This window comes from Chelonus insularis, unplaced genomic scaffold (assembly GCF_013357705.1).
Source record: "Chelonus insularis isolate UGA/USDA-ARS -01 unplaced genomic scaffold, ASM1335770v1 contig_135_pilon, whole genome shotgun sequence".
Lineage (NCBI taxonomy): Eukaryota > Metazoa > Arthropoda > Insecta > Hymenoptera > Braconidae > Chelonus > Chelonus insularis.
Window position 1 is genome coordinate 1 of NW_023276376.1, and position 104,124 is coordinate 104,124.

A 104,124-nucleotide genomic window follows, 5' to 3' on the forward strand; every position below is an offset into this window, starting at 1 on the left:
ACCTTCAAAATTTTGAACTTCTTTTTCTTTTCTGTCTGCTGACATCTGAAAATATGGCTCCGGTAAGATAATGTTTTTAAAAATTAACAAAATTATGATAATAAACACGAAAATGCACAAAATACTAATGTGATTAAAAATTTTAATTTCTTATAAACATAATGTAAAAAAAGAATTATCTATATAATTGTGATGGTTCCAAATTAATTGGATTGAAAAATTTAGTGGTTAGGCTGTGAAATTGTTTATCTTGTGATTCACGTGGAACTTCTTGAATTAAATGTTGATTTAAATATGAAAATTTTTTGCTTATCAATATAAAGGATATTTATTATGAATATTTAATTTTTTCAAACTTGTTTTTTTAATTTGATAGCTATTTAAAATTAACAAGTGCCAAAATAATCAATTGTTTACATATTGTTTCAGCAAGTCCCTGCGAAAAAGCCAGTTAAGGTTGTTGCCAAAAAGGCACAACTTCGAGGAAAAAGTCAAAAAAAGAAGGTATCCTTAAAGTTTACCATTGACTGTACCCATCCTGTTGAAGATAATATTATGGATGTAGCTAGTTTGGTATGTTTAATTCAAAAACTATCGTATGTGTTTCATTTCCAACAAAACTCATTTCATTTGATGATTTTGATTGTAGGAGAAATACCTCCAAGAAAGAATTAAAGTCAATGGAAAAACTGGTAATTTTGGATACAACGTAAATTTAGAAAGGTCAAAAAACAAAGTCACAGTTAATAGTGATATTGACTTTTCAAAGCGGTGAGCATTGCATTGATGTATTAAATTACACTTAGAATTATTATCAACATTTTTTAAATTTTTTATACCCTTGATCGCCTCAGAATAATTAAATCTACACCAGAACCCGATATTTGCACTAATCTGGAAACCATTTTTTAATAGGTATTTAAAATATTTGACAAAGAAATACTTAAAGAAACACAAGCTTCGTGACTGGTTACGTGTTGTCTCCAAGGACAAAGATACATATGAACTTCGATACTTCCAAATTACAAGCCAGGAAGATGATGATGAAGAAGATGCAGAGTAATTTTATTCTTTTCTTCCCTTCTTTTTTATTGACATTTATCCTGTACTAATTTGTATTTAAGAATAAATGTCAATGTAAAAATGGAAATGTTGGAAATTTATTACAATGACCAATTAGTTTTTTTAAACATTTGTAATTATAATTAAGAGTTAAGATTTTTTTTTCAATTTTTCAAAGAAGGATTAATTGAATTACTAATGATATTTTATTGCAATTTATTTTCAGTTGATTTTAAAGTAACAAAAAAATACTAAGTTTTCGAGTTATTTATTTTTAGTTCAAATATATATGAGAGAATTTTTTTTATATGAAAAATTGAATGATAGACGGAAAAATCAGTGAAATGACACATGAAAATGGGTTTATTTATTAGATGCGCATTAAAAAGGAAACGCGCAGTCGTGTGTTCTACGGTCAGATACATATATGTGTATTATTGTATGTGTCATGCTCTTTGTATGTAACAGCGCAAGCGTAGAAATCGACGATATTCACTGTCAAGAAGGCTGCGGAAAGGCACAAGCAATCAACTCACACAAAGATTGTTCTTTGTATTCATAGATGTTAGTGCATTTAAGTGTATTGGATGGTAGGTGCGTACTGAAGTGAACTAGTGAACATAAAGTACAGTTTCTGGCCAACTATTTAATTTATTTTTCGATAAGAAAAATTATATCATAATCGTCAGTTTCATAATCAAAATATAAACATTATAAGTGGTATATTGAATTGAATTATTGCAACTTTGATAAATCTTACAAAAAAAAAAGAAAAGAGAAAACAAATCAACACAGATCTTATAGCAACCAGTCGCGATTTGACGCGATCATGCAATTTAACTATAAAGAAGAACATCCGTTTGAAAAACGAAAGGCTGAAGGAGAAAAAATTCGACGAAAATATCCTGATAGAGTCCCTGTAAGTTGAAATAATTTTAATTATATCGATTACATTATAACCTCAAAATTGATCATGATTATAAAAAAACTACATTAGAGATGACTTTGAAAGCTTAACAAAACATGAGTCACTATTTTTTAACCACACAAATAAATGACGTTTAAAGTTATACACAAGTATGCGTGTGTGTGTGAATGCTTGTTATTCTGAATGTTCTACCATTTTATGTTGTATAAAATGGACATTTCGAAAAAATTGCTGCAAGAATAAGAAAGATTGAGTAATTTCATCCATTATAAAATTTCTTACTGCAGATAACCTTAGAGACCAAAAAATGTATGAGCTCTTCATATTTCAGGTTTCATTGCTTTATTTATTGGCAAACAATTAATTATAACAAGAATAGAACGTTGTATTTTATTGAACATAATTTATTTATCAGAAAGTATCACAATCACTGAATAGCAACTGTAGTAATCTTATCAGTAATTAATTTCAATTATACTCGCAAGAATTACAATAACATAATTATCTCATCATCGTGTTACAGTAGTGTCAATTATTAATTATTTATTAATTGTATTAGATTAAAAATATTCATACAAAATAGTTTTTCTTGTAATTGACTCATAAAATTTGATTAAAATAACTTGGAAATATTTGACGAGTAGTTATTTTTGTATTTGATTGTTTATAGGTCATCGTTGAGAAAGCTCCAAAAGCTAAGATTAGTGACCTTGACAAGCAAAAATATCTCGTTCCATCAGACCTTACGGTAGGTCAGTTTTACTTCCTAATTCGTAAACGCATTCATTTGCGTTCTGAGGATGCTCTCTTCTTCTTTGTTAACAACATTATTCCACCCACAAGTGCTACCATGGGATCACTCTACCAGGTAATTTTTCTATTGAATTATCTAATAAAAATAAAAAATCATTCAATAAAATGATTCGATGATAGAGAAGAAATCAGTGAAGATAGATCAACATTTTTATTAAAAAAAATTTTTTTAGGAGCATCATGAGGAGGATTGCTTCCTTTATATAGCTTACAGCGACGAGAATGTCTACGGTCATTGAGTAACATTATTTGGTGTCAGAATATCTTCATAGAACATAGAAAGTTAATAATATAATTAAAAAATTAACAGAAAATCACATTGGCAATGTCAAAAAATAAATTTGGATAATAAGTAGCAAGAATCCGTACTGTTTCTTGATGTCATGCTAAAAATCACCGATCACGTAAAAATTATTATTATAAATTTTTTATTTTTTGTCCCATTAATCTTGGATCTATGTGTAATAAGTTCGATGAAATATGTACATGAATTAAATTGATTAGACAAAACTGTCGAGTGTGTGATGAATTTGTAATGATTTTCTGACCTTTAAAGTTGATTAAATAATTATATTAGGTTTAAAATACTTTTCTGTTATAATATAATCAATATTTTCTGATTATTTTACATTAAATTTCAAATTAAAAGAATATAAATAATTTTGTTAGAAAATTATAAATTTTTTAAATAGAAATTATTTTTCATCACAATGACTCAATTGTACTATCAATTTCTATGATAATTGTTTTATTTTTATATTGAGTACTCATTACTCATTGGACGAAGATTATTTTATAAATATAATTTATATTATCCAATAAGTATTCATAAAGAACAAAAGTCGTTGAATTTGAAATAGTATTAATTATTAACCAACAACAAATGTTAATAAATAATTGAAATTATTTTCTCAGTTTGAATTGATATTTTTTTGGTTCAAATTCATGTAACTGATATTAACAATGTTATTTTATCATTACTATTGACATTATTAACTGAGCACTTGCTGGTAAAAATGAAAAATAAAAGAAAAGAAGATAATGTAAAAAAGTCGATGAAAAATACATTAATTAGAGCTTTGCTGTGGTAGGCATGCTGTTGTAAATGCAAAATAAAAAAGTAAAAATAAATGAATTCTGAGTACTTTTTTTCATTAATTAAAAATTAATTAGCGATAAAAAATTCTAGAATCTACATACAATTATATATTCTCTTTGTATTTTCACATGATCATTTTAATTATTCAAATGTTTGCAAGAAAAAGTATTCTAGAAAGCAGTGTGATCTAATTTACCCATACGATCAAGTCTATTTTTTCTAAGAAATAAATTAAAATAATATACAGACTGATAGTACCAATTAATCCAATATAATTTACATAAAATTTAAATAGAAGTAAAATTGACCTGAAAGTATGAATAATTATTCTAATCTAGACAACAGCAATTTTGGGCATAATGAAACTAATACTACTGAAAAGTACATTATAACTCTATTTAGAATCAGCAAAGAAGATAGTAATTGGATCATTTCAAATGCTTTTATTATTTTTACTATGCAAACTGGTTTTGGCATGTTGGAATCTGGTTGTGTTTCATTGAAAAATGAAGTGAATATAATGATGAAAAACGTGGTCGATATATCTTTAGGTGGATTAACTTATTGGATATTCGGATTCGGTATGAGTTTTGGTGTTGATCCTCCAACAAATTCTTTTATTGGTACTAGTGGATATTTTTTGAATTCAAATGTTGATGATGAACTTATGGGAGCTATTAATGCTGCGTTTCTTTTCCAATTGAGCTTTGCTACCACTGCAACTACAATTGTTAGTGGTGCAATGGCAGAAAGGTAAATTTACTGTCAATTTATTTACTATGTGTCACTTGTTTTTACTTATCGTCGCCAATTATCTACATTAAATAAGAAATGTATTTTTAAATATGTAGAATTATCGTAAATTGTTTATTAAACATTTTTTTACAGGTGTAACTTCAAGGCTTATTGTTTATTTTCTTTTTTAAACACTGTAGTTTACTGTATTCCAGCAGGATGGGTCTGGGGGGATCATGGGTTTTTAAATCATTTCGGAGCAGTGGACATAGCAGGATCAGGAACGGTTCATTTAGTTGGAGGAATATCTGCATTGGCCTGTGCAATAATGCTTGGTCCAAGACTTGGACGATATGATAACGGGATAGAGTCTCTTCCTTTGGGTTCTCCAGTCAATGCCATTTTAGGCCTTTTTGTACTTTGGTGGGGTTGGTTGGCTTTTAACAGCGGAAGTACTTATGGAATTACTGGAGATAAATGGAAATATGCTGCTAGAGCAGCGACATCAACCATATTTGCTAGTATGGGTGGAGGAATAGTTGGATTAGGCTTCAGCTTCTATAATAAAAATGGAATTGACGTTTTGAGTCAAATTAACGGAATTTTAGGAGCATTAGTTTCTATTACTGGAGGCTGTTTTCTTTATAACTCTTGGGAAGCTATTGTAATTGGAAGCTTGGGTGGATTTATTGCTTGTATCACTATGCCAATGTTTAATAAGTTAAAAATTGATGATCCAGTAGGAGCTACATCAACTCATGGTAAACTATGCTATTCCAAAATTAAGCATTGATGATTATACTATGTATTTTTATCTAGGACTTGCAGGAATGTGGGGACTCCTTGCGATAGGTCTTTTTGCGGATAATCCTCATCCTTTAAATACAACTAGTGGAAGAAGTGGAGTCTTGAAAGGAGGTGGTTGGTATCTTCTTGGGGTTCAAAGTTTAACACTCTTATGTTTAACTGTATGGTCGTTTTTCTCTTCACTAATTCTTTTATGGGTATATTTTAGTTATCTAAAACTTTCAATAAATTTATAGATGATTCTAAATTAGATAGTTTTTATAATACAGATTGTCAATAAAATAATTCCTCTACGAATGTCAGAATGTGAAGAATTAATTGGAGCGGACTTAGTGGAGCATCGTATTAGACATACAAAGGTTTTAATTTTTACTAACAATTACGGATTATTTCAATTGCAAACTGTTACTATTATATGTAAATTTAATAATAATGTGGTTTTAATTTAGATTGGAGTAAGTAGAGCGATTTCTGCATTACGCCCATTTACCGCTCAAAAAATACTTGAAGCAACTCCAACAGTCGGTTTAAATCCTGGTCATGATACTTATCTGACAACTTATCGAAATAATAAAAGACTAAATAAACTGATTAATGTAATGAACAAAAAAAAATCTGTCAACAATTCGCCAAAAAATATGAAGAAGTTGAACAAAAATTCAACTAAAAAAGATTTAAAAACTTCATCAACTATCGCTTGGATTGATTAAATATTTATGAAATTAATTATTGAATTTAATATAGAATAGAGAAAAATGTATTTTTTATTGCTAAATTAGAATTTTTTTATCATAAAACTACAAATGTATATAGTATTTACATTTTTTATCAAAAATGTAAATTATACTATGTCACATTGTTATTTTAAAATAGGTACTAATTTATAACAATTTAATTGTTTTCCTATCTGTAATTACTGTTCAAGCGCAAAGTATATAATAAAGTTGGATATACATCACGTAATGATGAATTAAATAACAGCAGAACAATTTTTTAAAATAATAACGTATAAAATTTTATTCTAATAATTTAAGATGAAATTTTCAATATTGTTAGCATCAGTTATTTTTAGTGTACAGGTAAATTATATTATCTAAATTAAGAAAATTCATTTTCTTTAGTAACTGATCAATCAAATATTAATGTATTAATTTATTTAAGGCTATAGATGTGTACATATCATTTGATAGTCTATCGGGAACACGACCTAATACTGCATTTGTTGGCGCAAAATATTCTAATGAAAAATATGTTCCTGACACTTTTGATTTTAGAACATTTGTAAACATCGAAGCTCCTTTCCTGGTAATGATTTAAAAATTTTAATTTGTATAAATAAAACAATTTCGGTATTTATAATAAGTTATTTAATATTTAGACAGCTTGGAATTATACAATTAATGGCGTACAAATTACAAACGGTGTTGAAGACTTTTGCAACCCTAATCCAGTGAGTCCTGGAGGTATTGCCGTACTAATATTACGTTATGGTCTTGGTTTCGAAGACAGCAATTGTCCTTTTGAACGATTTGTAAGATATATATTTAATTTAAAAAATATGAGAGATCAGTGATTAAAATTATTTTATTTACAATTAACAGACTACGTATAACAATAGATCATGGATATGGGCACAAGCAGAATCTCTTGATCTCGATGATATTTTTAAGGTTGCTAAGACTATAGCAAGTACATCCGTTGATAATAAATTACCACAAATGCAGGAACCATTAGATACAGATTCATCAGATTTTGAGGAAGGAGCAACTGATCCTTCACTAGAAACAGGATCACATAGTATGAGAAGACGTCGTAGAGACTCATCATTCTTAACTATTAAACTAGATACAATCAACGAATGTGTTGATGCTAGATTTGAACTTAGTGCCGAAGTTGATTAATCTTGAAGCCTTTTCTTCATCACATGATGTAATATAAAATCATAATGATAAAGTAATGTTGACATTTTTTTCTTACATATTTTTTTATTTATGTGTCATGAATTTGGAAAAATAAACAATTGTCTTTAGCATTTTGATCGAATATATAAAAAAGAGCAAAAAAACGCAATAATCTCAAAATAAAATTCAAATTCAAGTTCAATTTTACAATGAGAGTTGTATTTTTTACTTTCTCACTGAGATAAGCAAGTATTTTATTATAAAAATAATTTCAGTATTTGAATATTGTTATTGTAAACTACTCGTAGCCCACTGAGCTATGTCAGTTGGTAACCCCGGATAATTGTTGGCAGCTTGAAGGATGTGACTGGGAGGAACTAGAAGTTCAAAATGTTGATATTCCTTTTCAGTTTTTGAATTATTACTACATGTTTTTATAAGCTCCAAATTCTAAAATCACCATTAAAAAATATTAATTGGTAAGATTACTCTAAAATAATAAAGAAAAAATGTATTTATAAAAAAGAATATATAAAAACCTTTAAATGTTCAAATGCTTTCATAATAACTGGCTTCTGTACTGTTTGTATCGATGATGATCGATTAGCAAATTGAATGTAACGTTTGACAACTGATTCAAAAGTGAATGGTTCTCCATCAAAAATTTCAGTTTCATGCTTCATTGAAATTATCTATTAAATCCATAAATTATCATGTATTATTAGCATTACTCATGTAACTTTATTTATTAATAAAACATTATTATTTATAATTTAATTTACTTACCAAACTAAACTCTAAAATAGAAAGTCCTTCAAGTATAAAAACTTTATCATCACGTAAAAATAATTTACTATTTTGCTGAAAATCATTGACTGAAATTCTCTGATGATCAACATCTAAAGCCGAAACAAGAACCAACAGAAAATTTCTAAATAATCTTTCAGTCACATTTAATTGATACATCATCTTTATAATTTTTACAACATCATTATTTTTAACTATATCATCTATATTTTTATTCCAAAAATCCAGTTCTTGAGAACTTATTTTCAATTTAATGTCTTTTTCTATAATTTTAACATCATTTTTATTAACACTAAGTAAATCGTGGAGAAGATCCATACGATGATCAAAATCTATTTTTTGGGATTCAGATTTGTTCTCATGTTCTAATGTATGTAAGTTATCAGAATAAAAAAAAATTTGACGATGAGAAAATCTTGATTTAACACGTTTTTCTAATAATTCAATTACATCAAAACGACAAGTTATGCCCAAAACACAAATAGGTGCTTGTGCAGATTGTGCAACATCAAAGAGATTGTAAATAAGTGATTGATTATGATGATTACAAAATAAATCGAACTCTTCAATAATAAATATGCATGGCACTGAAGTTGTTTTATCTCCAGCTCTTAAACATTCTAGTAAGTAATTAAAATTTTCAGCAAAAGTACCAAAGACTTTTTCTTCAAAAACATTTTCTAATTTCATTTGGCAAGAAATATCTATCAGAGCTAATCTATCATCTGTGTGAATTAATCCATTAAGACGAATGATCATTACATTTGTTTTGAATCTCTTTAACTGTAAAAGCTGCTTCAAAATGTGATTTACTGTAGTTGTTTTACCAGATCCGCGACATCCTATAAGTAAAGCTGAGTTACTCTCGCCTTTATCAACAGTTCTCTTCAGTAAATCTAACAAGTGTTGACGCTCTTTCACATATTGGTTTTCTTTCACTTCTGGATACAAAATCTTTTGTTTTAAATGTTGTCTTATTGCATTAAAAGTATTATTATCTAATGATTGTATGGTAACATTCCTTTTCACACTCATTTTTTAAATATCATAAATATTGTTATTTTAAATGTAGCACGTGATCAAAAGAAATTGATGTAAACAACAATAAAAATTCAAGTATACATTTTATAGGAAGCTTATTATTTACAATTTTACTTTGAAAGCTAATCATGTAGAGGGCATTAATGCGACCATTCGTGAAATCAACCAATCAAATAAATAGGATCTTTCTAAAATCAATTATCAATGGTTAGTTTAATATTCGCGCTACAAAGTTTGTCCAATAAAAATACGAGGAAACAAACGTGCTTTGTAGAACTGGTGCTATTATTATGTAATGTTGGCAATAATCAATATACTAGACTTGAGTATCCATATACTCTAATTCGTTGTGTCTCACTATACACATTTTTTTAATAAAAAAAATATGTTTAAAATAAATCTTTGATTTATCGCATATTATTTGTGTAATTATATTTTTATTGAATTGTAATTATTAAAAAAATAAAAGTGAACAATAGTTTCGTACTTATTGTAAATTTCTATTATGTATATGGATATTGGAACTGTATTATAATAAATTAAGAAATAAAAATGGTTCGAGATAAGTAAGTACACTTTATATTGTTTACAAAGATACTCTATATAGATTATTCATTCATATAAATAGTATAAATACATTCAAAAACTTTTCTTTGAATTAATCAATTAATTTAAGTTCAAAGATTAGTTTGAAAAAGTTAATTTCCAATTACTTTGAGGTTAAAGTTTTTATAGTAGATATAATAAAATTCGTTTAGGATTTGATGATGGCACGGTGAATTAAAATATTTTTTTTATTATTTCTACATTCTTTTTTATTTAAAAAAATTTGCCTGATAATAATTAATCTACGAAAATTTTTATTCTTACAATAAGCACAAAATTCGACTGTTTTGCCATGATTTTCCTTAATTTATTTTTAGAGAGAATAGTTATAATGATGCATTTACATAAAATATCTTTTTGCTTTTAGAGACCGACATCATAGACGACGATCTCGTACTAGATCACGTTCAAAATCAGGAACTCCAGAAAAAAAGAGAAGAAGATCTAGGAGTAAAGATCGTGATAGAGATAAAGAAAAATCAAGTAGACACAGAGATAGAAGAAGTCGATCTCGAGATCGTGAAAGAGATAGAGATCGACGAGACCGCTCTGATAGGGATAGAGATCGGGATAGAGATAGAAGGCGCAGTCACAGCAAAGAAAAACGAACAGATTCAAAATCTTCCAAATCAAATAAAGAAAGAAAAAGATCAAGATCTAAAGAAAAAAAGAATAAAGAGAGAGATGATTCTGAAGATCAATTACCATTCGATCATACTAAGCTCGATAAAGAAGAAGAGCAAAAAAGATTGGATTTGGAAATGCAAAAAAGGAGAGAAAGAATTGAAAGATGGAGAGCTGAAAGGAAAAAAAAGGAACTTGAAGCTACGAAGAAAGACGGTAAAACACCTATTTTAGCTAATCTTCAAATCCCAATGAAAAAGTGGTCTTTAGAAGATGATAGCGATGAAGAGACTCCAGTTCAACAGCCAACGGTAAAAAAAGAAAGTGAAGAGGGTGAAGAAAAAGAAGGAAATGAAGCTACTGAAACGAACGAAAAAGAACAGAATAATACTGAAGAGGAAGAAATAGATCCTTTAGATGCATTTATGGCTGAAGTTCAAGAAGAAGTCAGAAAAGTTAATAAATTAGACAAAGCGAAATCGGGTAAAAATGGTAACTCTGGACCAAATGCATCTAGTGGTGGTGTTGTAATTGTAACTGGTGTAGCTAAAAAGAAAGATCAAAAGCAGAAAGGAGAATTAATCGAGCAAAATCAAGATGGTCTGGAATATTCGAGCGAAGAAGAAGGTGAAAATCTTCATGAAACTGCAGCTGGAATTGCTAATAAACAGAAGAGAGAATTAGCAAAAGTTGATCATGCCACAACTGAATATATAACATTTAGAAAATCATTTTATGTTGAAGTTCCAGAGATTGCTAAGATGACATCAGAAGAAGTTGAATTATATAAAGAGGAATTAGAAGGAATAAGAGTTAAAGGTAAAGGATGTCCAAAGCCTATAAAGTCTTGGGCTCAATGTGGTGTGACCAAAAAAGAGCTTGATGTCTTGAAGAAACTTGGATATGAAAAACCAACACCTATTCAATGTCAAGCCATTCCAGCTATTATGTCCGGAAGAGATTTGATAGGAATTGCTAAAACTGGAAGTGGAAAGACTCTAGCATTTTTGCTTCCCATGTTTAGACACATTTTAGATCAACCATCTTTAGCTGATGGAGATGGTCCAATTGCTTTAATTATGACACCAACAAGAGAGCTTTGTATGCAAATTGGAAGAGACTCAAAGAAATTTACAAAATCACTTGGGCTAAGTCATGTGTGTGTATATGGGGGAACTGGAATTTCTGAGCAAATTGCAGAACTTAAAAGAGGAGCTGAAATAATTGTCTGTACACCTGGTAGAATGATTGACATGCTTGCTGCTAATAGTGGACGAGTTACTAACCTTCGGCGAGTAACTTATGTTGTTCTTGACGAAGCTGATCGAATGTTTGACATGGGTTTTGAACCTCAAGTAATGAGAATAATGGAAAATGTGAGACCTGATCGCCAAACTGTGCTTTTTTCAGCAACCTTTCCCAGACAAATGGAGGCCTTAGCAAGAAGAATTTTAACGAGACCTGTAGAAGTACAAGTTGGAGGTCGTTCCATAGTGTGTAAAGACGTCGAACAAAATGTTGTAGTTCTTGAAGAAGATCAAAAGTTTTATAAACTTTTAGAAATTCTTGGACACTATCAACAAAAAGGATCAGCTATAATTTTCGTAGATAAGCAAGAAAATGCTGATACGTTACTCAAAGATTTAATGAAAGCTTCATATTCTTGTATGTCACTTCACGGTGGAATTGATCAATGTGATAGAGACTCAACGATACTTGATTTTAAAGCAGGAAGAACTAAAATTCTTGTTGCTACATCTGTAGCAGCACGCGGTCTTGATGTTAAACAACTAGTTCTGGTTGTAAATTATGATTGCCCTAATCATTATGAAGATTATGTTCATCGATGTGGTAGAACTGGAAGAGCTGGTAATAAAGGATATGCTTACACATTTATCACTCGTGAACAGGAGAGATATGCTGGTGACATTATTAGAGCTCATGAACTCGCTGGTGTTCCAGTTCCAGAGCCATTGAGAATATTATGGGATCGATATCGTGCTCGGTTAGCTGGAGAAGGCAAGAAAGTACACACTGGTGGTGGATTTAGTGGTAAAGGATTTAAATTTGATGAATCGGAAGCTGCTTTAGTAAATGAGAAAAAGAAATTTCAAAAAGCAGCGCTTGGATTACAAGATTCTGATGATGAAGATATTGAAAATGATATTGATCAACAAATAGAAAGTATGTTAGCTCCTAAAAGAACTGTACGAGAAATTGCAAGACCTACTGCTGCTGCTAGTTTAAATATTCCTGGGCAATCAGCTACTGCTGCTAGTGCTACTGATAAATTAGAATTAGCTCGAAGATTAGCTTCAAAAATAAATATTGCTAAGAACTTGGGTGCTGAAGCTAAAGGAGCAACTCAACAAGCTGCAGAAGCTATTCTCAAAGGTGCTGGGCCAACTAATCTTATCACGGTAAGTAACTTTTTAATCTGTTTTTAGGATAGTATTATGATATTATCAAACTGATAAATTGTAATAAATATTTGTTATGTTCAGGCCAAAACCGTTGCGGAGCAGCTGGCAGCTAAACTTAATACAAAATTAAATTATCAACCAAGAGAGGAAGATCTTATTGAGGGTGATGGAGAGATAGGAGAACAAACATTCAGAAAATATGAAGAAGAATTAGAGATAAATGATTTCCCTCAACAAGCTCGATGGCGTGTAACGAGTAAAGAAGCTTTAGCTCAAATATCAGAGTACTCTGAGGCCGGATTAACAGTTCGTGGTACTTATATTGCTCCAGGAAAAAATCCTCCTGAAGGAGAAAGAAAATTATACCTTGCAATTGAATCCACAAGTGAACTGGCTGTTAGTAAGGCTAAAGCTGAAGTTTCTCGATTAATTAAAGAAGAATTAATCAAACTTCAATCATCAGGAACTCATACTGCTTCACGTGGACGATACAAAGTTTTATAAATTATAAATTAATTTTTTAAATTGACATAACATTAATAAAATAAGATAGAACTTAAATATAGATAGAATTTTTTGCATAAATCACCTTCTTTTACATCAATTTAATAAGAATGACGTAATAATTTTTAATTTAAATTATTTATTCTATTTTTACATCAATATATACTTTTAAATAATGATCTATAAAAAGTTTATACAAATATCTTGATTTTATAAAAATTCGTTTAATATTTCTTTGGTAGTATTAATATAAAAAACTTAACAATCCTTTAATGCTCTAAAATCTATTTTTTTAATCCTAAATTTAAATAAGGCACTCTAGAAAATCACAGTTTGGTTGAACACTCATTGGAATCTATTAAATTCCATTGTTACGTAAAAAAAGTCTTATAACATAAAAAAATAAGAGTCAAATTTTCAACGATTGAAAACAAACGAGAAAACAAATGAGAAAAATATTAAAATAGTAAAATTGGAAAAATACCATAAAGAAATTGAAGAAGAAACATGACCATGTACTATTTCAGCTCGAGTTAAAGAACCCAAAGGAACTTCAGCTATGATTTTAGAACTTCTTTCAATAATTCTTGTTATTATTTTTTCTGTTTCTGCTATGCAAGCTTGAAATAACAGTGCAGAAGGTTTTTTAATTGTTGGCTGAACTATAATGAAAATATCGTTTTCAGGAGTAACATGGCCGCGAATTGAGCACTGTAATACTTGAATTTGACGTTGAAGACCTTTCAGAAGACTCTCCAATGTCACAGAATCCTTATCTATTTCTTCTTCCATTATATAGTAAATCCTATCGAGCTGTGAAAAAAACCAGTAAATGATTTAATTACTAATTTTGTAAATTTATTTTAGTTAATTTTTTATCATTGTTAAATCTTACTTGTTTCTTTGAGAAGAAAATTCTAGCAGCACCTCCACAAACTGGACAACAAGCTCCTGGTGGTGTAACACCTATACAGTTGGGTAAATTTAGTTTTGGACACTTGATTAAAGTGTCACTACATCTTGGAATATTTCCATCACCAATCAAACCTACTGCCATGCAAGGTCCATTATAATCAACAACAGTATTATGAGCCCATGCCGAGCATTCACTTGGATAAACTTCTCCGTTAACACCACAAACTGGTTCTCGTAAACTACATCCCTTCAAACAAGGACCTCTATACGCTAACGTTGCACCAGATTTTACTAAAGCACATGTAGAATTGTATTGTCTATTATCACGATCACAAACAGGTTCCACTGGAGTAATTTTGCTATCATGTTCACAATCCATTGGAATACATTCGTACTGTTTGCAAGGTTTATGAATGTTAGATAAACAAACTCTTGGTTTTCTTAAACATTTTTCAGCAGTTCCACACGGATTTGGACGGCATGGATCTATAGAAGAGCAACGTCCAAATACTATATCGTTAACACCTAGTCCAGCACATTTTGCAAGACATGCAGAAGGGTAAGTAACTCCAAATCGGCTACAAACTGGAACATAATGCGCTGGACAATCACATGGCAAAGTAGGTTGACGTATTTCCCTACCACAAATTTTTCGAGAGCAAGAAACTTCTCCTTCAAAACAATGACATGAATTACAATCTAAATAAAAATTGGTTCTATGCGCTACAAAACGATCTTGCACCCAACAAGAATTGAGACTAAAGCAGTTTAAAGTTTTGCATTTTTCAAATCCATTTAAAGAGCATCGACAAATTCGATGACATCCTGAATTTTGCTGCTGTTGATCAGTTCGAGGAATTTGTACCCAAGTGTTTATTGGCACTGTTAGTCTAGACATTTCTCCAAGTGTGCATGAAGGTATACATTGATAATATATATCAGAATTTGGTTGAGGAACACACATGTGATCATCAGGACATGGATTATTTTTACAAGGAGTAATAATATTATCTTGAGTTATAAATGAATTTAATTCAAGTTGACTCTGGTCCGTCAAAAATGGTTTGAGAGAAATACAAGGCATGTCTGGTCGCGGTGGTGACAATTTAGAACACAGACTTGCTGCAGTAGTAGATCGAGTAATCGCTGTCCAATCAACACAATTAACCATCAATTCTAAGCAATCATCTCGACATAACTGAGTTTCATGAACTCGTGTTTCACACGGACGAAGTTGTAGAAGACATGCAGCTGCTTTCAAAGATTCAACAGGACATGAAGGATCAGCACGTACTGGAACTCCAAGTCCTCTGATGATTCCACCTCTAGCCCAATGATCTGCTTCCCATTTTGCTGAATCATCGGCAATTTTTGAACAAGATCGAAAAAGACTTGTAGGTTGATTGTTAAATTTGGTGCAATAAGAGAGGCCTGAGCAACCCATTTCGCAAGGTTCATCAGCATCTTCTAAACATCTTCTCAGCTCTCCTTCTGATGATAATGATAGACAATCTGTTTCTAGTTGAGTCCAAGCAACTTCCCAATCAGCTTGAAAGGCTCTCCAACACAGAATCTGACAGTTGGTACTGCTGGCACGTGAACAACAGTTTAATTTTCCAATATCTAAAGGCAATCTTGTTGGCTTCATTGACGATGATTGCTGAAGAAAACAACTCCAAAGTGGAGAATGTGGTTGAGCTGGTTGACATTTTGCTTCTAATGTATCTAAAATATCCTTTACAGAAGTTGCTGTGAATAAAATCTTTCTACATGCATCCAAGCAAGTTGATGTTGTAGCTTCTTTACAACAGTTAAGATCTAAAAAAACATTGATGTGAGTTTTTTAATTTAATTTTGTTTGTTGAATTTACTTCAAAATAACTTACATTGCCTTGGATTGTCACTAGCAGTAAAAGATTCAGAAATAGATTCGAGACACTTCGGTATTTGATGAAAACATCCCTTACTGCTATAAAGTTTTAGACTAGATTGTTGTTCAGACTTATGAAAAATTTCTCGACAACTAGCACGACAGGTTCCATTAGTGATACTACTGCAACACCTTTCAATCTCTTCTTGCTTTTCCAAACAAAAATAAAATTCTAACTCATCACTAGAGCGACAAGAAGATTCTAAATGAGTTTTAGATCCTGCCAACATGCATGTTGATTGACAAATTGGATATTGAGCTAAATGACAACAGTTTTTGCCGATCCAATTCTCATGATCAGTTGCTTCTGTGTAATAAGAAATAACATTATTAATTAAAACTTATAAAAAATAAAATATTATTTTTAAAAGTTTTTATTTACCATTTTGCGTTGAATTTATACAAGACCAGAATTCAATCTATAATATAAACAGAATCGACAAGATATTATCAATAAAATATATATTTTACAAATCTGAGAAGAAAGACTTATACATGAATTAGAATTTTCTTACCAATTCAAATGGACAAGATTGAGTTAGTCGTTGATTTAAATTTTTCTTTGCTTGATAATCTGTCAGTTTCAATGCAGCAAAAGAAACCTGAAAAATACAAATCAATTATTTATGATATTCAAAATGACAAAAAAAACTAAAATCTTTTTTTTAATCAATATATGAAGTGACATTTATAAATAATGATTGTCTTTAAATTGAAAATGATTAAAAATTTTAGTCTAAAAATATTAGATTCTAAAAAGGTGATAAACAGGTATTGTGTAATTTTGAACTTTGGATAATCAAATGAATTACAGAAGATAGCGTATAATATAAATGAACAAAGAAATTTGTGAGCATTCTAATCCATTAAAAAACTTGGTCATGCGTCGTTGGAATGACCACGTTTGTATAGCAATATCCTGTTCTACGTCTGAATATCAATTGTATAAAATAAAAAGACAAAGAGACGAAAAGAAGAATTGACGAAGAGGACACTCATTTTGTACTCATTGGACATTCAATAGTCGTTTGTACGACTCTTTAGTATGTTTCACGTGGGATCTAAAAGTTTACAGTGTAGACATGGTTCCTAAAGATTAGTATAGTTACAAAGTGACTATGTATCAAGAATCGAGGGTCCGATGTCAAGAGGTTACCTTCTGACTCATTTTTATCATTTTATTTTTATCTAATATCAGCCTAAAGTCTCAAAAACCTTGTAAGAAAGTATGTTATTCAGAACTACTTATCAGTGAGTAAACAATATGAATAAATCTAAAAATTATTCAATGCGAAATTCTACATTGAATTTTCTCAAAAAAAAAATTACATTTTAGATCATAAAATCTTTTTTTTTATTATCTAGAAAGAATATTATTTATCTTTAAGTTTTTCATGATTTTCAAATACATATAGAGTTGAAAGTATACTATACTACACAAATTCATTGGCGCCTATTTTCATCATGTGATATTTTAGGAAGTATGCAAAACTTTTTTTTATGTATCCACTCCCTCAAATAAGAATATATTTAACTTATAAATCTATTTAAAAATATTTTCTTATAAACTTTAGACTAAAGACTTTTTTATTATTGCAATTTATCACAATAATTTGCATAATTTATCAACTAAAGTGAAAAATGATCATGAATATAACATAAATGACTAATAAGATGAATCATCTTTTAGTATAATTAATTATTTATGTCATATTTATTTTATCTATATGCAGAAGCATTGACTTCCGGTTATTATTTATTTTGATTCTCCGAGAACCGGAAGTCTTCATCAGCAGTCAGACCATCAGAGATGCTACTTGTCTTTCACTTTACATATATTTTTCTATCTAGTTTAAATTTACTCTGCTATTTCGTTTTTCATCGTTATCAACAATGTGTTATCATCATATTTTTTCTTTTCCTTAAACTTTCTTATTTCTGTAATCATTCCAACATAAGAACTAATTTATTATTGTATGTATGAAGCTGTTCACAATAATACTAATATTTGAAAAAGGGTAGTGTTTGATGATAAATTGAATCAAAGTATAATCACCTGATTACAAGTATTCCGACAAGACCCTGTAACCAGAGAGCAGCACGACATATCTGAAAAAATAACATAATATAATTTTTACAATTAATCGTGAATTGTTTATGTTTTTAAATAATTAATGTTTTTTTTTTAATAAAAATAATTAATAAGAAGAAAAAAATGAGTGAAGAAGATTGACATAAAAGATTCTATCTATCATGAGAAATTTAAAAAATATATAACGGACTCAAGACACGTCTAATGTTTATGCTGGGTCATAATTTGAGGGGTCCAGTGAAAATGTCACATGCGGGAGCATTTAAAACATCAAGACCCTTAATTCAGGGATACTTAAGAAAAACAGGAAGTACTTATTGTATTTTATATTAAAAATCAGTGATGAATAAAATAAAAATTATTTTTGAATGAATGCCTGTTTTTATACATTTTCTTTTTTAGCTGTTTTTTTAATTTATAAGTTAGAATAAATATTTATATTTCAATTTTATATTCATTATAATTTAAATTATTTTATTCACTAAAAAATTTATGGTGCTTCCGCTCTTTATATATTTAGTGTATATGAATTTAACGTTTCAAGCAAATATGAATTTAAATATTAAGTCAAAATGTTAAAATCATCATCAAAGACACTGAATGATGCATGTAGACTTTTCTGCACGTAAAAGAATGACACAATTAAGTTAATAGATGCCAATTAGACTGCAAATTGTCCTGGCATTTTAAATTCTCTCTGTCTTCCTCTTTCTCTTATTTTTTTTTCTTCCGCTCTTTTAACTTTTTTGTCTTTATGACAATATTCTGAATCCCCTTTCTCCATCAATTGAACAACTGTAAAAATACTACAATTTATATGGTGTTTGATTTTTCAGTATTTTTGTTTCTATTAAAAAAAATTGAAATAACTTTCAATACATGATAAATTATGGTGAAAGTTATCTTGTTTAACAGTTATTATTTCCACATTCACACTAGATATTTTCCAAGTTTAATGTAAAAAATTGATAATATTCAAAGTCAATTTTGTTGGATTTGCGCCAATTAAACATCAGAAGCTCATAAAAGTCACAATAAGCAAAGGGGCAAAAGCTCTTTCGTGTGGGATTTCTGTGGCTTCTGCTGTGGGATATACGAAAATAACTTAATCGTTATATCCCAACATCTTGATAGATAGAGAATCCTAAAGTATGGAGTTTAATGATACACATATTATAAGTAATAAATATAGAAAATAGAAAGTGTTTATAAGTATTTAATTATTAGTTATTATGATTTGTATTTATTTTATCACACGTAAAGATAAATGCTCAGTCGATTTTCAACGATTCATAAAACTTTTATGAAAATAGATGAAAGAAAAATAATTTGTATAAATGTTTTGATTAATACGAAGAATATATTACATGTATTGAGTCGCATACGTTAATTCACTCAATTGCACTTTTAATGACGATACTATCATAACTGTTATTGCTATATCCCAGACGAATATTACTCAATTTATGAACGTCTATCAAATGAATTATTAATGGGTTCTTGAAGAAAATACAAAAAAAATTATTAGATTCATTAAGGTTTAAATATATGAATATTTTTTTGAATACTAATTATTTAGTAATTAGAATAATTAGTAAAAAAAAACTTCTCATTACTGTTTATCTCAATATCAAGATGCATTATTTATTAAATGAATATTTACCTTGAGAAGTGTATATTAAATCGATTAAAATAAGAAAAATCCAAATGTTGACAAGAATAATTTTTGAAGGCAGCATTTTTGCACATAAAATTTTTTTTTAGTAATTATACATTTTAATAATTATAATTAATTTATTATAAAGTGTATTAAAATAAAGATATTCATAATGATTCAATATCATGATGAACAAGAATGAATTCAATAAAAATATTCATGATAAAAAAATTGAAATACTTGAAACTATTCGAATTCATTCAATATATAAATATATAAACGCACCACAATCAACTAAGCAGATTGAGCTAGTAGACTGAGCTCTACTGATCGTCACACGAGCTTTTCGTTTGACTTACGAGCTACCAACAGTGTTGTGGAAGCTTTTACATACTAGTAACGTATAGAAGCAGTAAAGAGAGGGAGTTGTCGAGTACTGCAGATGAATACACAAGAAAGAGAATGAGAAAAAGAAGGGAAGTAACACCATGTGGACGAGAAAAAATTCACTCTGTGTTATTGGTTTCAACAGTTTTTTTCATCCGCACACATCTACACCACGAAACTTGAATAAAAAGAAACACATGAAATGCAAATAGGTATTTTACAACTTGACTTTTCTTTGATGTTTGATCAAAGCAAAACAATGATCTGTTCTGGGTCGTGCTCATGAACGCATTTGCGTGCTTGATGAGCAACGTTTTAAGTAACAAACTTATTGAAATTCACATCACACCTTTTACCTTATGTTTATCTATCTTCATTCCTTATTCCCTCTGTGCAAATAGCTTACAAATGATTTGCAGAATCAATGGGTCGTCAAACTATTCACTTACGGTCCACATTCTTTGCAACTATTCTTTGCGGTAAATACCCTGTGGAAAAATGCATCATGAATATCAAGTAGTTTTAAGAGAGAATATTTTACTATTTCTTCTTACATAATAACTGAGAAAGGATACTTAAATCTTCTATTGACATTTCATTTTAATGAAGTACAATTAAATTAATGAACTCCAAATTATAATGAATTAAAATTCTTTGTGGGCCATGATTCCTAATTGCAGAGTTTCTATCTTAATTAGTTTTTTTGGACTTGATATCTTATTTTTATAAAGAATATTAATGTGTAATACCTTTATATGGTTTCAAAGTATAAACAGAAATTTAAAAAATTAAATATGTAATAAATGTGCCACATTTCAAATGAAGAACTTGTGTAGTTGTAATAAATTGTTGGATTTAATATTCATATTATGTTTTGTTAATTGCAGAGTATATATGTCTTAAAAAATTGGATAATCAAGCAGGATGCTTAGTACTTTGATCCCAACATATGTAGATATTAAATCTTTAAAATATGTTAATAAACACTCAGCATCCTGTGTCTACATATAAATTTAACGAATACACAAGGATCTTCTATCTTTTTCTAATAAAGTTCTTTCACTGATAACAAATTATCTAATTTTTCTGCTATTGATGATGAAGGAATCTATATACCATATGTATTCAGATAATATTGAAGGTTAGGTCGAATTAACATAAAAACACAGCAACATGTTGATATTAAAAGAACGTTGTTTGAATGAAATTTGAAGCTATTACATATAACATTTAATTTAATTTATTATTAATAATTATTTTAAAAATAGCTAGAACATGCATTTATTTTAGTTTCAATGAGAATTGTTAAAAATATTTTTATTATTGTGAGTAAATATTTTAATTGATAAATGTTGTTTTTAAACGAACGTTATTGTCATATTTTTGAAAGTCTTCTAAAATTCTTTCGTGTAAAGGAAAAATACTTATTCTATTAAGTTCTACAATTAATTGTGAATCGTTGAAAATAATAATGTTTTTATTAATTTGTCCTTCAAATTTATAATAGATAAATGGTTCTCTTCTTAGAAAATTATTTCTATTAATTTAGTATTACAATAATGATTAATGATGAAGGAAATATCTAAATGTTACTAAGCAAAAATTGAAAAGAATTGCTTTCTGGTGTTACAGAGGAATCTTCAGTATGTGTAAGATAATCAGATAACAAAGATAAGATATATTAATTAAAAAACGAAATAATAAGCAATGGATTTTTACACATCAGTATTAAAGATAGTTTTAATAATATTAACAATTATTAATTATGTAATAACAATCGAGGGTAAGTGCATTATTTTTAATAATAATTTTTTCTTCATACATTCTATTGGTAGTTAAAGTCTGTTTAATATTTGAAACAAATATTTCACCAATTGTAATTAACTTTTATTTTCTTATTGCATAGATTCCAATTATTGGAAAAAAATAGCTAATGATGAATTAAAAGAATCATTATCATATAAATGGAATGAAAATATAGCAAAAAATGTTATTCTATTTATTGGAGATGGAATGAGTATTGATACTGCAACTGCAAGTAGAATTTATAGAGCTGGCGAAACAAGTAATCTTGCGTGGGAAAAACTTCCTCATGTTGGCTTAATAAAAGTGGGTATTTTTCAAACTATTGTAGATTTAGTTTTGCTTACTTGGTACTTTGCACAAGCTATTTTATTTGAATTTCATTATTTTACAGACATATAATACGAATAAAAAAGTTGCTGATTCAGCTTCAACAGCTACAGCATTATTCAGTGGTGTAAAAACCAACTATAATGTAGTTGGAGTTGATTCACATGTCCAATTAAATGATTGCGATGCAAGTTTAAATCCTAAATTTCACGTTTCTTCAATTATTGAATGGGCACAAGAAGCAGGAAAAGACACAGGTTTATTTTTTTAACAAATACTTTGGAGTAAATAATTGTTAAAATTGGAAAATATTAATTTTTCAAGGGTTCGTAACAACAACAAGAGTTACACATGCTACTCCGGCTCCTCTTTATGCACATTCACCGAACAGAAAGTGGGAATGTGAAAATGAAATACCAGAAACATCGAAAAAATGTAAAGATATAGCAAAACAATTGATAGAAAATACTCCAGGGAAAAATATTAAAGTAATTATGGGAGGCGGAAGGCAGATGTTGCAATCAAATGTTAGCGGAACTGAGATAGATCCTATCGATACTTGGGCTTGCTACAGTACTGATGGCAGAGATTTAATCAATGATTGGGTTCAAGACAAAAAGTTAAGAAATTTTTCTTATAAAGTTGTTCAGAACAATAAAGAGTTAAGAAGCTTAGATCCTACAAATATCGAATTTTTACTTGGAATTTTTGCTAATGGACATTTACGAATGGATTGGGAAAGAGTAGATAGTTCTGAAGGTCAACCAAGTTTAGAAGAAATGACAAAAATGGCAATCAAAGTATTAGAAAAATCTTCGAAGGGTTATTTACTTGTGGTAACATTTTTATTATAATGTAACGAATTTAAATTATATTATCAGAATGATACAACTTTGTTAATATAAAGATTTTTACAGGTCGAAGGTGGATTAATAGACTACGCGCATCATCGAGGACATGCTGCTCAAGCACTTCGAGAAACTGTAAGGCTTTCCGATGCTGTTAATGCCACTATTAATGCAGTTGATTTAAGTGATACGTTAATCATTGTAACGAGTGACCACTCACATTCTATGTCTTTCAATGGTTACTCTGATCGCAATAACTCTATCCTTGGTATGATAAAATAAAATGTTTTTTTTTCATAAATAAAAATTGATAATATGTTATTTTAATTTTTCAGGCATTGCACAATCATCCAAGTATGATGGAATTCCATTTACAACATTATCATATAGCACTGGGGGTGTAAATAACAAAGCTTATACTGTGATAGATGGAGAAGCAGTGAGAATAGATCCAAGAGATTCTGATACTCTTCATTTTAATTATAGTCAACAAGCAGGTATTATTACTGATGAAGCATATCACGGCGGTGGAGATGTTGCTATTTATGCTAAAGGTAATATCTTTTATTTAAAAATGAATTATATTTATTTGCATAATTATTTGTCAAATCAAAAAATGTTCAGGTCCATTCGCTCATTTAATTCATTCAACACATGAGCAAAATTATATTGCATACGTTATCGGTTACGCTTCTCGGATAGGCCCATATTTTACCAGCAGTGCTAATCAATACTTTGACAGGAAATGGAGTGTGTTAATTATTATCAGCAATATATCATGTGTAATTTTATACCAGTTGTAGAAAATCCTTCATATGAATGTTGAAAGAAATTTATCATCGCCAACGTCATTACAGAGTATTCAATTTTTTAACAATAAATTTAATATTAAGAATCGAGTTAAATGAATCATTATTTACTCGATATCGATATATCATTACTGATGACATTTATTCGGGAGATGTCGTTGATCTTACTTATATATACAGTTATGTTTTTGTTAATAAAAAATATATATTATACTAATAAAGCAATTAATTAAAAACACCAAGTTTTTAGTTTGAAGAATAATTTGATAATTTTATTATAAAAGTTTTTGTTGTATTGCAAATATTTACAAATATATTTAAAGTTATTTTCAGTCTTACACTACACAGATCAAGTATTAATAACAATTCTTTCATCTTACTGTGTGGGGCTACCTATCTCTTCTGATAATAAATTTTACAAAATTTACAAGTAAACAATTAAATATGATTTTAGCCGAAAATATTTGAATAATTTATTTAAATAACATAAACCTTCATATATAAAAAATTATGACTTAAAGTAATAATTTATATAAATTATAAGTAGAATAACTGTTACGCTTAACGTATAAATATTTCCAAAATTTTATTTATGTAAATAATAAAAATATTTAAACGAAATTAATGTCATATGTACTCAATATCATATTTTTAAATTTTCTTTACGTTAGATAACTAAATTTAATATATTACTTCATCACTTTGAATACTATAACTATTATTCATGCTACTACTATAATTATTTTTATATTTTTATACCAAGTTATAGTAGAAGATCTTTTGAAATATGGTGATATTAGAATAAGAGATAGATAAGTTTTTATCATGAAAATACAGAGAGCTTAGATAAGAAATGTTTTTATAACTTCTAATTGTTTTCCAATTAAGACCAAAGTTTATAACTAACTGATATATTTAGTAACTTATCATTCGAGTTTTCTTTTCCCAAAATTTTTATCATAGAGAATAAAATTTTGATAAAGGAAAATTTTCATCGATATATATCCAAGGAATAATAATGCGCTTAAGAGAAATAGAAATCCTGGAGTATATTTGCCAATAAATATAAGACTTATAAGACCCATTAATTGTGACAATAAAATTACTGGCACTACATATATTGCTAACCTTAATAAGATACTATTTTCTTGTTTTTCATGTTTTACTTGGAAGTGGTTTCTGCAGATTTTCTGGACTTCCAATATTTTATTGCAGCTATTCTCATCATTTGCCGTTTGGCTGACACTTGATTTTTGGTGGGATTCGGTAGAAAAACGACAACTAATTGCTTGCCGTAAGTTATTTGTGTAAAGAGTGAAAATTCTTTCACAAATACGATCAATTAGTAAATTTAAATGCAGTCTATGGCCATTTGAAGACTTTGAATTGCTGAATGAATGGAATAAATATGGAAAATGCCCAAGATTTTGACAACAATGTCGAAGTTTCTGCATTGATGTATTGTTAAAAAGTAGCTGTGAGCCATTGTTGTTTCCGTCTGATAAAAAGAAATAATTATTTGAAAATAAATTAAAATTAAATAATTTATAATAAAAATGAAAATGATGTTTTTTAAAATTTGTATTATTTTAAAATCATATCCATTATTTACTTCAGATAATGTGAATATATTACCATTTATTAATAATATATTTAACTTAAACGTATAATTTAAAAAAAAATTTACCTTTGAATAAATCGGAAACACGTCTGACTAGAGTTGGTTTAACGGATAATAATGATTTCTCCATGATTAATAAATTTTTCCTTCTTCTATTGTTTCACTCCTTCGAGTTAGCTCGTTTTCTTCTCCGATTCTTTTCTCTCTTCTGCTGCTTCTTCCTTTCGAGTTACAAGAAGAACAGACTGATACTCTTGTCCTCACTTATTTTCTATCTTTCCTCTGGATTTATTTCTCCCCCCTCCTCTTTACTACTTATTACTGTAAGGTTATCAGCTCTGAAAAATAATAATAATAATATATACATAATTGTCATTCATATGACAAACTTGGCAAAATAAAAATGCATTTAGCTACTAAGTAATAAGTGATCTGTATGAAAAGAAGTAAAAAAAATTGGATGATAATCACAGGAAAATATAGCGTATGAGTGTTAATACATACAATTTAAAAAAGCAAAACTGTTTATTCTGAGTAAGCTAAATAATTCGGAATATTTCACACAAAACAAAAGATCGGTCAATATTTTTTCATTTTTTTTTCATTTATACTTGTGTTTTTAATAAATCATATATAAATTCATCCGAGTGCTACGTGATTTGAGATAGCCTTTGAACTGTTTTGATTATAAAAATCACTACGAATTCAATGCATTTTTTTTTTTACAAAAAGAATTCCTATCTATTTTTAAATTGATTTATTAATTATATACAACTTTTTCACATTAATTATTCAGGAATAAATATTTATAGAAACTAAAAATAATCATTCCGTGAAAGATTAACTACCGATGTTTTATCAGTGTTAATTTTTTGTTCGATACTTTTTTGAATGTAATAATCAATGAAATGTCATCATTTATTAGAATATTGAATAATTTGAATATAAAAACATAAGATAAAAATAAACTTCTTAATATATTGAAAAAATATGATAGAAAAACATTCTATTTTAAGTTTTTTTTAATGACGAAAATGATTTTCAAATTATTTATATTAACAGTTTATTAAAAAATATTGAAAGGTTTGTGGGTATATTCTAGAAGATAATTTACAAGTACCTTAACAAGATTTTAACTGACTGGGTAATTCAGCCTATCGACTCTATTATACATATATGACATTCTCATCATTTAATTTATATACATGACAATGATCGTCTAAACTTGTATTTCGAACTTTCCAGCGACTCATTATTACTTCGTGTACGCATGTCACTTTTGTCACAATAAATGTATATAATCTAAAACTTTTTCCCCAATACAATATAAATAAAGGTAAATAATTGAACGAAAAACTATAAATGTACACAAAAATATTTTTTTCAATTAAAAATCAATTAACATATAATCTTGTGTTACCTTTTGTTCCAATCTTCTTTATCTGAGTATTGAATTTAATAATGTTCACAAACATATTTATAATAATAAAATTATCTTATGTAAATAAAAAATGAGTAAAAATTATTTACCTTTTCCGTTAATGCGAGATCTAGTTTTTTTTTATATCTTATGCTGCTCCCTTACAGATCGATGAGTTTCGTAGTAGTTTTATTTTTATTGAATATTTCAAACGAAGCACTATTTAGTTGTAGAAAATTTGATATATTTTCGAAAGAAAAACCAAAAAAGTTATTTTGAGAACACAATAAACTCTTGACTAATTTTGTTCACCGAAAATCGATGCTCTTTTCAAATCATGTGATGGCTTTACTCATTGTTTTAATTACCTTTACTCTCAGTTTTTTTTTGAAGCAACGTAGTTGATGAGAGTCATATAAGGTTGTATCAAAACTATTAAGGAAACACGCTTACACTATCTAAACAACAACTGATTTGTGTGTAAGACGAGTAGTGAGAAGCTAGCAACACATCACACAAGATCGTTGAATCACGTAGGCAGCGCCGCCAATGGTGAAAATATATATCAGCGTATGAACTTGATTTTTCAATCAAGTTAATCTATGACTTTCAATTAACCAAATCACATTTGAATAAAATCCATACATGATTTATTATAAATTGCACAAAAAGCAATCCAGCTAAAATGGAAATAGAACAATATAGGTACGTATGAACAAATATTTTTATCAATTGTTTAAGTGTATAACAAAAGGGTATGAGTATAAGATAAGTTTCAATTATGTTTAAGTTTACTTCAATCACGGAATATTCACGTGTCATCGCCGTGATTTTATTTCGTAATATTATCTCCTTGAAATGGGAAAGTTCAATGCAGTTGTCTCTCAAATACTTGTCATTCATTTGAGAGCAAATAATTAATAATGAATAAAGTATTTCATATAATGGGTCCGATGGTTAATGGGTTCGAGGTTCGATTTTCTGACGCGTAACAAAAAACAATTGTTATGAAATGACACTCAGGTCATAACAGTTAAAATATTTCATGGAATATTTATACTTTCTTGAAGATATCTCATGTCTTGTCTATAGTTTTAGATACTAGAAATATAAAAAAAGCCAATAGATAAGAAAGTTCCCGTACATGATAAACAAGAATAAAAATTATTTTATCAGTTTTATGAGTTTTAGTCTGTGTCAGATTATTCGATTTTTATCATGTATCGGCTTACTTACAAGAGATTTTTAATTATTCCATTATCTGGTAAAATTGACATTTGACTAGACAATTTTTAAAGTGGGTAAATGTAACATTGATCAGGAGACCTAATTTTTCTTAACGACAGTACAAATCAAGTACATACAAAGTATCGAACGTGATTTTCCGCATGTACGTTTTATGATGAAATAATCACTGATACCATATCGTAATAGAAAAAAAACGTAGATATAAAACCTAAAAATAAATAAACTAATGAACGAACTTGAGACAATTCCATGCAGAAAATAATCCTCTTACTATTATGAATATAATATAATCAGTCTTTTTTAAGTCTTGAAATATTATTATGTAACAATTCATTGATCTCGCATGCAAAACATGTCATAGTATTGCTAAGGTTCTAAATATGTATAAGGAGAGCAAGACAGTTTTCATTATGTCAGAAAATGGGAATGTAATGATGGAAATTACATTCGAAAATATACCAATGTATTTGTGACGTATATATGGACAATTGGATAGAAAATTATGGACTATTATTATCATATTCAAATGCGTCACAAATAAATCTGTACTCAAGGTTACAATCAAAACATTTTTATGTTTTTACGTACCTGTAGATGCATTTTAAAAAAATTTATTAAATTAAAAAACTTTTTTTAAAATAACATTGATTCTAATCTAATATTTCTATTATTAATGTATTTATTTGGCTTACAATACTGATAGAAAATTAAATTATTGTTAATAACAATTACATTTCATTAAGAAAGGAATAAGGATTTAAAAAATGTTAACTATACATAGATTATATAAATATTTTGTAATTGTCACTATTTGAAAGCAAAATCACAGCTACATAAGAAGTATAATTTTCATAATAATTTTACTGATAATTCATAGTTATAATAAGAATAATAATGTGATAATTATAATGATAATAATAAAATTATATTTTATACTTATTTTTATTTATTAATCTTTTTGTTTTATTATATATGTCACATAGTACTAATGATTGTAATGAAAAAATCTAGTTACTCCATAAATATATAGTCCTATTCAATTTGAATAATTCTTCTATTTTTTATCTTTCGTTTTTTTATATCTTTATTCTTTATTATTTTTTTTTCAATTCAATCGTTTTTATAATTTTTTTTTGCTCAATGCACTTTGTTTCCAAGTGGACGAATAAACTCTGTATAACATACACTAAAGCGTAACAAAGTTAATTAAGAAATTGAGATAATTTAGAATTTTCTCAACTAGTAAAAAAGCTTCTCTGTTAAGTCTATATTTTCTCACTCCAACATAAATTTTTTCGTTATGCTTGACTGACGATTCTTTATTGAGTTTTTATTTTTCATATTTATTTCTATTTTTTTTTTAACCTATCAATTGTATTGCTTTATACAGCTTTACTCTACTCAATTATTGCTCTTGACTTTTGTATTATCGATGATTTCCTCATTAATTTATTTATATCTCATTTTCATTCACTTATGACTTTTCTAATGATTTCTTAAGTAGAATTACAGAATATTCATTAATTAAATTCACAAATATTAAAGAAAAAAAGTAAAAAGAAAAAAAAGTCATTTGCTTCTCTTCTCAGAATATTTTTCATTAAATATTCATCATCTTTCCGTTCTTCATTCACTAAAGAATATTATTTTAATCGTCTTTGCTTTGTTTATGGCACTTGTATGGCTACTATGACCTAGCTAAGAAGAAACATCGTTTTTATCGTTCTTTTTGAAAAAAAAAAATGTTAACCATATAAATAAGTATAAAATAATCAAGTGAGAAGAAATGATAGATATAAAAGTTATAATAATAATTACAAGAAAACATTAAACCTGAGTACAGTCATTCGTTGCTCATATTTCTTGTGTGGTACCACAGAAGATACGTTATTGCTACACTCAGACTTGGTATATTTTTCTATTTATTGTAAATTATTAAACTCTACTTTATTTCTTAGAAAAAATTAACTTATCATCTTTACTTGATATTTTTTCGTCTGCAGAATGATTATACAAATGTATGTTCTTTGATTATAAAAAAAAACTTATTAAATATCATGAATAGAACGGGTACATTTCATGACTCAATATCTCATCTTACTAAATGGTTATATCTACATAAATTTGAATCCGTAAATTCAGTACGAAAGAAATTAATTGATCTATAAGTAATTATTGAAATATATTTGCTTCTGTTCTATTCAACTTTTAATTGAAATAAATGATAAAAAATCAATTATGTTATCAATAAATATAGTTTATGTATGTCTGAACTTTTTTATCATTATGTAAGTATCAAAGTATGGAAATAAATGTCAATAATTTACTATTGTTATAACACAGGAATTAATTAATATTTATTGTTCGATTATTCTGTAAATATTGGATGTAAGGCACTAGTTTAAAGAATCCATTTATTTCCTTTCAAGTTATACGACTTATATTTCAAGCTTACCATCTATTTTTTTTCATGAATTGCTTGAAAGATTCTTTTCTTTTTACTTTATTTTCGTTAATTTCTATTTGTTTAAATCAATATTAGTACACTTATTTAGTGGAGGTCTATCACACTCGTTACGCTCTTTAAAAATATATTTTAATGAAAACAGAAAAATCTAAAAGGCACTCGTAAAATTTATGTGTTTATTAATTTTTCTCGGTATAATTGGGTCATAGAATAAGTAACCAAAAAATAAAATCTCTAAAAATTTATAATCAATTTTGGATTAATGTTTATTTTCAACTTATTTTTTTTTCTCTTCCAATTTGCTGATAAATGGCATTATTAGTTTTTTATATCAATTTAAAATGAAACTATAAATATTTATATGCACTACTTGCGTAAATTTACATAATTTTTTTAAGAAAAAAATTATATTAATATAGAAGGAGGAGAAATAATATTTCTTTTATTTTTTTTTCATAAATCTTATTGTTACCATATATTTTTTTCTCAATTGTTTGAGCATCACACAATATTCCAGAGATGAAAAGTCTTCAATAAAAATCTATTCTTATACAGTTTTACTGAAATTACACATTTACATATACATTCTTTATTTGAATTTTTATTTTTAAAATAACTTCTTTAATAATTACAATCACTAATTTGTAGAAACAAAAAAGAATAATATTTTTAGTCTATAATAAGATTACTTTTCAATCACTGTATTTCATAAAATTTTAAAAGTATATTGCAAATATACTTTTTGAATATTTCAATCTATTTTTAAAAATTAATTAATATAAATATTTTACACTACTTCACTATGTTTTTGTCTCCGTTCATTTAAAATTTTTTATTTTTAATTATTTGCATTTTTATATAATAATACCATTAATTCAAAATTATTTTTATGAAAGTTTCTTTTCTCTTCATTATGTTATATTGTCATTGAGAATCTTCATCATTTTTCTATTTTTCTGTGTTTACATCTAGATTGTAATAAAAGATGATTTTTCAAATCTCTTTTATGCTTTACCTTTATTTTGTCTTTTTTTTTGCCGACAGTCTTTTTTCCGAGTTTTATTTATCAATACTGGTCATTATATTTATAATTTATAATAATAAAATAAAAATATTAATAATAATAATTATAATAATATTAAAAACACGTTTTCATTTTGTTTTAGTAATCATTTTTATTATTTAATAAAAAAATGTTTTCAATTTTTAATGACTTTTTTCGTGAATTTTAATTCACATTTATTGTTGGAAATCTTTTATTTCCAACTCATTTCATTAATTACAATCTCAATCAACTTTTATCAAAGTATTTTATTAATGAATTTCATATAAATAAAAGTTAATATGATTAAACTTTGATAAACTATTTATATATTTGTATTTATACATTAATCGTCTATTAAAATTTTCTAAAAAACCAATATTTATCATTTAAAAATCCGTTTCACTAATTGCATAAATTAATATCAATGTTTTAACCATCCATGTGTCGATATTTATGTGCAGACATTTGCGCTAATCCTAAAACAGCATACTGACATTGGAGACAATGATAATGAGTTTGTTTTCCTGAATGTTGACACTGAACAGCACCACAAGGTTGACTTGGAGTGAATTTTTGAAATCCAGCTGCAGCAATACTATCTAATTTAGCGTGCTGTCTTCTATGAGCTACTACTTTATTAGTGTCTGTGCAAACAAAATCGCATTTGAGGCAGTGAAAATGTGACGCTTTATTTTGCATAGAACCAAGTGATGATGTATATGCACATTGAGCCCTACCACAAGGTACATTAGCTCGATATTGTTGAAAATCTCCACCCATTAAAGTATCTAAACGTTCATGTCTAGCAGTATGCTGTACAAATCTCGTTTTATCGCAGAAAGAATAGCCACAATCTTGTCTCATACAGTGAAAATGAGTCTGATGTTCTCTATAACCACAATGAGGATATCTACAATCTTCATTAAACCTAAATCGAACATATCCTTCAGGAACAGGTTCGTCTTTCAGCATTCTCATTGAATGATGGAGTCTTTGTTTTTTAGCCTCAACAGAATTGCTGCTATCAATTGGTGATAGAGATCTTTTATTTAGATTCAGATTAGCAGCAAGTGATGCTAATGGATTTTCTTCTCTTGGAGTAGATAAAAAATTTCCAGGAGGTAATGTAGGCGCGAACATTAAGCTAGGGGCACCGCTATACATTCCTGAATGTTGAAGAAATGGTGGAAGATTCATAAGCGCAATTTGCTGATTCATGGCAGCCATTACTGCAGGACCAGGAAAATGAAACCCATGGCTTAAATCAAGTTCAAAAGATGTTGGCACCGATTGTGAAAGGCTTGTAGGTACTAGTGGTGGCATTTGTCCATTTTCATTGGAATCCGATATTGAATTAGTGCTGGGAGTAGCTATAGCCTCATCTCTCATTGATTCCAAAGGTTCTCGTTTAATACTATTAATGTTGGATTCAGATCTTGGACTCTCTAATTTTATTTCTTTCATAGTAGATATTTGTTGTTGTGATTGTTGTTGTTGCTGCTGTTGTTGTTTGTGTTGCTGTTGTTGTTGTTGAGATTGATGATGAGAATGTTGCTGATGTGATTGTTGATTCATCTGGTTAAGACCATGTTGCATTTGTCGTTGAATACTTTGGAAGTTTTGTATGTTTTGAAGATTTTGAACCATAGACACGTTCTGACTCATAAAGTCATGTTTTTGTTGAGATAATTGAGCTATATAATCACGAGAAAGACTTTCATGTTGTGTGAGATCATGTTGTTGGCTGAGAATTGCTCCTGTTGAATGCTTCGCAATGTGAGCTATCAACTTATCCAATTCTGAACATGCCTGATTACATGCGTTGCAATGGTAGTGGTTTTTTCGCTTCAATTTGCAGAATGGACGACTACAGCTTTGATCAGGACCATAAAGTGTATGAGGCGATGATGAACTAGTTGATGGTACTGAGGATTCTGCAAATAAGTAAAAAAATTATTATTTATTACTTCTATTGAAAAGAAAGTTTTAAAATAAATGATAAAATTATATTAAAATAATGGTTGCAAATTTATAAGTTATCTGTTCAAAAAGACTGATAGAACAAAACTAGTAATCAAGACGAACCTTGGTGCCCGGAAGCTCGCATGGATAGCATGGCGCTCGGTAGTGCGGGTTCGTTTGGTGGTCCACTGACCGGGTAATAGGTGCCAGCCGCCCTCACCACTAACAACAATCAACCAAAGACAACCAACACTTGAAATATACCACCCACTATGATACTATAATACAACCACCTTACTAATAAATTAAATATTGACATTCATCATACTATTTTCACTGTAATACATAACACACAATCAGAAAAAAAAGAAAAAAAAAACATTCTATAGTGATTTTTTCTAACGTGTTGAAATTTTAGTACGTGCATCATGCATGTGTTCTAATAAGAATGATAAATATCTAATTTGTGAATTTCTTAATATTTATGATATATATATATATTTATAAAAAATTTATTGACCAAATTGTCATAGAATTTTTTATTCATTATTCTTTGAAAAGTTTCTTGCTATCTTTTTCTTTTTAAATTTATATTTACATTTACATACATAACTCAACCATACATACACTCCAAAGAAAAAAAAATTTTGTCGTGTGGCATTGAATATTTTTATATGAGTGATGGAAAACTCTATTAAAAATTAAACTTACCGGTAGTTTTATTAGAATCTAGACCCGTCACTTCTTCTTCCTTGATGTCGAGGAGACCGCAAGATTTTTCTTCAGGATTAATTTCAGGTTTTTCTATTAATTCAGCAGGATTTTTCACTTGAATTCTTGGTTTTTCATGATGTACTTGTTGAACATCTTGATTACCATCATTGTCAAGTGATGTTTGTTGCTGTTGTGCTTCAATGTGTTGTTTTTCATGCTGAGCTATTGTAGAGTATCGTACAAATGAGTAACCACAATTAGGTCTTGTACAATGATAATGTCGATGAACTCTATTGCTATGACATTCAGGAAGCCGACAGTCAACCAGTTTGTCAAAGAAAGCAAAACCGGGAGGGATATCAACGTTGTCATGAAAATCTTTACTATGCATCAATAGTTGATCTGACCGATCCGTTACAAAATGACAACGAGATTGTAAACAGTGATGATGTCTCGTTGATCTAATGACACAAGCAGGATCAGGACAGGAGTCTGGATGATATGTGGCGAAGCCTTCTGGTTCTTCAATGCTGTTTTCTGGTGAAGAGTTGTCTTCACGATCATCAATAATAGGATGAACAGGTGGTGCATTAGGTTTAGGTAATTTAAAGCTGGTAAATATGGCTTGAGGAAAATCTTGAGTTTGACCTGCTGGATCTCCTCCACCAGACCAAATTTCAATAACTCGATTTTTTGGTGGTCTTCCTCTTTTTCGCCTAAACATGGCATCAATATTAGTTAAATGTGTTAGAGTTACATCTGACGATAATATTTGTGTCGATGAACTCAAATTTAATTGTTTGCTATATTCGTGAATTTTGTAATGTTGAAGTCTTCTAAAAGGTTTATCAGTAGCCAAAATAACTTCTTTACAATTTTCCCAATTACAGTGATAATGTTTTTCTTTATCAGAATACGGACATGAATCATCACATCCTCCTTCTTCAAAGAAAGCATCAGTAATACGCTCTTGGGTTTCATGTTCTCGAAGATGTTCTCTCACTTCTTTAGGATCTCTTAGTGTTGCTCCACATTGGTCTAAAGCACAATGATGATGTTCTTGATTATAATTACACGAACAATCAGCAGAAGCTGGTGCTAAATAAGTCAATTCACCGGGAGTTAATTGTTGTTGGGGTGATTGGGGTGGCTCAGCCAAAGAACTACTGCTAGCAGTAAATGGCCCAGGTGTACTAGCAGCCGAAGCAGTCAAATCTATAGCTAAATCACTAGCACTTTGAAAGGAATCATCCAGAGTATAAAAAGCTGGAGACCCTTGATCTTCATTAGAATTTTCGCCGTTCATACTTAGTAGACCTTGATTGTTAAAATCTTCCCAACTAGATCTAGGATTTGTTCCTTGCTTATATTTACGATACGCAAGTTCAGACTCATGTCTTTCATGTTTCCGTTTGTGAGAAAAAAGTTGGCCAGATGAATGTAAAACATAACTACAGTGGGGTCGGATGCAATGTATGTGATTGCACACACGAGAGAATCGACATTGATCGAAAGGACAAGTTTCTGATTTCATAAATTTTTTAAATCCATCACGTGAAAGCTGTTCGTCTTTGATATGATAAGATTTATGTTTATCCATGTCGGCTTTATTTTTAAATGTAAACCGACATCCCATTCTTCGACAGTGGAAATGAGTTGTTCGTTGTCCTGCAAAAGGACAATACTCTGTTCCACAATTTTCAGTAGCACGAAATCTTTGGAAACCTTCTTGAATAATAGCTGAATCTTTACGATGATAATTAGCGTGCATTTGAACGTCAGATGTTGAAATGTAAACTTTATCGCAGTTTTCATGAATACAGTGGTAGTGAGTTTGCTTTCGATTGTGTGGACATGATCGAGAGGGATGTCTTTCAGAGCAATCATCAGTTGGAGAATACCTCATGAAACCATGTTGCAATGATTCATCTCTTTTTTTATGCCATTTAAAATGTCTAATCATTTCTTCTTTTTTGACAAAAACTCGACCACTGCAATCTAGGCAGTGAAAGTGTTCACGACAGCCAAGTTCTTTGCAATAAGAACTTCCACATTCTTGACCTGATGAGAATCGACGAACATATCGCGAGTAGTCAATTGCCGGCTGGGAAATAGTAGACTTGGTGCCGATAAGGTTGTCTGCTGCGACTGGTGACATACTCTGCCTCAGTAAAGCTGTAACAAAAATATTTATGTAGGTTTCTACTATTTTGATATGTATTTAAACTTAAAAATTACTGTTTTACTTTCAAAGTAACCGATCAATTTAATTCTAAAATTCAAGATAAAATGACTAAAGTATTTCTTTATTAATAAATTTTTATTGGACGATTAAGTGAATTATTATTTTAATAATTAATAATTTATTCATATTAAGAAAATATTACAATAAGAACAGGGTAAAAATCAGAAAAAAAAGTTGAATTATCTAGATTATCAGAGGATTTTCGTGAACAGAAATATCATTTCAATAAGAAAACGTGCCTGAGCTTAAACAGCAAATCTTAAAAAATATGACAAGCCTCCACATGTACATACACACACGTGTTCCTGCGTAAGAATGAAATGCATCTTTGAAATTTATGCGCGTGTGTGAGTTTGAATTCTATTCGAACCCGTAGTAGCTTGCCCTTCTATATAACCTCCGCCGCCTTTTCAAACTCAGGGGGAACCCTTTATTCTCATTCGTTTTTCAGAGTTCTTAAAACTCGCGCGACCCAGTCAAAAAAAATCAGATTAAAAGAGTGTAGATATAAGCGAGAAAAAGAGAGTGAGATAAAGAAAAGGAGACAGAAATAAGTTGAAAAATTTTTCAAAAAGCAAGATTGAAAAGAGTCTGTATTTTAGGGGTCTTTTTACTCCTGTCTTTTGCTCTGTCTCTCTCAATTTTTCTATGTCTCGATTTTTTTTCTCAACTATTTTATCATTTAATCCGTAGTTGGTCCGCCTGAATAACCCTTTATCTAACTACATATTATTACACATACTGTATGCTGCAGGAATGAAATACAACACACGTGTATCTATTCATAAAAACGTGAGTTTACATAATTTCAATCAATTTCTGTATGTAATTGCACTTGAAAAAACTGATTTATTTAATTCATTACTACTAAATGATCTTTTGTTTTCAAAGATTAAGTTTAAAATTTATTATAAAAGTAATTACATAAAATGTTTGCAAATATTCAATTCTCATTGATGAATATAATCAGAAGAAATGAGACTTTAAGGGAGATGAAAATATTTTAATTATTAATTTGAAAAGTGAGTGAAGATTCGTGGAAACTTGTCTTATGTCTTGAAGCAACTCATAAATGCTAGTCAGTGTGTAAAGGGAGTAGAGGAAGTGAGAAAAACAAGGGAATATGTTTGCATAAAAAAAGGAATATTCAAAGGGAAGCATATATGAGAGATGTAAAGTAAGAAGCAGGCGGATACTAAACTATTCTAAGATGCACAAATGTCTCCGACTTATTGTCTGTTCTTGTCTTCGTCAGCGAAATACGCATTTGAATCTTTAACTGACGACGGCGCGCGTTATTTGTGTTAAAATTACATTTTACTCCGCTATTCTGACTCCTGTTTTGCTCTTTCCTAGCATTAGAGAAGTCGTTTAGCACCTCGTGCTTTACAAATATCTAGAGAGTAAGAATAAACGTTACGGATGGTCAACACACTTACCACCCTTGTAATATATGTTAACACTTTGTCTCATAATAATATGAATCTTGTCTCTTAAAAATTTATCAACTAATTTATTATCATCTCTAACTGGTGGTGAGTCTGTAAATAGAAGAGAAAAATTTTACCAATCATTTTTGAAGAAGTTGATTGATTTTTTTTTTTTTCATTTCAAAAACTTGAAATTAAAAAAAAATATTATTAAAGGGCTCCATTTTTTCCTCTATCGTTCTCGTAGTTTTAATCACCCTCGTTTATATTATATGGATTTTGTTTGAAACCTACTACTTAATGCCCTTAAATTCTATAGACTCCTGTCCCTTTCTTTCCACCCCCTCTTAATATATATAGATGAAATTTTCTTTCTTTCTCCTCTTTTTTTTGTAAAGTTTTAACTGCGTGACAACGTTCGTTTTTTCAGGCAATAAGTACCATCAGGGTGCCTATATGTGTGTTTCACATTAGCTACATATATGAACATAGAAATAAAAAGAAGGGGGACACCCTTCGGTATCCTTGAAAATAAACAGAATTGAACCCTTTCGACAAATTCAAATAAAAAACCGGGGGGGTCGAGTGGATTTAAGACTTTTACTTTCTACAAGAATCTTATATATATATATATATACTCTATACTTTTATTTTTATCGTCATTGTTCAACTGTTTGAATAATTTTGGAGCCGTGAGATTTTGTTTCATTAAAATTTTTCGCTATATGGCAGTAAATTGCTATCAAAACAGACATTTGATATTTTAAGAAAAAAAAAGTAATTATTCGAAGGGTTCAGGAAGCACATATGTTCTTTTAATATTCTTTCATTAATTTTTTTCAAGTTGATTATTTCTTTTTTTTGTACCAATCTTATCACTTCTTACTTTCCAATTTTATTCTTTACTTAAAATATCTAGTTACTGTGTAATAAAATTACAAGGGTTATAATTATTTATAAACTGACAAAATTAAAATGAATTTGTGTAAGTGAATGTACTCGTTGTTGTACTACTGTAAACTTCCCGATGAAATGCATTTCATACTCCCCTCTCTTTCTATATTACTCTCACTTCATTCATTTCTCCCTGCCGCCGCCGCCGCCTTTGAGTAATTGGGGGCATGGTGATGGATCAATAAACTTTACAACGCACTTTCACAACTCACCTCACATCAATAACTATAAACTACTTTTTTTCATTTTCATTTACATATTTTTTTTCAAAATTCCTTTTTCCTTTCAATCAAAAATCCATTCCATTCTCAAAATATTGACATTTTATCTTTAAAATATCATTTATAATTATAAGCGTGTGACAGAATAAATAACTTTTTCCTGTTTCTTATTAAGATTATAATAACATATCAAAATACCATAAATATCACGAGTCTATTAATCGTAATTGATGATAAAAAAAATTGGAGCAAATGTTATCAAAATGAATTAGTAGTAATGAAAGGAGAATGTGATAAAAAAAATAGCACAACTGAAAAGGAAATGTTTGAACGAAAAAATAAATATTTATAAAAATTCGAAAATGGATCTATTAATGTCTTAATGTCACAGAGTGTTTTATTTAATTTATTTATCTTTCATGTTTCTTCCGCGATCTTGTCTTGAGTAAAAAAGCCTGACCTCTACGCATCATGTAGTATCTTTATACGTTTAAAATGATTCGGTCTGCCATCCCTAATACGTGTTTCCTTCTTCTTTTTCTTCTTCTTCTTGTACTTCTTTTTCTTTTTCCCTCTCTTCTACTAACTTCTCTAACATCTTAACATCTCAACAGAATCGAACATCTATTTTTCACTCAAGCATTGGCAGCCTGAACGATTTCGAAAGCTTCAGTCTCGCGACTCAATTAAATTTAGAATATTTTTTAAATTTCTTCAATTCCATTTGAATTATTTGGCACATAGATAAGTCCTTCTTTATAAAAACGAGTTAAATTTAGATAAAATACTCAATATTTTGAGTCAATAGATCTAAATTTGGAGTTTGATACATGTAACAGTGGCTAAAAATTACTTGGATTCGTTTTTTGTGCAAAAACGATAAAGTTTCTCGGTTGTACGTCATCTGAAAGGTGTACTCATCAATTATAAATATCATCATCATTGAATAATTGATCACAACAATTTGAAAAAAAAAGAACATTTTTTTATGAGCAAAAACTTCAATGACATGAATGAACATGAAGTTAAAGTTTAAAAAAATGATTAATTACAAAGAAGAATGATCAAGTGCACTGAAAAATGAGGACAATTTTTAAAAAAGTTATTGTAAAGGTTATATAATAATTCAATGTTGCCGTTTTTTTTTGTATTGAGCTTGGGTTTAGGAGTTGATGAGAGTCTTGGAATAAAAAATAATGTCTCAATTCAAGATTACCTAGAAATAAATTTAGCAGAGGATTCATCGATATATATATATATATATATATATATATATATTATAAAACTAATTAAAAAAAAAAATAGTGATACATTTGATTGCGAAATTTTTAACATTGCGGAGACAGATATTTAATTTAGTACACCCATATTTAGGGTTCAAATAAATGTCGAATGCAGCGTAGTTGACCCCGATCTACTACACAATAGATCGGAAAAGAAACTTGAGAAACTATTGGCAAACGTATAATCTTACTGTCCTCGAAACTTATATATTAAAATATTTTTTTAACACTTTTAGTCTACTCAAGTAACATTAAACGTGATTTGAAAATGACTTAATGATAAGTTGTAAAATTTTTTTCGCTAAATAAATTCAAAATGCAGTATTCATTATTTTTATAGACCGTAATCTGATAAAAACAAATAGAAAATAGAGTAGAAACATAAAAGTATTTCAAAGAAATGAAATATTTCTATATAGTAAGATGAGATGTTTATCGAAATGATGGGATTTTTGGCAATCCCAGACACAATGGAACTCTGGCAAAAAAATGCATAAAAAACTCTTGGAAGCCCAAAAGAACTGATTAGAAATTTTATATTTGAAATTTATTATCGCCCTCCTGAGAACCATAGTCGGCTTATTTTGAATCAAAACGATATGTAGTTCGTTTGTGGGCCTCTTTCTCGCGCGCCGGCAGCCTAATTTATCGTTCTTCAACTTTTTATTAATTTCGGCCATTCTTGAATCGGCTCAGAGCCAATGGCCACTCGACTAACGGCCGTATTAAGGAACACCATGAGTTCTCTTTTAGTTTATATACGACGACTTACCCCCCTACCCTATATGCCGACCGGGAACCTTTCAACCCCCTAACTAAAGAATGTCGACTCTAACGTTTCACATATAACACACTACTCCAATTGACTTAAATTTTTCTTAAAAAATTTTATACACAAAATAACACTTTAAACTCACATTCATAATAGTCAACAGTCTATTTTTTGTTCTTGCAGAATTTTAAATCTTTTTTTTTGTGTCCAACGACGCATCACAAGGACTTTGTGTTTGTAAATTTATCATCATCTGATTAGTAAATACTTTGATAGAAATATTTTAAAAAAGATATTAATAAAATTCCATTTTTGCTACATTCAAAGGAAAAAAACTTTCTCAATCCTCGAAACAAATTTCATTAAATTAAGGTTAAAAATGCACTTTTTGCTTGATAATTAATCCTAACAGACTGATATATCCTGGGAACAAAACTCTACAGTCATTTTTATTACAGAGAAATTTCTCTCAGGATAGTGATTTATAAATTTTTCTTTTATCTTCAATGATTGTAATAAAATAATTGATTGCAATTATTATCCTTCTAATGAATGAATTGAAAGAGTTAATATGTAATAAATATAAAGAGTACATAGTTTATCCGTTAAATACCTAGCCTATTATAAATTATCTATACCTATATTAAGTTGTTTCTTGGCGCGAGAATGACCTGGCAAGCTTGCAAGCATAAAGTTTATCACGTAACCATTAATTCTGTCCCCCTTTCTCATTATTTCATCATTGAGATCATCTTAAACCGATGTTGTCTCTCAACTCAAGTTAAGAAAGTCATTTTGATTGGTATTAATATAAAAACTCATTTGAAGTAAACCAATTGCAAAATCGAATTGCACTAAAGAGCCAAGATAAAAGTGAATATTGCACACAACAACGAAAATGTCATTTTACTGGTGAATAGGTTGTGACAGTGATTATAAGGGGTGATGAATTAACATGAAAAGACACTTAACCTATCGAAAGAGAAGTTTACAATAAGAAAAGAGAAAGAATCCATGAAAGAATAAGTTAAGAAAAAGAAAGAGAAAGAGAGCTTGCGAGAAAGAGAATAATACGTTAAAGCAGCAACTAGCAACTACTCTAATTGGCCACTTTGTCCATTTATTCGATTTATTTAAATTATGGGACAATTGACAGTAGGCATTCTATTTTTTAAATCTCCCCGGCCAACCGGGGCTGATTGGGCGAGATTGGCGTGAGACACTGGTCCCACAGATTCCCCAGTTGTGGGCTTAATCAACTTTGATTGCTGCTGGTCTCTCAAACTATCTCACTCTTATGCTCTACACTTATTTTACCTCTACTGCTTTTTTTATTATTCAAAACTCTCCTTCCCTCTTATTGTATTATTATTCTTCATATTATTTTATATTATAAATATATTCCCTTATACTCTTTTAATGCTCTCTGTTCTTTCACTTCTTCTTTTTCTTCTTCTTCTTTTTCTTTCTGCTCTCTTATAGTTAACAGAGTCACAATCATTGAAAAATTGTCTGGTTAAAATCCGTGGTGAGAATGACATTAATAAATCAATTTGTATTCAATTGCACATTTTAATTATATGTGAATTGAAATTTTTTTGATGCTTTGTGGGTAGGAAGGAAATTGATTTGATGTGGGAATCTATTTATATAGAAGCCTTTGGCCATTACGTTTATTTTTTCGTTGCTAAATTTCCTTAATGATTCTTTCCTATCCTATGAAATGATGTAGTAAGCGGATATTTCTATTAAAAGGGGAAGTTCCCTTTTTTTATAAAAAGCTTATTATAATTTACCTAAATACTCTTCCTTATTTTTTTAATTTTTTTTTCTTTTTTAGAGATTTAATAATGTGTGATGAAAGATAAATTGAAATAGTAAAAAAAATTTAATATATTCAACTTACCGGAAACTTTAGAATCAGATCCTTCCACTTTCATCGCTGCTAAGCTGGCGATCGTTGATGGGACCTAAAAAATAAATTGAATAAAACTATTTAAGAAGAAAACAACTCGTAAAGCAATATTTACATTTAGCATATTATTAAATGATATCGAAATAGAAACTAATTATCAATTCAATAGATAGAATGTGATTTCCGGTTTTCGAGAAACTGCCAGAATTAAGTTGGATATTAAAGATTTTAAACGACAAACACTTCTGTTGTGTTGAGGATCAGTGACCTTGCTTTAGAGCGTGCAATGACATCGAATATTTAAACGAGCTTCCGGCTATAGCTTTGAATTTTCTCTTCTCTCTTTCCATACTTAAGCAAATCAGAATAATACACGATATGTTGAGAGTGAGAAAGAACGCAAGTATGAGCTCTCAAATTAATTAGAATTTCGATTATACGCTAATTGTCATGGTTACAAATATATTAACCAAAGGTTGATGAACCGATTTAATACATTTTCAGGAATTCAAAAAAATCATGTTTTTTGCAATAAACTCAAGTTTCTTTTTTTTTGATAAATTAAATTTTTTTGCATTTAAGTTTGATAGAAACCTAGTGAATGCAATTTACATTGTACAAATATACGATTTCCGAAGCCATATTAAAATGTATTATAAGAATGATTGTGTATTTATTATTTTTTTTATGCAATCTTTTGACATATTAAGGATCTTACTGGAAACAATTTTATCAAATTTTTAACAAATTTAAAAAATTTATTCCATGGCAAAAATATTGATTTTTTCATTAAATAAAATTTCTTATCATAAAATAACTTCTATTTTTTTATATTCAATTTTATGCAAAAAAAAAAAAATTCAAAATTTTCTTATTAAACTCAATTACTTGTCAATAAATATAAAAATATTCTACTGCTTTGCTATCTTTATATTTAAAGTTTGAAATAATTGTTCTAATTGATCACTTTGCAATAAAATTGCTATATTTAAAGCCACAATAAATTTTATCCGAAGCCCAACAGTTCATAAATAACAGAAATAAAAAATCTTTAGGCAATATATAATGTAAATGTTAGACATTTGCTATCTTTTATGCAGATCAATTTTATCACATCCATCGCTCAACATGATAACTATGTTATAAACTCGTATTTGATCACAAATAATCATTGTCCTAGAAAAAAAAAGGAAATAAATATCATCCAAGAATACGAAAAGAGAAAAATTAGAAGAAAGATAAGAAAGAGTGGCAGGAGGCTAGCAAAGACGCAACGCAAAGAAGAAAAATGATAAAGTGGAATCAGTTGTAGGGTAAAGGGGCGCCAGCAGCAGTACGGAGAGACTCTGCGGGGCACGGTGGTACTCGACGTAGGTATATGAGAAAACAATAGAGCTGATTTGCAAACAATAGAATAACGTTAAGAGTCGAGTATTATACGTCGCTGTTACTTCTTGCCATAACGCTAGCAGAGCACAGAGCATATGCCCATTAATATTCAAAGGCGAAAATAATGTAAACGACACGACAAAAATCGGAGGAATAATTTCAATTCTTCTTTTCACTACTCTACACGAAAGGATTCTCCGCACATTGGCAATACATCTTTTTATGTATATACACGTGAAAACTTTTATTTTTCATGTTACTTGAATTTTAAAATTTTATTGACAAACATTGCCTGGTATTTGTTTTTTTTTCTCTCTCTCTTTCTCTCTCTTTCATGTTTTGATATAAAGTTAAATATTTAAATAAAGCTCGATAACAATACAAAAAAGATCTCCAAGTCTAGAAATATTCAGTGAAACAATTGCTGGTCTCTTACGTAAAGTAAAAATTATTAATATTGATGATATATCAGATGCTGACGATTTCAATTCTTCAGATGACTTTCCTCGAACAATCTATTGTTTCATCGTTAATCGTTCATAGCGAATGAAATTTTAACGGCCAGCAGTTAACCTTAACGAACAAAACGCCTGAAGCAACACATCATGAGTCGATCGTCTCGTCTTCGTACCAAGTTCTTTCATCGATTTGTTTCATTTTCTTTTCATCTTCGTCGTCATTTTTTTCTTCTCACACTCTTACGCATGCACAATTATATAGCTCGTATACCGACATATGTACGTAGAACCATAACTTGAATCATAACATTTAATAACAGATTTTAATTCTCATAAAAATATTTTTCATTGGTCACTACATCAGGTTGTGTGTCGCCCACTCGCGAACCAGAACAAGATGCGAGTAGTGAAGAAATATACATATAAATATATGCAATAAGTGTTGCATGTATCAAAATTCAGAATTATTATAATAAACACAACGAAAAGCAAAAACAGAAAAGCTAACTAATGAAACGTCTTTGATGGCCATCTTGCCCTGATTTTTCTTGTTAAAATAAGTAGGATGAATGTTATAATGATATGCTGTTTATGGAAGATTACAAAAATGTTGCGAAAAAATTTTTTTTTTATATTTAATGAGTCTTTAAATGATGCGTAAAGCAATCCTGATTGACAATTAAAGTTGATCGGCAAGCTCCGGTCCAACAGACGGACAAAAGCCTTTCCAAAGGGGAATAAAGTGGCGAATGGAAGTCATGAATAACAAGAATTTCAATTCTGATAATTGATAATGAAAGGGACCCGCATTCAACAGATGAGGAAGCATCATCTTCTTGCATATACAGCTATGTCATTGAATACATTATTTTCCTTTTTATTATCACTTATAGTTCAACGACCCGATTAATTATTACACATAAATAAGATTTTTAAAGAAAATTAACCAGACCAGTTGTTGGTCTATTTGCTCACCTCTTCTGATTCATCTTTCTTGTTATTTTGAGAAAATATGTTCCCTATGTGAGCTTGAAGATTTTGTTGAAGTAATTGTGTTAATTGAGGATTCTGTGCCAGTAAAGATGGGTTTTGTTGGAAGAGTTGAGCTAATGCTGGATTTTGGGAAAGTATTTGACTTAGTGGTGAGTTTGCCAATGTTTGAAAGTGTGCTGGTAAACTTGGAGATGTTGAGTTGGCTGTTTGACTTGATTGGGATAAATGTCCGGACGGAATTTGTCTAGATGGACTTTGGGGAGTATGAGGTGGGGTTGGTGGACTTCCTGGTGCTGTTGATGATGCTTCTTTGTCTTCTTCAACTTTGACTTTTCCTGAAAAATAAAATATATCAATATTATTTTAAAACAAGACATTTTACATAATTTATCATTAATATATTTTCAATTTTCTTTCATTCTTTCTTAAAATAAAAGAGGAAAATTGTCGACTTTATAAATCACTATTATTCTTTAATCGCTCAGAGATATCGTCGGTTGGTTTGACTTATTTTTATGAACGAATACAAATCTACAAACAATATTGAGCGAGTAAAATCGACTTATCATTAAAGACGTAGATTGCATGATGACATTTATATTTTTATTTCTTATTCAAATCTATCAATAAATTTCAATTATATTATAATTTTCAAAGTATTTATTTTGTTTTCAATTTTACTGATTAAATGAAAATTCTATTTCACTCGAAGAAATGATTACTTTCTAATAAAGTGTGGTAGTAATAAATTAGAAATTTCTCTTTAGATTTTTTTGATAGAAATTTTTTTTCAGATCTACTAATACCCTGCAGTTATAAAGATATGAGACCTCTTAACTTTGTCTATTTTTATCCAGTTTTTTTCTCTATATTACTAATATGTGCTATTTAATATATCTCTTCTCTTGTCACCAAGTCTATTGCTTAAATTCCGTATTTTAAGAAGTAAATTGTTGTCCCTAGAACGACCCCTCAATCTTTTTAACGCTAGAATCTATGAGAATGAAAAAAAAATGCAACCCTCAAGGTTAGAAAGAATGAATGCCGTTTTACCGACTATTAACTCACTTTTACCCCAATTTGATTCTCTGACATAAAAAAATCCAGACCTTCTTTTACACTTTTTATAATCCTTCATTTTTTTCGCAATTCTCTCTCGACTCTCTTTCTCTCTTTCTAGTTTCCATTTTGCTGTTGGTTTTCCCTTTTTTTATTCTTCAACTCGAGAGGTTTTTTTTTTCTTTTCATTCATTTCTTCATATATAGAGATACAACGCGTGCACGTAGAATCATTGTCGAACAATAATATCTTCTACCTGCGAATACGCACCAGTTAAAGGGAGGGTATTCACGTAAGAAGAGAAATAGCGAAAAGGAAAAAAAATTTTACAAAAAAGTATATAAGACTTATGCTCGATTTAATCCTTGAGAAAAATCGGTTCAACATCACGGGGTTAACCGATTTCCCTGCAAATTTGAAATCTGACCCCAGACAGACGTCTGGCACACCCGTGTGACCCGTTTAAAGGTTTAAGTATCTCGTAAGAGTACATATTATACAGAAATCAAAAGTTGGGGTTGAGTTTCATTGACCTTACCCTACTTTTACATTTTTACTGTCATAAAATCAGTAAAAATTCTACCAAATGAGCGATAAAAATTTAACAAATACTTAATAATCCATGACAAATTGAGTTTTTTATCCAAGCAATATTTATTTCATTGACAGTTTTTCTTTTTGATTCGTTACTCCAATTTAAATGGAAGTAAACAAAAATAATTTATTGGTAACTAGAGAATATTTTTCGCAATAAAAAAATTATCCAATGATTGATTTTTGTTTTTTCCTTATTATTATTGTTAATCTTGAAAACGACGAGAAAATAGATAAAAAAGAAATGCAAAGTACGAGTGAAGCTCTCGAATAACGATCGGAGGTCCTAAGAAATACTTGAAACGCGAGAAACATAGACTTCCCGCTGTGTATGCGAAGAAATGCATCTATATATGTTACATTACACTCTTTTATATTAGTTTCTTAGTCTCGTAAGACTTTGAAAAAGGATCGTACACAATCTTTCAGGACACGAAAAATATTCTTCTCCATACAGTATCTTTTTTACTTGAAATTTACACGATATCTATCTTCTTTTTTTGTTCTCTCTAATTTTCTTCATAAATTTCACTAACATATTAACCGGAATAAAAAAGTATTGATTTTTTTTTTTTTTTTGGCATGTAAAAATAATCATTAAGAACATGTGGTAGAGGAATTCGGAGCAACACAGTTGTTCTGAAGATTTTATCGATTTATAAAGGACCAATGATTGATTTTGAGAATAAATAAAAAAAACACCCGATAGCTGAAATAATTTTAAAAAAAATTATTGAAGTATTTTTAAATGATGGGTAATTCATTTTTTTTTATTATTTTTCTTCACGTCAAATTCGTTGATATTTTAATGGAAAAATAAATTTTCACGAAAGCTGAATAATTTTTTTATTGGAACTCTTAAAGTCATATTGTCAGGGAAAAAAATCTCAAGCGATAGAATGTTATCCTATAATTTAACTGAATGCTTTTTTAGAAATTTTTTCCCTTTTTATTCTGAATGGAAAAACAAATAAAAAAGAAGGGCTGACGCAGGTAACATAAAATTTTTGACACATTCTCATGGTACTTTGACCGATCATATGTATGTTATGTAATATACCGCTTAGTATCTTTACCTGAAAATTTCAAAAGTAAAATAGTGCCAAAAAGAATTATAGCGAAAGGTTTTATTATACACTAAAAAGTGAAGATTCTTTTGGATTTCACTAATCTAGAGAAAGCATTAAAAAATCACAGTCCTTCAATTTATGATAATGATCCTGTGAGTTTACATATACAATATTAATTTTTTTATTTTAACATTCGATTCATTTGGTTAAAGCTTTTATTTTTAATTCAACTTTTTATTTTTTATTTGTCCTTTTTCTCCCCGTAAATAAAGGGTGAAATGTTCTCAGACACTGCTCGTTAGACGAAATATTCCGGGGGGTCTATTTGAATATTGCATAATGTCGAATTAATTCCAGAAATTCGACCCATGCTACATTAAATATAGGAGCAGAGTTTAAATTTCGTTTAATTTATGAATAAAGTAGAAAAATGGGAAACTATCAAATTCATATGGGGTATAAATTTTGAGTATGTAAAATCACTTCGAGCTACTTATCATTTTTTTTATCTCCAAAAATGTAGTTTTGCCAAATTCATTATTTACTAAATAAAAATTCCTTGATAAAAAAATAAAATAATAGTGATTACGTTTAATTAATCATTTAATTTTTTAATTTACATTAATTTGTAGAATAATTTGATTGACGATTTTATTTTTATTCTAAAAAAAAAAAGTCTTATCTCAGTTGAAATGACCAGCAGACATAAAGACATTAATGCTTTTTTCCAGAACGAAGATTCCAAAATTTTTTGAACATAAAGTTAATCAAATATAATTCCCATTCATTATAATAATGTAAAATAAATCTTTCAATCTCACAACAAGTACACTTAAACGATAATTGTATTGTGAAATGACACTAGTATAGAGATACATACATATACACATATACTAATTTTATCTTAGGTTATTTTATTTGGACTTTTTTGCTCACTATAATTTAAAATTTATGAGTTCGTGAATCGGTTATACGCGCGTCTGGTATAGTATACCCTTTTTCCCCCGATTCTTTCCCCAGCCCTGGAACTCTTCACGGACCGCCAAGAGTCTTCTTATTCTCCATTCAGACTCTTAAGCCTTGTGGAATTTGAATATTAAAATTAGCCTCTCTTTAATACTGTGGCTGTGTTATACGCTGAGAGGGATCTCCTTTAATGCCTTTACCATATCCTGCCCGCACGATCATGAGTACTGATAGTCAGGAGAACATATACTCGTCACGCCCGTGTCTCGAGCACGTCGAACTTGATCTTTCTCTTTTGTAGATTCATTATTTTTTCTTTAAAAGAAAAATTACTGTGATGTGGGTGGTGTAAAATCAAATTTCATTATGTATATTAAATACCATTCCAAAAAAAAAAAAAAACTTCATACATGCTGCTATCACTTGAGTGTTTATGAAATTTATATTCGTGGATTTTTTTAATCATTTTTTTTTCTTTGGTGGTCATGTAATATTTGTTTGTTTTTAATGAAAATTTATTTGATTTTGAATACATCATAAAGAAAGTGTGATTTCATTTAAAAGAATTTGTTTATTTATTGCTCCAATCTATTCGTGTCTATGTCTGATTCAATTTTGTAAAGCCTGAATTTCTTGAGTTTTCCATAATCAATTAATCCGAGGCGTGTAAAATTCATATGAGAAACTAGTCTGAGTTCATTAAAGATTTGTGGTAGCCTGTATAACCAAACTGGTTTCTTTGAATCATGTTCATTCTGTATCCATGTATTTCTATATTTCTCACTTCTTGTCATCATTATCCGTATTGAAGAAATAAAACTATGAGGGACAGTATATAGAGGATTTAGTATTATATCTTTTGAGTGTATGTACAGATTTATACATTCGACATTTCATTCTTAATATGCTCTGTTCTTATTCCTTTTTTATCTTCTTCATTTTTGTCTGTTCTTTTTTTTTAATTTTTTATTATTATTCTAGTGACTCATCGCTCACGGGAAATTTCGTATTAATAACTATTAAAGTCTCCACTTGAAAAAGCTTCAAAGAAATATGAAAAGCAAAAAATATCATTTTTTTTAATCATTTGATCTTATTGTCAATTTTAGGGAGATTTTTAAAAGTCAAATTTTTTAAATTATACGCTTTTGTATGAGATGAAAGATGAAATTATCAGGATATTTTATCTAATTGATAACGAACTGAAAATCATTGATGATGAATATAATTTATACAAAAAAAAAATAAAAAATAAAGAGAAATCAATGAATACAACAGTAAAGCATATAGCAATCCCCACCGCAGTCAGAAATTCTTACTGATGGATTGGTCATCCGTGATTAATTTGACAAGCTGACTTTCTGGTTTTCGGAGGAGCTTGAGTAAAGACTGACAAGGCCCCGGAGGTGCTCTCGAGGCCTCGTGTGGACCTAATGGTTCTCTCCTGTATCTGTTTTACCTTATATAAAAACACCCATATACAAAACCAAATAATTTTTTCTCATTTCTCAAGGTAATTTGAAAAATTAATCGATCTTCCATCACCAGCATCATCATCGTCATCTAATATTTTACCTTCTAATCTACAAGAGTTGAAGAAAAAAAAATTTTCGACAAAATGTATTAGTAGTTTATTGAACTTTATGATGATGCATTACTTTTTTGAAATTTAAATTATTTGTTAACTATTTCTGAACATTTCTTCCGTTAATTTATCCCACAATCATCGTGCTTGAGCAACTGAAATTCTTTAAATAAATTAAAAGTAGACGGCAATGATTGAGTGATATTTTCTCATATTCGAAAGAAAAGAAATCATTAAAATGTAATTATAAATAACGGTGATTAGACATAGATTGATAGAAAAAAAATAATAATAACATGAAATGAAAAAGTTGTTTTGCAAATATTTTCATAATTCAAAAAAACAATAATTAAATGTAAAATAAATAATCTTGGGTTGAATTGAATAAACATAATAATTTTTCGAGTACATATATAAAAATATATGCAAAACATTGAGGATTGGTTTGTAGAAGTTGAAAATTAAATAAATAATCTTCAGAGTCGAGAGAATCCATTGGGCGCACGAAAACGTCCCAGTTAAAAGGATCCCATTGAATTCTAAATTTAAACGAATGTCCGAGTGTCAGCGCGTTGACGGGCAAAATAAACAAGATACCCTGGAGTAGACGCTCTTCGTGAGTATGGAAAAAAAGGAGGCAATGAAGAGACAGCGAAGTAAAAGAGAACAGAAGAAGACAAGTAAGAGGAAGAAAAAAAGTAAGAAGAGAAGGAAATAGGATCTTACTTACAATCATGTCATTATTATTATTTTATTGTTATCACTGATGCTAATGATTATCTTAGTATGCTCTATTTACTGCTAATCCAACACTGATTTAGAAATCAGTACAATCTCGCAAAAACTTGAATTCGCACACAATTGAATTAGCTCCAGAAATATTAAGTGGTTGTCACAAAAAAAAACATTAATACTAATTGACCTGAAAGAACAAAAACTCCTATCGGATGTCTAATGGACTAGACATTCTATCTCTCTGTTAATCCGGTTTTGCAAAAAGACTCAACGATAAAACTGGCTCTTATTATTCCAAGTACTTGAATATGTTTTACAAAAGTCTGCAGCATAAGCTTAGATTCCGCCTATCTCACAAAATAATTCAATTCCATTAGTTACTCAAATATTTCAACATTTAATATGAAACTTGTCCAACTTCTACAAATTACTTTTGATATGGGAATAAAAGAAAATGAATGAATAATAATATTCATTTATTATTATCTGAGTATTTATCATTCAGTTCCTTTCCACTTTTCAAGAGATTCTTTTTTTATTTACAAATACCAATGGTGAGAATGTACCTCTTAACAATTATTTTTAAGCATCTGAATAATTTAATGGTTTCATTTTTCATTGAAAAAGTCATTTTATAAAACATCAATCAGAAAAAACCACTTTAGGAAGAATAGCTTCAGATGAAGATCAACAGGTTGTTCAATTCAAAAGGGAATGCGTGGGAGGGAGAGAGCGAAGAAGGGCAAAAGAAAGGAGGGATTTCAAGCTTTTCCAACATTAATTCTACAGCTCACCATCAACAGGTGGTAGTTCGTCAAATTGTCATTCTCAGAAAATTTACATAGTCCTATTGTATTCTTTGAAATCTTATTGTCTTAGTCTCTGATTTTGTAGTTCAAGTATAATATATATTAACAGCAGCACAACAGTGAGAATGTAAAGTGATCCAGGTTTTACTTTTTCTTCTTCCTCTTTCTTCCTCGCTTGCTGTTCTTTCATACTGAAATAATCATTTTATCATTTTGTTTTTTTTTTCTTTTAATCTCCAATTTAATTCACTTTATCAATTAAAATTTGAGTTTATAAAATATTTTTTTATTAGTAAAAAAATAAGTTGAAGAAAAAAGTATTTATCACTATCAATACAATTGAGATTGACAATGAATGAAATTTGAAAGAATAAAAGAATGAAAAAAATGATCTGAGAATTGAGAAATATTCTGATGAAAGAGAGAAGGAAAAAGAGAAAAAAGTGGCTTTTAACTTAAATAAAATAGAAAAAGATGAAATATAGCTTGAGATTTGCTTATAGTTTGAGACTGTCTGACCATCTCTCTTCTACTCATTTCTCTTTCTTTTATCCCATCTAAATGATTAATGAGTCCAAAAGCCACAAACTGACAATTTTCTCGTTTACTCGTCTTCTTTAGTTTTGGTGTAATACATACACATACATTCCTCGGACTTTTATTCAAGTGCCATTTTTGAACTGATATTGTAAAATTATTTAACACTAATTTTCCTTCCAAAAGTCATTGCTAGCATTTTATTTCAATTAATTTTTTTAACTACGTAAAAATTAAATTTTATTAAACTTTAAAAAGCAGTAATTTTGATCACATACCAATGATCAACTAGTCGAATAAAAAAAATAATAATAATAAATAGAATGAAGCAAAAAAAAAAATTAGTCAGCGATGATTGAAGGCAAATTGTAATGAGGATCGTGTGATTTTATCCATCGATTGCCAGCATATTTGTATGAATGAATGATTTATATGTATTTTTATATATACAGCAACAGTAACAATACACATAAGTAACCCGGGCTCCAACTTTATGAGTTATAAGTCGGCCATCTTGCCTTCCCATCACATATTCACGTGCGCACATATGAGAGGCACCGGTAATATGTATGTGCTATGCTACATTCTGTTCAACCCGGTGTGTACAGTCGATTCTAAAAACTATCATGATAATGTTACAAACAAAATTGCTCCATATGCACATTTCATGTCATATTTATGTCATCAATTGATATGAATCATCTTCTATAACGACAATTAAAAACTACGATCACAATTGTTCTACAAATTTTCTTTAATCCTTACATAATTGTTCATCGTCAAGTCTTTCAATTCATTATAAATAATCAATATTAATTGAAGAATTATAAAAAAAATTCCATTACTTAAAATCATATAATTCATGATAGCTATGTATTTAATACAACGAAAGTAGATAAGACGAACTTTTTACTTGACGTACTCAACTTAACGACATTGGTGCACTTTGATGAAACAAAACAATGAATAAAGTTGTAAAGAGTCATTCTTTACTTACTTACCCTGAGTCTGATTAGATGGACTTTGCCTCGCGGGCTGGCTTTGACTTTGATTATTATTCCTATGCACCTGAATCTGCAATCCAGTCTGTGGGTTCAAGAACGTGGGTGGCAGTTGTCTACTGACAGTTTTAGCAAGTTCTCCACCTGCTAAGCCATAAATCGCCAGCAATTCCTGCATTGCTGATTCCGCATACTCTCTCATTCCTTCAAACGGCTTCCGTTCAACTTCAGGCTCTAAATCTTGGACTGGGTCATCATCAAAAGCTTCACCGTCTTGGTCGTCCAATCGACTTGATGACTCCGCTTCTAATGCACATTCACTCTTGTCGGAAGATTCCGACATTGGACTTCGTACCTAGTTCACAATAAACATTAGCATTTACACGAATAATCCTTACAAGTAGCAATTAAAATTATTTTTTATCAATAATTAAATGATCAAAATCATTAAAATAGAGTACAATAATTAAACAAACCTCAACACCTGGTGAATAAAACTTATGTGATCTTAATTGCTCCAAAATACACTTATGCCTTATTGAATCGTTACTTTCATCATCATCTTCATCAGATGAAGGTGGCCTTGTTGCGACTGATAGGTCCATTGGACTAGCTTCATTATTGTTAAGTCTCTGTTTAGGTCTATCATCATTTAATGCTAACAGAGTTTTTCTATCATACTCCAAAACGTCATTAGAATTTTCTTCAACTATTTCTGAACTGTCTTCAAAGTCTTCATGATCAGACTCGTCGTCTGATACTTCTGCCATTCGACTACTGATAGGTTTGAAATTTTTCCGCTTGTTCCGAGGCTTCTGTACGCTTGATAACTGGTGCAATTGACTTTGACCATCAAATTGCGAATCTCCAGAGTCTTGGTCCGCAGTCGAACCACCCCGACGGGACGTTGCAAAGTTGTACATCGAGTCGGAGAGCATCTCCGCTGTTTTATAAAATTATATTCATCATTTAATGATAGATGATGTGATAATGTTTCATATTATTAAATGAAAAATTATGTAAATTTAAGAATTTTTCAATTTATATATTTTTATATTCATATGTTTTTATTTACTTTTTCGCATATCTCATATGTATAATAAAAATAAAAAGAAACCTACTGGGGCCATAGGGACTCGTCACGGCTGACATTTCGACTGAATCGTTTTCTTTCTTCAGCGCATCCTGAAACATTCAAGATAAAAATACATTAAACACCAGATGATAAACCATCATACAAATTGGCCAACTTTAAAATTGAATTTTAAATAAAAACGCATGAAAGAAAAAGAAAATATATTCCAACATATTTTAATGAAAATGTAATATTAAATAAATACAGACTGAAATATATTCTTTTATAAATCAAGTCCATTAACGTGACATCATCAAACTGATTTATCAGAACAATGAAATAAAAGCTAACCTAATACAAATGAAACCTTAGGTGTGCCAAGAAATCATTCATATATGTATATTTTATTCTAATTTCACATCAAGAAAAGTGTCTCAAGTAATATTCATGTACTCACAATTCTAATTGCATTTTTTTCTTGACTATTAATTTAAAAAACTAATTATCGTTTTAGATTTGAAAAAAATTTTTTATAAAATATGAAAAATGATTGTAGTATTAATCTGACTGAAAAAATGGTAAATGAAGAGAACGAAAAAAATGAAGAATAATGAGTTACAAAACAAAAATAAAGGATAAACTTTGGTAGAAATAATTCAGAGTCCAACAAGAGTAAAATTGTTTCAATAATTGCCTGTATTGGTAGTAGTATGAAAGAGTGATGAAGAAAACAAGAAAATAAAAGAGTGTATATTGCTCGAGGTAACAAAAGATTTGATATATAGGCTCGCGATAATACTTGACAATTCGTTTTCTAAGTTATTGGAATGCTGTCCCCACTTATTCTCCTTAACGACTAGGTTTAAATTATTCTCTTGAGTTAAAAGTTGATGCGTAAAATATTCCAAGTAATTCAGTTCATCTCATGTGAAATATATACGTGGATATACACAACTTATAATTACTCTATAATTAATTGTGTAAACTTTTCTATTTTAATACACAATTGGCATTTTTCATGATCCAACTGCTAGATGTAATAATATTTTATTCAGCTTTTGATTCATTTCAACTTATTAATTCACAAACTCATACTCATTTACTTGTTTTATTCTCAACTCCTTTTTTTTCCTTATACTCTCTTCTTGGACTATACTGAAGGGATAATTAACATCTGTTATAGCACCTACGGCCACAGGCGACGCCCTGCTACAACTTTGCCAACAGCTATACTAAGGATTATGAAGTGGCTGATTGTCAGTGGATTATTTTGTTGTATGTATAAGAATATTTATTTTTTCAATCTATTCGTTTATTTTTTATCGATACTAGAACAACTTTTATTGCTTTTATAATATTGTTTCTAAGCCGGAGTAATTTTACTTTGACTATTTATTAAAAGTTTCTAGCAAATAAACTGTCAAATCAATTTCAATTTTTTTTTCTTATTAAAGTAATTTAATTTGTATTGAAAAAAATTTATTTAATGTTTGATTAAAAAATTATTTAAAGTCACTAAAAAATTCCCAGATCTAGATTATTTAGATTTATGTTATTTATAATTTTTTTTTATTAGTGATTCAGATTGAAGATTTTATTTATATATATATACATATATGTATCGAAGAGGTAATATATTCAAGGTCCGCCCCGTGTGAGGTCAGTGGTGGGAGGTAGAACAAGGCAGCCCAAAAACGTTTGTAGGTATTGTAACAGATGTTAATTATCCCTTCTGTATGGTCGATTAAAAGTAGACTAAATTCTCTGTCGCTTTTCTGTCACAATAAGAAAGAGAATAACTCTTTTACTTTCATTTTTTTTTTCATTGAAACACATTTGAGCAAAAAAATGTTTTATTGTGAAATTGATTTCCCTAATCAATTTTTTACTCTAATAACAATAATGATTAAAAGTGATATGCAGCATTACATATTGAAGTTTCATCATATGATTTGTATGATTTTACTAAAGTTTAAAGAAATATTTTTAAACTGGAGAGTAGCACTTTCTTATCTTTTGATATTTGCGAATGTTTTAACAGATTTGATTTTATAATTATAATCTATGCAAAAAAAAGAGGAAAAAATTTCGAAATTAAAGAATGGAATAAAAAAAAATGCACTTATAAGATATGGTGTGAAACACGAGAAGTTGAGATTAAAAAATGGAAAACATTGAATTCTTAGAACAGGTTGAAGTCATAATATTCGTAATTTTAAGCACCACACCACCAGAATATGCAATAGTGGTGATGATGACTCGGTATATAACTCAGCATGCAAGTAAGACTAAATTCAACGATAAGAAAGACCAAGAATTGAACGTTTTTAAATTCAGCCTTTATTTATAATATACAATTTTTTCGTAGAAATTATTCACATGTCACACAATCACCCTGATCGTTATTTTGTATGCAAACAGGTTTTAACTTCCCATTGTTTTTAGAAAGTAAAATAGCTCATAACATAGATTAAATTGCTCTTTATGGGTTTCAGAATCTTGACTGTTTTAATAAGTTCGTCTGTAATAACGATAAATTATTTATTTTATGTTTGTTAATATTTTCATGTGAAATTTACAAATATTATGAGATTTATTTACTTTTATTGTCAATTATTTAATCTTGGATTGAATGATTTTTTTAAGTTTATTGAATGAACATAATCTCGAAAAGTGTCGATTGACATTTTCGTGATAAAAAATGATTAAACCATTTCTTAGATTTCGTTAATGGACACCACAAAGGATGACATAATAAACCTGATGATTTTTTTAATTGATAAATTTTATCAATTATTGTTGAAAAATGGTAGTGAATTGAAGTTGAAGTAAAGAAAAGTAGTGAATAATATTTTGTTTTTAAATGGTGACTTTTTTTTTAAATTTTCATTTTTTTGGCGGCAAAAAAAAAAAAGAATTGTATCCAAAATGGAATTTTTATTTGAATTATATTAGTTATGAATACGTTATACATCCGTAAAGACATTTTAAAGTGGCACGAGGCGTCAAAAATAGAGCACGCAACAACTTACTAATCTGGTTAGGTCCACTTAGCGTATCTCCTAAGTATTTAGACCTGGATACGGTTGCGTTTACGCTAGAAACAAGGAAAAAAGAGAGATGGACGAAAGTTGTAAAAAATAAAGAAAAATTAACTCGTTGTTTTAACAGGATTTTTATAAAAAAAAAAGTTTGCTTCTCCGAGACTTGCTAAAATGTTTCAATAAGTAAAGACGCAATGATGCTGAAGAACTGTTTGAAATTTTTTACTCCAAGTAATTTACAATAATTTAAAAAAATTCTTGCTATCTGCATGAAATTATTAATTCTATTATGCATACAATGTGCAATAAAAAATAAAATCTCTGTGGTATTCATTTTCTTTTTTGATTTGATGCAAATTACACTATTTACTGAAAAAATTTGTGGACAGCTTTTATGATACTTTGTTCAATTTACATTAACAGAAAAAAAAAAAATACAGTTTAAAAAAAAATTTCTCCTATTTGAATAATATATCGATTAAAAATTGTAGGGTACTGAATGGAATTTTAAAAAAATAATAATAATTTAATTCAAGAAAGAGTTATTCTATCAGGGATACAATAGATTAAATATTGAAAAAAATAAAAAAAATATGAATTGAGCTCTCCCCTGATCTTTGTTGGCATAAAACGAGATTTTGAAAATCCGTTATTTAAATAAGCCCAAGTCACAGCGGAGGGGTATCTACCCGACTTTATGAAGCGCATCAGAAGCAGGAGGCCTAGGTCAAAGAAGAAAAAAAAAACGGGATGAATAATTTTATAAAATTAATAGTAAAAGGGTAGGTAAGTCCGGGTGTCTATTATGCATGTATGCAAATATGGTGGAGAGGTGGCAGGGAATAAGTGTGTAAGAAAAAGATGAAAAACCAAGGAGGAGAGAGAAAAGAGAGACCAGGAGATTGCAAAAGGGGCCAAAGGATGACGAAGAGGGGACTGCAGCCTGCAGGGCATTAAAACTTCCGAGATTTATAGTGGTTGCACGGTATAGTGGTTCTGGTCTGGTTCTCTCTGGTCTCTTTCTTCTCATCTCTCTTCTATACTACTCTCTTAGCTAGTTTGTATTTGTGTTCCTTCTTTTGCTTTCTTAGTCTTACTCTTTCACTCTTCGAGTTTAAGTGAAGCTGAACATGATTCGGGAGTATCCAATAGCCCTCAAGCCACAATCCAACAATTCCTCCTGAACATCTTTTGTATACTTTTTTCTATATACTAGTGTCAGAGAGTCGAGTCTAAATTAGCCTCTAGCGGCAATTAGCGATCTGTCGTAAGTGTTATGATTAGAATACTTAGTTTGTAATTAGAGTTCTCATGTAATAATTTTAAATTATCTTTAACTATTGTAGATAATTGAGAAATTTAAACAGATCGAAAAATGTTAACTCTGTTGTTTTTATTTCAACTCTAATAAAAGTAATTAATAATAAATAATTTACTCTTTAAACAATTGATAGAGGAATGAAAGTTTGCTGATTATGGTTTGAAGAAAATGAAATGAAATTTTACAGTTTTACGAGAATCAGAGAAATTAATTGCTCGTGAATTTTATTTAGTAAATGAAATAAATAATAAAAAAAAAGAAAGATAGAGAAGACATATATGTATATAAGTTGGGCCTGAGGAATGATAAATCGTTTCTATTAAAATACTTTTTCGATGGGGAATACAAAATGAATATCTCATACGAGATATCTTGAGTGTGTGTTATATAGTCTGCACATAAGTTGGATATATTTACATATTTTCAATCTAGATTATAAAAGACTGCTCAATAACTGACGATTTTCTGCAATTTAGTATACATGTGTGACATTAAATATTAATTACCATTTTGTGAATACACAGTAAGTGATTTGCATGTTGATTTTTTTGTAATTCAACTGACTTGTTAGACATGAATGATTTCAAAAACAGAATAGTATTATCATGTCAGTTTGATGATTGTAATATTAAAATGAGAATTTTTCATAATAATTATTGCTTGCAAATTAAGTCATGTATTAAAGAACATAGTTCAGAGTCAAAGATCGTGAAAAAATATCAAATAGAATTAAATGCTAATTGATTTTTTCCTCGAGTCTCATTGTTGCTATGATGATGACGTTTCTTATTAAAATTACAAGAAAAATGTGAAATTTAATGAATAAATGTATGTCCCTTTTCTTTATTGCACAAAATATAATTATAAAAGCCAGTCAATGCACTCAAGTTGTAAGTCAGATATTAAATGAAAGAAGCACTATTTTCTGAGGCAATTCTTTGAATGTTATTTTAAGATGAAATTGAAGAGTATATAAGGTGGTTGCAAAAGTTCGTATTTCGTGAAGAAATAAAAAATATGAAAAAAATGAATGTATAAAGAAAAAATAATATGTACAAAGAAAAGGAAAAGATGTTATTTTGTTGTTGCTGTTGGAAAGGTAACAAATGATAAATGAAGCGCTCTTAACTGCGAGCTCTCATATCGGCGCTGCTATTAACATACTGCCGGATAAAGTAACGAATTTAAAAGAAATTCAATATAAAAGCTAAAGGAATTCCAACTGAGATCTTATCCCGATGCGAGTTCGAGTTTGACTCAAAGTAGAGTCCATTAATCACTTCACTCTGTCTCCAATTCTTTTATATTCTATCCACTTTTGCTGTTTCTTTAGCACAACCCTTAAAATTGTCTTATTTGTCTTTCATTAACGTGTCATAGAATATAACCATTAGATCAATTATTATTTTTATTTTTACTTTGAATTGTTAATTAACATTTTTTATTAATATTGATGCTAATAAATTTTTGCAACATCTAAATAGATGAGTGAATACGTATTTGGTATTGTCAATAATTCCCAAGTACGTACATACATCGTATCATACACATGTCCTTGATAATTATTGCATCCAACTTTCTCAATACTTGAATATCTTATACTACATTAATTTGTATTTCTATTTCGTACGATAAAGCAGAAAGGACGATCGTGGTTTCGCATGACAATATCATAGTATGTATTATAAGCTGTTAAATAAAATACGTATTAATATTATATGACACATTATATTTTCAATTTCGCACCTTTTTCGAACAACTCGTATTGTTTCTGTATTCCATGACACCTAATTCCATTTAAAGCGAGTAATACCGTTTGCGCTCTTCTAAAAAATGGACACGTATTATAAACGGAAATACAATATTCCACGTGAATTTTAATTGAAATTTATTTGAATAAAAGTTTTTCATTCTTTTATACGGAATTTAAACGCGAAATTTAAGTTTCATATAATACTCTACTTCAATTTTATCTATAATTATTTCTCTTTAATTATTATAATTATTTTTGTATTTTTATGAGTTGCAAAAATTTTTAATTGTTACTCCAAAATTAATAATAATTTCAAGGTGACTTTAATTGAATAGAAGACAAGACTAATTTTTCAAATGTATCAAGAGTTATCTTTATTATATTATTTCTATTATTGTCCACATTTTCTTGAATTTTTTCAAGACCATCTTTTCTCCTGGAACAAATAAAGTCCGCCTTACTATGTGATAAACGATCGTCTTGCCCCCATACTGTCATTCAAACAACATCATAAAACAATTTTACATTATATTTTACGTTACACATTGTTACAATTGACGTGATAATTAATTTTTTTCTCATGATAATTATGGCAAATTCAATGAGAGAAAAATTAAACTAATAAATAACTTGATTTTAAATATATTTTTCTTCAAATATTATAGTATTTTGTGCAAACTGTTGATCATAAAATTCGATTAACTATACTTGCATTTAATATATAAATTGATAATTAATATTTTTTAATATCATTACCCATTTTGTTTATCGTATGAGATAAAATGAAGAACGACAGGTATATATAAAAGTGCTTGATACAATAAACGACATTCCGTATACTGCGCGACGTCGCCTAACAATCTGTGACCTAAATTCCATGGGTTTAGCGAGGAAAATACACCAGACACGCCTAAATTTTAATAAACCTGATTGAAATAAAATTTTACATTTTTATATATCAAATCATTGATATGAAAATATCAATAATACAATGGAGTAAGAAGTCAGAATTAGCTATAAAGGAAGAGGTGTATTATTCTTCTTTTTTTCCATTGAATCTTAACAACGTAATTAATTTATGAGTCGGAATAATTGCGGTGTAACAATAGAATTTTTTATCATTAATTTTTGAGGATTTTATGTTGATTGTTGTTGTTAGTGTTTTTTTTTTCCTTAATGAAAAAATATATTTATAATATATTACAAGATATCAAACATCTTAGGTGTGAATATGCTGTAATACTACGTTATCTATTGTTCCCGCGTTAATTATTCGATACAGCAACCACCCACACCCGGAAGTCAACTTCCCGCGGTGTGTCTAATCAGAGACGGAATTAAAGCATATACGAAAAAAAAGGACTTTAAATTGAACCTCGTCTATTAATAAATAATGTATCAAGTAGTCTTAAAAAAAAATTTTTTTTTTCACTCCATTGTTGTTACTCTTAATTATCATCAACTTAAATAATGTAAATATTAATAATAATAAATAAAAAAAGAAGGAATGATTACCAAATATAAAAATTAATTGCAAATAAAATATACACAGATGATAATATTAAAATATTGCCTTAAATATACTGTTTATAAAAGTTTTAATTATGACTCATCTGACGACGTGATAATTACGTCGGCATTTCTCTCAACTTTAATGTTGTCGTTCGTTATCAATATTTAGAACATAATGATATATGTTGTGTGTATACCTCGCTGTGCATTTTAAAAGTAAAGTAAGCACTAAAAGTATACATGAAAGATTAGGAGAGAAAAACAAAAGAAAAATAGTTAGTAAAAGAGAAAGAAAATAAATAAGGAAAAATAAAAAGAATAAACGTAATATAAAAACAAGTTCTACCCACGCAGATCGAGGTCGGCCGCGGCTCGGGTGTGCCGCCTGAGCTTATTGTCTTTCAAACTATGCGCTATCGATATTAATAAATATGTATTTCAATTTCAATATTTAAATTACATTTTTTCTCTAATTGTCGACTTGCTAAAAATTAATCAAATTATTTTTTACACATTACTGACAATGATATGCCATTTTATTGATAATTATTGTCATTATCATAAGTGTTGGTAATGCAAAAATTGTCATAATGACTTGAGAGAATGATTTTAAAAAGGTTCATTGTCATTGATGTGTGGAAGGAAAAAAATTCAATCCACCAAGCACGAGTATGCATGATCTAAAAGAATCATTCAATAGAACGACCAATGACCCGCAATCGAACAAGATCGAGTGTCTGGAAAAAGTTGAGAAGGAATTGAATTTTTTTCAAGACTCAAGATAATAATAAAATAAAAAACAATGTTTTTAGGGTGGTCCTTATTCGCAAAGTTTTTCTGCTTCATCTTAGTACTTGTTTTGTATTTATGTGTGATGATCTTCAAGTACTTGAAGAATCACAAGACACTATAACATCACAGCAGACTTTGCCTTATTGAGACAACCTGAAATTTAAACTTTTGCCTCACTTGGGAAGATCAAGTAAAGAAGATTTAATTGAAAATAATTTTAAAATCGAACAACTTTTTCTAAAAGTAGGATCATTGTATTTTATTGTCATGGTACAAAAAAAAATATCATGAAAACTATAAAATTTGAATATTCATTTAAAAGTAATAATTAAGGTAATTAAAGAATTGGAGTAGAGAGAATATATCATTAAAATGAACAAGGCTGACGACCTATAAGAATAGTCAGCAGTTTTAAATAATGTTTTAACTGCAGAAACTTTACTACATCTGGCTGCACATGTTTGTAGTATATTTAACGACATTCAATATGTGATTTCCTGCTTGTTTAAGACTATCAACATATTGATTAAGTATATATATTCATTCCTACATACATGTTAGGGTTAATATTATTTAAAGATGAAAATTCTAAAAATATTCTATTGAATGATTTGAAAAGAGAAAAAATATCAATATCTATTTTCAATACAACTAAATGATCTAAAAAAATAGTTTGGCTCTTGAATTGCGCAAAAATCACAATACAATGGAAATTCTTTCCAAAAGATATCCGCATCAACCACAAGACTGTATGACTGATGTTGAAAAGCCAAGGTAACCTCTATCTTGCCAAGCGGTAATAAATATGTCACTCTTACCACCACCAGTGCTACTAATGCCACTGGCGCGTACTTTCACGCCTCGTGCTTTCTGAAGTCATATCATCCCCTCCGTAATACACTCAATTTTCCTTCCTCCCAGGTATATGAATCTATCGAATGACCGGCAACATACTAAATAATAAGCGCGATGAACCCCATGGTGATCATCATCAGTCTAGTATTTAAATCCCAACCTTTGAATCCTCATCATCCTCGTTTTATTTCTTTCATTTCTATGCCTACTTCATGTTCACATCAACTAAACATAGGTTTTGACGTGCAATAAAGATGATTAAATGCATTCACATTTTACATGTGATTGCTAGAAAAAAGTATCATTTATCTCATCAATACTCAAGATGTAATATTCAAATCATGAATCTGTCATGAGTTTTGGTAATATGAGCAGATCTGCTAGTTGATTTTACCTACCACCAATGTCAAATATTATTTATGTTTTGTTTAGAGATTAACATAAAAGTTGTTGCTATAATTTTATAATCATTTTTATTGACCTTTGTAAAATTTTATTAGTCTGTCGTAATCACATATTTTAAATGATAACAACAACAACAATGATAAAAAATGACATAAGATAAAAATAATTGCCAGTAACCAGTTGTTCTGTAGAGATTCAGTAATAAACTAATCTAGATACTCGTCAGACTACATCTATGGATCCAGTCTTATCATCGATAAAGGAACAACTGCAAATTGATATAGATATTATTAGTCTACTGGACAGTGGTACAGTATAGATAGGCTAAACGTTGAACCACTTATGTATGTTACAATCCCTGGTATGGCTTATAATATAATTTGAAATACAACCTACATTTTGCACTTATATGCCCGGATATGCTTATGTCTATGTGGCACGTGTTTGACCTAAACACAATTATAAAATATTTTCCACATTTTTTTTCGCTTATTGCTCCACCTTTCGATAGATTTCTCGTCTCTATATTTTACTTTATTGTACCGCTATGTTTAAAAGACCCTGACGTTCAAGTTGCCGACTTACTGTAACGTAGGCGTTTATCTCCAGGAGCAACTTTACTTTGTGTGTGTATGAGTAAATTCAAATAGAGAGAAAATAAAGATTAACAGAGATGGAGAGTAAAATACCTGTACTATGGTGGCAATATGTATGCATGTATATAAGAATAAGGATGCAACAGTACGAAAAAAAAAAATTCAAACAAGCTACACAGAGACAGCTGGCAACTGGAATGTGGGTTAGGTCCTCGATAGGTGGGCCGCTCTAATTATTAATTAATCTTTGAATAACGGACATAAATTCTTGGATGAATTGATCAAAATCATTCTCTAGGATTTTTGTTAGTTTGTTTATTATTAATTATGAATAATAATCAAATTAATTATTCGATATATCGTTATTTATTGGAATTAGAGTTGTATTAATATTCATTACGATAAATCTCTAATTTTTTATCTGATTTAATGATTGTGAGCTACGAAGTAAATTATTTGCTGTGTACGTTGTAAATTGGAGCAAATAATTTATTTTTAAAAATTACCAATATTTTCAAGGGTTTAATAACAAGTTTTATTTTTATTTCATTTATTTCATTAAATATTCATTCACTAATCATCCATGTTGTTAGTTATTTGCTTTTAGTTATTTGAAAAATTAATAAATAGTTTATGTGATAAACAAATGTGCTCCAATTTGCTTCAAGTACATTTATAACGAGATTATGAGTTATTTTTCCTTTGAACAATAGTCATTTTTTAATCAAAGAAAAAATTATTTTCGTATGAGAATATGATGAAATGATTTTGAAGAATTTTTTTTTTTTCAATAAATTTGGTAATATTTGTATAGTTGAAAATAATTTATCATTGAAAAATGAAATTTGTCAAAATTGCAAATTTTTATTTTTTAATTTTAATAGCTATCATCTCTAGACTAATTGGCAAAATATTATAAAAAGCCAGTGCTTTTTTATGACGCTAAATTTTAATGAACTGACTGAGCAAAAAATTATTTTGACTTTTTAGGGACTGGTAATTTTTCCTCGAGGCATAAAACACACTATACGAGAGGGACTGACTGGCAGACCTGATGGCTAAAATAGGCGGGAATAAGCAAAAGGTTTTTGATGGCGGTTAGAGGTATATTCTTGTTGATAATTAAAATCGATAATTATCTCAAGTTTAATAACCAGTCGTTATTGTATATTTCAAAGCATCCAAATCTTTCTTTCATTTTAAATGTATATAAGAATCTTTCTGCATCATCTAAATTTCGAATTTACTTTGTCATTTTCTTTTTTCCAATCTTTTATCTATCGAGAAACCCAAAAAGCCCGAGAGGGTTAATTCTACTTTTGCTTTTTACCTAATATGCTTTTATCATACTTAAGGGTTAGTGTGTGGAGTTTCATTTAGACGAGAAATAATTAAAGAGAATGAACAACGCAAAGTCACTAATTTTAATAGAAGGAAGTTTTAAGCAATGTGTTGGAAGAAAAAAAAGAATTTTTGAACAAATCAACAGACACATATTTATTCTGTAAATTCCAAAAAATATTATTTGCTGTGAAAAATTGAAAAAATAGAATCAATAAGTAGAAAAAATAAAACTCATAGTTAAGATTGAAATAGTAAAAAAAAATAATTGAATTATTCGTGGAATGTTAATAACAAGAGGTAGAGTAATAAAGCATGTATAAAGCTTTTGAAAGGGTGCAGTTGTTTAGGGCCTTTAGTATAGGACTCATTCTCTTTCTCATTCTGCAACAGCGGCCGCGGCAGCAGCAGACATTCGAACACAGTAAAATATACGGAGACGAGCCAAAAGAAATAAAAGAGAAAGAAGAGAAAGAGAAAATCACGCGTGGTTCGTCATAAGAGGAATTCCGGCGATACTACTCTCCTCTCTCCTCTTTCTCTTTTCGTAGCCTCTTGCCTAAAGATCTCAATGCTTTTTTACTGGTTTATGGGATTTTTTTCACGCTCTTCGACCAAGTCGTACATCAGAGGGCTCATTCCCCCTTGTTCGCTTACTCTTTTCCCTCTTTTCTCACATCTACTCTCTTTTCTCTCTGTCTTAACACTCTCACTCGGTCTCTTTCTTTCTTTCGTTTCGAGACCCCCGAGACGCGAAGAGAACAATAAAAAAGAGCAAATGCCAACCGCCATAAAAACAACTGAAAGTATTAAAAACTTTAGGCCTTTTACTGCCTGTGCTTCAGATGAGCCACAATCTCACAATTCTTCACCAAACATTTTCATTTATTTTCGTTTTCTCTTATATCACTAATCATCATTTTTAACGTTATACAATTGTTATCTTATCAACGTGCAATTTACTTTGATTAATTACTGTTATTTTCGTACTGACCGACTCTTCAAAAAGTGCTCCATTTCTTGGAAAATCTATCAATCAGCAGCTCATAATCATTTCGTGATTCAGTTGTTTGAATTAATTAACGTTAGATAAAACAAAGTTTTCGATGTTACAGTCAGATGAGTTCATTTACTAGAATGGAACATGGATTTAATATTTCGTAATGTAGCTTACGGAGAACAATAGGTAACAGAAAAGTGTACATATTACTTTGCGTATTAGAGCAAAAAAAAAGAATGATTTTTAATTGAAAAATAATTACATGTGTTCTAGGAAAAAAAAATATTCAAAGAAGCCGCCTATTGTATCTATCTTTTAGCTTATTAGAAAAGAGTTATTTGATGGGAAAATTTTTTTTATGATCGATTTTTATTACTCCGAAAGAAGTACATTCTTTTTTTCAAGTGGAAAATCAATTGAAATCTTATTTAGGTTGACAATGAGTTAATGACAAATATTTTGTGCTGAATATGATGACGTATGTGTAAGAAAAATTTATTCAGAGAAATTAATTTTATTTTTAGTTTGACTTCAAGTATTCTCAGTGTGTTGCAGTGATGAATTGAAAATTACTTTAATTTGAATGCATCTTATTTAACTTTACATCAAAAAAGTTTTAATTCAAGTGATTCAATATTGTTGGAGTCAATTTAATCGCTGGTTAATTTTTTTAATGAATCAAAAAAAAAAATTATACAATGAATTTAAAAAAAAAAAATTAATTCAAAAGTGAATTTTCAGAGACTGAGATTTCAAGCAGAAAACATGTGGGCTTTATTAGATTAAGTGAAGAGCAGCGGTTTAGTTGGTGTGAAGCAGAGAAAAGATGAAAAGAAAGATGAATGTTCTCGGTAATATAACATATGAACACACAAAATTTGCTAGGTGGTTTTAGCAGCCGACGCTGTAAATTCACGGATTCTTCAATTTAACTAAAACTCTTTTTCTTTTTTCTTTCATTCAACTTATTCCTCCGAGTGTGTGTTCAGTTATTAAAGCATAAATATTCACCGTTCTTTTTCTTATCTCGCATTTTTGTTGTGTTTTGTTTTTTTTTTTTTGTTGTTTTTTTTTGATTATTCAGATTTATTTTGCTCCATTTTTCTCGATGTTAAAAAAAATTTGTTCAACTGTACTTTTTGTCATCTTTTGTTTTCGTGAAATTCAAGCAGTAAATGTTCTGACCGAACAATTATAATTTTCAAAGAGTCAACGAAAAACATGAGACAACTTTTTGAAGCTTAAAAGAAACCGATACCAAACGACTTATATACAACGCGACCACCTTTATGCCCTGCAATTGTTTCGAGTCTTTTCACATTTATTTTATTCCATCGTTTTAAATCCTCTATATGTTCCTCCGATACAAATATGTTTTATATCTTTTTTTCTTCAATTTATATCGTTTGACAATTATTTTTTTTTATATATATTACCATACCAGTGCTTATTTTTTTAAAAAATTCTCAACATCTTTCCGTCAATACCCAATATCATTATTTATTAGTTCATATAAATATTGCGATTAAAATAATCAAATTACTTATATTTTTTAATGTATATTTAAATCATCGTAAAACAGTTTATGTAAAGACTAGATAAATCAAATTCAACATAAACACACTCGAGTGCAATATAAAATAAATACGTAAATGTTATTGACAGTTTACAAGAGTGGATAAAAAAATAAAAATTATTCAAAGATAGTAATAACTAATCCACGCAATAACGAGAAAATATATTAAAATAAACAAAAATGATGATTTTATGTAGGTTTACCTTATATCCATCGTGGAGAATTCTTCTTCGACTTCATTAATGTCACTTTAAACAGTCGCTAATATTAATTGATTAAGTGCACATGTAATATGTCGATGAATATTTTTACTTGATCCAACAAGTAAAAGTAATATTTTTAACACTCTTCTATCTTATAAATCACTAGTTCATTATTTGTACACAACCAATGTTTTTATCATATATCCTTATCTGTATGTATACATATTACATTAAATTACATTATCCTCTATTATACATACATGCATAAGAAAATTCAAATCACGATGAGCACCAGTTTAATTGATTAATTGATGAATAAATAAATAAATCCACAAACACTGATGAAGATCTCTCTCTTTTTTTCTCTTCTTTAGAAGAAGAATCACTTAAATCCGAGTATTTTTTGTTGAATAACTTGTTCATTTAATGAAATAAATAAATTTCATAATTATTATCATAAAGGTTCACTAGTTGAAATCACTTATAAACATTTCACAAAACCTGGTGGTTTAGTTTCTCCAAACTTTGTTACAGTTTTACACTAAATTTATATTTTATGATATGTCAAATAATTATTTAAATTAATTGTTTAATTGTTTATTAATATATCATCATTATCTATCAGATAAATATAATAATAACGTCAATTAAAAACGTATTCAACGAATACGACACACTTAATCGCGTACAGATCACCTAACTTGAACGTACGAACGACGAAAGCTGAATTGTCCCGGTCGGAGACTCGCGCCTGATAGGGGATGACGATTCACCGAAGACCGCAGTGTGCGTGGGGTTAGTGGAGGGGGCGTGGGGCTCACTATAAGTCAGAAATAAAGTGGGGGTGAGGTGGGGGCGGAGCACATGGAAAAAAACAAGAGTGGGGAATAATATTCTTTTGTAGCCCTGAAAATGATTTGCTTCAATTGGAATAAAAATTATAATATCACAAAAAAGACATTTATAACACAATCTTAAACAATTATTTTCCTATTTTAATATACCTTTATTTATATTTATAAATATCATCATCTAATATTATTTTTAATCATCAACTAGAGCATTTCTTCAATTCTTCTTGTACTACTGCGTTAATCATTTTTCATTGCAATCACCAAATGAAAAAATGTACATTTTTTATTTGTTTAATTGAAGATAATTATTTTTATCGACAAATTGATCTTCATTGCCATGGATTGTGTTAATTGTGTAATTTATTAAACTTATTAAAGACGTTAATTGTCATAATAAGGTTTTATTGAATTAGGTTATTCAGTTAATACGTAAAGTCTTAGTGAATGTTTTATAAATCGTTATTCAGATGATTAAGAGAAGAGGATTTGAAATAGAGTAATTATAGCAACAAAAAACCCCCAACATACACTACGACTCGATTGACGCGAGACGACTGAATCTTTAAGTTCACTGCCGAATACTCGTCTCACTGCCCTTCTATAACCCCCCACTTGATCTTTCTAACAATCTAGCATCTCTGCACTGCTACCATCCAAACTCTATTTCTCCCCACCTCAATTTATGTATTTATACTTTTTCGAGAAATATATCCCGCCTCCTTGCACGTTTATACAACGCAAGCCATCCATGTACCATGTTGTCAATCTTTTGTCATTTTTTCGCACTTTCTTTGTTATTTTATAAAATTCGTTATGATGATTATTAGAATTATGTGGTTTAATGAGATACTTAGCATCAAATCATTCCTTATATTTCAAGTGATTTCTCTACATTGTGCACACCGAGACGGTAGTTATTAAAATAAGTTAAATTCTTGAATTTTTTTTAGTTCAAATGTCGATTTCAATGGTGAGAAACTGATGTGTAAAGTAGAAAGTGCATTGAAAGAAATTCAAGAAGCAAAACAATCGCGAATGTTATCTACACTACAGATATATTGAATGATTCAAACATTGGAATGCCATTGCGATATGATTATCGAATTATTTTAGTAATAGGAATAATTTTATAATTATATGGAAATAATTATTTATATCCGCATATTCAAGAAAATGTCACTTGCATTTTTTTCATAACTTTCCTAGATTAATTGTAGCTGATTAATCAACTATATCTACATACCTGTGTATAACATTCTCAACATTATTGTAACAATATTTAACATTTTTTCACTCACTAATTAAATAATTAAACTCTAAAGCTCAACTAATTGATCATTTTTTTAGCTTAATCAGATATTTATTTGATTATAAATCATTTTTTTTTACTTTATAAAATAATTTTTATTATTATTAATTTTTCAAATGAATAAATACAATATTTTAGTGATGATAAAAATAGAGAAAATAATTGCAGATGCTAAAAGAATAATCAAACACCTTTGTTCATATCTTCATCTCACTCAAGTTAAGTTTCTCTAATGATCAGATCATAAAGATCAATAGATGACAAAGAGAATGAAGACAAAAAAAGGTATTCTAATCAAGGAAACTTCAAGTAAGTTGGAAAAGGAAAAAAGTCCTAAATGCACCATCTGGTTAGGAAAGATAAAAAATTGATATGTATTTTCAATGATAAAAGAATAAGGTATTTTTAAAACTGTACACAGAGACTACGAAATAATAAAAAAAACGGGAAAAAATGATTTTGTGTATGTGTGTATACATATATCAAACCGGAAATTGAATAGAGGGAAAAAGGGTATATATTTTGGTCTGCCAACCATGTGTGGGATTGTCGTGTGAAAAAACTATTAGGAACAACGAAAAATGGGATATACCCTTTGACTATAACGGTTTGATCTCGCGCTACCTCGTAACCCTTGAGGATCATCGGAAGGGTAGTGAAATTATTTGAAGAAATAAAGAATTTTTTTTTTCATTTTTATTTTCAGGTAATAATTATTGCTAAAGGGATTGAATAATGGTTTATTCCAATATTTTTTTTTTAACGTTTTCTAAAACACTCAAATTTGCAGTGATATTATGTAAAACTATAACGGACTGTCTGTTTACAGAACAAAAAAAAGTCTAATTGAATGAACGAAATGCGATACTTTATTTAAGGTTAGTTGAGTGAAATAACTGCTAGCATCCTTACCACGAATGTGACCCATTTTTGCGTTTTGACAGTCTTTCAACCCTTTTTTAAACGCTTCAACTAAAATTTCCCACATGATGCATTTTTTTCTATCTTTAAAATTCAAATACGATACTTGAATAAAACACACACTGAGAATCCAAGTGTTTGAAGGAACATTTTAAAACACTTATAACTTGCAGTGAATAAGACTCTATAAATTTCAAGTATATTTATGTTACTCTGTTTTTTATTTCTCTTCGAGTCATTGAAATTTTTAATTCTATTTTATAAATAAATAATCATGTAATAAACTTATCATTATTTATATTCAACAACTTTCATGAAAGAAAATAAATTTTTTTTATTATTTATCAATTCGATAAAACTTTTATATACAGATCGGTAATAATAGCTTAACAGTTGCGCGAAAAGATTATGAGTCATATCCTTTAAGAATGTTATTCACACTTAAAAGATCAATTTATTTAGGAAGTATTGCATATTTAATAAAGTATTACTTCAAGTTGAAAAATAAATAAGTATAAAATTTTTGAAATAATGAATAATAATAATTGAATGAAGTTAATTCATTATCTATCCGTTGAATACTGTGACGATTGTAAATACAGCTGAATCATTAAGTTAACTTGGGTCTTAAATCTAATGCATTATAAAATGGCAAAAAAACCAAGTATAGAGTAAGCGGACAAGAGCACGCATGTAACACGTTTGTAAGCGCTTGTGTGGGTGTATTTGCACGCCGGGCGGACCACATTCCATCTTTCTGCACCAAAGAACTGAGTGCTCGATCCCTTTGGTCAATGTATTTGTGCGTCAACAACATGTCTTTATGCATGTACACATATATATTCCTATACAGATACTTTGCACACGCAATAATCTCTCAATATCAAATGATTTTTTTCCGCTTTAATACAATCGATTTATTTGTTTTTTATTTTTAACATTTTATTAATAATCCAGCATATGTAATTTAATTATATCTAAATAATTAATCTCAAGATATGCTATTACTGCGCTTTTCTTTTTTTTAACTTATAAATGGGAAAATAATGTTTAAATAAAAATTGTTGATAAAGTTTCTTTGACTTCAAGAAATACATGTATACATTTATATACTTTATTCATCTTCGAACGATAGATATGCTCCTGGGCCTTAGTGTATTGTAATTACATGAATTATTATTTCATTTCATGTTGCGCATCCGTTCCGCTTGCCAGACTCTCTCTCTACCACTCTCCCTCTTCATTCGTCCTTTACTTCCAGCGTCCTAGAATTTACAAGGATCCCAATGGTAGCGGCATGAAACACATAACATACGTGGGTGGAACTCAACTTCAATTCTACCCTCGGCATCAACGCAATTTTTCCCATTCTGCTTACATTCTTTTTTCTTTTCATTTAAATGCCCACAAGTTCTTCTTCTTGGTCGAATTCTCAACGTTAATCACGCACTGTGATTTTTCCTACCAGGGTTTCATCTTTTGTGTTCTTAATAAAGACACTCATATATCAAGTCTAATAAAAAATGTGATGGTTCAATTATTTTATTAATATTAGTCTATTTTTTACAATCTAAAAATTCTTGTTCAAGAAAATACATCAATTTTATTCACCAACAAAAAGTATAACTATTAAAAAATTATTAACAAACAGATTTTTTTTTATTTGAAGACTTTTTGGAGCTTTTAGTTATTCGAAATATTTGAGTAAAAAAAATGGAATCACATGAGTAGATGTATATGAGGATATTAATCAATTAATGGTGATGAAAAATGTTAGAAAGCTGTAAAATTAAGCAATTGGCAAATTTTTGTAAAATAATAACTAAAATTATTATAACAATAGTCACGCAATGATTTTGATTGATTAAAACGTGGTAAGAATAAAATATTGATAATTTGTATTTAATTTTTTATTCAACGTATATATGGAATGTAATTTTATGATTGATTTCACGTTTGGTAAGTAAAGGATAGAAAACGCATAAACGTGCTTTCCGTGAAAGCCAATGTAACAACAACATAAATACGCGAGATGCGTGAAAAGTGCACGTGTAGGTTTAAAAGTATAGTTTTTCGAAGGAAGTAGCATATTATGTATGATGTATATTACCAGTAGATCCCTGTAAATACATCATTTAAAATATTCACAACGTGCGAATTTCAAAAAACATTATTCCTCATTTAAAAATATTCCACGACAAAAACCAACCAGCAAACATCTAAATCTTCTTTTTTCCTTATTTCAAGGAGCATTAAAGAGATGTTAAGGACCTCAATTTTTCAAAATCCCATATTTATTTTCATCAATAAGTGACCAACTGACCTTTACCAACAAGGAAATAATAGAACTCTAAGCAAAAGGGCATCATGGATACGGGGTATTAGAGAAGTTTTGACAGGTAAAGTTCATCGATATATATCGTATTGGATGAAAAAATTCAAAGGGATCTTGAAAAGCTACAGAAAGATGAGTTGACCCGTAAAAAAACCCCTCAGACTCCAAGGCAAAGACGATGTGTGAAATTATTTCACAGTGGTCGGTTTTCGACAGAGATGTTTTAGAAGAAAAAAATATTACAAAAAAAGCCAACGTATTAAAATGAATGATATAATAGCATTTAGGAGCATTAAATAGAAAAATATTTAGTTACCAGTATCAATATAAAATTCAATGCCACGCAATTGAATAATTTATTAATTATTAATATTTATTTTTTAATTGATATAAAAAGTCTAAAAATGATTTTCACGAATACGCAATGCTTGGATAGAGTTTGCGCGTTGAATAAACCAATCGGGAATTTCGAATGGAGTCTAGATTTTCCGGGAGGGTTGAAACCACCCTTAAAAAGCATCGTAGGCGTTGCTATATTCTGTTTTTGCGCAGTCTAGCGTCTGAAAATGCCTCCCTTTATAAAACAAGTCATGAGAACTTGCAACTTGCAGGAGATCATTTTAAGATAAAAGAGCCGATGGGAGTGCAGTAGGGTAGGAAGTTGATGTTTTGTTCGAGAAAATTATAATAATTCGATAATACGTAACTGTTGCGACCAGAACTCATGGAAATCTCCAAGTCAGGATAGTTGAACCTTATTTAAATATCTGAATAATCGGAACGTCGTTTGGGCGGATCCGGAAAAGACATTCGCGACTGTATCCGACACCTTAGCCCCCTGTTTAATTCTATCTTAAATGATGAACTTGTGCAAAAATGATTTTTTTTTACACACCCCAACTAAATGTAGCAAAAACTTTCAGTTACTTTGTGTCATAAAGGTCATAGAACTTTACTGAGAATTTTTCTTACTTGAATTCTAACCAAGAAATTGATTAATTGCCCTGTAAATCTTGGGGTTTTAAAATAAATCACAAAGAGTATTTTGAAATGAAACATTTAAATGCAGGATGCTTTTAAAATGCTCTAAGATATAGTAAAAAATTGTTAATCATTTTTTAAATGTTTAGAAATATTTTAAAAAATTCTATAACTCATTGTTAGCATTCTATGTCCAAAAGATTTGACATATTTCATTTAGAAATAAGAGTATATCAATGAAATCAGCGAATTACATTTTTATAATTACTCCAAAGATGTTGTTAATAATTTTAAAATATTTCTCTTCAAATTTTCAAGCAAAAAGTATACATTCGATAACGATATTTAGATAAGTAAACTTACCGATCGGTGCACCGAGGTATTGGTTATACATTTACACGGAAATGTGTAGTAACATAATGGTACTATGACGTCACGTAACACGCCGGAAATCGCAAACGTGTCGAAATGATCGGTTTGTGCTCCCTGAATAATAATAAATAGCATTCAGGTATGAATGAATGAAGACTTCCTATATGTAGATACATAAATACAATTTTTAGTTTGCTATTTTTTTTTTATTTCTTCAACACAAAATAGTGCGAATAGAATGAAAAAAATACAACACCACAACATGCTTTTGTACAATCAGATATTTAAATAGATACATTAACTATCATTTCTAAAATAATATGAACATTATTCATCAATAAGAAATTCACTTCTAGTATGGTGAAAATTTGCTCCTGAACAAACTACTTACATATTTGTAGACAGACATAATAAATTGAGAAGGCAATATCTAGAAATTTAATGCTTACAACTTTACTTCCAATGTCTTGAATTGATGCCTCATACCAAGAACTCAACTGTAAAAGAAAACTGGCAGCAAACGAAATAAACGCGTGCGCGTGCGACTTTGTCCGTGAGTTGAATCACATTATTCAATATAATTAAATCATTCTCGATTAAGTGTACTTTTCATACTTATTTTATAATAAATGTTCAAATTAAAGTTCATTTATTTCCTAAATCATTCATCCAATGACCAAATATTCATTTATAATAAATTTTCAATTAATTTCTTTCACCTCTAACAACTTCTAAATTTAAAATTATAAAAAAAAGAGGAAAGAAATAGTGGATAAAAAACACTTAAAACTATATTATGTACTAGACATAAAATAAAAACAAAAGGTTTACAATTGGTGCAGAAATACTTGATTGTAAAGAGAAATAATGCCATAAAGGGGAATTAAGAAATTTGTGTGAGGGTCAAGTTGATGAGTACTCCAAATTTCAATTCAATCAACTGCTATGCTCTTGACAATTTTTTTCCATCTACTAACATGATTCTTATTTATTTCGTGGGAAATTTAATCAATTATTAAACATTTGCTTATCGATCAATATCTCATATACATATATCCATGATATATATCTAATTTACTTATGTTGATATGTATAGATACATATGATGAAACACTCTCAGGCTGATCATGTTTCAACCACAGAAAAACCTAATATATTGAATCTTGACAACATGCATTCAGTATTAAGCATGATAGTTATAAAATCTTCATCAACATTTTTAAATTACGTATTCCATTATTTCACTTGTATCTACAGAATATTCGTGAGAAAATTCATTAACTTAATTAAATGAAAAAAATGTTTTATTGTTGAAGAATACATCAAAAGAATAGATGATTGATTGGATTGTGATCAATATTGTGGAGTACAGCGACATTATAATTCTTGGTAGATGAAATTTTTAGATCGATTAAGTGTTGCCTGAATAAGTTGATATACATAGTCCACTTCGTAGCACACCATCTTACCTATGTGCGTGTGTGTGTATATAGATAATATTGCATAGAATAGTCTGGAGTCATAGTTGGCAATACAAGTACCAAGACAATATAGTAGTAGAGCTAATATAAGCTATAGGTCGGGAGAGCTGGTCGAGTCACGGTAAGATAGCCTCGAAATCGCACGACGTGGTCGGTTGTAGATCTCCGGATCTCAGCACTATTTACACGCTGCCAACCGTTCGACCGCGATGTATGTATCATGATAATAAATCTTAGATCTTTTAACCGACAGCAGCTCCAAGGTTTACCAGAGAATAGTATTTTTTATTTTATTTTTAAATAGAAATTCTCATCAACTTCTACTCAAAATATTGTCTTTATACGCATGCTTTTTTTTTCTGTATCAATATAACTGGGATTGTTTATATCATCAAGAGTATCTATCATTTCTGATGAATTATTGTTTTAGCTTGATATTTTCAATTCAAGGAATTTTTATGATGTTTATAAAATCATAAGCATATCAAAGTTTTATTTATTTTTTTTTGTTCTATAAAATGGTTTGTAAAACTTTCAGATTAGATATAAATTTAACTGATTCCAGTAATTACTGTTTGTTGACACTAGTGGGTGTATAATAAATGTTTATTTGAATCGAAAGAAAAAATAGATAAATTAGATTAGTAAGAAGAAATGAAACAAGATAAAATGAAATACTCACTTAGAAATATCTTTCTAGAGCATGGAATCTAGTCTAGTTTTCTTGTACTTAACATATCATGTGTAACTTGAACATTTCTGCTATTAATGACTCCTAGATGTACAGCTTTACTTATTTCTGTAACAGAAAATAATTATAATGATAATCTAATAAATTATTGACTCATAAATAAGTGTCTCATTGTTACTATCAGAATGTATCGTATCCATTTTGTTATCATCTAAATCTATCGATACTTTTATTAACTAAATTTTCTTCTCATAAACTCTCTTAAACTTAATAATACCATTGAGGAACTCGTGCTTTCACTTGAGTTAATAAACAAAGAGGCCACGAACTTAGCAAAAGACAATACAATAGGATGATTAGTGATATTCTTGAAATGTCAATTTTCAACTCAAATATCGTTCCTTGTTATTTTCTGATTGTAATTAGCTCCAAACAATGCTTTTTTTATTAACTCCAATTTAGTAAAATGAAAAACATTTCAAAACTTTTCATTCGATTTCTAAAACTAAAAAAATTAATGAAAACATTTTTTGTATTAAACTTTTTATTTTTCAAAATGAAGTAAGTTTTTATAGTGTTCATTTTTTTGTCATATAATTTAAATATTAATGGAGTAATTGTTATGCTTAGGATAGAAAAGATACTAAAAAATATTTATTCGAAATACAAAAATTTTTTCAGCCACATAAATAAGTATGTCACACAAATTTAAGAAACAAAGGTTCAGCATATCGGCGCGTGTCAAGCGATTAAAATGCGTATCGGCAATCCAGAATGGCTTGCGGTGTAATGTGGTGCGAGAAATTCTTAAATGGCTCTTGAGGAATGTATGTGAAAATGTATTATATACATTACGTAGTAAATACAATATATGTATATATAGACAAAAGTATGAAGTATTTCGGTATTCTATCCTTTATTGTCCTACATCGTTTGATTATTCAAATAAACTTAACATACAGATAGCACCACAGACGTACGCATTTTTATTCGTGTATTCATATTGGGAATCTCTTTATACATAACTCGAGTCTGTCATAGACAGATTGACCAGTAAAATAATCATTGGAACAATCTCAAGAATCTTAATTCTTAAAGACTTTGACAGACCAATTTTTTTCACCATTACAAAACGATTCCTCTATGATATAAATAAATTTTCTCAAACATCTTATTCACATTTCTACTTCATATATATATATATATATATATATATATATATATATATATATATAAAATACAAATATTCAATAGATCTGCATATCTAAATAATCAAAGTTGCATGTGTGTAGTCCTATCATTGGAACCGTCGTTGAAAGAATATCTGTATAAAGTGGGGATGAACTACAGCAAGTTGAGGAGTCAGAGATGCATATAAAGAGTAGTAGGGGAGAAAGGACGAGAGCGCGTGTGTTTGAATCCTTGGTTCATTTGCATTGCAGATTAGTGCTCTACTCACCAGTAGCAGCAGCAGCCGGGTTCCTTGAACTACGTATCATTGGTTGCTGCTTGCGACTCTAGTGCGAATTTAGATCTATCTATTAGGTCTTTAATCCTTGCACGTCAATGATTGTCAATTAAAAAATTTACAACAACTCCCTTTTTCATTCGAATATGTCGTTGCTACTTTTTTTTTTTATATTTTGCAAGTCTAGCAGAAATTATTGAATAAGAATCCTTCATATTATATCATGTTTGCTCCTTTTATTGACACGATAAACTTTAAAAAAAAAAATTATTCAAGTGTATCGACTGCTCAGATACATTTATTGTATTTATTTTAATTTTTGCTATTAATCATTATTTTATAAGAGAATAAAAACTAAAGTAAATCATTAAAAAAAATACATGGAGTATTTTAAGGATGGTATTTGTTGTAAAGTTTAGTTATATTTGCTGGATGAATTGAGCTGATTTTAAAATGAGATGCTTTGTATTTGATAAAACATGATGCTTTTTATCACTTAAAGCCAAAGAGAGAAGTGTAGACGAATTATAATTCACACATAGATGACCCTTCGTTCTTTTTATATATCCTTCGTTTTTTGTTTGTTACTCTCCCTCTTTGCGAAATAATCAATAGCCAGATGTCGGTGAAAATGCAGCTTGACATCTTCGACTGATTTATCGTCTAATTTGCATCTCAAACAATAATATTCAGCAATATTCTTCCACCCTTTCGCTGTCACCTTATATTGACACTGAGCATCTATACCATTTGGTATCCAACTTCGATAACTATAGTCAACTTTTATTTTAATATGCACGTTTCTATAACTGGAGATTATTTAAATGTGTTAAAAAAGGATTGATGTATTGATAAAATAAATAAAAAATTTTATATAGATTGAATTGAAATTGAAGAAATTTTAACTTACGCCCACGGTTCACATGCTCACCTTATCTTTAGCGCTCGTGTGCAAGAGATAGTAACTCTTTTGGAATGTCTTGCTGTTGATAATGTTACTGACATTCTTTAGGAGTTTCCATGTGATTTGAGATCCTCAGACATCAAAGTTACTGGTTGAATAAATTCGAAATTGTCGAAGAGTTATAGATGTAAATTATCGAATATAAAAAATAAAAATTCATAGCTGTACAGGATATTGAGAAAAAAATTCACGCGTATATTCTTGGATTAGACATGAAGAGGTTGTATTGAGTCAACACTATACAATGGAGAGTTTAAAGATATCTTTTTATTTTTTTTTTTATTGAAGAACAGGACATATAATAGAGTGACGTAGCAGTCTTCGCCAATTTGAATTCAAATTCCAATCTTTACTCAAGATCAACTAAGTCATTCTTTCGTTTTTTGACTGAATCTTCGACTTGATTTTTTTATACAAATCGTAATTGGTATTACATTAAAATTCCGCGATTTTATTAATTAAAAGAACAATTTATTTCAATGATTTTTGTTTTTTATTTTAAATTAAAAATTATTGAATTTACATTGAATATTTTTTTGTTATAAAATTTCTTGAAATCAGCAATAAGTTGATCCAAGTTTTGGTTTTTAGTACATAAAATTAAAATATGAATGAATATAAAAAAAAAACTCGAAAAATTTTGCAATTATTTCATATTTACTATTATTCAGTTTTTGATAAGAAATAATTTATTGAGAGCTAATCAAATCATTTTACAGTAAATTGTTCAAAACATAAAAAAGAAACATATAATAGCAAAGCCAAAACAGATGAGTGATAGTTATCCAAGAAGGATTCAACTTTAATATTTCAAAAACGACATCATTTCTGAGCTTTCATGAAAAAGTTCGAATACCTAACAGGTCATAGAAGACTGAGGAAATTTCAGAAACCACACAATTTCTCAGGAAAAGATCTGTTAGTAAAAAAAAAATTGAAACGAAATGTTTAAAAACAGTCTTTTATGGAGAAAAATATTTATTTATTAATACTACATAATTAAATAAAAAAATATTCAGTAACACTTTTGATCCATGTGTCAAGACTAAAAATCTATTCTATATCCATCCACGCAACTTTCTACTTTGTTAAATACATCAAAAAACACTTTGATTATGTGAATAAATTAAAATTATGATTGCACGAGAAAAATTCGATAATATTTATTAGCTCCTAATGATACCAATAAAGAAGTAAGTTATAACTCTGAAATGTAAAGAAATAACATGGTGAGGAAAGGGTGTCAATATAATGACAGCAAAAAGCAAAAAAATAATGATAACAATATAATAAAAAAGCAGGGTTGTACTTGAGAGTATAAGAAAATGATGATTTTTATGCTCGACCCCTCTCAATAAGGGTCGATGACCTCCATATACTGCGGTGAGATTGTTAGTATAAGCTAAATGCCTTTAATAGTTTCCAAAAATCTGGGGTTCCACAATACCAGTCTTTATATCTTATTGTTGTATGGACCTTGGTTACGGCGTTAACTTACCCCAATTTTACGTTTACCTGGATTTAGGAAAGTCAGAAGTTTGCTGACAGATGATGGGGTGTTTTTGAAACCTGCTGATATAATAGACTCTAAACTGAGGAGTAGATTTTTTTTTTCTTCAAACAGATATATTTATTTCGATTAAGAAATAGGAAATGAGTGGGATAATTAATATTCTGATGAAACAAAAATGACGAAATTTGTTTAGAAAAAATAAAAGCTATGAGAATATGAAATAAGAAATACAACTTTATATCCATGAAATGTTAGTAACTATTTGTATATACATTATAGATGATTCGTCATTTTGGAATAACAACAGATCTTAAAAGATATACAAATGCCACGCCTTTATATAAAAGAATTCAAGATTTAGGACACGTCAGTGACGATGACTTTTCATGACTAAATCAATTCATTTTTCATATTCGATTTATTTCAGAGAATAAAAAACTTATTATAAATAGTCGGATATGTTGAAAATAAATACATTTCAGATAACACTATTATTATTCTTTAAATTCGAGAGTCAAAAACCTCATTTCATTTCTGGAGATTTTTTTTTTAATCTTGTTTAACCCCGAGTGGTCTAACAAATTTTTAATTTTGTAAATTTTCAAAGTCACATCACTCTGTTGATCTCAACAGCATGGAATCGATAAAGAGTTTTACATGACAGTGAGATGAAGGAAATATTATAATGGAATGCCTAGAAGTGAGAAAGAGAGAAAGGTAGTTTTTATGAGTAGAAAAGTGCATTGATGCATCATATACGTCAACATATTTCATTTTTGTTGTTTTAAAATAAATTCATTGCTGAGAATTTAATAACAGCATAGAGGTTGTTGCTTACATGCAATTATTTATAATTACAATGTTAATTATAATTGATTAATTATAATTATTATTGATTACATTAATGAATGAAAATTAATATAATATTTGATGAATTTTTTTTCCGATTTTATGGTCAATACCAAAAGATATATTAATATTATTGCATGTGTATAGATACATCATAACTCCCATTACTCATAAGAAGGAAAAAAAAAAGTTATTTTGAATTAATTTTCATTGAAAAAAATAAACAAAAACAAGTGAAAAAGGTAAAAAAGATAGAAATAAAGAGGATCTATGTGTGATTATAATGATTAATAAATTAATGAGTCTCAAGGCGGGTAAAATTATACGACCAATGGACAAGCGTGGGCGTTAATGGGCGGAGTTAGGAATAACCAACCTGCTATCTTAATCCTTATTTGTGGAAGAGCAAGAGCTCACAAGTGCCTCCCACTGATAGAAGAGAATCTCGCGACTCGCTCGGCTTCCCCTACTCGTCTCGATTTCGATCTGTGAGCGGGAGTAACTGTTTATATGTGGTACAGAAAGGAGTGAGACTTATACTCAAGTGGAAGTTTAGTCTCAATGTGCAGATTTTGTTCATACAGCTAAAGTCTCGTCTCATCTACACGCAAGATAATAGACCACTGCAATTCATTTCAATGGGATATACCACTGTGATAATGTATCGTCATAATGGGTATATATAAATACATATGAGATTAACATGACTCACTATTTATCACAGTAGAATGTATGATTTCATTTTTAATATTTAGGTAAAAATATATCTTTTTCATTTTTATTATTGACTTGATATATTAATTATAAATATCAAATCACTTCATTTAGTCTCCTCATACAGGAGACTAGCATTCTTCAAAGTTCAATGACATTTCAGCACTGTTAAGTATTGAAATTAACTAACAATATTATACTCAAATAAATAAATAATAAAATTCCAACGATAAAATATCATTTAATATTCATTCAGCAATTTTAATGCATTTAAAAAAATATAGACTTCTAATTATTGGAATGAAAGTTGAAAAGGAAGATAAAAGAATACAGGCTTTGATATATTGCAATTAAAGTAATGATGTTTAAGGGTTAAATTAAACGAAAAAAATCTTAATCTTAACATTCAATATTTAAATATAAAACGTAACGATGCCGACAATAATGTATAAGTAGGTTTTTAATCGACGGAAATTAATATGCAATACGTGAGAAAGGAAGTTTAATGAATGATATGGTAGAGTAAGTGCGGAAAAAAGATAGCTAAAAGACTTAAAACGCTAAAAGACGTTGTACGCGTATAGTAAGACAAGAAGAAATGTACAAAAGAAGATAATAGAGAGGTCGAGCAAGGGTGGAGATGCCTCACCTTAATCTCTTAAAGCTCGAATTAAGGTTTGGACGCACCTTTTCCTGCATTCGAAGAGTTCTTCTGAGCAATACGACGCTAATATATCTTATATTCTAGCTACATAACCGAACGTAACACTCGTTAACCGGAAGTTGACCATTACTTGGCAACTTAATAGTCCGTGAACACAATAGAATTACCACGAATCGAATATAAAAATTATTTCTTAACACGGAGATTTTATACATCTTTGTAAAGTGGTTAATATATAAAATCAACTGAAATAAATAATTTTCAAATTATCCTAAAGAGAAATAATTTTGTGTCACACAAATTACCCGTTTCCACTTCGGTGCTCCTTTTCCATCCAACCATTGCAAAAATTTCATTTCAATAGTTGCTACTCTTTTTTTTTTCTCATGTCCACTACTTGGAAAGTAGTAAATTTCATTATAGTCATACATCTTCATTTTTTATGTTTGAACAATGTGATGAGAGTTATCTCAATGAATCACGCATTATATGTTGATGCAACAGTGCCTATAGATTGGTGAAAATAAATTTGAGAATATTTAAATAAAACTTTTTAACTTGAACAAAAAATTCTTCTGACTGACATTAATTTGATATTTTTAGGTATAATTATAAAAAAAGGAAATAATTTTTTGAATAAAACAGTTAATGAAGGTGAAAGTAAAAGTCAAAATGTTGATATCAAGTACCAGGATATAACAGAAGCATTGAAATTTTGTCATCAAATTAAAAATAATCTAAGCAAAATGTTTCAGATCTCTGTGCAACACAAAATACAAACCCACACACTTATACTCAAAGATGTACCACATGATGATCGGTTTGCATACATTTATAGCTTTGAACGAGAGTCTGGACACAGTGTTTAAGGCTTCGAGTCTCTTGAATGTTGTCTGTTTAGTCATTGGGACCAAACACAAGAACGTAGAATTGCATACAAGCATCAGTATATAGACACTACATATCCACCAGTATTCCCAATGTCCATAGCGTGGAAGAAAAGCAACGACGTTGGCCACATCGCGTTGTCTGATCATCCTTGCCCTAATGAAGCTTGGTTTATCTGAAGGCTTTCGATTCCCAGTATAACCCATACCCCACGTAACGTAAGATGGTGGTGGAGAACACCTCCACGGTGGTGCTAGGCACCAGCTTGATCGTACATCCTGTTTCAAAAGTCATCTATTGATTCAATAGATTTTTAAAGACACATTGATTAAAATAATTACATTCTCCTTCTGAAAAAAGCAAAAAGCTTTTCATTAACCTTCGAGTTTTATTCAATAGAGATAAAAATAACTCAAACATTATTCTGTTGAATGATAACAAAAATAATAATAATAATATAAATAAATATAAGTATTTTATTTAGAGAAATGTATCATGAAATTGATAAAAGAATTTTCTGAGAAGTAGATATTGGATGAGATAAGAAATAATTGGAGATATTATTGAAAAATACGAGTTGAATGATGAAGCAGTTAAAAAAGTAATGGAATGCATCTCCAAGTTCATTAGGTACGTCAATAGAACAATTAAACATACTTTGAATGCGTTCAAAGTGATTTTAGAACTGGCTGTACACGACTAAGGCCACCCAAAGCAACACAAGAGAAGTGGTGCGCACCTCTTGCTGGTTTTCGCGGCCAGAATCAAGAAGAAAAGGACGAAGAAGGTGCAGAAGAAGCTAAGAGGGGGCATTGAGGAAGGGGTACACGAGAGACGAATCCACGATGTTAATTTTAACTTAATTAAGGCTTAATTGAGAGAAAACATTATACTCTCTGGCCGTGACATTGGCCAGGATACTCTTCTCATGCTTGCTTGCCCATCTGCAACGCAAATACGGATTTGAAATTTCAAAAATCACAAGCCTACTCTACTACGACATTGACAAATAAAAACAAAAGATGATTCTCTTCCCATACTGTCTGAGATCGTGGTCAATTAGACGCTGGTAAGATGACTACACTTTTCTACGCTCCGAAGAAGCCCACCAAAGATACAACTGCTAATTTTAAATTTAATTGATGATATTTTTCCTTGGATTATACATGATTTTGGTTGTAGATAATCATTATAAAAATAATCGTACGTGAAATTATGTGCATTTTATTTAAGAGAAATTCTAATTGAATTAATTGATTGATTATCGTTAATATCAGTCAGTATTTTATTAAACATCATAAAAATATTCAATAATGACCGATATATTATATAAAATTACGAAATTAATTAATGAACATTATCAGTAATAATAAATAATTTAAAAAGCAAAAAATATTGATGATGGTAATTTTTTTTTTTTAATTGAAAAATGAGTACTTAAACTTTCACATTGCGTGTATATTTTAGAATATAATAAAATAAATGGAATGTGTTTGGTAATAAATATATTAATTGACAGTAATTATGAAATGAATAGTATAATTATACAAAAGTCGAATATAATGAAAGAAACGTTTGTTTATTGACTGTACGTGTGGTAATCGACCTGGGTCAATTGGTTCTTTTTTTTCCTACTTCGTGGAGACTCGATCCAAGATCAGAATTGAGACCTACCGCCGTTTCTCCTTTGAGGGAGTCTTAGTGAATTCTTGAATTTATTTGTCACAGATTTAAAAAATGTCCAAACACGATAATAACAATGAAATTAAACATAAAAATTAATTGTAATTGTCTTAGCATTGTTATAATGATTTTTATATGTAAATAATGATGATTTTTATTTAAACAATATGAAATAAATGAATAATTGAATAAATAATTTGCATGAAGATAAATTGAAATGAAGCGTGGGAGAGTTTTGACGATATCTAAGTTGGGAACAATTGAAATAACTATGGGGATCGCTTTAATTCTTCAATATCCCGTGTAGTATAGAGTATATACGAGGACGGTTTAAGTATATTAAAGCAACAGAGTGTAGTGAGTGAAAGAGAACCTCAGAGAACGTTTATATACCTTTTGAATCAGACCTGCATACTCCCGCATATATACCTACTTCCACACTGTTTGGAGAATTCGATTACGTTCTGCGAATCGATCGAGTCGTAAGGAATAAAATCACGGATGAGAAATCACGAGGTCTGGGAGCTTAATGATCTCAAGACCTCTCTTTTTTTCTTCCCTTCTCTCTCTCTCTCTCTATTTCTCTTTTTTTTCTGTCGAGATAACGAAAAGAAAAGCACTGCAAATAAAAATATTTAAATAGTATATATTAACAACTGATTTAGGATAGGTCAATTTCAAATTTACATATACTAGATAAATTCTTTTTTTTCTCCACATTTTATCCATGATTTTGACTTAATTTTATTCTCTCAGAATAATTCAAGGGAATGAAAAAATGACCAAGGTGAATAAATCACTTGTTGATATTTTTTAAAATTTCAAAGAAAAATCCAACACCATGTGTGCAAGTGTCAAATAGCGCTTGAAAATGTTTGAAAAATACAAATATTAATTTAGCAAACAATTTAATGTGATCTTGATCCAATCGTTTGTTATTGTTTGGTGCTATGTCAGGACATTCAAAACCATTTGGCAAATAGATCAGTATGATAAATTGTTGAGGATAATGATTAATCATGTAGGTATAAATTTCTCATAATAAACTAAATTGTATTCTAATAGTTTGTTATAGATACTGAATAAGTAATTTGCAGATGGTACATACCTTAGTAGATATGCTACATACACTGGTCATTATTTGTCGTGTGTCACCAGAAAATATGATCAAACCATTACATGACACATACACATGATCATATTTTATTTTTTAAAATAAATATATCTTATGAAGATGATCAGTTATTTTTGATTAATTAACGTAAAAAAATAGCATTAAGAATTTGTAGATATGAATGAATGAAGTTTTCAATAAATATTTATCAACTTTGAGAAATAAATATTTATTGTTATAAGCAATTAATAGAGATAGTGTTGTTGAAAAATTTGAGCTGAATGAAATGAGACCTGTGATGCAAAAATGATGTTTGTCGATGAAAATGCAGAAGGAGAAAAAAGGAAACATTGAGAAAAAGTGTAAAATTAATGTAGAATAATTTGCTTTCTCTTAAGGAAATTAAGACGATGATTAATGAGGTGATTATTTTGATCAACTTCTTTGCTGATATGTTTTGATGTGATCTTAGGACGGTTTGAATTTCGCAAGGATCATCGGTCGACCACAAGCACTCGAGTAACTTGAGACTTTGAGAGAATTCAGAAGAGGAAAAAGAGAAAAGATTAAGAGCATAAATTTTCGAAGTAAACCACAATCATTTTCATTTATTCAATCTCTACGATAAAGTATTAACATATTTCCAATTATGTTCAATCTATCCATTTTTTTCCTGACTATTTAATCGAAAAAAGAAACATTAAAGAAAATGAAAAAAAAAGGAAAAATTAGTAGAAAGAAAAGAAAAATAATTCTTCAAAGCTGTTTCGATTGCATCCCTTGATAAGATTGATATGACCTGATTTGAAATCGTGAGAATGCACAGCCAGATTTTTGATCCATACTTGTGTCTTAGTTATTAGTGATGCAGTTTCTTCAGTTACTCACTATATGTTGTATCATTCTGTTGTTTAAAATGACTGTAGCACCAGGATCATAAGAGAAATGCCGAAATCAAGATAAAGACGCACTCGATTGAAGTGAACTGAAAGGGGAAGAAGAAGAAAAATATAAATGTCGAGAAAGAACTTTCGTGTGAAGTTGGACGTTGATTAATGATCAAACAGCCAATGAGTTTAACAATAAAAACTCAATAAATACTCTTTTAATAATTATAAATTCTTCATATTAAAAACATTTAATTACTATTAGTTAGCTTTTAGTTTAAATCATCATGCATAACAATAATTTTCATCCAAGTATTGAAATATATTATGGGGGATTGAAGAATTTGAGAAAAAAATGAGAAACAGTTGATATTTTGGTGAACAAAAAATAATATTTGGACGAAAACGTGAATGGAGTTAATGAATATATATAGATGCAGTAGTAGTGTAGTGAGAAAAAGGCTTAGGCGAATAAGTAAAAGAGAAAACAAGTAATATGAAGGTGAAGAGAGAAGAAACGAAAAGGGAGAAAGGATAAGCAGAGTTTTGTGCAGGTCTGCTATGCGTAGTGTGCTGGAATATAAGGTTTTATTTTCGAAATTTATGATTGTCAATAAATTTTAAAAGCGTTCCGTCTGGAGCCCTTAGGGCTGCCAGGGTTGGCCAAAATGAAAGAGGACTCTCGCCAACTCGCGAGTTCGAGTATATTTTGCAGCGTATATTAGTGCGTGGCGAAAAAGAGTCTCTTTCTACCTTACTTTTATTTATTTCTTTTCTTCTCTTGACTTGATTACTGACTACATACGTCTTTCTTTATTTTGTGCACATATATACCTGTATATGCTCGATCCTATATGAATTTTTGGAATTAGTGATACAGGTGCACTGCTAAACTTATTTCAAATCCTCCTACTTATTTCTTACTTCGTTATTTCATTAAAACTCTTACTTAATAAGATCATTTATCTATTTATTTTTGTCATATTTAAAGTTAAAATCGTTTGATTTTTATTTGTTTATTAAATATTTAATTAAAATCTTGACATGTTAATGAATTAAAAATTTAATTGAGTGAAATTAAAAAAAATAAAAAACAATCATTTTTGATGATTTAAAAAAAAAGAGTTGAATAATTAAATGTAGCTGAGGTATATATTGAAATAAATATTGTCATCTTAATTTATTTTTTTTCAAAATAATCAACATCTTTTTCGATTAATACCTTGAAAACCTCAGGCAAACCTGCAAGCAACTCGTCGCGAAACCCCTCCCCGCGTCTATTCTTTCATTCTGTCTCTTTTTATATAGTAATTTCTTGGGTACGCGAAAATCGATATTTCATGGCTAATCACCAGTATTTCGGAGGCGTGGAAAAGGCATTTGTTATTTATCGTGTCGCCTCAGGACATCTGGAGAACACGAGAAGCATCTTGGGGTAAATCGCACCCTGCCTTATCCCTTTTATCATAATGACATATTTCAACTGTTTTCGGAAATACTATTTTATTTGTCATGTCCATTTTATACAAAACAAAAAAAAAGAAAACACTTCCGGTTCCTCTTTGTAATTTTTTTTTTGTTTAAGAAAAAATATTTTTTTGGTAACTTTTTAGAGAAAATTTTACTTTTTGTGATACAAAGACATAATAATAGTAAGAATTGTAGTAGAAAAAATGTGGTGAGTTTATAAGATTTATTCGATAATATAAAAATAGATAAGATAGAAAAATACTAAATAGTCAAAGTGAAATGTATAGAATAATTACTTGTAATCAAGGGCAATCTAATGGCTGAAGAAGATGACTATGCTCAATACTCATTTCATGTCTTATTTCCTTTGATTTTTAAGGTTTACATTCTTGTAGAAGAATCGAAGAAAAAGTAAAAAAAGAAAAAAACTCAAACGAATAAGCAGATGAAGAGGAAGAAGACAAGAAAAATGATCGAAGGTGATATGAAGAAGAGAATGATGATGACGATCGAAGGAGAGAATGGGTACCACCATCTTAGACTTATTAATTAAAAAATTGTGGGGTCCATCGAACCTTAACGATTCCAATGCACGATTACATTTTTTGAATTTATTTTTATTCTTGTTGTTGATAGTGGATATGTAAAAGACAGAAGATTATCAAGAGAAACTAGAAAGAGGGCTGCTAGTGGAGATGGATAAAGAGAGATCCTGTCGATTAGAATCTGTATGAGAATGTAAAGAAAGATAGCAGTAACAAGTACAGTACATATAAAATGAGATTTACTTTGTTCCCACAATATTGAAAATTTGTCGAGTCACGGTTTCGAGTTCGATGTATAGATGAAAGAATATTATTATTCCAATTTTAAAGAACGCTATATAGGCTGTAAAGCTGACTTGTGGCTCTTGATTTTCTCTCATCTTGTCTCTCTTATTCTCTTTTGCTGCCACTCGAGTTCATTAGCTCTTTCGATCTTTTTCTTTCTTTCTCCTTTTCTCTTTCTCTGATAGAGAAGAGAGATATATATATTTCTCTTTTCTCTTCTACATACTACATTTGTGTCTCTCTATCGTTGAACGCGTCTCACAGTATATACGTCAGTCCATCTTACTCATCGGCTTAAATTCCAAATGCGTAGTAATTCAACTTTTTTGTCCAATTCTTCATCTCCCTCATCACCTTACCTCTCTATTCTTCATTACGATCCTTCGTCTTTCACATTTAATTATTATCAATATACTCCATTGTTTATCAACAATTGCTCTCTTTTTAATTCCTTCTCAAATTCATCAAAAAAAAATAAAAAACAAACCATTTTACAATAATTAGGGAGATTAATTATAATTATTGTAATGAATATTAATAGTAATGTAAAAATATGAATGAAAAATAATAATTTTTGTTATTTATAAATTTAGAATGAAGGAGGAGAATGATGATAGATGATTAGTTGTAAGTAGGTAAATATAATAAATAATGAACTTGCAAATGAAATAAATCAATAAATGCACATACGAATCTTGATAAATACTTTTTTTTATCTTGCACAGATACAAGACGCACGAGCGTACAAAGGAATTTAATTTAATTGAGAATGTCAAAAGAAAGATGTTTAACAATTTTTAGTATATAAATAATTGAAGAAAAAAAATGGCTTTGTTATGGTGGCAATTAAATTGAATCAATCGCTTAATTAATGAACATCACGAATGACGCGTTTAAGACGTTGCATTTATTTGTCTCTTTTTCATGTTCTTTTCCCGAACTCTTTTACTTATTTCCTCGCTCTCATTTTTACCTCTTACTCCACCCTCCCACCTCCCCTCTTCTCTTTCTCTACTACGATACAAGACCCATCATCTATCTTATTCTCTCCCTCTTTCTTTCTCATTTGCTTTACTTAACATTTTATCCCCCTGCGAGCAAACTCCTCAGCACACACGGCATCGCTTATTAATTTCCGTCCTTGGCTTGCTCTCTTTGCTTAAGCGTTATGGAATCCTTTCTACGTCATTCTCCTCCTCTTATCCTCATATCCTTGCTTGGTATTCGCTTTCTTCTCTTACTTTTCTACTAATTCTTTTATACTTATTTGCTCTCGCCGCTTCGATTTATAACTCTCCAACGAAACATTTAAACGAACGATCGAGAATCACAGAATGAAATTATTATTTCATTTAATAGTTTTTTTGTAATTTTTATGATCTCATTGTTATTTTTTTTTAGTGTTTGAGAAAAAGGAAAAGAGAGGGAGAAATCCGATAAGCATGAAGAGAGCGAAAAAGTTGAAGAAAAAATGAAGGGACCACTACACACAGTAAAAGGATCACGGTCTGTTCTGGTTGCGGTGGTGGACTCTCTGGGGGCCCGGTCTTCATTTTTTACTTTCAAAAATCATGACGATGCTCATTTTTCTGACTCGTAAAGAATTCTTCAAACTGACGTGTAACCAAACGGGGTTCTTCTCGCATTGGAACGAGTTCAGAGGCCTCTTATATATATTCATCATTTTTTAGATCTAAAATCCTTTCCTTTTTTTCTCTTTTTCTCTTAAATAACTTTATACTAATGTTTTTTCCATTTCAAACTTATCGTTTATTTCTAAAATTCCCCGATACGAGTCAATATTCGATCATTTTACTCCTTATATTTATCTGTTTATTTTATTTATATTTTGTATCAAAATTTCGTCAACCGTTTGTGAATATTAATTACTTTAATTATGATTAATATTCATTTTTTTTTAATCCAGAAATAAATATTGTGCTTTGTTGAGTTTTTATATTTCTTTGAGACTCCGACCTTGTTTTATATCTGTTGACTTGAATCTTGATTCGAAATGATTTTCGAAATATGATTAATTGTTTTAGATGAAATATTTCTCATTCCAATACCTCGAAATTTTTGAAAGGGGTAGAATAATTAGTTTTTTATTTTCTTATGTTTAGGCTTTTATGTGTGCGCTCACAACATACTTGGTATAATCTTGAATTTTTTTTTATTCTACTCAAGATCTTACTGAAATTGAAAAAATTTTTTGCTTGATCACCATACGTGAAGATAAGTTTTTTTTTTACTTTAAATTCAAAGCTAACATGATTGTGGGAATTTATTCAAGGATATATTTTAGTCTCATCCCAAATAATTTTTTGATGAAATATCTTAAGTTTACTTCGAATTTTGGGATAATTTTTAATTATATTTCTTTTATTATATTTTTCATATACTTTGGGTTTTAATTTTTTTTTTTTGTTAATAATTATACAAGTAGGTTGAAAAAATAATTTATTTAAAAATTGCATCATTAGTCAAAGACACGTGTGATAATATCTAAAAAAAAATGAATATGCTAAATTCACATGTAAAAGGACATCGAGTAAAAAAATCATGACCGCAATAATTTCACTTTCAAATGTATTTTTTACAGATATGTTTTTAATTAATTTTTAGTCATTTAAATATTTATAAATGTACAATGTATCAATTTATTCATCTTATTTTATTTTACATTTATATATATAATATTTTTATTCATTTTTTTAGTCATAAATATTTCATATTTTCTCAAATCACATTCAAAATTTTAGATAAGTAGTGTTTGCAGATTCCCAAGATCTATACCTTATTCAATATTTAAATATCTATGACATGGAGTTTAGAAATGATCAGTCAAGAATAATCTGACCAATGGATTGTTGATTTAATTTAAATATTTATCTCGTCATTTTTACTCTCTTTCTGCGAAAAACGAACATTAAGAATCCACAAGTGATATATTATTTTGGAGCAAAAATGATTTAAATCATGTATAAAAGTATCCCCTAGAGCAAGCTGTTAGAAAAATGAAGAACTGATCTTCAGAGGGGTCTACTTTATTTATTGAAAAATATGTAGCTCTAAAAATGGGTAAATATAAGGATTATGAGCAGAAAAAAATTGTAAGCAATTAGCTGATTTGTTTAGTAGACATACATAATGGGATAAAAGATGGGTGAAATATGTGGCGAGACTAAATGGTGTGTCTGGACGTTGGTAAAATGTTCTGAACTTCAAGTTCCACCTTTTGGTCACCACAATTACAGCCAATTTCAGTGCAAACGAGAACAAAACAATGATCACAGCATAGAGTTATGCTTGTACCATGGTTTATAAATGTAAAGAGTGGGAGAAAGATAGATAAAAATATGTGTACATATATGTGTGTAGGATGAGCTGAATGAGAGAAGGGGTCGAAAAAATCTAAGATAAAGAAACAAATAGAAAAGAAGAGAAAATAAGTGGGAGAGACACTTGTAGGATTCCTTTAGTCTTAACTCCTATATAGAGACCGGGAATTTTTAAATTTTGTCACGTTCAAGTTTAAACACAGTCATTTGTTGATGTTGTTGTTGTATCTGTTGTTGTTCTTATTCTTCGTCTTCTTTATTCACATCTGTATAAGTCTTCTATGTCTTTTACCTTTACCGATTCCTCTACACCACTTTACTCGCCACACAATGATTCTCTCTTCATCCCCCTTTCTATTCATTCTTCGCTACAGCAAAATTCGCTCTGGTCTCTTTCCCATTACACAAAATTACGCCATTTCGAAATTATAACATCCGATCTGGACAATTCAATCTATTGAATTCCTCGTCGAATTATTTTTTTCCACTAATTCACTAGTCAAATATATTTTTTATTTTCGTTTCTTTCCTTCATTTGAAACTTCAATTATTCTCATCAACAGTTGCCATTAATTTATCTAAATTTTTTCATTACAACTCCTAATTATAGTTTATTCACATAAAAGATAATATTTATTCCATTTTTTTTTTAAATAAAAAATAATGATTTATTATTGAAAATTTTATTTATTTTAAATGCATTAATTTCGATTTTAATCATCTTAAATAATAAAAGTAATGATGAATTTTCTTAGAATTAAATGAAACTAGTTTTGCATTTAGTTTGTTTTAGTTGAAAAAAAATGTTTTGCAAATTTATCCTTTGAAATTTATGGCAATATTTTTCTTTTATTGTATTCAGTTAAATTTGAGTCGATCTGTTCATCCCTGCTATGTAAGTAGTATCAATCAATTTCTTCTAAACCAATTTAATGAACGAAAAAAAAAAGAGATTTTTTTAATAATATAGATTTCAACTTTACTGAAGTTATAAATTATAAAAAAGCGTAATAAATATTCTAGAGAAAAAAATAAGAATAAATACGAGATTTTTGAAGTAAAAAAGTAATCCGAATGAAGAGAAGAAAGGTATTAATTCAGCAAAAAGTGGTAAAAATAAAAAATATAATGTAAACAAAAAAACCACGAGAGTGGATAAAATAAAAGGTTAAAAAATTGCAAAACAAGATAGTGAACTATAATATCACGAGGATACATATCAACTTGTAAATAATATCGAGATCCATGTAGGGCTCTGTCTCTTTTCAAATAATTCAAAAACCGGCCGATCGAACATATATTTCTGGGGGCTGGGGCCTTGCGGCTTGCACCGTGTAATTATCGTTGGGCCTTATAAAGGTTCTGAATCGTTGAATGCATCAGTGATCCTCAACTCTTTGTTATTATTATAGAAATAAAAGTTGCGTTTATATAATTATATTTACGTAAATAATCATTTTTTTTTTTCCTGCCACAAGTCATATAATATTTTTAATATTTTTTTCATAAATAAATTAATTTATTTTAATTCCTTGAAAATTAATAAAATATAAAAATAATTAAAACTTGTTTTTTAAGCCATTAAAAAATTATCAATTCAATAGAATAAATTCATTAAATGCATACTCACACGAGAGTATCCCATAAAGAGACTTATTTAGGATTAAATTTTAACATCCGCCTTACGATTCATTTCATCTTTTTTTCTGATTATAATTCTATTTTTATTTAATTCTCAAGACTTTTATTGTCATGGCTTCCCTTTGCATCTTTTTTTTTATCAATTTTAATATTAGCATTATTATCACCATTAAATTTATTTTCATTCGACCAACGACTTTTATCTCTACTCGAGCAGTAAAGGAATTAACGAGTGCGATAAATTGATGAATAATGACGAAATCCGGAAGTTTTTTACCATCATTTCCGGATTTATTAAACACATATGAATGTAAATAAATAGATTAGTGAAAGATGACGAAAAAGAAGAAATAAATAAAATTTCATTTAAAGTGATCAATAATTATCTGACAAGTTAATAATAAATATACGAAATGAATTTTAAAGAGGATCGATTAAATGAAGAAATGAACGATTGAGTCAACAGAACACGCGTGTATTTGGAATTCTAAAATTATAGATGTTCGATAAGTGGAAGTTACAGGGCCATGTGGACGATATTAAGTCTGCAGAAGAGGTAGAGAACGTTCGCCTCTGAGGAAACATGAATACACTAAGTGGGAATGTTATATATAAATAAAAGAAAAAAAAGGAGAAATAAGAGTTTTAAACTCTTCATCTTCAACTACTGATTCTGTCTTTACTCAAAAACTCTTATCTTATTGCAATATATTTACTTTTAAATTGGCTATTTTAAGCCTTTATGAATCATTATGATTTTTATATCATACAGATAGTTGAGAATTATTTTCCCAACTATTGTAACATCACGTTTTTATTTGTTTGTTTTTTCTTGTTTTGTTGAAATCTCTAGAAATCATTCTGGAGCACGTTTTTCATATTTTGTCCAAAAAAATACCGTGAAAGTACGAGGAAATTCGAAGAATAGAATTTCGAAAAGATAAAAATGGAATATTATTCAAGTACTCATGGGAAATTGTAGCAATAAAAGAATATTAAGTTGAATGAAAATAATAAAAAAAAAAAATTGTCAGTGACTATGTCATATTTGTGAGTTAATGCATGCACATGTGCTGATTACTCTTGAAAGTGAGATGAAAAAAATTAAAAGTCTGTTTTAATTACACTCTATATTCAAGAATTATAGATTGAATTACTTTTTACACATTGAATTTGGATAAATTTAGAACCGTGTGAGGAGTTGAAGTAGAGACATTAGAATTTTATTCCCTTTGCAATAACGTATTTAAGTGGATTAAAGACAATGAAATTTTGGTTTTTTTGCAATGGTATTGACTTGATTAAAAATATCGTCAACGAATGAACAATTACGCAAAGAAAAGAGAATGAAGAAAGGAAAGAAAAGAGAGAAAGAAAGCAATAAGGGCATACAGATGTGTCGAACGTGGTGTGCAGCTGACGGAAAAAGGGGTTAAGGATCCAAGAGGAAGAAGATGAAGGGTCCTACGGGTCTTTCGAAGGACTTTGTGCCATATCTAAAGAACCTTATATTAAGGACAACAGAAATAATACATAAAAAGATTGAGAAAAAAAGTGATATACTGAAGGAAATTTTTTTTTTATAAACTATTAGCACTGAAATCATATCATTGGACATTATTTAGACATTTTCTTTAATTTTAAACATTAAAAAAACACTCTATGGATAAATTTTTCTATTAATTAACAGTAATAGAACATTATAATTTGAAAAAAGAAAAAAAATTGTGAGTTTATCAGATGAATTTTGTAATTTGATGAAGAATAACATGTTAATCGAGGAAATAAGAAAAAAAAATAGTACTTATAAAACTACTGAAAGGGGTGTAAAGGGATAAATTCTTTACCCTTTTGAAAAAGGAAGACAGAAAGATAAAAAAAATTGCGCAAGATGACATCTTTGGGCTGGTGGTTCTTTTGATTTCAATAGATTCTCGTTTTCACCCCACTTCCCTCACATCCAGTATCCTATATATTCACGAAAAAATTTTTACCTGACGTAACTCTACCAGCTGTATTTTCTCAAGAGATTTCGTATTTCTGAATTATTTTTTTCCCGCAACTGTAATTTTATTTTTACTTTTCTTTTTAAAAAAGAAAGAAGAGATTCCCCTTTCATGTTTGTTTCATCATTTTGCGACAGATCATCCCTCCCTCATAGAATTGAGTTTGACGCTAGATCCCGATAATGTCTAAGCTGTAAAGAGTTGAAGGTTTATCTTTCTTTTTTCTTCACAAACGTATTTTATTTTCTTACTTCGAAATATAAAATATTAGAATGACGGTGTTAGTTTCAGTGTATTGTCCTAGAATTTAGGAGTTTCACTGAGCATGACGAGCAGAAGGAATATATCCATATCCTACCAAATATCTCATTTTAGAATAACTGTGTTTACTTTGAGTTACATCATTTCATCATTTTTCCCATTTTTACCGGCAATTTATTATACTTAAAATCCGTCATAATCCTTAGAAAGAAAAAAAAGGATTCCAACAATAAATATATTTTTATTTTTAGTAAAATAATCATAAAGAAATAATTTGATTATTGTATACTAAAGTTATTGTTAAAATAAAGATTTGAATAAATGTTTTAATTAAACAAAAGGAAATGAAATGATAAGTAGTTTGTTAGAAGATAAAAATAGTGTCAGGAAGAAGAAATAATGAATGTAAGAAATATTAATGCAATCACATAAAAGTTAGTTGGATTGAAAAATTACTTAGTACATTACAGTTATTTATACTTTTTTAACATCATATTATTTGGCCCCTTGGGTCTTAAAAAAAGGAAAAAAAAAAGAATAAGCAGGCGATTTTTTCCCAGGACTCAGGTATATTTCGGAAGGCTTGCGGGTTACTAAAGAAAAACGAGACAAACCGGGATACCATATATGAAAGTATACTGAGGGGTTAAAATCCAGGATCTTGTTCGTATTTAAATAAGATTCACCCTGTTTATCATTTTTGTAAATTTCCCCCTTTTCTAACCCTTCTCGCGATCTCTTCACGAGTCTTGGGTAAAACTTCTTTCTTTATAAATATACTGCATACTGCACTCATCACAATCCATTCCCAAGGGGTCGGGTATTCGGAACTACCTTATTTTCAGACTCTAACGTCACTTTTGACGGCAAATTAGAATTTTTTTATAGGCCAGATGGTGAATTAAAATCTTTATTTTACCTGAAATTCCGTCTCCATTATTTTTCTAATAACCTTTAATTATTTTTTTTTTTCATTCTCTCTTTGAATAAATTTTCTTATTCCTTCCTTCTAAACATAATAACAACGATGAATACATTAGTTACTTTTTTAACGGTTTTTCAAATTTTTACTTTTTCATATTTTATATTTTACCCTTCAAAATGACGATTATAAGACCTAAAAAGACGTGATGCTTGATAGGTGAAAAACATTTGAAAGAATAAAAAAAGTAAATTTATAAAAAATGATTTCTCGCAAGACGAAAGATCTTTGATCATGACCCTATACGTATACGTCCATCGAGAATGACAAATGGATTTGGTTTCCAAAAAAGCTATCCCCCCTCTTCTCCCTTTAGTTTAACACCAAATCGAATGCTTGAAGTCGATTAGTTTTATTAACGTTGTGAACTCGAAAATTTCGTGTTCAAAACTACACATTATATAAAAGTCTTACTAGTTGATGGATGATAAGTTTCAATCATGTGTGGAAAATTTGGACCCGCGAATTTTCATTGAGACTTTTATAAGAATGTACAAGTTGCCTATTCCTCCAATCATGGGGAGAATGTACGTTAAAATATTAGCAACCCGGTTTTTACCCTTTTTTATGTCACGCTTCAATCATTTGAAATATTGTATTTATTCTACGGATGTCAAAATCAGTTGAATGATGATTACAAACGTAATGCTAATATGATCAAATATATATATATATATTTTAATACATGAGAGAATGTATTTTTTTCTAAAAAAAAATTCCAACAACAATTGTTTAGTTCTTGAATAAATATTTTTAATGGATTGAATTTAAATATCTTAATAGTTATTATTACATTAGATCGGAACGCAGATTAAATGGATTTAAAATTCTATGAAAATCGTTGAATACTGTAGGAGTTACTTTTTCACACAGTTGACGTTGAAAAATAACTAACTAGATTGACACGTCTTTGAAAATTTGACTATTCTATCTCTAGGATGTTTTTCTGACTTAAACACCAGAAAAACTTTGAATCTATAAATTAATAGAAAAACAAATAGGATAAAAATGATGACAAGTCTAAGTAATATAAAATAATGTCAATTTAAATTTAAATAGATAATATAAACTAGAGTGTTTTTTGAATGATACAAAAGTTGTAGGCGCCAGGGGAATGAAATGGAGCAACAAAGCTGAGACGATGACATTTTTCTTATGTCCCTTACAACAAACTCTACGGTTATTCGTCCTTTGTGATGATCCGCTCCGATTGGATCCCATAAATCAATTAATTTCAGCTAGTTCGATATGCCGGCTAATTTAAATTCTTTCGGAAGCCCTTGGAATTATTGCAACACGAATGAGAATGAAATGGATAAAAAGAAAGAAAATTGAGAGAAGAGAGAAATGCATTTATTAAATGCCAAAGGCGAGAGCAAGTAAAAATCAGATGCGCCACCAAGTTGCAATTCTAGATGATAGAGAGTGGGGAGATACTCAAGGATTTAAAGAAGAGCGCCACGTTAAATATTTCTGATCGAATTCCACGTGAGCTGGTTCGTCGTCCGGTATGGCTTCGTAAGAATTTAAACGTTGGCATCGTCAGCCAGATTAAATGAACACGCGAAGAAATAGAAAAAAGTTCACTAAAACGCCATCTAAAATAATAAAACGACAGACATATGCAGTCAAAAAAGACATCAAAAAATTTTCAACCTTACGTTGACATAAGAAAAAAAAATTCACTACTCCTAAGGCTGCTAATTAGTATGCTCATATTTAGAAATGTCATTTAGTAGTGATTTATTATATTATAATATTTTGTAATTAATAAAAAATTAATTATTTATAGATAATACATTTTTATACTTTTTACTTAATGTCTTAAATCATATAAAGTCAAGATTTATATTCTTAATAAAATTATTGTTCGAAAAGAACATAAAACCATAAAACGTACTTGTGGATAAACCATATAATTAAGTAGTCATAAAATATAAGTGAATGAAAATAGTTTACTTTTTGAAATCCATTTTAAACTTTCAAAATGATATTATTTCAATATTTTCTGGAGAACATATATTTCATTTCTGATGTAATGTTTTACAATGGACAATGATTTAAACGAATCTTCTTCTACATAAACTATAAAATATCAATTATATATCTTTTAAAACCAATATATAAAGAATTGATTATTATCTTAATTCTCATAACCCATTATCATGACACTATTTTCCATAAAACAATTAAAATGACAATTAATAATCAATTAAATCACCAAATGTTTATTTGAGTTTTTTTGAATAAATCAAATTCAAATGAAATCTCTTTTACCGATATTGTCACTTTAAATCGATAATATCAATTTCCTCATTTCAATTGATTTATTTACCGACTGTTCAACAGGTAGTATTACCATCTGTTGAATAATTTATTACATCGGAAGGTAAACAGTGTTTTTTTATTCAAACAAAATTTATCAACATGTTGCTCTAATTGATTAAATAATAATTATCATTCATTACATTTAAAATATTTGTACTCAACTAATGAATTATAGATCAACGAATTCAATGAGATTATTAGCAATATAATTTTCATGGAATATATGGATGGATAAATAATAACTTCTTTTTTGTTACTAAAATAAGAAAGTAATAAATAAATGTGATTAATAAATGATCTATGATCATAATGGTATGTATTGTATGCTTGATGATGTTCTTGCTTTCTACGGTATGACCTCGAGCGTATTGAATCAAGAATCTTCACAGCTGATTTTCGGGGTAGCTCGCCGAGTTCCCGGGCTCAATCGTGGGCTCAGTGCGTTGTGCGCGTTGCTTTGAACCGCACAGGCGCTGTTGTTGGCGCAGAGAGAGCTAAGAGAGTGGATACAACTAAATAGTACAGAGTGCGGATTTGCATTATAACTGATGTAACGAAGTTTGTATTTTTTTCGTGACACATGATGGTATACATTCCCATGTACAGTTGAGTTACTTTTGTTTCCATTGCACTTTTTTAAACTTTTATTACAATTGAATTTTAATTAATTTTTTCCCCCCTTTTATTATTTCACATTTATTATTTTTCTTTTTTTTTTTTTTGGTTTGAATACCACAATTTCTCGCACTCTTTTTATTATTTTCCATCTTTCTTTCGTTCTCATTCATTAAAATTCATTGTTTGTCTTTTTTTAGAGATAACAGGATTTTCAAGTGTTGAAGAAAAACAGTGAATACAATCGGAATTGAATAAAAATAAAAAAGAAATAATGAATAAAGTGATGAGAAAAGTCTAATGATTGACAAAAAAGATAAATAAATGAATTTAATAATATTATTGAGTGATAAATATTCTTATTATAATTATATTAGAAAATTTAATAAATGATTTTATAAAAATAAGAATAATAACATTTATCAAAGTAAACATTATTAAAATAAATGTATAAAGAAAATAAGGACCATAATAATATATTAAAAAAAAGTGTCTTGAGTAATGTTAATTACGAAAGTGTGATTAGAAAAAACTTTTATCTTAATTAAAAAATGAACTAAATAATGAGATAGTAATAACTGCAAACAAATGCATACTCTGGTGTATTTTGATCGTTCCAAGTGAGTTGATTTTTAATTAAAAATCGGAATGATAGCTTATTAATTTAACGTCGCTCAATTGTTGAATTATCTACTTCACTGAACTTTAGTTAAGATCTTTTAATTCTACACTAACATTTCCATCCCTAAATGATATTATTTTACTCTCAGACTATGTTAATTGTAACTGGAATTTTAATGTACCCTACACTTACTCAATGTCATTACTTGCATGAAGGTATTTGTTTTTCTATTTTTTTTCTTTAATTGTCATT

General features: G+C 29.1%; 10 protein-coding genes across 15 annotated transcripts; 6 read left to right on the forward strand and 4 right to left on the reverse strand.

The window, feature by feature from the left end:
* Positions 1 to 6: 6 nt before the first annotated feature.
* LOC118074362 (60S ribosomal protein L22-like) lies at positions 7 to 1,150 on the forward strand. The gene is made up of 4 exons (XM_035095515.1): positions 7 to 62; positions 430 to 573; positions 650 to 771; positions 916 to 1,150. The coding sequence occupies exons 1-4, from the start codon at positions 54 to 56 to the stop codon at positions 1,061 to 1,063; spliced, it is 423 nt and encodes a 140-aa protein (XP_034951406.1). The 5' UTR covers positions 7 to 53; the 3' UTR covers positions 1,064 to 1,150.
* Positions 1,151 to 1,549: 399 nt separating this feature from the next.
* On the forward strand, positions 1,550 to 3,935 carry Atg8a (Autophagy-related 8a). Its single transcript, XM_035095719.1, has 3 exons — positions 1,550 to 1,981; positions 2,661 to 2,858; positions 2,977 to 3,935. Exons 1-3 carry the CDS (start codon positions 1,892 to 1,894, stop codon positions 3,040 to 3,042), a joined length of 354 nt encoding a protein of 117 aa, XP_034951610.1. The 5' UTR covers positions 1,550 to 1,891; the 3' UTR covers positions 3,043 to 3,935.
* Positions 3,936 to 4,092: 157 nt separating this feature from the next.
* Amt (Ammonium transporter) lies at positions 4,093 to 6,324 on the forward strand. The gene is made up of 6 exons (XM_035095989.1): positions 4,093 to 4,655; positions 4,791 to 5,398; positions 5,457 to 5,641; positions 5,714 to 5,803; positions 5,894 to 6,090; positions 6,318 to 6,324. Exons 1-6 carry the CDS (start codon positions 4,219 to 4,221, stop codon positions 6,322 to 6,324), a joined length of 1,524 nt encoding a protein of 507 aa, XP_034951880.1. The 5' UTR covers positions 4,093 to 4,218.
* A 58-nt stretch (positions 6,325 to 6,382) lies between these two features.
* On the forward strand, positions 6,383 to 7,495 carry LOC118074573 (uncharacterized). Its single transcript, XM_035095891.1, has 4 exons — positions 6,383 to 6,523; positions 6,606 to 6,749; positions 6,823 to 6,975; positions 7,046 to 7,495. The coding sequence occupies exons 1-4, from the start codon at positions 6,479 to 6,481 to the stop codon at positions 7,343 to 7,345; spliced, it is 642 nt and encodes a 213-aa protein (XP_034951782.1). The 5' UTR covers positions 6,383 to 6,478; the 3' UTR covers positions 7,346 to 7,495.
* A 47-nt stretch (positions 7,496 to 7,542) lies between these two features.
* On the reverse strand, positions 7,543 to 9,275 carry Orc4 (origin recognition complex subunit 4). The gene is made up of 3 exons (XM_035095890.1): positions 8,132 to 9,275; positions 7,885 to 8,037; positions 7,543 to 7,795 (listed from the first exon to the last, which is right to left on the reverse strand). Exons 1-3 carry the CDS (start codon positions 9,185 to 9,187, stop codon positions 7,634 to 7,636), a joined length of 1,371 nt encoding a protein of 456 aa, XP_034951781.1. The 5' UTR covers positions 9,188 to 9,275; the 3' UTR covers positions 7,543 to 7,633.
* A 273-nt stretch (positions 9,276 to 9,548) lies between these two features.
* On the forward strand, positions 9,549 to 13,411 carry Prp5 (pre-mRNA processing factor 5). The gene is made up of 3 exons (XM_035095617.1): positions 9,549 to 9,759; positions 10,167 to 12,843; positions 12,928 to 13,411. Exons 1-3 carry the CDS (start codon positions 9,746 to 9,748, stop codon positions 13,348 to 13,350), a joined length of 3,114 nt encoding a protein of 1,037 aa, XP_034951508.1. The 5' UTR covers positions 9,549 to 9,745; the 3' UTR covers positions 13,351 to 13,411.
* A 187-nt stretch (positions 13,412 to 13,598) lies between these two features.
* Positions 13,599 to 20,380, reverse strand: Reck (Reversion-inducing-cysteine-rich protein with kazal motifs). 2 transcript variants are annotated; one of them, XM_035095882.1, is made up of 7 exons: positions 20,230 to 20,380; positions 18,252 to 18,304; positions 16,711 to 16,797; positions 16,578 to 16,614; positions 16,152 to 16,502; positions 14,246 to 16,083; positions 13,599 to 14,163 (listed from the first exon to the last, which is right to left on the reverse strand). In XM_035095882.1, the coding sequence occupies exons 2-7, from the start codon at positions 18,300 to 18,302 to the stop codon at positions 13,768 to 13,770; spliced, it is 2,760 nt and encodes a 919-aa protein (XP_034951773.1). In that variant the 5' UTR covers positions 18,303 to 18,304; positions 20,230 to 20,380; the 3' UTR covers positions 13,599 to 13,767. The 2 variants fall into 2 exon arrangements, with proteins under 2 accessions (XP_034951773.1, XP_034951772.1); XM_035095881.1 differs by lacking the exon at positions 20,230 to 20,380 and adding an exon at positions 19,951 to 20,081.
* Positions 20,381 to 21,629: 1,249 nt separating this feature from the next.
* LOC118074492 (alkaline phosphatase-like) lies at positions 21,630 to 24,276 on the forward strand. Of its 2 annotated transcripts, XM_035095730.1 has the most exons (8): positions 21,630 to 21,656; positions 21,964 to 22,114; positions 22,238 to 22,440; positions 22,529 to 22,721; positions 22,789 to 23,300; positions 23,382 to 23,580; positions 23,648 to 23,866; positions 23,937 to 24,276. In XM_035095730.1, the coding sequence occupies exons 2-8, from the start codon at positions 22,039 to 22,041 to the stop codon at positions 24,113 to 24,115; spliced, it is 1,581 nt and encodes a 526-aa protein (XP_034951621.1). In that variant the 5' UTR covers positions 21,630 to 21,656; positions 21,964 to 22,038; the 3' UTR covers positions 24,116 to 24,276. The 2 variants fall into 2 exon arrangements, with proteins under 2 accessions (XP_034951621.1, XP_034951620.1); XM_035095729.1 differs by lacking the exon at positions 21,630 to 21,656 and having other exon boundaries at positions 21,891 to 22,114.
* Positions 24,277 to 24,364: 88 nt separating this feature from the next.
* On the reverse strand, positions 24,365 to 27,687 carry LOC118074493 (uncharacterized). Of its 2 annotated transcripts, XM_035095732.1 has the most exons (4): positions 27,273 to 27,687; positions 26,863 to 27,050; positions 25,809 to 26,080; positions 24,365 to 25,619 (listed from the first exon to the last, which is right to left on the reverse strand). In XM_035095732.1, the coding sequence occupies exons 3-4, from the start codon at positions 25,870 to 25,872 to the stop codon at positions 25,048 to 25,050; spliced, it is 636 nt and encodes a 211-aa protein (XP_034951623.1). In that variant the 5' UTR covers positions 25,873 to 26,080; positions 26,863 to 27,050; positions 27,273 to 27,687; the 3' UTR covers positions 24,365 to 25,047. The 2 variants fall into 2 exon arrangements, with proteins under 2 accessions (XP_034951623.1, XP_034951622.1); XM_035095731.1 differs by lacking the exon at positions 26,863 to 27,050 and having other exon boundaries at positions 27,273 to 27,686.
* A 4,586-nt stretch (positions 27,688 to 32,273) lies between these two features.
* On the reverse strand, positions 32,274 to 70,815 carry LOC118074393 (uncharacterized). Of its 3 annotated transcripts, XM_035095568.1 has the most exons (10): positions 70,426 to 70,815; positions 70,089 to 70,298; positions 55,737 to 55,800; positions 55,092 to 55,558; positions 54,616 to 54,970; positions 46,241 to 46,593; positions 43,410 to 43,473; positions 34,596 to 36,773; positions 34,008 to 34,106; positions 32,274 to 33,856 (listed from the first exon to the last, which is right to left on the reverse strand). In XM_035095568.1, the coding sequence occupies exons 3-10, from the start codon at positions 55,765 to 55,767 to the stop codon at positions 32,352 to 32,354; spliced, it is 5,052 nt and encodes a 1,683-aa protein (XP_034951459.1). In that variant the 5' UTR covers positions 55,768 to 55,800; positions 70,089 to 70,298; positions 70,426 to 70,815; the 3' UTR covers positions 32,274 to 32,351. The 3 variants fall into 3 exon arrangements, with proteins under 3 accessions (XP_034951459.1, XP_034951458.1, XP_034951460.1); XM_035095567.1 differs by having other exon boundaries at positions 70,089 to 70,815; XM_035095569.1 differs by lacking the exon at positions 34,008 to 34,106 and having other exon boundaries at positions 70,089 to 70,815.
* Positions 70,816 to 104,124: the final 33,309 nt, after the last annotated feature.

What these genes read in the sequence shown, in the direction of transcription:
- LOC118074362 (XM_035095515.1), top strand. An exon ending in TTATGGATGTAGCTAGTTTG is followed by an intron (nt 574 to 649) that starts GTATGTTTAATT and finishes TTTTGATTGTAG; the next exon opens with GAGAAATACCTCCAAGAAAG. An exon ending in GATATTGACTTTTCAAAGCG is followed by an intron (nt 772 to 915) that starts GTGAGCATTGCA and finishes ATTTTTTAATAG; the next exon opens with GTATTTAAAATATTTGACAA.
- Atg8a (XM_035095719.1), top strand. Translation starts at nt 1,892, where the DNA reads ATGCAATTTAACTATAAAGAAGAACATCCGTTTGAAAAACGAAAGGCT. An exon ending in AATATCCTGATAGAGTCCCT is followed by an intron (nt 1,982 to 2,660) that starts GTAAGTTGAAAT and finishes GATTGTTTATAG; the next exon opens with GTCATCGTTGAGAAAGCTCC. An exon ending in CCATGGGATCACTCTACCAG is followed by an intron (nt 2,859 to 2,976) that starts GTAATTTTTCTA and finishes AAATTTTTTTAG; the next exon opens with GAGCATCATGAGGAGGATTG.
- Amt (XM_035095989.1), top strand. Translation starts at nt 4,219, where the DNA reads ATGAATAATTATTCTAATCTAGACAACAGCAATTTTGGGCATAATGAA. An exon ending in AGTGGTGCAATGGCAGAAAG is followed by an intron (nt 4,656 to 4,790) that starts GTAAATTTACTG and finishes ATTTTTTTACAG; the next exon opens with GTGTAACTTCAAGGCTTATT. An exon ending in CTTCACTAATTCTTTTATGG is followed by an intron (nt 5,642 to 5,713) that starts GTATATTTTAGT and finishes TTTATAATACAG; the next exon opens with ATTGTCAATAAAATAATTCC.
- LOC118074573 (XM_035095891.1), top strand. Translation starts at nt 6,479, where the DNA reads ATGAAATTTTCAATATTGTTAGCATCAGTTATTTTTAGTGTACAG. An exon ending in CAGTTATTTTTAGTGTACAG is followed by an intron (nt 6,524 to 6,605) that starts GTAAATTATATT and finishes AATTTATTTAAG; the next exon opens with GCTATAGATGTGTACATATC. An exon ending in ACATCGAAGCTCCTTTCCTG is followed by an intron (nt 6,750 to 6,822) that starts GTAATGATTTAA and finishes TTTAATATTTAG; the next exon opens with ACAGCTTGGAATTATACAAT.
- Orc4 (XM_035095890.1), bottom strand. Translation starts at nt 9,187, where the DNA reads ATGAGTGTGAAAAGGAATGTTACCATACAATCATTAGATAATAATACT. An exon ending in CTATTTTAGAGTTTAGTTTG is followed by an intron (nt 8,038 to 8,131) that starts GTAAGTAAATTA and finishes TGGATTTAATAG; the next exon opens with ATAATTTCAATGAAGCATGA. An exon ending in AAGCATTTGAACATTTAAAG is followed by an intron (nt 7,796 to 7,884) that starts GTTTTTATATAT and finishes TGGTGATTTTAG; the next exon opens with AATTTGGAGCTTATAAAAAC.
- Prp5 (XM_035095617.1), top strand. An exon ending in GGCCAACTAATCTTATCACG is followed by an intron (nt 12,844 to 12,927) that starts GTAAGTAACTTT and finishes TGTTATGTTCAG; the next exon opens with GCCAAAACCGTTGCGGAGCA.
- Reck (XM_035095881.1), bottom strand. Translation starts at nt 20,026, where the DNA reads ATGCTGCCTTCAAAAATTATTCTTGTCAACATTTGGATTTTTCTTATT. An exon ending in TTTAATATACACTTCTCAAG is followed by an intron (nt 18,305 to 19,950) that starts GTAAATATTCAT and finishes TTATTTTTTCAG; the next exon opens with ATATGTCGTGCTGCTCTCTG. An exon ending in GTCGGAATACTTGTAATCAG is followed by an intron (nt 16,798 to 18,251) that starts GTGATTATACTT and finishes TGTATTTTTCAG; the next exon opens with GTTTCTTTTGCTGCATTGAA.
- LOC118074492 (XM_035095730.1), top strand. Translation starts at nt 22,039, where the DNA reads ATGGATTTTTACACATCAGTATTAAAGATAGTTTTAATAATATTAACA. An exon ending in CGAAGGGTTATTTACTTGTG is followed by an intron (nt 23,301 to 23,381) that starts GTAACATTTTTA and finishes AGATTTTTACAG; the next exon opens with GTCGAAGGTGGATTAATAGA. An exon ending in TGTTGCTATTTATGCTAAAG is followed by an intron (nt 23,867 to 23,936) that starts GTAATATCTTTT and finishes AAAAATGTTCAG; the next exon opens with GTCCATTCGCTCATTTAATT.
- LOC118074493 (XM_035095732.1), bottom strand. Translation starts at nt 25,872, where the DNA reads ATGGAGAAATCATTATTATCCGTTAAACCAACTCTAGTCAGACGTGTT. An exon ending in TGTTTCCGATTTATTCAAAG is followed by an intron (nt 25,620 to 25,808) that starts GTAAATTTTTTT and finishes TCTTTTTATCAG; the next exon opens with ACGGAAACAACAATGGCTCA.
- LOC118074393 (XM_035095568.1), bottom strand. Translation starts at nt 55,767, where the DNA reads ATGTCAGCCGTGACGAGTCCCTATGGCCCCA. An exon ending in ATCTGATTCTAAAGTTTCCG is followed by an intron (nt 36,774 to 43,409) that starts GTAAGTTGAATA and finishes TTTTTGTTACAG; the next exon opens with CTTTACTGAGGCAGAGTATG. An exon ending in AGATTCTAATAAAACTACCG is followed by an intron (nt 34,107 to 34,595) that starts GTAAGTTTAATT and finishes GATTGTTGTTAG; the next exon opens with TGGTGAGGGCGGCTGGCACC.